Here is a 116,713-nt window from a genome sequence, read left to right as displayed (position 1 = left end):
ACCTACGGCATTAATTTTTGATTAGCTTCAACATTAGTAACAGGTTGAATATACAGCAAGACTCTCACTTATTCGAACGAAATATCGATTTAATGCCCGATTAACTCAACTTTTGCTGATTCACTTATCTAAACGCGAGCTTCTATTATGTGAAGGAAAAATGATAGATAACGAGGGGAACTGGCAAACTCCAATTATATAACTTTGTTATATGTTGCCCTACGACGAAGTTCACGTAAATGGAATTCAATCGTAACTGTAACTGAGAATTAACCGAGGACCGTAACTTACATTTTTTGGTACTCTACAGTTATCAAAAGAGACATCCCATTAAAACTAAATTATCTATGATTTGGAACTTCTCATTTTTGTATTTTTAAAATACAAAAGTTTCACTCCGTCATTAGTATCTCGTGTAATTGCGACCATTTAATATTTAACTCGACGGTATTCGCGTTTTGTTGGCTGTGCCCTTCCAATTCGCTTCCAGAAGATTTTATTACTGTAATTTGCATTGCAGGTCTATAGATTTTCTGTCTTGTTCGCTGACACAGACATGGAAATGCGTTGGCGGACAGAGTTCGGACGGCTATGCACATGCAACCAGGTATGAACAAGAATCCGTGCTTTTCCTGATTAGAAGAACAACGCGGTTTTAATCGTATCGTTTCCCTTACTTTCTCATCCCTGAAAACGAATTTGAACTTTTCCAACGATTTATTTCTCTCGTTGCTTAATTTCACTCAAATTAAAAATATAAACGATAGTTCGAACGTTGCATGGGTTTAATACGAAACCTTTACATTCCATCGAAAACCTACGACAATATTTATTTTCAGTTAAAATTTTAAGAGTTTACTTGAGATAGATATGATATTTATTCGCGTGTCTTCTTATATTCTTTTAATATGGCTCTCGTGTCTCTGGTCAATCTCGTTTGACTTTTGTCGAGCTGATATGAAATTAGATCGCTCGTTCGTTCTGTTTATATTGCCAACACCCGAACCAAGTTTCGGGATCCCAAAACTTTCAAAAGCCTCAGTGATATGGGTATACCGAGATCAGCCCGATCCCGCCGAGAACTTCTTTCGACCCGTTTCAATCCCGGCACACGTGTACCCGCACACTTGCAAATTAAACGATTCAGTGTATATATTGGCAACAATCGTTCACAATTGATCAATTTGGTTTAGTAAAACGATAAATGTAGATAATTATTATTATAAACATAAAATTCGTTTTTAGTATTATTATTTTTTATTTGTATCGATCTGATTTTAATTTATTTTTACCTGTTGCCAAGTATCTCTTAATAAAGTTTCACCGTAGGTACATCGTAATAAGCTGAAATTGAGAGATACTTTTAATTGAAACAACGAATGTAATAGCAAAAGTACGGGGAAGATTTTCCCTTGAAATTAAAATGACCTATTATCGGTAAAAATGTAATTGGTGGAAAAGTCGATTTGCGGAAATGGTATAACTGCGAAAGGATAATTTTTCAGCGTATTTTATTTCACAGATAGGTTGTCGTAATTGGAATTTCCCCTCTGTTAGTGAAAACGTTTTATTAAACTCTGAAAGTTACAATAGCAGTAGAGTTCTTTTTTTTCTGTTATTTACGATTTTTTTTCTTTACTGTAGAATCACATACAAGGTTACAGTACTTGAGGCCCTCCATGCGTAATAATTGCGACACATTTCCGTGCAAACCTCAAGTTTCGTCGTAATTCCGTGTTCACGTTCTCATAAAGTTAAGAAATAATTCAGTCTTTCCAAAAATCATTATCACGTACCTTAGGAGACAAACGCTCGTCTCCCTGGCTAGAGCTTTCAACGAAACTATCGAATGAATGACAATCTGTAATGATCTGCATAAAACCGTACAGTCCTTTTGATTTATCAACGCCCGCATCTTTGAAATAAACAGTTCCCTCTGACACTTGCTTTCGAACTAAGGATCGCGCGAAATAACGTGAACGATATTGGAATATTTTTAGATCAACTTGAAGTCTAGACTTCTGTGGAAAAATCTCTTTCAATATTAATATTGTCGCTGTGAGTTAATCTTTTCGCTTTATTTATAAAATTTTCTCAATTCCTCGTATTTGTATGTAAACAGTCATTGTTCGTCTAAACTATTAGATAATACGAACTATCGTTCTCCTCTTTCTTATTTCTTCGTCTTCTTTACAGAATCAAGTAAAAGCACAAAGACGAAGAAAAGTTAAAAAGTTTTCCGAAATCGATGCTTGTAGCATCTTCTTGATTTGTGACAATTTCGAATTACCTTCGTTATATTAATAAAATATTCTCTTTGTTGTTAATAAAGTATCAAGTAATTCAATTAATTCTCATTTTAGTTGGGAAAACTTTACTTTTTGCTTCTACTTAGAAAACAAGAAACGAGAAACATCGATTCCAGGGACGTGTGAAAAATTGTTTAAAAAGTCAATCGTCGATGTACCATCTTTGAAATAATCTTATCCAGAGATTTTGAAATTATAGTCGATAGCTATCGTAACATTGTTACAGTCTCGTTATGTTCACGTTATTTCGTGCATGATCGTACAATCGGAAAGGAATCAAAGGCCCTAGCGGCTTCTGAGTACTGTCACGAAACTTCACGCACGAAGTTACGACGAGCTCGGATGCGACAAGAAAAATGATCATGTCGTTCATGCATGCGAAGTCCCGTTATGTTACCAGGTAATTATCGAGCCGAATGTGCGATAAGAAGGTTCCACGATAATCGTAACCTGCACGAACCTAACTTTCATGCGATACGTGCGTATGGCTTTGTGTGTAAACGTACAATAAATATTATACCGAAGAAGTAGCGTATATATATATATTATTCTTGTATATATATATATGTATATATACACACATATTTATATATATATTGTTGCATATATATTAACATATTCATATATGTGCATATTAATGTATATGCATTACACATATGCATATGTTAACATCGCTAAGAAGTATCCTGAACACTTGTTTGCTTTCGTCAGGATGTAATTTAATTACAAGATCATAATTGATGGAAGCAAAGATGAGTTTGTGTTTTTATTATTACCATTACGTGATAAAATTAACCGTTCAAAATTAATATGCGAACAAGAACTTGTCATTCGACATGGAACAGTTCCGTTATATAGAGAGTTCTGTATTTTTAGATTTTTTGTAATCATTAAAAAGCTTCTACTTTGCAAAATATATATTGAATATAGATGAAATGTATACACATAGAAAGACTATCGTGATTAATTCGAGCAATGGTAATTAAAACCGGGGCGTATGTCGACGAATAATTTCAATACGTTATAATGGTAAACTTTTTGAACGAATAATCAAAATTGTCTGACTGCGTAGGAAAATAAATATAATAAAAGATATAAATATCGCTTTTAGCCGGTAATTCATCATTATTCGTATTACTATTATATTATGCAACAGCAGTCATGAATCGTTATTACAGATTAATTAAAGCGTTTGGATATTTCCTAGCGATAATAAATTATACATACATATATAGATATATGTATATGTGTATATCTCAGGTAAATTTGAAAAGTTCACCTCTCGTCGTTTATCTATCTCTTTCTCTCATTCTCTTTCTCTCTCTCACACTCTCTCAGCTGAAAGATTTTCAACTTGCAATTGGTCGTGATTCGTTTAATCATCGATCTTCGAGGGGACTCGTACTTTTTCATTATTGAAGTCCCGTTTTAATGAACGAAGTTAAACAAAATTCGCGTGCAATCGTAGCCAGACCTCTCACGAGTTCGTTGAGTGTGCCATTTTGCCCATCGCATTTTCTTAAAAGACACGGAGAATGATCACCCGACAGAGACCCGAGGCGAATGTGTATATACATAAAATATAACAGACTTTTTTTTACAAGCTAGAAGATCACATAATCTCACGAGAAATGGAGTTTTCTGAACGTTTTGCATGGCGAACGTGTTTTACTCCCGATTTCCTACCGTCGTCGACTTTTTAGGGCAACTAGAGTACAATGATAAAGATCTTGGAGTATCTTGGACGATTCGTTACGAAAGAAACAGCATTTCTTCTTCTGCACGCAAATACAGTAAAATTCCCGTATTCGCGTTTCACCAAGATCTCATGATATTAGGTAGAAAATTCCTAAATTCCACCATCAAGGATTCGTAATATTAGAGAAACCCATTGCGAAACACCGAATAGTATTTGAGGATCATCCAAAGCAGATGATTATTTTAACAATACATTATTAACAGCGTTACGTCGCATTGGTTTCATCGTTATCATTAGGATTGTTACATTTTATGCAAATTTATACTTTCAAGAACATGACTGAAATCTATTTATCTCTTGACAATTGAATATTAATCGTATACGTATGTAATAAAATTATGAAATTGTGAAAAAGTAGAATTGTTTCGTTAGTCTGGCTTGTGAGAGGCTCGTATAATTATTATTTATATATTTCGCTTGATTTGTCTCGTTATCGATTATTTTATGCACGACTGCGACTGATTAATAAATTAATTTCAATCGTATGTGCATATATTGTGCTCGTTGCTATGTACAGTTTTATAATACGAGGGTTTCACTGTATTTAACGTTTCGAAAACTAAAAAATCAAGATAGCCGATGATAGTCACAGTTAGAAATGTTACGACACGATATTCTTATTGCTTTCACGTTTGCTTAATTATAGTCTGTTGGAAGTTGCTCAACAGTGTCCAAGATATTCCGTATGTAGGCTTCGTTATATTTGTCGCAATGTGTTACGCTAAATCCATCTTTTTTTTTTGTTTTTTTCTTATTCTTTTTTTCGTACTATCTGAAAGAACGTTAACGCAGTTATTCCTAGAGATTACGATAACCTGTAAATTAAACGTAGCTTCTTAGCTTCTAGCTCGGTCTAGCTCGGACCAACGGCGCTATTAATATAACTAAAACGAAAACACGAAGGATGAAAATGTTACGTAACAGTAACGAAATATTATAATAGCTTCTGTATAAGTATCGTGGTGTTAGATATCACTTAATATAGCAGAGATTCGAAATGAATGAATTCGCAGAGCATAACGATATTAATCTTTGTTAGTAAGATATGGCAGACGATTAACCCTTAAATTACAAACGTATGCTCGAGGAGAATCTGAGTGTCTATTTCATTATCACAAGTTGGTGGAGAATTTTAGAAGCTGTATTTATTTAAATACTTGCAAGTATTTATATACTTTAGTTGTAAAAGATTTTTATAAATAAATAAATATATATATGCAATTATTTAAAGCTTTTAAAACATGGTGATTTTAAAAATAAAATCATTAATCTGCGAGAAAACAAGTTTGTGATAATAGCAAAAATACGAGCATCTGTCGTTAAGGGTTAAAAATCGACGACATTCTTTGTCCAAAATCAATTAACCACGCAAGGCTGTATAGATAACAAGACGCAAATCCTTTAATTGCACATAATCATTTTTCTTCTATATTATTTTCTCTTATGAGGTGTCAACTCTTACACGTAACAAAAATTCTGTGCTTTTAATTGATATTTCTATAGCATCGTCTTTTGGCTTATCTGCAACATCGATATACGATTTTTTAAAATAACGTATTCTGATTACGATATAATTCAATAATACGCATGTTTAACTGTATTGTTTCTGTGTTGTAACTGAATAAAAATGCTGAAAAAGTTGTTCAAAGGATTTCTTTTGTTCCCTGCGGTAATACGTACAGTATGTAAGTAGTATTAGAAATGCTTTAAAGGAGATTTAAAATTCAGAACCAATGTTAGAACAAACGAATAACCGAAGAATCAGTGAATTAAAATGGTCAAAAAACAAAGCGCACTTCGGTCGTGGGAAATATCTCAATTTTCAAGATCGCGATTTATGTACAAAGAACGTAAAATTAAAAGCACAGAATTCTCGTCTAACATCTAGCGTATTCAAAAACGATCGATTAATTAATCTTGGACGCACAATAATAACATACATAATAAAAAATAGAAACGCTTCGTAGAAGGCAGAAACCTTCTAGCGATGAAACATTCTGTGTGAGGAACAAACAAGCTTCCGCAAAGCATCACAGCAAAGCAATCAATCAATCGTAAGCGTAATATCGTTTAGAAACCTTAAAAATGTTCAATGTTCACGATTATAAAATAGTTTGGCGTAGTGACAGCAATTGTCGCAACTGTCGACTGAAAATATCAAAATTGCCCTTTGTTTGTGGAACTAATTGGCGAAATTCAAGAATCAGCGCAGGAAAGCAACGAACTGCAAGTAAGCGTAATTCGTACATGATCGATCGTAGGGATCGAGGATCGATTCAAATGCAATGGACTCGTATATAGGGTATTTCATCTAACACATTCAATGCGGAAGACATGAACGTGCGTGTCGTCGGAACTTCCCATCACCTTGCGGATGAAGACGTCTGGATAGATGGACACGTGTTACAGAAAAATCGATTTCCACCATCAGGGACCCAATTCGCTTTTGTGCGTCGCATTGAACGCGTTAATTCGTTTGTTACTGACGATGCAAAAAACATACTTTTTTTATTTTATTTTATGATTGTAATTTTGCAAGGATCATTTTTGCTTCAGTTGCTACTTTCTTTCTTTATTCTATATGCGAGAAGTAAAAATATATCGGCTGGATTTCTGTAAATTTATTAGTTTCATTCTTCGAGCACGTGGTAACGTTCAATTTCTCAAAAGACAAATACTTCTAACATTGTTACTTTCTTGTACTTTCAGCTTGTAAAATTAATCGCTTGATCGCTTGATCCATTCGCAAAATCATATAATTTCATTTTCTAATTAAACTCAGTATTTCCTTCGCCAAAATATATTCTCTTATTCGATCAAATTAACGAAGGCGAAAATGTATTCCTGTATATTATATAATATATATAATGTATCCTTGTACAATCTTCTTCGTATAGAACCAACTATCGTTATGATTATTTTCTCACGCCGTCGTTAATAGCAATTGGAATCATCTTAAGTATAGAAATTAAGCGAAATACCCCATACACGATGATTCACTGGAAGAATCGTCGACAAACAATGTGAAAAAGACGCGTTTTAACGATATCTTCGCCTCTCGATTCGCGAACGACGATTCGACAGAGCATTATCAAACCTTAAAAAGAGCGCAAAACACAGTAAAAAAGTTGAAAGATAGCGCGCGCGCATAGAAAAATCCCAGTTGTACAGTGTGTCTATCAGCGAGCTTAAATTAGTTTACGAAACTATTTACACAGATCGCATTAAACGGAAGGTTGTCGAGCTTGTTATACATGCTCGTATGTCGCTGTACTTAAGCTTAGCGGCTTACAGTTACGTACAGATACCTTAGTTAGTTCAGAGATGATTCGTGCGTGTACCGCTATTATTATATTAAGAGTATGTATATATACTTTTTTGTTTTCTTTATGCATATGCATTATGTTGTAATATATTATATTATTTTGTGTTATATTACGTTATATTATATTATATTATATTATGTTATGTTATGTTATGTTATATTATGTTATATTTTATATTATACTATATTATTATATATCACTAGCACTAGGTGAGTGAGAACTGAAACTTGGAGATTATACTTGTGGAATTTCTTCCTCGTTCACCTAGTGCCCAACGCTTTGTAAAATAACTTACAACTGTTCTCATATACATATATCGGTGTAACGTTTTTGTAATAACTTTAAGTGGACCCGAACGGTAGTCGAACGTGCACGCCTGTGCCTCGAGAAGAGATTTTATTATATAAGACTGTGTCATCAATTAACAAGTAAACTGGCTGTCTACGAGAGTATGCGAAAAATTAGATATAGTACGATATTGTAATATCTAGAGGAACAATTTCTTAACGTTCTTTTTTTTTCCAATTTTTACATCGTCTTGGATGGGGTAATTAAAATTTGATAAAATATCTCTCCATTTGAAATAAAGCATACCGCTTCGTGACAAGTTAAACATTGTAAATATATACAATAGAGGGTTGTATCAAGTGGAGTACATTGCGCTGCACTTGAAATCAATGTACAGAATTATAAACGGAGATGACAATAAAAATCGTTATAGTCAACGTTATTTATATCTGTTCGCAGTTTTCATCGTGTTTCATAGGTGTAAATCTAGATAGCTGTTTAAAATACAACGCTATAATCAACAGAATTCTAAAAAGTTGAAGCTTCTGCGTAAAAGTCGACTTTAAAAGATCGTGGTGATTCGCTTCTATCCATTTTTTCTTCGCATAGAATATTCGTAAAAAGTGAATTCCTACGAAAAAGTCTTCTCGACACACGGGCACAGAAGAATTTATAACGGTTTTTAAGTATAAATATTGCAGTGTAAATAGATAATTTAAATATTTGTTACTCGAAAGACACATCTAGATCGCATGTTTTACGTTGCGTCGTAAGATCATCGGAAAAATTACTCGCTACGATTTCCTCTCCCGCACAGAAAATTTTCCCTCGAAAAAATAACATCGAAGTCGGGTGCAGGTGCTGAGTTACATTTATCGACAAGGTGTTGTAAATAGCTCATAGCGACGTTCCGTAATTTTTGTCATCGTTTCTTCATCCCCGTGTCGTTCCTTCCTTTTTATATCCCTCTTTTGTTCTCGAATCGGTACGCAACGCCAGTTCACGTACAAGGCTCTTCGAGAATGACGCGGATGAATCGTTAACGTACACGTAGTGTCTAAAAAGGTTGCAATTTCTAGCTCTATTTTTCTTCTTTTACCAATGTGTTGCCACTTTTCGTTTATGAACAGGCACGCGATTTCCAGTTTTATTCGATTATGTTTCACGATTAAACTGTGGATATTTATGAAAATTTATATGTTCATGTAAATTTTATGAACACAAACGAAGGACTTAATGGGAAAGTCGTACAAGCGTATGTTTCCAAAAACGAGATAGAATCGAGTTTTTGCGTAAACAAGTACTTGTTTAAAGATTGTTGTCATTCGTTTCTCTTATGAGTATGTATACTAATATGTTTTAATATTTAGAAACATCTTTTCTCGCATTGTAAAGTTTGTCACACTTGTACTATTAATTCACAACAAATGTGATATCTTTTATTTATCTACGAATACCGTGTCTTGTCTGCTTTTTAAATCGTATCTATAAAGTTTTTAACACGTTCAACAAAGTTGTATTGAATTCTGTTTCTACTTCAAATTATGTAACAGTAAGTCTTTGTCTTAATGTCATAAATATATAAATACTTTTAACACCTTCGTTTAGAAACGTCACTGACAACATTTTTATCAGTTAGAGCCGACATTGTGTCTGGTTAAACTGAAATTACTGTATTATACAATTATAGCGATAGTCTCACCATACCCGTTTTCTGTTTAATAACTTCTTCCAGATAACTTCTTTAAGATTTAATAACTTCTTCTTCTTTAAGATCAAAATCTCGTAAATTCAACGTTCTACAAATTTTATCATTCCTTCACCGCCTGTACCAAAACTGAAGAGAAATTTTTATATTGTTTGAAATAGTCAAAAACTTTTTGACCAATTCAGATAATGTAACCGTTCAAACATTAGATCTTCGGATAGTAGATATATATATATATTTTTTGTATACTTGTGCACTTTAAATTTTCCATAAATGCATAAACATCCGCAGTCTATTCCTGACACATTATCCGAACACCTGTTTAAGGTGCGAAACAATGAAAAAAGTTCTTTTGAGGTGAAGTTCACCGAGGAAATCAAATGTTCAATCGCTCAATTATCGTATCAATACACGTTACCTTATATCACGTAATTATACTTCTGTCGTGTATCGAAATATAGAAATCATACGATCGAATTTCTCTGAATGTAGAATAGTTATTGTAAACGTCTAATTGGTCGTGACAGAAATTTATCGATAAAGGTAACGATATACATATAAAAATCAATCTAACAGTTTCTATGAAATACCAACGTGCTACGAACATTCTAAGTACCACTTTATTCTTTAAATTTTTGTTGTTCACGGAACGACCACAGTATGTTTTAATAGGCCTACCTACCACATACTCGATTGGTCGAGACAGGAGTTTCTCACGAAAGACGAAATTCAAGACAGAGGTAGAATCATATCGTGAACTTTAAACTGTATTCTCATAGTTGAAATCGTGAATGATACCACGAATGACCGTGTGCGTTCGAAGGAACTTCATTTGTTAGAAACGAATATTTTTGTATTTTTTAGAAGAAAATTGTTATTAGAAAATAATCAAGTTTATTTACAAGCAGTTAGTTTGTAAATTAATAAGTAAACATGAAGAAATCTAAGGTTCTAGAAATGTATGTTTTGTACATTTTTCAATAATTTCTTAAAATAATCAAGCGTATCATATTTTGAGAAGAAAAGACGTTTTCAAATTTTTATTCGAAGCTCTTACGTACTTCGTGTGTACAGCTTTTACTTTTAATAATTTAATTTGTATAATAAATTCTTCCCTGAAGTTCCTTCGACTTCGTGGTATCAAAATTATTCAACATCGGAAAGTAGAAAATGTTGAATGATTACCGAGATAAGCTCAAACAGAATTCTTTTTGGCCAGAATCCCTTTCAAATTTCACTTCCTTTACTTCTTTCCCTATAAAATGCGCCATAAGTGTCAGATGAATTATGGTGTGGTAGAATAATAGCATTTCCTAATAAACAGGTGCCCTAGTTCTGCCATATACAGAATGGTCCATATATCACAACTGTGTAAAATATCATACAAAAATTTTCTTGGTTTAAAACAACAAATATCTAACATAGTAATAAGTCATTTTCTGGAATAGACTTCTTAACAGGCAAATTTTACTTGTATCATACGAATGAATTTCATTTGTTCGATAACGACTGATATTTCGCCGTAAATTATTAGCTTTCCCTAGGGTGCAATAATAATTTATCAAGACTTTAAAATATTGACTTTAAAATATTCAAGTGTATGATATTAATAACTCGTGCAAGATATTATGGGCCATTTAGTACATTACGCACAGATCCAACAGACTAGATATGTTTGTCAAATAATATAAATACCTTAAACAATTGAAATTCAATGAAAATTCAAGGCGATGATCTTTAAAATCCAAAAAATGTCTGCCAGTAAAATATCTAAATATCCGTAAAACTACCGACGCTAGGCCAATTCTTTTAGATTTCTAAAACACCTTTTAATATCGATACTTATCCTAGAATTTTCATTTGCACACACACACATGCGCGCGTTATGTATAATAATTAACACATATGCCAAGCTACCGAGGAACATAGCGTTACAAAAAGAGAATACTCGAGACGGTACGATACAATCATTTCGTGCTGCTACAAATGCAACTGAATCATCTACATAGAAGTTGTCACTTTTAGATTGGCACGTAAAAATTATACTTAACAACTTTTCCTAATACTTCCTATCAGATTTAAGAGCATTACTCGGATGATTTCTTAAATTCATTAGATTTCTTTCATTCAAATTTTACCCGTTTCCTCTCTCTTCTTTGAACGAAATGTCCTTCCTCTTTTAACGATATTCCAATATTTCTCGAGATTCTCCTTCTTCTTTGCGCGTCTTCAATAATTCATAGTTGTTATCCTCTGTCTCATTATGCTCGTGCGTAGAACGTTCCGATTTAGTCGCATGAGAAATATATATTAATATATATATAATGCATCTATTCTATGTATACACGTTTGTTATTATTTTTTTTCTTTTTTTGTACAGAGCTTTCTTTGGTTTTCGAGAAGAAGGAATTAGTCTTTCATAGTAATAACGAACTGTTTTTGATTGAATGCAGGGTGTTCGGTTTGGCAATTTCTTTCCTTCTGTTCGCTCTGTATTTCAATTTATTCCTGCCGTCGTAGAAGAACCATAACTGTTGGTTACTTGTCAGAAACCTGAAGAAGATTCCAAATCCACTTACGTTCACGTTAAATCCACTTAGACGATGTTAAGCATCTTCCACTGTGTAACAACAACTTAGAGAAATATCTCCATAAAATTTTAGTTGCTCTACGATTTTCGAATTTCTGTATGTCAATCTTGTTTCAATAAATAAAGAGACTCGTAGAATTTTAGAACGCGTTTTAGCGCAAAATTGAAACGAGAACGTTTTAAGGTACAACGATTCTTATCTTCTATAAATTTAATAAGTAATAACTAACTAATAAGAAACAGATTGAAAAAAAGATAAGAAACAACTTGATTGTCGCAACAGAGTCAAATAGAACCTCCTGAAACGTACGTAAACCATAAAGTAATATAGAAGAATCTTACATCGATATTCATAGTGTTCTTCTTTCTTCGATTTCGAGCTCGAATGAACAAAATAGCAATTTTAAGCAAAATGTTCCTGGCTTCAAGTACACGTAAAAAGACAAAGACTTGTTCGCAATATCTCAAGGATTTGTGTCGACTGACTTTGACCAGAGAAAGTGCGATAACAAAGTTACTCCGCCCTATTCCCTTATCTCTACGTGGAATTCTTCAACGTTTCGCAGTTTGCATTCAGAAGTAACCGAAAGAATGGTTCGCTACGAAACACAGCATAACATTCCAAACAGTTTGTATTTCGTTTACGTAAAGGTAAAATATCAACGGCCAATGAAGTGATATCGTGGATCGGATAAAGGTCGAACACCCAGCATACAGGATAGAAAAGTGCACTTTCTTCAGCGACGATTCAAGCTGAGTACACGTTACGCATTATATGTCGATAATATATATATATATTTATATTATATAATTATATATATATAATTATATATATATAGAAAGTTACAAAAGATAAAAGAATCGAGTATAATGTACACGATGTATAGACTGTCTTCAACGGTTATTCTCCGTTTTACTTTCCTTTCAAAAGCTTCGATTTATACGTTTTCCAATTTCTCTCCTCATTCTCCCTCTCCTTATCTTCGCCATTCTTTTCTCCTTCCTCTTTCTAATTTAAGTCTGGAACGCCTGAGGAGTTTCTCTCTATCAGCGGATGTACTTTCATCATCGACTAACCGGATCCAATTAATTAGCCGGTTTCTCTGACGTCGATCATTAGGCTTCGTCGGAGTGAGAGCCTTGGGAGCTACGCTTCTTCTTATGGTTGCCGTGGTGATGATGATGGGAATGGTGTTCATGATGGTGATCGGTGTGCATCAACGCGTCAGTTTCTGGTTGATTCTGATGGCCCACCAGCAGGTCCAGCGTACCTCGTGGAAGTCCAGCTTGATCGTTAGCTGGAGGCGGAAGTGGAGTTGCCACGGGCGACTCGCTTGGTAATGGCACACAGTGCAACACGTAGCATCTAACACCGGCTAGTATGATACCTAAAAACATTGAGTTTTGTTAGTCATTACCATACTTTACGCGATCGTTTTACCATTTAACACTAGTATTTTCCTATTTTTTTTTTTTTTTTTTTTTTTTTGATCACTAAAATGTGAAACTTGTACGAAATGGATCAAGAACGAGAGGAATACGGAAGGGTACATAATGGTCATTAGGATCCAAAGGATGATCGTTGGACATTTATTACGATGATATTTTACGAGGTAATTTGACTGTTTAACGTTGGAACTACTGGCGATTAAAATGTAAACTTTGTAACAAGCGACTCAAAATGCAGTTAAAGGAAAGCTATACATAACGCGAGGATAATACCTGGATATTATCGAGTTTTCGATATGATGGTATTTTATAGGATCGTTTCACCGTTTAACGTTGAGGATTATTAAACTAATTGTAAATTAGCTACTCGCTTGTAACTCACTACGATCTTCGAGAAATGTAGGTGTTTAATTTTGGAATTTAAAAGGGGAATCGTTACAAATATCAACCAGAACGAAACTCTTCTTGATGAACGTTGATCGATTCGTAATTTGGTAATTACACTATACAATTTTCATAAACAAATCTTTAAAGGAATCTTTAGGATTTGTTAAAAAGATTAATAAGTTTTATCATTATTTTTTGTTAGAAATATCAGCACTAAAAGTATCGGACTAGAACTAGACTAATTCTATACTAAATTGTAACATTTTACAACGAATTACGGACATTAAAATAGCAGGAGTATGAAGAAAACACAAATAAGCTTATAAGTCTTTATCTATTTACTTTACGAATAATCATTAACAATTTCTAAAAATCTACAGCGATATATATATACGATCTTTATAAAAAATTATGGATTGGTCAGTTCGACTACTCTGATAGTTGTAGCGTTAAATTTTAATAAGTACGAATGATATTGATGTAATGGTGATAATAGTGATATAATTATTTTATATGGTGGATATTTATTTCTCATATTTTCTGCTGCTCGTGATTTTAATCATAAAAGTTGATACTAAATAATATTCCTAGTTTCTGTTTTACTCCATATCTTATGTTATTATTAATATAAATAGCTTCTTAGGGACAAGTATTACTGAATTTACAATGTGAACGATGAATATTTAATTCAAAAAATTACAAAATTCGAAAGAATTAGAATATGACATACTCGTTACATAAATAACGGTGATAAAGTATCAATTTAACTATTTTATTTGTTCATTTCATAGAGATTTCATTTAAAAGTTGTATTTGTTAATCAGAGATTTTATTTGTTATTTCAATACATTTTATATTTATACGAAAGAATACAAGTTACTGAGCGCCTGATAAATACTGAGATCATCCATTGTGAATACGTTGCACGTATAATACACGTGTAGCGGCACAAGAGTTAGAATTCGTTCGAAATCATGTTATTGTTTTGCTTCGGAGTATGAAGTTCGTTAGGTTACATATAATGTAAGAATAAACAAACTCCGAGCAAAACAACGTCGCCGCTACATGTAACTGTAAAACAAAGACAAATTTGAATCTTCCGACTTGACCCCGACTACTATAAATAAACAGACGCGATCGCAAACGGATTATTATAACCTGCGACCAAACGACGTTACACACACCGTTTCGCGACTAGGACATTGTACTGACAATTTTAAATACATTAATGATTTCACCTATTAGTCATCTCATTAATCTCATCATTCGACCTCCTACAAATTGGTGACTCCGACGTGATCAAAGTGATAGAGATAACCGGGAGAGTGCCGATAAGATTTCGAACTCCGCGAATATTAGAGCTTTCGAGATGACGAGTACCGACAAAAACGAGCTCTTTAACGTGGACGCTGTAAACGCTCATCTCCCCATACCATCGTTCTGGGCGGATGATGTAGAGCTGTGGTTTAATGTGTTAGAGGCACGGTTCAAACACGCCCGGATTACGAGTGAGGTGGCCAAATATAATGCCGTCATCGCGAACATCGATAAACCGTATGTGCGACTCATCCGCGACATTCTTAGCCAATCCACCGGAGAGTGGGCAATACGAGTTCCTCAAAAAGGAACTCATTAAGAGGCTGGGCGAGTCAGACGCCCGACGCCTACGTAAAATAATAGAAAGCGAACAACTAGGCGACAGGACGCCTTCTCAATTTTACTGGGATCTGAGAAGCCTCGCCACCCCTGCAACATCGGACGAACTCATCCGGACTCCCTGGGAAAGCCGACTCCCGGTGCACGTGCAGCGCGTCCTAGCCTCCGTCCAGGATAAGAGGCCCGAAACTCTGACCACGATCGCCGACAGCATCCATGAAATACGCTCGGAACTAGGACAGGTTGTTGCGGTCAGCACAGACCGAACCACGGCAGTAGGTAAGCCAACGACATACGGCGGCGGAGTAAACGATGCCACGGTTGCCGCCATCAACGCGCTCAGGGAACAGATGATGCAGATACGGGCGCAAATAAACGCGTTGACCATCGGGGATCGCCGGCGACCATGCTCCTGCGCGAAATACCGCCGCCGTTCGCGATCCCGAAGCTCGTCACGGCAAGGCGGCTTATGCTTTTATCATGCGACGTATGGCGAACGCGCGAGAAATTGCACCTCAGCGTGTACATGGAAATCGGGAAAACGGGACCGGCCGTCCGTAGTGCGGCGAACGACGACGGCATGATCTCCCGCCGCATTTTCGTTCTCGACACACGTAAAGAAACTTCTTTGGTATTTAAGTGACTCGAGAAAATAATGTCTAAGTTAAATTTAAATTATAAATTTAAATTACTCTTCTTATATCTTTATATACATAAGTATATATTCTATATTTCAAATATCTATAACAATCTATAAATCTTTCCAACAAAATTTTCAAATATAAACCATTTTATTTTTAAAATGCGTTATTTGATTATACATGTTGATCTGATATATATATTTTCAATAATATACATAAAATTTAGATTTGCTAATTTAACGGAACTTTGACGATGAAAATGAGCTTTACTGGTTTACGTTGCGGTAATTTTCATAGGCTGGAATGTAATTAGTTTAGTGTAACGAAAATTCGATCAAAATTTGTACTATAAATTTTGGACTACACGTCAATATATCTCGCGTTTATACTGTGTAATTAATACTCTATGCAGCGTACTTTGACAATTTAATTCCGAAGCAACCGCTTTATCTGTTGCTAAGTTTACGAGTATGGCCTCGTGTTGATAATATTGATGCATGTGAATTTCATCGGTCAACTTTATCGTTCATGCAAATGTTATGGAGATTCTTGCTATTGCATTCAATCGATCTGCACTTAAACGTATGTGACAAGAAACATTCGAGTACAAGAATATCGAATAATGTTCGTTATGTAATTATATACTTCTTTTTCGTAATAATATTCGACATTTTAATTTCTCCTTTTAATTCTTTTACTTTAAAAAATTTTTCTATTTTAATTTTACTTTTATAAATACTTTTTAAAAATGTTAAAAAATAGATAGACAAGTACAAGATATTCAGCGCAACAATTAATTTCGCTATATTATTTGGGTTTGATTTGGAAAAAATAAATTTTCCTACTTTTCTTGGAACAAATTAATAAACTCACAATTCAGAAAAAACGTGGCATAGTCCACTTTCGCTCTCAATGTTTCATTTAAATTTCTTTCAAAGTGACTTTCTTCTACCAGAATTTCCTATTCACTTATACGTACATGGATCTCTAATAGCTCGTTAAAAACAGTTGGGAAAAGGATGATCAATCCTATGGAAAACTGAAAATGTTTGTTGAAAAAAGTTTGAATCGACCTAAATACGGTAAGTACTTTTAATAAGCTGTTGAAAATGTTCACGAATTAATTTTGTAAAAATTTTTCGAGCGAATAAAAGTGCAAAAGGATACAAGACAATTTTGGACCTTATTCAGAGAAAATTCAGCTAATTTTTATTCCTTTTTTGTTATTTGTTGTTTTGTTGCGAATTATACTTTTTGAGGAAATTTTAATGAAATTATTCTATTTCGTCCGTAAAACTCACGCAATTTTTATATATATGCAAGCATATTTAAATCTCAGATGTGTTTGTAAACATTTTCAGCGTACTTATAATAAAATTAATTTTTTGTTTAAAGAACTTCGTTAAACATTTCCGTTGCAAGATTGTATAAATTCGTGACGATAAATGTATTTAACGTTTTATACGGAGGATACTTGCATCCTTGAAGGTATTCCTTTTAGCTAAGTCAAAGAACAGCTATCACTTCTATTCCCACCACAATGTTAAACGACATTAACTTGATTACTCTGAATGAATAGCTCACAGTAATATGATTTTGTCATAAAATCTCTGAAGAAGAGAAAGTTCTTTCCAAACTGCTTCTTATTACCTCGGCATTGTCTTGTATAATATCTCATTACTAACTATAGAATAAATAAAACGAGTTTATACGCGAATTCCATTATTTCAGTAACGAAGCATTCGGAATATTTTATTAAAATTTCAATAAATAAAAGAACGTGAATATTTCATCAGAAGCATTTCGCTTTTCCTACATTTTTGTGTAGGCGATTTAATAATATAATCTCAGAAGACGATCATGATAAACGTTTAATATCGTTGGAAACTTTTTCTGAAAGCAAAATATTAATAGAACTTTTAATAAAAGTTGGATCTGTTTCAAGTACGAGCGTTAAATAGAGGGACATAATTTTAGAATATCTCATTTTTATTCTTCTATTAATCAGTATACTATATCTATTGATATGAAATGGTTAGAAGAAATGTAGCGGCACTCGGCAGTAAACTTTCTAACGGTTTCTGTCCCGTGGACCGCTACACGAAGACCCTATCCTTCGGACAAGATGATTGCCAGACGTCGAAATATTTCTATAGCACATTTTCTATCTAGCTTAAGGGCCCGGTATAAACCTTAGGATTTCCTATTATGGAAAAATACGAGAAATATGTTTTTTCTCAGGTACGATACTTCAACTTAGCAATATTAAAGTTATAACGTTAGCAACTTTCTCTCGAGAGCGGTTAGCATCTTTCCTCAACCGCCGATCTAGAGATCAACCAATTAACAGCAACGTCTATTTCCCTCACTTTCCTAACGAAGATTTTCTCCGACGAATTCGATGATCTCGTATCCTTAGACACGCCCCATCATAGTTTTCCTCTGCAGCCGACAGCCGAGTCTCGAGTTGTCAGTAGATAGTCTCCAGTCAGCAGTCGATAGTCCATAGTCGTTAGCCGAAAGTCGATAGTTGAGCAATCATCATCCGAATTTGAATCACTATCGTAACGCATCGCCTAGAAGTCTAACTTATAACCGCGAAACGCAAACAGCTGCTTGTTAATAAATATATTGTTAACCATACTCGAATGATTCTTCAGCACCTATCACGACTTATTCACCTCAGAAACAATAAAATGAAAAAGACAAAATATCACGATATTTTAAATAACTTCATTCGTTCCTTATTTTCCTATGTGAGATTTGAGAACAGTGTTTGGTATACTGTAACTGTAACTGTCTAGTATATTATACAAGTTTGAATCGTTATTTAAGCATTTGCAACGAACATAAATACTGGTTAACAAACGCTTGAAATTTTGCAAAGGCGTGTTAGTATTTAGTATGATTGAGTCTATTCAGTTCGCAAGTTTCCAAGCATAAACTTGGTGGTTCTAAAGTTCAAAAGTTACAGAATTCAGAGCTGCAATAGAACGAGCTGCACGACGAGATGCAAGGTACGAATTTGCAAAATTTAAAAGGAGAATGCATTAAAAATTGTTTTTCTTCGTATCATTTCCTTTTCATTTCATTTTATTAAATTATCATTTTTCAATTAGATGTGTCCAATATGAAAGATATTCAAATAAAGAAATAACACGAAACATATTTCCTTGATTTACCATCTTACGAATATTCATTAATATTTTAATTACAAACTGTAGTATTGTATAATAAATTCGTAATAAGTGAATGGTAAAATCTTAAATCAATATTTTGTTACAAATATTACATTTTTGTTAAAAAACATATACATTCGAATTATTTGATGAAATCATGTTACCGTGATATGTTCTTTTGAAAATGTCGCATTTTAACTGTAGATGTAATCCAATTAGTCAATGGAATTACATATCCTGTTGAGAATACATAATTAAATATATAATTAAATATTCTGTTGAAAATATTATCCCTACGCTCGTTATTAATGTATTACTCGATGAAATTGACTATGCAGTATAATGAGTCGAAATGTTATGTGTTGAAAACGTCATCATTCTACCACAGATATGTAGCCTAATTACTTGAAATCAACTTACATGATAGATAATAGATCCTATTTGAGAGTATTCAACTGCGGAAAAATGTGGCCTAATTACTCAATGGAATTATATTTTCCAATATGATATTTTATTTTGAAAATACTATACGTCTGTTTGTACAATGAAATTAAATCGTTATAAAATACACATATAACAGTAGTTAATACTTGAAATTAACGTATTAGATCTATGAAACCAGGGATTTGTGTATAATTTTGCTTTGCTTTCCATTAGCGCTACTATATAAAAATAATTTATTTCGTTTTCCAAAATTCTTCTCTAAAACATATTATTCCTTTACGTGTACCTATACTAAAAATAAACGAAAATTACACAAATTTGAAATTCTCCGTATTATTATACTTGTCTCTTTCACGCTCGGTGTATCACCATAGTAAATCGTTATTAACCAACTAACCGACAAATATAATTGATGTTAATGAGTCTTGGGTCAATTAGTGAACTTGCATCTCCTTTATAAAAATATCAGAAAAAGTGTGTTTCTATTATTAATAATAAATTCTTTGTTTCCACAGCCTAAAAAATTTCGCTTCCAGAAGGCTTGAAAAAAAAACGCCAATTTCAGATGTAATTAATTTCGCTGGAATATACTTAAATTCCATAAAATCATTTTAACTATACAAGATTACAACTGAAGTTACAACATGCTTGGGAATTTATTCTTCTCTTTACATATGCCTTGCAGTTGAGATGAATGTATTTCCTTGACCCATTATTCTCTTATATTATTCTCTGGTGAACATTCGTCACGAGCACACCGGATCGTTCTGGCAGAAATTCAGTTTCTTTGATACGCTTTCATGGGCTGAGAAAAAATGGCTCACCTAGGAGAAGCAGAATGCTGCCCGCTATGAGTAAAGCGAGTCTATGGTCGGTGGTCGTCGCACCCGGGGCAAGTTGGACTAGACCAACGACTAGCACCACTGCGCCTAACAACAGGCACGCCACCACCGCGTGTAGCCCCGATATCTGTAAACGACAATGTCCTTGTTAAATCATTTGCCACGTCTAACTGTCATAGGAATGATCTGGTGGTGATTCCACGTGCAAGGTATAAATTATTCATCATCTTGCAAGTGTTTCTCTCGAATGATTCTCTGTTATAGGATAATTCTGATGATCTGCGTTGCTTTTCACAATTAAAATGCTCTATACGTTATTTCTGTTATATTTTAAGATATGTTACGGCTCATACAGCGGATCACGAAAGCATTTGAACACTTACAGAAACTTCTTACGCATATATATTAATATACAAAACACGTTATAACATATATTCAGTTTTTAAAATACATTACCCCTTGTACAGTGGCTTGCGAAAGTATTTGAACGTATATAGAAATTGTTTATGAACACGTTACGTACATATAACGTATAGTACAAACTATTTGAGAACTATGTTAGCAGAAACGAGTCTGAAAATGCATGTAGCAGTTGTTTCTTTTTTACGATTGTTTACTGCAAACGTACGATTCGTGGACAATACCAAAGTATTTGAGCAATCAATTATTCATTATAACAATGTCTAAGACCATTCATTAATCATATTGCATATTATTGTTTTACTAAATGTACATTTGCAATAAGTGTGTCGTAAGCTCTGTGTACATTTTCGAATTAATTATGCATTTTGCTAACACAATCATGATTTTACATTTTAATTCTTGTATTTGTTTCGTGTTTTTTAAATATTTTAGTTGTGGTCATTTGTATTTGACTATGCGAATATGAATTTATATAGAGAAGCATGAGGAATTGTTAAACTAATGTAAAAATTGGAAAATTAAACGGATGAGTGAAGTATGCAACGTTTTGTGACAACAAGTGTAAAATATTCTTCTATTTCTAATCATTTAATTAATTCTATTAAAACAACATCCTTTAATAATTTTAAATATTTTCAAAAATTTCAATAATTATTATTTCAAGGACATATCAAAACATTATATTTTTATATTTTTTTTATATTATTATATGTCATTTTTTCTATTACAACGTTTTATTATATCAATATTTTAGTCGTAAATATTTAGGTGTATAACGTAATCGGTAAATTTTGTGCAAGATTTTAATGGATAGTAGTAACTCTGTTGTTTCTTGAGCTTTCAATCCACTGTATTATGTAACTGACGTCGTGCATCTGGTAAGTCTATCAAAATCTATATATAATCTCTATCAAGGACTCTTTTAATTAATCTCTTAATCATACTTATATTGTCAATGCATACTATAATATTAATCTCAAAACGATTTTCGCTGTTCGATGCTTAATTTCTAACAAAGTTAAGTTCTAACAAAACATAGAACTCTTCTAAACCACAAAATCTATTTAGAACATTACTTAATCCACGTAGAGAGTAAACTGTTCAGTTCTATCGAGATTAAATGTATTTTTATTTTCGAAAAAATAAATACCAATTATCGATTTGCAGGCATTTATAGAAAATTTATAAGCATAAAAATATACGCGTGTAATATCTAGAGAAAAATTCGTTTTATAACATTTTATGAATCATACAAATTTCTCTTTAGATTCCATTTCTTTAAATATATTCAGAAATATTTGATTGGTCGTAAATATTACAGAGTCGATCACCTTCATTTCTAAGCAATTTCTTTCAACATAAAAATTTCAGAAAATAGAATCGATCACTTTGATTCTTGAGTTTCAGTGATTCGAGTGTTTTGCCAAGTCGTTGAAGTATGTGTTATAAGAAGATATGCAAATCTATAAATGGCACACAGGCACACATAAATTCTACACAGCGGAATAATTCAAGAACACAGAAATCGAACGTTCGTGTTGTAATAAAGCGTACCCATGATGCGTAGCGTATGGTCAGTTGAGATCAATAAATAGTCACGTTAGCGCGACGATATCCATCACGGTAATGTACGTACGTACATATGTTTGTATGTTTGTACGTTAAGCAAAAAATTTACCTTGCCACAGAGATACAACTCGGGTAAAGGTTCCAGGTGGTTGTTGTGGCCATGAGGACTGGGGGTAGGCGGTGAGCCTTGAGGCGGTGGCATCCATTGGCCCCCTAGGTAAAGCTGACTAGGACGTTTTAATCTTTTTTCCTGTCGTTTACGTTCGTGGCGAACTGCCACCGCAGGCATTGCACCGATCATCCTGCAAAACAGTCAACGAACGTTAGTGATAATTAAAATATTATAGATGCAAGTAAGCTTTTCTTGAAATTTCGTAGATTTACCACTGTGTCTTTTTAATTCATAGATGAATTTTAAGAAAAGTTCGTTTCAATGATTTCAACTAGATTGTTAAGATTGCACGATAAGATTATGGACAGTGGCTAGAAAAAGTATTGATACGTCGATGTATTTACTGTAGCATTTATATAATAATGAAGTCTTAGGTCTTTAGATGCTGCATAATTCGAAAAATTTGATATTACAGGAATGAAATCAGTATCAGATAGACACAAAAAAACACGCTACACAGAATCTGATAGATACCTTTTTGGAAAACGAGGATATGTGCTTATATTATACTGTAGTTGTAAAAAGTAAAATACAGTTGTAGATGTGAAATCATATTAAATTTATATATTTAATAATTAACTAATGAACGATGGTATATGCTTAGAATTAAGTTAAGAATATTTATAAATTGTTGTAAAATATAATAATTTAAAATCTTCCGGAAAGTATCCGGAAAAGTCTGCAATTATTAAAAACTAAACTATCGTATAAATTCTTTTCCCTTTGGGATGAATGATCATTCTTGCCCACTGGTCACTTTCACGTTTTGTTATTATAATAAAATTATTCTTTTCATAAACTGGCATTTAATATAGATTGACACAGTTCTAAATGAAAAAATAGTACCTTAAGTGTAATTTTAGTTTTAGCTGGTAAAAAATATAAAAATTATAAAACTGATTATTGTAATAAATTGTTGGAGGGGTCAATTTACAATAAAAATTTCGAAGTAATTAAATTTGATTGTGTTATAATGGAAAAATCAATTTTCATGACATCAGAATATTTTGCATTGTCACCTTTCGACCAATCATCCGTAACCTTGTCAACGGTTAATCGTCATGCATATAAGGAACATCCCACTCGCGCGTGAGCTCATTTTCGTTTGAACCTTCGTAACGTGCAAATGGACAAAAAACCTTTGTTTACTTATTAGCAACTTAATTACGAATTTAAATATAACATTTAAACCATTAATATACAACATTTAAGCTGTAATTCGGTTCGAGTGACCCTGTAGGGGTGGACCCCACTCGTTCCGTTGGGGCTTTGCCTTGTGAAAGTTTCGAACGGCCAAACAGATATTCGAGTTACGGTCAATCCTTGGGCTTTCCGCTGGATCTTGAGATCATCTCGTGTACAGAGGTAAGTCGCGAAGGTGTGTTAACCATAAATAACTCATGAGCGGGTCTCCTGCGTAGTTACCTCCTCGTGGTGAGACCTGGTAACCAAGCTAAGAACTACGCACCAGTTCAGTTTGGGTTACCAAAAGCCGCGAAAAGAATTTTGGATGATCTAGACTGGACTACAACGTGGGACATCGTTGGACAACGTTGGACACCGTTGGACATCGCTGGATATGTCTTGACTTTCAAATCCATTCTGAGCCCATTCTGTACAATGATACGTATCTGACTTGGAACAAAATATAAAAATCTATTCTTTTTTTCCACTGAATCTTGCGGTTATTTTGTGCACAGGAGTGCGATTTTTCTTATTAATGTCGAGAGAGATTATTTACGGTTTGAATTAGAGTTGCGATAAAATAATCGCGTTTGCTTTAGAGTTGTGAATTACGTTATCGCGATTGTCTTTTGCAATTTTTATTATGAATTTTTAGAACTTCCTAGAAAATTGTATGTATCAGAATTTATCCTGTTTTCTATTGTTTAAAATTAGATTATAAATATGTTAGTTTTCAATTAATTTTATAGTATTGCAATTTGCAATATCAGAATATTTGAAGTAGCTTTTTCATATAGTAAATATTAATTTTCATTAAATTCATTTTAAGAGTTAGCGTTGCGATATTATTCCATCGCAATTTCTACTAATTTTTCCCTTTAGCGTTGCGATAATGAATGATCGCGTTTTATTAAATAGAGTTGCGTTTATAAAACGCCCAAACCTCCGACTGCATTTGTGAGACATTGTTCCTTGATCGCACAATACAGCTACAAGAGCTGTACAATTGTGATCGTTTGTCGGCAACCTCCTAAATGGTTGCACTGTGATCTCTTGCTATTGGCATTACGTATTTTTTAAATATGAGTGCATAGATTTATATTTATTAGCGTTGCGTATCAAATTTCGGGTATTTTCAGAATTTTTTCTTTTTTTTCTTTAAATGGTAGGTTAATTGATATTGCAGATATAATGAAGCACCCTTTGCGTTCGATTTTGAAAATTTTCTGCTTCATAAATATTAATAATAAGTTATCATTGCGAAACAAGAACATAACATTTAAGCCATTAATTTATGACATTTAAACCATTACTCAACAACATTTAAACTATTACTTTATAACATTTAAGTCATTAATTTATAACATTTAAACCAACAATCTACAACATTTAAACTATTATTTTATAACATTTAAGCTTTTAATTTATAATATTTAAACTATTGCTTTATAATATTTAAACTGTTACTCTACAAGATTTAAACTATTAGTTAACAACATTTGATATATTAATTCTTCACAATTAAATTATTAATTTGTAACAATTGAGCTAATAATTTATAGTAATTGCGATATTTATTTATAGCATTTTATTATTAACCTAAAACTATTACTCGATTAATTTTTAACAATTATGATTTTAATTTATAACAATATTATATAATCATCAGAATTACTATAAATTGGAATCACAACTCACACTTAACAATTAACAAATCATAACAATTCGGCAACTAATGATTAATAAAATTCAATACACGCTACTTCTTTGCTGTAAAATAATTTTACATCTCCTGCTTCCGATGCTTAAAAACTCTTCACATAAATGGGGCCCGAGCGTAGTTACCTCCTTGTGGTGAGACCTGGTAATTGGCATCGTTTTCCAAAAATTAATCAGTTGATTAATCTCTGGAAAACGATACCAAGCCAAGAACTACGCAACAGTCCAGTTTGGATCACCAAAAGTCTCTAAGAGAATTCTGTCCAAACTAATTGATAGTCGAAAACTAGTATTAAAGAAGTGTGAATTTAGTCTTAGTTTGCAGAAACTATTAAAATGATAAAAATGGATATCGTATTAAATCGTTGAAGTCACCAATTTACGATAAAAATTAAGAAATCGTTCAATTTGACTTTATTATAATGGAAAAACCGTCTCCTGCTATGTCAAAAAATCGTTGCCGTTTGATTGACATCTCGACACCTTGTCAAGGTATATAAGGAACACGGAAGTCGCGCGCGAGCTCTTTTGTGCCTGAAATTCCGGAGAGTGAACATCGAAGAAGAATTTAAATATAAGGTAAATAAAAAAATATCAAATAACAACATTGCAACTAGTAATTTATAACGTCTAAACCATTAATTTACAACACTTAAGCTACTAATTTATAACATTTAAGCCATTAATTTATAACATTTAAACTATTAATTTATAACATTTAAGGAATTAATTTATAACGTCTAAACTATTAATTTATAACATTTATGCTATTAATTTATAACATTTAAGCTATTAATTTACAACATCTAAACCATTAATTTACAACATTTGTACTGTTATTTTATACATTTAAGCTATTAATTTATAGCATTTAAGCTATCAATTTACAACATTTAAGCCACTAATTTACAATATTTGAACTGTTATTTTATACATTTAAGCCATTAATTTATAACATTTAAACCATTAATTTTTAACATTTGTGCTATTATTTTATACAATTACACCATTAATTTCTAACATTTAAACTATTAATTTATAACATTTAAGCCATTAATTTATAAAATTTAAGCTATTAATTTATAACATTTAAACTAATAATTTATATCATCTGAGCCATTAATTTGTAACATTTAAGCCATTAATCTAAAACAATTACTCCATTAATTCTTAACAGTTATACCAATAATTTATAACCACATTCTCCCATTAATTCAAAGTAATGATGCTCTTAATTTATAACAGTTGTACCGTTAATCGGAAGTAACTCGACATTCATTGATTTAAATCAATACCATCAATTCGTAGTGAGTGCATTAATGATTTATTTTGTTTTATTTTATTAACAGAATCTATCAAGTCTTCGAAGTGCTATTTTATTTCTATATAGCATTATTTTTTAATTTTAAATACAGTATTTAATTTCTCATTTCACTATTTCGTATAAAACCAGTGGTAACACAGAGTGTAATTTTAAGATGTAATTTTCCATGTCTGCTCAAAACCAAGGAAACAACACACCATATTCATGGAATCAAGGAAGCGAGTACAATTTAACCGAAGGCAACCACATCTTATCTGTAGCTGCACATGAGTCAGAGAACATTTCAAATCATGTTGTTATTTTGCCTCGGAGTATCGAGACCGTTAGATTACAAGTAATGTAAGAACAAATAAACTCCGGGCACAAACAATGTCGCTGCTACAATGTCGCTTTATTATAAAATAATTTTACATCTCTGCTTCCAATGCTTAAAAACTGTTTATGTAAATGGGACCCGAGCGTAGTTACCTCCTCGTGGTGGGTCCCGGTAATTGGTATCGTTCCCCAAATAATAATACATCAAGTACTATTTTGAATATTAATATTATTATTTGAGAAACGATATCAAGCTAAAAACTACTTGAATATAGTCTGGTCTTGATCATCCAAAATAGTTTTGGTGATCTAGACCGGACTAATATCCCCCCGCGGGGGCGCCGTGGGACATCGTGGGACATCGCGGGACACCGTGGGACATCGCGGGACACCGTGGGATGCGAGCGTTTTAGCCTTAATTAATCATAAGATAGATACCTATGTTATGTGCATTGTAAGCTCATTCTGTACAAAAATACTTATCTATCTTGGGACGAAAAATAAAAATCTCGTCTCTCGTGATCCCCTCGCTTACCACACTGGAAAAATGGTTCCCACGATTTATCGGTTCACGGTCGCTCAGTTCTTTCGAACCGTAGCGTGACGTACTCGCTCGCGCGTATTCCGGTTACGTGCGGGTCAACGTGCACTGGACAACTCTTTGGATTCATAAGTCGCCCCAAGGACACCTCTGTCTTGGTGACTGCTCGACGACTGCTCGGCGTTCGCATCGGATCGTGGGAGTTGTTGTCGCGCCGGTGATGCTTGTGAATCTATTGGGGATTCAGTCGTGGATCTGCAGTCCTGTTCGATTGGTACTTCGGTACTCGGTCAGGGACCTGCAATTTCACGTCCTCCGTAATTCTGTTCGGCCCCGCGGGAGTGGACCCCACTGTTCAGTTGAGGTCAATGCCTTCGTAATCCTGTTCAGCGGTCCCTCCCCGTGAGTGGACCCCACTGTTCAGTTGAGGCCTCTTGCCTTCGTAATCCTGTTCAGCGGTCCATCCCCGGGTTCCACATGTTCAGTTGGAGTGTGTTAAGTTGCTGGCCTATGTGCTGGATCCACGGCTGAATTACCCGTGGTTCACTGGCATCATCGGTCGGCGCCATCGACCGCGACTCGTGTAAGTTTCGAACGGCGAAACAGGAATCGAGTTACGGTCAATTCTTGGGCTTTCCGCTGAACCTTAGGGTTATCTAGTGCACGGGAGTACGTTATGTAGGTTTCGTTCCGAGATCTCGTTCGTTCCGGGCGCGCCGCGGTTTTTCTTTCATCGTCTGATTGTTGGGGCTCCTTTTCCAAAGTAGCCCCATTTTTTTTCTTTCGTTCCAAGATAGACAAATGTGTCTTTGATACGGAATGTTGCGGATAGGGTTGCGAATTATTGTACGATGTTTGTACTGATCGATGTAAGCGTTGTATGGGAGATGAATGTTGCGTTGCGTGGGAGATAGATATTGCGTCGTTTTGCGTTTGTAAAGATTCGTGTAACTGCTGCGTAGGAGATAGGTATTTCGCGGTTAGGCTACGAAATAACTATCTCTTTACGCAGGCCCATGATCAAGTAGAGTCAGAACTCGACATTCTTGCCAATAGGTTGAATGTCGAGACCGATGCATAATGTTGAATAATTCATGGGCGGGTCTCGTGCGTAGTCACCTCCTCGTGGTGAGACCTGGTAATTGGCATCCTTTTTCAAAGATTAATCAAGTGATTAATTTTTGGAAAACGATGCCAAGCCAAGAACTACGCAACAGTCCAGTTTGGATCACCAAAAGCCTCTAAGAGAATTTTGGATGATCTAGACTGGACTGCACCGTGGGACATCGTTGGACACCGTGGGACGTCATCGGTCCAGTGTGGGTCACCAAATGCCGCGAAAAGAATTTTGGATGATCTACACTGGACTGCAACGTGGGACATCGTCGGTCCAGTGTGGGTCACCAAATGCCGCGAAAAGAATTTTGGATGATCTACACTGGACTGCAACGTGGGACATCGTCTGTCCAGTGTGGGCCACCAAATGCCGCGAAAAGAATTTTGGATGATCTACACTGGACTGCAACGTGGGACTTCGTCGGTCCAGTGTGGGTCACCAAATGCCGCGAAAAGAATTTTGGATGATCTACACTGGACTGCAACGTGGGACATCGTCGGTCCAGTGTGGGTCACCAAATGCCGCGAAAAGAATTTTGGATGATCTACACTGGACTGCAACGTGGGACATCGTCGGTCCAGTGTGGGTCACCAAATGCCGCGAAAAGAATTTTGGATGATCTACACTGGACTGCAACGTGGGACATCGTCGGTCCAGTGTGGGTCACCAAATGCCGCGAAAAGAATTTTGGATGATCTACACTGGACTGCAACGTGGGACATCGTCGGTCCAGTGTGGGTCACCAAATGCCGCGAAAAGAATTTTGGATGATCTACACTGGACTGCAACGTGGGACATCGTCGGTCCAGTGTGGGTCACCAAATGCCGCGAAAAGAATTTTGGATGATCTACACTGGACTGCAACGTGGGACATCGTCGGTCCAGTGTGGGTCACCAAATGCCGCGAAAAGAATTTTGGATGATCTACACTGGACCGCAACGTTGGACGCCGTGGGACAACGTTGGACACCGTAGGACACCGTGGGACACCGTAGGACACCATGGGACACCGTGGGATATGTCTTAGCTATGTCGAATCCATTCTGAGCTCATTCTGTACAATGATACTTATCTGACTTGGAACGAGATATAAAAATCTATTCTTTTTTTCCACTGAATCTTGCGGTTATTTTGTGCACAGGAGTGCGTCGCGTGAGTCCATTGATTCTTCTGAAAGATCCCGATGTATGAAATCATTCTCTTATTTCAAACCAATTTTTAACGAATTATCTTATTGTTTCAAATTGAGTTATAACGTCATAAACTTGCAAATTAGTAACAGGTAGATTCAAATACCTCGAAATAAGGTTTCGCGCGCGTTTCCACAGTATTCTTTAAATATATTTAGTGGCGAACTTTTGTATTCTTGCAAATATTTTCCATTATTTAAAACACGCGACTGTAGTGTATTATTGGAATGTATATTTCGTATTCTAATAACGAAAATTCACAGTATATATTCTAATTGCGAACAATATAATTCTTGCAAACGATTGCATTGCATTCACGTTATTCATGAGCATTTGTTTGCTATCGAAAAGTATCTCACAATTTTCGACTAAATAATATTTTTCAAACTTGTTCCAATTTCTTAATAATAATTTTTAAGCGTAAAAAAATAGCAGTATTTTCTAAATAAACGTTCGATAGGAAAAAGAAGAAAATTGTCGAAACGACGTTTCGCTTCTTCCTCAACCCCCCCCCCCCGCCCTTAAACAACCGCCATTTCCACCACTGGACTTTACACGGTTCCTGCCTGATGTTACTCTCCCTGATAATATTCGCTGGGGTGGCGCAGCATCCATGGTACGTCCTCTGTTTCTCCGCATCGAACGGTGAGTCGCATGCATTTTTGTTCCTCCGGTCACTCAATCATGTCGTAGGATGAAAGGTCCGAATCGGCACGGGTGACCGGTTGTATTACGTAGAATTTTGTTGCGAGCATAGTGACCGCGGGTATTTCTTATACCCGTGAGTAGTAACATTCTTTTTTTAAATTTATTAGTTTAGGATAGGTCTTCTTGCACAGCGCGATTATAATAATTGGTTTAAATACATACACTTGAGAATATATTCGTGTTATTTATAAATATGCAAGTTAATATTCCATATGAATATTTGCAAATGGCAAATATCTACACGAATATATCTGTATGACATGAATATGCTTGACCTTAAGCAATGAATTAATCGTGACAATATCAAGTCACGTTCGTTTATTTCATTTCGGTTAGAATTTAAAATATGAGTCAAAATTCATTTTTTCCCGTACAAGAATCTGTGAAACTTTACGTGCAAGAAGACACTTCGCGACAGGCAGATTTTTTAATCAAAGCAATAATTTTGAACACTGCTTCTGTACTTTCGAGTATATGCTTTGATAAAGAGATCGCCTGAGATTATTTCTTTCTTAGTAATATATTTAGAGTCAATTATTCCATTTGATCGAGCCTCAGTCTTTTTCAATTAACGCTATCTTTTTTGCAATATTAAAGTTTTGTTCTGATTTATTAAATTAATAAAGTAGAGTTACTTAGTTACTATTAAATTAATAAAGGAGATTTAATCAGATACGAAGTAGTAAAATATAAAATCAAAGAACGTTAGTCCGTTAAATAAAAATTACACAAACTAATCATTTCTTTTAGATCAGGATTTTCAGGTTTAACCCTTTCCGTGCCCATTGTCAGGATCTCATTCACGTGCCCAGGTGCTACTTGAATGGGAGAAAGACACTGGGCACGATGATCTAGAATTAAGTAATGTAATAATTTGTCAGCGACTGACGATGTGTTAGTGTACCGTGCACGACGTATTTTCCACGTTATGTGTGTGTGTGTTGTTAGGCCGTGGAACTGCGTCGCTTTTTTTCATTCGTTAAAACATCAAATATTAAAAATGTCGAAACATATATCGATTCAATTTACGTCTTGATACAATCACAATTTGTGATAATATCGCCCACGCGATTAAGTGTAACCACGCTTTAAATATTGCCGTAAATTACAATTATAATACCAAGTTTACTTACATTTATTTTAACGATATCATTTCCTCAGACGTGTTTTATCACGTTTTACGCAATGGTCACTAGCCTTCGTCAGTCGATTTCAGGAAAACGGTACGTACCTTAGAGTGTGCATGGTGTGTGTTAAGCTCGGGTGTCGGAGGCGTCCCGGGACGTCCTCTCTAGTGTAGGACCTTTGCGCCCGAGCGTTTGTGTGAGAACCGTGGAGCGAGTGTGTTGGTGTGAATGTTTTGCCATTTTTAAATATAGCGCTAGGTAGGATAGGTAGTATACTTTCTGGTATGTCTGTTAATTATAAGTAGGTAGGGCCGGGCAGGTTGGCACAGTCTCTGGTCGGGTAGGCGCGTTTTCGTGTGACCAACCTGTTTCTGGAAATCTAATTTGAAAAATCGACGGTGAAACTGGCACGAGTAGAGCATGCACTCGTCTCTGGTTTTGCCTTTCGATTTTTCGAATTTCGCGGTCGCGGTCGCGAATGGGTCGAAACGAACGTTTATTGCTCGAGCACGCACATGCGAGTGAGCAACGATCACTGCTGTGATCGTTGGTCAGTCCATGTGCACTTCAATCAGCTTCCGCGGTTTATATTTTTATTTTACCTTGGTAAGTTTTTTTTTTTGTTTGCGATTTAGAAGTCTCGAGCTTAGATTTAAGTTTCAGCGGGCATTGCGCCCGAAGAAAGAAGAGGCTATAAGCCGAAGAGGCCCGGCAAACTGCCACTCAAGAGGGCAACTACTAATGGCTGCCCATCCTCTGGGTCATCCAGAGCATGGGAAGTCATTATTGTTACTACTTTGTCACTATGCTCGATTTTAGTATTTGTAGTAGTAGTAGTAGTAGTAGTAGTTTGCTTTTTTGGCCGATGTATATATCGGTCCATCGTCCCATTGGGCAAATCGCGATTTTTCTTATTAGTGTTGCGACAAATTAATTACGGGTTGTATTAGAGTTACGAAATAACATCGCGGCTTTTCATTAGTGTGGCGAGAAAATGATTACGGTTTGAATTAGGGTTGCGATAAAATGATAATCGCGTTTGCTTTAGAGTTGCGAATTACGATATCGCGATTGTCTTTTGCAATTTTTAGAATTTTTCCTGTTTTCTATTGTTTAAAATTAGATTATAAAAGTGTTAGTTTTCAATTAATTTTATAGTATTGCAAGTAGCAATACCATAATATTTAAAGTAGCTTTTTTAGATAGTAAATAGTAATTTTTATTAAATTCACTATAAGAGTTAGCGTTGCGATAATGTTCCATCGCGAGTTCTGCTAATTTTTCCTGTTAGCGTTGCGATAATGAATGATCGCGTTTTGTTGAATAGAGTTGCGTTCATAAACTGCCCAAACCCTCCGACTGCAATTGTCGGACACTGTTCCTGGATCACACGTACAGCTGCAAGAGCTGTACAAGTGTGATCATCCATCGGCAACCTCCTACATGGTTGCACTGCGATATGTCAGCCCTCCACTCGCGATTTTTTTTATTAGTGTTGCGACAAATTAATTACGGGTTGTATTAGAGTTGCGAAATAACATCGCGGCTTTTCATTAGTATGGCGAGAAAATGATTACGGTTTGAATTAGGGTTGCGATAAAATGATAATCGCGTTTGCTTTAGAGTTGCGAATTACGATATCGCGATTGTCTTTTGCAATTTTTAGAATTTTTCCTGTTTTCTATTGTTTAAAATTAGATTATAAAAGTGTTAGTTTTCAATTAATTTTATAGTATTGCAAGTAGCAATACCATAATATTTAAAGTAGCTTTTTTAGATAGTAAATAGTAATTTTTATTAAATTCACTATAATAGTTAGCGTTGCGATATTGTTCCATCGCGAATTCTATTAATTTTTCCCTTTAGCGTTGCGATAATGAATGATCGCGTTTTGTTCACTAGAGTTGCGTTTACAAAATGCCCAAACCCTCCGACTGCAATTGTCGGACACTGTTCCTGGATCACACGTGCAGCTGCAAGAGCTGTGCAAATGTGATCGTTCATTAGCAACCTCTTAAATGGTTGCACTTCTATCTCTCGCTATTAGTGTTGCGTATTGCTTAAATACGAGTGCGTAGATTTATACTTATTAGCGTTGCGTATCAAATATCGGGAATGTTCAGACTTCTCTTTTTTTTTTTTAATGGCAGATTAATTGATATTGCAGATATAACGAAGCACTCATCGCGTTTGATTTTGAGAATTTTCTGCGTCATAAATATTAGTAGTAAATTAGTGTTGCGAAATAAGAATATTCAGTTCCACTCTCGGCGTGTTGATCGGGTTTACATAGAGTAGAAGACGATTGAATTTTAGTAGCCCTTCTGGCTACTGCTTTGTTTCCTTTTCAGCGCCCCTTATTAGCACGTTTATTACTGAAAATACTGCTATAAGACATATTTCTTTGCCAGCTTTAACGTTACCATGACTGCTAAAATACAGAACTTTATTACGAATGTATAATATATATATATATATATATATTTACATATATACATATTACATATATATTTACATATATGAATCTGTGAGCGATTTCATGCGCAACAAAGTATTATAATGAAATATCTTAATGTTGCTATGAAGGTTTAAAATATTTTTTAACATTTAATTCATCGCAATTGGAACTAGTGCTGGTGATTGTTCGTTCTTAGAACCATAACTTTTACATTTTTCGACCGCGATATTTTCAATCTTTTAACAGTAACGTAGAATTTAATAAATATTCGAATTTCATATTGAATTTTTTATTCAGATTAAATTCAATTACTTAAAATACTTGTTTTCAACGTAACCCTAGTTTCGATTAAAAAGATACAAGTGATTCTCTATATTTGCTAAAATTTAATCAATAGTAATTTGATCTATAATTAACCATTATTAGTAGTTTATTTTCCATGTATAAAATGTTCTCGTTTTAAAGATACCTGTTTCTTTCATATACCAAATCAAGTAAATGAGTTTGTTTCAAATTTATCAATTTGCAGAAAGTACATTTCAATTACATATATGAACATTTCATAGCATATTGAATATGTATGCTAGATACCCAAATGATTTTTCTTCCATCGTCTGATTGTTCAGGCTTCTTCCCGTTTCCCCATTTTTAAAAGAAGCATATTGCGGTAACGTTGGAGTATATAACTTTTCGATATTTTCATAAGTTTAGTACAACGAGTCGTATGTCTCTTCTGCAAGACTCTAAATTGTATATGCAGTGTCAATAGTTTCATTTCCATTCTTTCGTTCCAAGTTAGACAAATGTATCTTTGATACAGAATGTTGCCAGTACGGTACCGAATTATTGTACAATGTTTGTGCTGATAGATGTAATCGTTTTCGCAGATTAATCAGTTGATTAACTTTTGGAAAACCACAACATCCATAAGTACAAACATTGCACAATAATTCAATACCAAGCTAAGAAAAACGCTAATACAGTCCAGTTTGGATTATGAAAAGCCACGAAGAGAATTTTGGATAATCTAAACTGGACTGCAACGTGGGACGCCGCTGGACGCCGTTGGACGCCGCTGGACGCCGTTGGACGCCGTTGGACGCCGTGGGACTCCGTGGGACGCCGTGGGACGCCGTTGGACACCGTGGGACGCCGTTGGACGCCGTTGGACACCGTTGGACGCCGTTGGACGCCGTTGGACGCCGTTGGACGCCGTTGGACGCCGTTGGACGCCGTTGGACGCCGTTGGACGCCGTTGGACGCCGTTGGACGCCGTTGGACGCCGTTGGACGCCGTTGGACGCCGTTGGACGCCGTGGGACGCCGTGGGACTCCGTTGGACGCCGTTGGACGCCGTGGGACTCCGTTGGACGCCGTTGGACACCGTTGGACACCGTTGGACACCGTTGGACACCGTTGGACACCGTTGGACACCGTTGGACACCGTTGGACACCGTTGGACACCGTTGGACACCGTTGGACACCGTTGGACACCGTTGGACACCGTTGGACACCGTTGGACACCGTTGGACACCGTTGGACACCGTTGGACACCGTTGGACACCGTTGGACACCGTTGGACACCGTTGGACACCGTTGGACACCGTGGGACACCGTGGGACACCGTGGGACACCGTGGGACACCGTGGGACACCGTGGGACACCGTGGGACACCGTGGGACACCGTGGGACACCGTGGGACACCGTGGGATGCGTACGTTTTAGTCTTAATTAATCGTAAGGTAGATACCTATGTTAAGTGCATTGTGAGCTCATTCTGTACAACGACATTTATCCACCTTAGAACGAAAAAAAGAAAAATCTCGTCTCCCTTCACTCGCTTACCACACAGCACTTATTGTACTCGCGATTTATCGGTTCGCGATCACTCAGTTCTTTCAAACCGTAGCGTGACGCACTCGCTCGCGCGTATTCCGCGTACGTGCGGGTCAACGTGCACTGAACAACTCTTTGGATTCGTAAGTCGCCCCAAGGACACCTCTGTCTTGGTGACTGCTCGACGACTGCTCGACGTTCGCATCGGATCGCGGGAGTTGTTGTCGCGCCGGTGATGCTTGTGAATCTATTGGGGATTCAGTCGTGGATCTGCAGTCCTGTTCGATTGGTACTTCGGTACTCGGTCAGGGACCTGCAATTTCACGTCCTCCGTAATTCTGTTCGGCCCCGCGGGAGTGGACCCCACTGTTCAGTTGAGGTCAATGCCTTCGTAATCCTGTTCAGCGGTCCCTCCCCGTGAGTGGACCCCACTGTTCAGTTGAGGCCTCTTGCCTTCGTAATCCTGTTCAGCGGTCCATCCCCGGGTTCCACATGTTCAGTTGGAGTGTGTTAAGTTGCTGGCCTATGTGCTGGATCCACGGCTGAATTACCCGTGGTTCACTGGCATCATCGGTCGGCGCCATCGACCGCGACTCGTGTAAGTTTCGAACGGCGAAACAGGAATCGAGTTACGGTCAATTCTTGGGCTTTCCGCTGAACCTTAGGGTTATCTAGTGCACGGGAGTACGTTATGTAGGTTTGTTAGTTCTTTCGAGAGACCGCGATCTCGTTCGTTCCGGGCGCGCCGCGATTTTTTCCTTTATCATCTGATTCATCGGGCATTTTCCCCATTTGTAAGGGAAACTTATTGAGATCACGTTAGAGTTTACAACTTTTCAGTATGTTCAATATCTTATAGCGTCGCAAAAGTAGAACGTTAAGCAGTTTAGTACAGCGACTCGTATATCCCTTCTGCAAGACACGAAATGGTACGTATAGTGTCAGTAGCTACATTTTCTTCTTTTCGTTCCAAGTTAGATAAATGTGTGTTTGATACCGAATGATGCCAGCAGCGATGCGAATTATTGTATGATATTTGTACTGATCGATGTAATCGTTGTGTGGGAGATGAATGTTGCGTTGTGTAAGCTTTGTTTTACGTTTGTAAAGATTCGTGTAACTGCTGCGTAGGAGATAGGTGTTTCGCGGTTAGGCCACGAAATAACTATCTCTTTACGCAGGCCCATGATCAAGTAGAGTCAGAACTCGACATTCTTGCCAATAGGTTGAATGTCGAGACCGATGCATAATGTTGAATAACTCATGGGCGGGTCTCGTGCGTAGTCACCTCCTCGTGGTGAGACCTGGTAATTGGCATCCTTTTTCAAAGATTAATCAAGTGATTAATTTTTGGAAAACGATGCCAAGCCAAGAACTACGCAACAGTCCAGTTTGGATCACCAAAAGCCTCTAAGAGAATTTTGGATGGTCTAGATTGGACTGCACCGTGGGACATCGTTGGACACCGAGGGACGTCATCGGTCCAGTGTGGGTCACCAAATGCCGCGAAAAGAATTTTGGATGATCTACACTGGACTGCAACGTGGGACATCGTCGGTCCAGTGTGGGTCACCAAATGCCGCGAAAAGAATTTTGGATGATCTACACTGGACTGCAACGTGGGACATCATCGGTCCAGTGTGGGTCACCAAATGCCGCGAAAAGAATTTTTGGATGATCTACACTGGACTACAACGTGGGACATCGTCGGTACAGTGTGGGTCACCAAATGCCGCGAAAAGAATTTTGGATGATCTACACTGGACTGCAACGTGGGACATCGTCGGTCCAGTGTGGGTCACCAAATGCCGCGAAAAGAATTTTGGATGGTCTACACTGGACTGCAACGTTGGACACCGTGGGACAGCGTGGGACACCGTTGGACGACGTTGGACACCGTTGGACAACGTTGGACACCGTTGGACACCGTTGGACACCGTTGGACACCGTTGGACACCGTTGGACACCGTTGGAAACCGTTGGACAACGTTGGACAACGTTGGACAACGTTGGACACCGTTGGACACCGCTGGACACCGTTGGACACCGTTGGACAACGTTGGACACCGTTGGACACCGTTGGACACCGTTGGACACCGTTGGACACCGTTGGACACCGTTGGACACCGTTGGACACCGTTGGACACCGTTGGACACCGTTGGACACCGTTGGACACCGTTGGACACCGTTGGACACCGTTGGACACCGTTGGACACCGTTGGACACCGTTGGACACCGTTGGACACCGTTGGACACCGTTGGACACCGTTGGACACCGTTGGACACCGTTGGACAACGTTGGACAACGTTGGACGCCGCGGGACACCGTGGGACACCGTGGGATGCGTACGTTTTAGTCTTAATTAATCGTAAGGTAGATACCTATGTTAAGTGCATTGTGAGCTCATTCCGTACAACGACATTTATCCACCTTAGAACGAAAAAAAGAAAAATCTCGTCTCCCTTCACTCGCTTACCACACAGCACTTATTGTACTCGCGATTTATCGGTTCGCGATCACTCAGTTCTTTCAAACCGTAGCGTGACGTACTCGCTCGCGCGTATTCGTGGTACGTGCGGGTCAACGTGCACTGAACAACTCTTTGGATTCGTAAGTCGCCCCAAGGACACCTCTGTCTTGGTGACTGCTCGACGACTGCTCGACGTTCGCATCGGATCGCGGGAGTTGTTGTCGCGCCGGTGATGCTTGTGAATCTATTGGGGATTCAGTCGTGGATCTGCAGTCCTGTTCGATTGGTACTTCGGTACTCGGTCAGGGACCTGCAATTTCACGTCCTCCGTAATTCTGTTCGGCCCCGCGGGAGTGGACCCCACTGTTCAGTTGAGGTCAATGCCTTCGTAATCCTGTTCAGCGGTCCCTCCCCGTGAGTGGACCCCACTGTTCAGTTGAGGCCTCTTGCCTTCGTAATCCTGTTCAGCGGTCCATCCCCGGGTTCCACATGTTCAGTTGGAGTGTGTTAAGTTGCTGGCCTATGTGCTGGATCCACGGCTGAATTACCCGTGGTTCACTGGCATCATCGGTCGGCGCCATCGACCGCGACTCGTGTAAGTTTCGAACGGCGAAACAGGAATCGAGTTACGGTCAATTCTTGGGCTTTCCGCTGAACCTTAGGGTTATCTAGTGCACGGGAGTACGTTATGTAGGTTTGTTAGTTCTTTCGAGAGACCGCGATCTCGTTCGTTCCGGGCGCGCCGCGATTTTTTCCTTTATCATCTGATTCATCGGGCATTTTCCCCATTTGTAAGGGAAACTTATTGAGATCACGTTAGAGTTTACAACTTTTCAGTATGTTCAATATCTTATAGCGTCGCAAAAGTAGAACGTTAAGCAGTTTAGTACAGCGACTCGTATATCCCTTCTGCAAGACACGAAATGGTACGTATAGTGCCAGTAGCTACATTTTCTTCTTTTCGTTCCAAGTTAGATAAATGTGTGTTTGATACCGAATGATGCCAGTAGCGATGCGAATTATTGTATGATATTTGTACTGATCGATGTAGTCGTTGTGTGGGAGATGAATGTTGCGTTGTGTAAGCTTTGTTTTACGTTTGTAAAGATTCGTGTAACTGCTGCGTAGGAGATAGGTGTTTCGCGGTTAGGCCACGAAATAACTATCTCTTTACGCAGGCCCATGATCAAGTAGAGTCAGAACTCGACATTCTTGCCAATAGGTTGAATGTCGAGACCGATGCATAATGTTGAATAACTCATGGGCGGGTCTCGTGCGTAGTCACCTCCTCGTGGTGAGACCTGGTAATTGGCATCCTTTTTCAAAGATTAATCAAGTGATTAATTTTTGGAAAACGATGCCAAGCCAAGAACTACGCAACAGTCCAGTTTGGATCACCAAAAGCCTCTAAGAGAATTTTGGATGGTCTAGACTGGACTGCACCGTGGGACATCGTTGGACACCGAGGGACGTCATCGGTCCAGTGTGGGTCACCAAATGCCGCGAAAAGAATTTTGGATGATCTACACTGGACTGCAACGTGGGACATCGTCGGTCCAGTGTGGGTCACCAAATGCCGCGAAAAGAATTTTGGATGATCTACACTGGACTGCAACGTGGGACATCGTCGGTCCAGTGTGGGTCACCAAATGCCGCGAAAAGAATTTTGGATGATCTACACTGGACTGCAACGTGGGACATCATCGGTCCAGTGTGGGTCACCAAATGCCGCGAAAAGAATTTTGGATGATCTACACTGGACTACAACGTGGGACATCGTCGGTCCAGTGTGGGTCACCAAATGCCGCGAAAAGAATTTTGGATGATCTACACTGGACTGCAACGTGGGACATCGTCGGTCCAGTGTGGGTCACCAAATGCCGCGAAAAGAATTTTGGATGATCTACACTGGACTGCAACGTGGGACACCGTGGGACAGCGTGGGACACCGTTGGACGACGTTGGACACCGTTGGACAACGTTGGACACCGTTGGACACCGTTGGACACCGTTGGACACCGTTGGACACCGTTGGACACCGTTGGAAACCGTTGGACAACGTTGGACAACGTTGGACAACGTTGGACACCGTTGGACACCGTTGGACACCGTTGGACACCGTTGGACACCGTTGGACACCGTTGGACACCGTTGGACAACGTTGGACAACGTTGGACACCGTTGGACACCGTTGGACACCGTTGGACACCGTTGGACACCGTTGGACACCGTTGGACACCGTTGGACACCGTTGGACACCGTTGGACACCGTTGGACACCGTTGGACACCGTTGGACACCGTTGGACACCGTTGGACACCGTTGGACACCGTTGGACACCGTTGGACACCGTTGGACACCGTTGGACACCGTTGGACACCGTTGGACACCGTTGGACACCGTTGGACACCGTTGGACACCGTTGGACACCGTTGGACACCGTTGGACACCGTTGGACAACGTTGGACGCCGCGGGACACCGTGGGACACCGTGGGATGCGTACGTTTTAGTCTTAATTAATCGTAAGGTAGATACCTATGTTAAGTGCATTGTGAGCTCATTCTGTATAACGATGTTTATCCACCTTAGAACGAAAAAAAGAAAAATCTCGTTTCTCGTGATCCCCTCGCTTACCACACTGGAAGAACTGTTCCCGCGATTTATCGGTTCACGGTCGCTCAGTTCTTTCAAACCGTATCTTGACGTACTCGCTCGCGCGTATTCGTGGTACGTGCGGGTCTACGTGCACTGAACAACTCTTTGGATTCGTAAGTCGCCCCAAGGACACCTCTGTCTTGGTGACTGCTCGACGACTGCTCGACGTTCGCATTGGATCGCAGGAGTTGTTGTCGCGCCGGTGATGCTTGTGAATCTATTGGGGATTCAGTCGTGGATCTGCAGTCCTGTCCGATTGGTACTTCGGTACTCGGTCAGGGACCTGCAATTTCACGTCCTCCATAATTCTGTTCGGCCCCGCGGGAGTGGACCCCACTGTTCAGTTGAGGTCAATGCCTTCGTAATCCTGTTCAGCGGTCCCTCCCCGTGAGTGGACCCCACTGTTCAGTTGAGGCCTCTTGCCTTCGTAATCCTGTTCAGCGGTCCATCCCCGGGTTCCACATGTTCAGTTGGAGTGTGTTAAGTTGCTGGCCTATGTGCTGGATCCCCGGCTGAATTACCCGTGATTCACTGGCATCATCGGTCGGCGCCATCGACCGCGACTCGTGTAAGTTTCGAACGGCGAAACAGGAATCGAGTTACGGTCAATTCTTGGGCTTTCCGCTGAACCTTAGGGTTATCTAGTGCACGGGGGTACGTCATGTAGGTTTGTTAGTTCTTTCGAGTGACCGAGATCTCGTTCGTTCCGGGCGCGCCGCGATTTTTTCCTTTATCATCTGATTCATCGGGCATTTTCTTGTTTCCCCATTTTTAAGGGAAACTTATTGAGATCACGTTAGAGTTTACAACTTTTCAGTATGTTCAATATCTTATAGCGTCGCAAAAGTAGAACGTTAAGCAGTTTAGTACAGCGACTCGTATATCCCTTCTGCAAGACACGAAATGGTACATACAGTGTCAGTAGCTACATTTTCTTCTTTTCGTTCCATGTTAGATAAATGTGTGTTTGATACCGAATGATGCCAGTAGCGATGCGAATTATTGTATGATATTTGTACTGATCGATGTAATCGTTGTGTGGGAGATGAATGTTGCGTTGTGTAAGCTTTGTTTTACGTTTGTAAAGATTCGTGTAACTGCTGCGTAGGAGATAGGTGTTTCGCGGTTAGGCCACGAAATAACTATCTCTTTACGCAGGCCCATGATCAAGTAGAGTCAGAACTCGACATTCTTGCCAATAGGTTGAATGTCGAGACCGATGCATAATGTTGAATAACTCATGGGCGGGTCTCGTGCGTAGTCACCTCCTCGTGGTGAGACCTGGTAATTGGCATCCTTTTTCAAAGATTAATCAAGTGATTAATTTTTGGAAAACGATGCCAAGCCAAGAACTACGCAACAGTCCAGTTTGGATCACCAAAAGCCTCTAAGAGAATTTTGGATGATCTAGACTGGACTGCACCGTGGGACATCGTTGGACACCGTGGGACGTCGTCGGTCCAGTGTGGGTCACCGTGGGACACCGTGTGACACCGTTGGACAACGTTGTACACCGTGGGACACTGTTGGACTCTGTATAACGTTAAATAACTCATGGGCGGATCTCGTTCGTCACCTCCTCGTGACGAGACCTAGTAATTGGTATCGTTATCCAAGAACCAATCTCTGCTTTGCTGAATACTTACATCGTTTCCATTTCAGTTAATTAATCTTTGGAAGATGGTATCAAGCTAAGAACCACGCTAAAATTAGGCTAACAGTTAGGCTGGATTAACAATTCCCGCGGGTGCACCCTGATGCATTGTGGGATACCGTGAAACATCGTGGGGATATCATGGGATAACGTGGGCCATCGCAGATAATGCGTACGTTTCAGTTTTCATTAATTTTAAGATATATGTATTGGCGGTACTCTTTAGTGCATACTTCTTGTACTAAGTTATATTTGTCTAAGTTTTATATATCTGTAGTTATAACTAAGTATTGGTTGACTGACTTGGAGCAAAAAGTTTATAGCTCCTTTGTCTAATCGTTTTAAATGTTAAAGTATGAAATTTTACAAGTGGTTCAACAAAGTGTTCATAGTTTCGTATTTTAAATTTTGCTCCAAGTTTGAGTTTTTGAGATGAAAGGCTGTCAGTAGGAATCTAATGTACTTTAATGTAAGTAGATTCTAGTTCTAACCTAGTTTATATTAATTTTTAGCCGCATTCTTTGCTCGGCCAGGTATGGTGATAGATAAAAAGAGGCTTATCCTTTCTATTGGGTCTTAGATTTTAAACTTACACTTAAGTTTAAATCTAATTAATTTTAGCTTTATCTTTTCTCCTTTTTGTTTTCAACCGTTCTATAAAGTCTTAGTTCTATGTTGCGTTCTTTGTTTGCAGCATTATTGTCAAGTCCTAGTCTTAAATCGCATCGTTTGTTCTATGTCTTAATTTTAATTTATTTTTGAAAGTTGATGATTGATATATTTATCCACGGAAATAAGATATTGATGATCGTTTTGCCCTTTTCGTTGATCTTTTTACAGTATTTTATTACTTTCATGGCGTGTAATGTTTTCTAAAGTATCGTAGGAGTATAGAATTTTAAACTTCATTCCGGTTACAGGATATGTCGTTCTATATTTTATTTATAATTTCATACGAGACTTTAGTTTTAATTCAGAACAGTACTATACTTAATCGATAACGTCGCATGTGACACGAAAATGGTAGGGGGATCAGGTGATCCCCAAAAACGGGACACGAAAAAGCATTTCACGTCTATTTTCCACCTGGTCTGTGGTAAAACTTTGTTACGATGCAACGAAATAGCATATATAATTCACTGAAAAAGTTCTATTACGTTATGTTTTATAAGAAAAATATATGAAATTGTTGCAATGACAATTGTGCATATTCTATCTTATTGTATGTTTCCCTTCAGCGTGAATCGCGTCGTTATAGCTAACATAATTGTTATGTAAGTTGGTAACAAGATGAGGTAAAACTGGGCGGCTGGAATATATATATCACTCACACGTACACTATAATAAACAACTGAGCTGACAGCTTTAAATAAAAATTTCTCTTTTTTAAATATGAAATTCTGTAATCATCATTAATGATGATGTTAAAGTTATTGGTTCATTGAATAAAAAGTAAGATTGCTTACATATTTAACATTTTTAACAAACTCTTTTTATTTACTAATGCGTTGTAATTTTTTATTAGGTGAAGTTTTCTCTCCTTATAGACGCTATATTAATCTTATCTAAAGATTTTAATCCTTAGTTCATGGATTTTTTAGAACGTTGATAAAATGAAGACAATAAAGAGGCAAAAATTGAGAAACATCGTTAAGGACATTTTTTTCATTTTTATTACGTCTGTAGATTATCCTGTATTAGCCTTAAGTGGTGTTTTTCTATTCTTTTATCTTTCTTTATATTGTAGATTTTCAACTATGAAACCAGTAGTTTCAATTGATGGATAAAATATTTGCTATACACGTGCAACTAGTAAGAGGAAGTCAATTTGACCTCGTTGAAGTAAGTAGGTAAGATATAGTCTTTATTTAACCCAACGGCATGACTATGTTTATTTTAATTCTACGCAGGTTTATTTTGAAATTCCAGTATTCGACAAATATACGGTATTTGACTCTACTATTAAACGCTATATTTATAGAAACGTCCTAAGAACACACGTGTAGGAATTAGGAATACATAAAAGTATTTTCGCACCAAAACCACAAAGCCATGATCGTTTAAAAGTTAATTTTAAATATAAAAATACATAAATCAAATATTTCAACTAAAATTGCTACAATATATTATAAGCATGATATATTTCACGGTAACAAGTACAAAATATATATTCTGTTTTTAATCATTCGATTCGTTTTATCGAGAGAATATCCTTTAGTAACGTTGATGTTAAATATTTTCAAGAAAACCAAGAATTATTATTAAAATATTTTCAAGAATTATTATTTCAAGGATATATGAAAATACAATTCGAGAAGATTATTATGCAAAAATGAAACGCGTCCTGCTAGAAAATTCTAGGCTGAACGCTGCGACTCACTTACCCTGTTTTTTTCAAGTGCAAAAGCACCTGATGCGTGTCGGTGAATCTGTTTGCCCCAATTCCCGAAGTTTACACAAGATTTTACCGTTTATCTCTGATATACGACGCATAAAAATGCTATATCATATTTCAAGGGAATAAGTGATGATAACAGCAGGGATTACTTTACATCTACTCTAGGTGTGCCTGATAATCTGATAGCTCTATCTTTCGCTATACGATATCAACGGTAAATCACTTTCCCTTTTTCTTTATGCATTATACTAAACAGTAAAAAATTACACTAAGTGAAATTTAAACGCGACTCGTATATTATATAATATATTCTTGTGTATTTACTTCTAAAATTGTAGCACATGGTTAATATATTAGAATAACGAAAATGGATTTGTTTAAATACTTTATATCTTCGTTTATACCATCGCGAGTTATTTTTTAAATATTATATGCATTTTTATTTATATATACAATTGCAAATTACTTGCACGATTGTTACACGTGTCTCTGTCATATATTTTTACTATATGCTCATGTGCATCATATTTCCTTTTAAAAATTATATACTATATTTTGTGTTAATAATTATCCACAGTTTATTGATGCTTCTTAGAATTTATTCAATGACATATTTATAAGAAATCATTGGAATATTCAGGTATATGGTGTTGAAGCTGAAATTTCAGCAACAGCACCATTGGTTCCATTCTCTGATAATACAAACATGGTAGCCAGTAGAATAACACATAAATAGTCGAACATACTAAACTCAACAGCAAGACACAATTCGCCGCTGACGTTCTGCCAGTTAATCGTATATCTCTCAAATGTGATTAAATGATCTTGTATCATAAGAAGTACTATGAAAAAAATCATGTTAAAACAGTAAAATTATATTGATATGATTTATTGATACATGATAGTTAATTGAGCAAGGAAAAATGATACAAATGATAATTTCAATTTGATTTAACAAAACTGTGGGTAATATTGAAGTTCCACAAAGAAATTTGTACGGTCCTAAACTTAGAAAACTTAGAAAATCATAATTAGAATGATGATATTTATGCAAATTCAAATATTCGTGAACGTAATATTCGTGAAAGAAATGAAGGCTAAATAGAGATTTATTTCGTCCATCAAATATTAAAATGAGAATTGTTTTTTAGATATTTAGTATATGTATGTATACCATATTATATCTCCTACATTCTATAAAATTCTCATGAATGTATAATAATGTGAAGTATTTTCTTTACTCATCTGGTTTTTGAAAACAAATGCGCTCGTTTCGCTTAACCATCGAGTTTTTCAATTAAAACTTTAACAATTTACTAAAATAGATTCCATACACCTAGCTCTGCAATGTTCCATAAAAATTCATTTAAATATCTCAAAAACCTGCAGCTGACACAGATCATTTATCTTTACATAACATTGTTCTTAAAAAGAAAAATACATTTAATATATATATATATTAAACGTTCCCTTAAAACGTTACAACTCCCTTTTGTTTGCTGAAACGGGAGCAACATTGAAATAGAAAAATTCGAGAATCTCGATAGACTTGAGGTATCTATCGATGAATTGATTTTGACAGAAATGCGTGAAACAGAAGAGAACGAAACCCGTCTAAAAAAGAAGATAAGATAGCGAAACTAATCCAATACCGTTTACTATCCGTAAGAAAAAGAACAGACGAATCGTTAAAAACAACGTAAACCAATCAAGAATTTAATTTCACAACGATCGATACGAATTTGATTACGCGAAAGGATGGCTACAGCAAACCAAAGTGAAACTATGGAAGTTGGAGAATCACAGCAAACTCTTGTGGCATCTATTGGTGCATTGATTTTGACAGAAATGCACGAAACAGAGGAGAGAAAAAAAAACGGAATTTCGATTTCGTGGAAACGGTCGTTTGACGAAACAGAATGGCGGCCGCACTTTCGGCGAGTTCGTGAACCAGGAGACGCTATGAACTTTGGTGACCCCAGGTGACCCCGTCGGTCGATACGTCACTACAGCCACCCCTTTCGCCCTGCTGGCTCACCAGCCAGCTCGAACTAGCCGGGTTCCATGGGGTTGCTCCGATCGACGTTAAAAACGAGGTTGCGATGCTTTTGATCGGCTTCGTGCATATGTCCCTGTTACCGGTATATTCCGGAGATTTTTGTTAACAAAGTAAACGCTATCAAACGATAAATAAAAGAACCAGGACTGCTGTCATCTCGCAACATTTAACTTTTTCATCCGACTCCTTTCGAGAATTTCGGTAACTTTCTTCTGGTAATTGACCGAGAAAGGAAAAAAAAGAAACAGAGAAGAAGAAGAAGAAGAAGAAAGAGGAAAAGGAAAGTCGAAGAAAATTTATGGAGATTCGATAGCGTTATTAAATAGAGGAAAATCAAGGTAGAGTAGGTCGTTAAGGTAGTATTACATGGTACATATTATCTGGATATAAAGTTATCGACATTCGACCAGCTTTGTTCTTGTTTAACAATGGCGCTCGTTCGATGTCGACGGTTGCTCAAAAATGTCGGCCGATTATAAAAAGGAGCAAGGAAACGAGGGATACTTCGTTTTAAAGGTTAATTATTATCAGTTCGCGTAAAATTTATTTCTTTATTGGGTTATGTTGTTTTTAACGATTAGAGCGTCTTTCTATCTTGTTGGATAGCAAACAGAATTTGATGGACCAGATTCAGTGTCCTTTTTTTTTTACTTTTACTGTAGATGGAAAATGTTAAGAAGATTTTAAGGAAATATTGAAATTGAAACAAAGACTAAATTTTATCATACGTTCCATTTATTTTATATTTTTTTTCTTTTTCTAAAAAGAGTTGCACGTGATCATTGGTAAAATTTCTATGAAATTTTGAATCTGATTGTTCTTCTATTAAATTATTCTATTAATCTTCTATTAAAGTAATGAACTATTTTATAAAATATAAATTAATGATCGCTTAGATACAGTGTTTCATAAAGAATGTATAACAGTTGCAGAACAAGTTTATCTTAATAGAACATTCCACTCAGACGACAGTAAAAAAAAAAAAGATAACGGTACACTGTCGTGGAACAAGTCATCGTGAAAGTTCTGGTCTTCTGGTAATTCGATATTTCCTGCTTTAAAATGAAGCGAATAATACGAGGCAGCCGGAGATGAAAGAAATCTATCTAATAAACAAGTGAATTCATCTCTTTGCTTGAGTTTCAACTTTGCACTTCAGCAGGACTTCGTAATGTCATCAAAACAGGACCTTCAAAGCAGCAATCCTCGTCTCGTAAGGCTCCCTTCAGAGACTTCAATCTTCTCTTTATATCTGCCTCTTTTTTTCTATATACAAGGTAACGCTTGAATTTATTTGCAAGGGTAACTGACATAGGAAAACAAGTTTTTTACTAAAAAGTAAAATTATTTAACATATTTTTTCTCCTCGTTCGTAATTAGAATATGGATCTAACAGGATCGATATTCGATAATTTTTCTTGAGATTGTTTTTTCCTTTGTCTCCGCGAGGAAGCTCCGTAGTGAAACATCTCGTCAAATCTTGATATAGGAAAGCGTTCAAGAACACATTTGCCATAAAGCACACTTCACTTAAATTTAGAGGAAAATAAATGTCTTACAAACGTAGGCATGAGATTGAGAGAGTTGCGACGAAGATACAAAGCGTAATGCAAGAAGCTTCTCTTTTAGGTCCTGCTGAAAAATGTCATTAGGTCATTTCGATGCGAGTCGATAAAAGGTTAAAACCATTTTCTTCTCAAATTTCGCCAGCAGCTATTGAGCTATTGAGTAAACCAATCCCATTATCGATTCCTTTCAGAATTTCTGCATGCTAATTCTATTTTCTCTTCATTCCTTTGTTCATAATTTTTATATCGATAATTCACAATATTATCACTGTTTGTGTATTATATTATCGCTTATATAAAATTCAATCAAAAATAGTCTATGATACTTATCGTGTAATACGTTGAATCTCAATTTATGAATATTTGAACCTTTCATTTTCTATTCTTAAATGCATATTGAAGCACATAGGTACCTATTACGTTTCTTCTTATTTTTGTTCACTTTTGTTTATTTAGAGTTCAGAAGAAATCTTGAAAAGGAAATTTCGCGTAAATGAAGATTATAGGAGGAAAAAATAAGAAAATAACGGAAAGATTAAATATCAAATATTCCTATTATCATCCTTATGTAAAAATATATAAAGTTGAAGTACAGTACTTAAAGATATTTCAATAATTATCATGGTATAAAGGATCGTCTTACGCAAGTTTCTTTGGCATGACAAAGATACATTATATTACGTCTAAGACTAAATTTTGGAACATTCCAAACGCTATATTTCACGAAAGGATTGATGTCAGAAAACAATTGGAAACTGATTATCTTAACCATAAATTCTATGTTTGGGGATGTCCTTCTCCTTCGACTATCTTGTCGAGCCAAAGAGTATAACTTCCAAAAGCCGGATATCGTTCGAAGAGTCCTAAAGCACAAGTCGGTGAACGAAGCAACTTTTTATCCAGGTCGTTGAATCTGTCTCATTGCGCAGTACTCTCGACCGTCGAAAAATCCATATCCCGTGCAAACATCATGCAAAAAAAAAAAGCCTTTACAATATATATATCGCGAAAATACCTGCAATCCCAATTCGTAAAAGTTTGTTATCTGCCAATGAAACGATCCATTATGGATTTCAACAAATTATTAACAAGCTGTTTCAAAGCCACTTTCCATGTTTGGATTAATTCAACAGAAACGAAACAGATGGATAGGTGTATGTATGTGTCAATAAATCTGACTTACAAAAATCACTGCATCAATTATATTCATATACCGCGTTCTATACCATTAACTCGATGAATATTAGGTTGAACAGTAAGTACTTTGCGGTTCGATAAAAGAAACATCGACGATTGTTACGTGTACAATCCTATTCGTAAGTGTTACAGAAAGTGGAATAGATTTCAAAAGTGATTAATGAGTTACTAAGAACTTTGACAATTATTATCTGGGTCCTCCTACATAATAATTTATCAATTAAAAATATTAGTAATTGGACAAGTTATAAACCATAGGTTATAGAGTTTTATGTTAAGTTTCAGCAATTTTTCGTCAGACAAAACAATTGGGTAACAGGTAAGCTGTAAAATTTACTTTTAAGACTCAATTTCTTTTACTATAAAACTTGTTACCGCGATGTAAGAGAATTTATTAATAGCAATAAACCCAATTTCGTTAATAATGTTAGTTCAATCGTGCGAGGGGACCGTTTAAAAGCATGTAAGAACAGATGGAAATTGTGTAATCTTAATATATGAAAAAAAAGATTCATACGTTTAACACTGTAATAAAAATTTCATATTTATGTATAATAACGTTAAATTTCTTCCTGTTTATATCTTTTATGTTTCTCGATCGTTGCTTTATCGAGTTCCTTTGCTTAAAGCAACAGAGTACTGAGCATTAAGACAAATTCGTCGTTCTTCAACTAATTCTTCGTATTATTAATTTTTCTATGATATATATCCCCGTTTAATTCCAAATTTCAATTTAGATTTTAGGTAAATTCTCTATTTCGCATTTCATGCACAATGTACAAAATCTTCCCAATGGGATTTGGGTTAAGGGATAATCGAGGCCAACGAGAACGAGGCTTAATTCGTTACTTTTGTCTTGTAACTCTTGCAAATGGTATTTACAAAATTTTTGCACCGTTACTTCGCATTCATGCAAAATCATGATGAACCTTTTAGCGTTACTACGCAATCGTATTAAATATAATTTGTTTTCTCTTTTAAAAAAAAATTTTCTCTTCTTAAAAAAAAAAAAAAATAAAACATGTTTCCCTTTTATCGAAAAAATTTGCCCATCTGTAGTTTTACGTCCTCTACATCGTTGAATAATTTTTAACAAAACATGTTTCTTTTTTAATTGCAAGATGAAAATGTGGCAAAGACTAAACGAATATTTCTGCGAATGTTGTTGTACTAGTACAATATATCAAATAATTTATTTCCATTAATTTATTAATGTACTCTGTAACGAATGAAAACTTTTACCATATGTTTTCTGCCGCATTTGCGCTATTTTTCCTCTAAGATCTTCAGTTGGTACGGGAACGAAGAAGGACGATAAAATTTGGTACGAAATTAGATTAATGATCGCCTTGGAATTCTTTCTTGACAAAGATTCATGGAATCTTAGAAACTAAGCGCAGGGGCGTAATACGACTTTTTCAGAAGTCGATTAACTTTTTGTGGGATACGTTTCGTCACTAGATTTCAATGCACTGATCAGTGCCTCAGCCGAAACGAATGCTTCGTGAAATTGATTTTCTAAGAATGAAAAACCAATTTAGCGTGTCATGTAAATTGTAAAAATGTGCTACCTACGTTCGATACTTTGATCGGTATTCGGTATCAAAGAAATTCATCGAAAAGATTTGCATTCATTGCATCAGCATCCGAATGACGTAAATCATTCGTGATAAGACCAAAAAAACATTAATTTGTTATTCGTCTGAAATTCTATAATAAATCAATATATTTTCCATTACTCTATATTTTCACTCGAGACGAATCAATTGTTAGCAACTATTGGATTAGTTTTATGCATTTAACATATGTCGTTTGTATATGTCTTTATTTTCTGGATGGAATTATTTGATTTTATATTATTTGATTTAATTCGTGCATTTAAAAATTTACCCCCATTTTATCTTATAATTGAATTATAATTTAATTTGATATTAAAATCATAGGAGTATCGAGGATGCTGTATCTCGATATTTAAAAGAACATGACGCGTTCTAATTTTAGTATAGTTTAACAGAAATCATTATAAATTTCTAGATTCTCGAATGTCTCATAGGAGTGGCACTAGAAACAGGGAAGATACGGTAGGATAACATCAAAGTATAGCGCTAAATAATTGTTATTCCATTATCTGGTGCTTGGCTAATTCAATGTTTGAAATTTTACCCTGGGGTAGAAATATAATTATGGAATAATTTAAACGACCAATAAATGTGTTATTTCGCTGTGCCCCCGTCTCGCTATTTCCCTTTCTCCATGAAATATAAATTAAATTCAAAATCCATGCAAATGAAATAGTAAAGTTGTTTAATACGTATTATAATTTATTTCAACAATTCATCGTTAAATATTACAAGTATAAGATAGAAGAAAGAATTACGCTTAGCTTAACATTTTTATTGTTTCTGTAATTTATCATATACAGGAAAATCTAGAGTCTTCACCTTTCCTGTCAGACTCAATTAACCTTCTGCGTGTTTCATCCTAATATTAATTAATCCGCTATGAGACAAATGTTTCGGGTACGATATCGAAAGTTCCATTATTAATCTCTCGACAAAATCTACATATAAATTGCGCAATAATTAGCATACTTGAATAATCTATTAACTTATATGTTTTAAATCACAAATATTCTCAGAATTCAGAATTTTATTATCAAATTAAATTGCGTTTGATAAACTCTATATTTTAAGAATATTCAGAGGATGGTAGAATAAATATTAGTTGCACAAGAATTATCGAAATAATATAAAATTAATTATAGTATACAAAGAAATAAATATAATTAATTGATATACAGTAAATCTAATACTACTTATAGCACGCTGTACCATATACAATACAAAGAACGTCAGAATGAATTTTGATAGATTAAAACATTAGATGATGCAAGTCCAAACGAGATCAGAATATTACATCTACGTAAGAATTTGTTTTTAGAGACATTTAAAATATTAAGATATAAAAATACATTAATCGTTAATGATTTTAATGTTGATAAATTTTATCTAAAAACTGAAGACAGACAACTGTTGACGTTTCCAACCTGCTTTTTAAATATCTTTCGCAAACGACATTAAGGAGCTATCACGACACCAAATACCTCACGATGGTGTATTTCTACTGATAAAATCTTTATTCCAGGAGCACAGTACATCTTTCACGTTGTTGGACTTTTTACTTAAAGCGAAGGGACGGCTACTTCGAACCGCTCGAACGTGTCTCTAAGATCATTGAACATAAAACGTAGACGAAGCTCAGTATGAAATCCCGTAACGTCACGTTCGATCGTTTCCAGTCGTATAGAAAATACACATGCTATTCGTTCGATGTTTTTGACTTTTCGACGAACGCATTCCTCCGTGAGGATTGATTTTAAGAATATCTTAAATAAGATGAAGATTCTAGTGCGAGTTCGTTGTTCGACGTATTTCACTGTCTTGTACTTTATTTATTTTATCGTATTTTGATATTTCTCGCGTAAATTTAACGTTTGAATACTCCAACATTCTGCGACTAAACATTCTAATTTGTTATAATCTGTTCTTAAGAATTTTGGAAGATGTTTCTTGGAAAAAAGACCACCTATCTGCTTTAGTTTTTAGAGACTTTGATCGCTACGTTGAAAACTGGAAATTACAGGAGAAAAACTAGTCAGACTTTTTAAATTGTTTGAAATATGAATACTTCAAAAATATTCATTGTTATAAAATTAGTTACGCCATTAACATCTTTACAATGTTTCGTAGATTTGTATAACAGATTGTACCTACTTCAGATTCATACTAGAATACTTTTCTTTAGACTAATATAAAAATCTGAAAATCGAGGAAGATGCGCTTGTCATATTTTGCCTATGTAGTCTTCGATGTTGTTTTCTTTTCAGAACATCTTAAAAACGTTTAGCAGGGAAACGTTTCCGACTCAGAACGTGTTGGAAAATCTCATATTTTTGATTCGCATAATTTTAACTTGAATCTTTTTTTTTTGTGCTACAAAAAGTATATCGTATATCCAAGGTAGTTGGTGAAAATTTCTTATACAGGATTATGGCTCGTCATTTATTTTACACTCGAGTATTTTCCGATAAGTTTTTTTCCATCGGTATCGTAAACTATCGCACAATTTGTCGTACGATCTCTTTTCAATCTCGATATATTGGATTGTTCAAGAAGTTCAATCGATATTAAATTTCGCTGTGTATTTCACAGGATCATAGGAGAATAATTTATTATAAACTTCTGTCAAGTAGAATGGAATGCTTGACTCCGATGATTGCTATTAATAATTACATCGAAGTCGAAAAGAAATAAAAAGAAGATATAAGTAGGTATAAGAGAACAGAAGATTGGTCCATTAAAAAAGATGATATTTCTGTACAGACGATATTAAATCTCATATATCAATGAAAAGCCAACAAAATGTGTTTGATCTTAACTGATATATTCTACTTCGTCTACTTTACACGCTGAACATATGTACTTCGACTACTATCTATTCTCATTTCTACAATAATTCTTTTAGTAACAGAAAGACTATTTCTAACATATTAGAGAAAGATCATTTTTTGAAAAGATCGAGAAGATAGCAAAAGATATGTGAGCTATTCAAGAAAATACTAATTTTACGAAGATACACCTGCCTTTATATTCTTCTCAAATTTCTCTACGAATGTTACAATCTATCCAATATTGTTAGAAATTCGAAGAAAATAACAAAAAATTATTCGAAATTGAAATAATGCAAATAAATGATACAAGGATGGTATATGACAGCCTTTCCTCAAATTTATTCTTAAAATTCTTAGATTTCTCAGATTTCATTTCTCAGATTCCTCAATATATAAAATGCTAATACCAATAAATAAGATTTCCGTGAGCGCGTTGGGATACGTAACGGTATAAAGAAGTCTAGAAAGAACAACCAAGTTACAAAGACTGGAGCGTTTCATAAAGATTTATTCTCGAAAAGTCGTGCATCAGGTGTATATAAGTGGTACAATAGAGAAACGGCATAAGAAAGCTTATTAATTCCTATTTATAATAGTTGCAGTAGTAATACGTATTGCAATAGTGTATGCAAGAGCTATAATAATTGTAACAATGATAAAGATCGTCGCTGTCCACAATCAGCCACATACTCCATAATTCTTATCGTCTATCTTACATTCTAATAGAACTTGTACATACAGTAAGATTACTCGTAAAATTACTTTACGTTCGAATGGATTACGTTCTTCTGATCCTTTCCTCCATGCAAAGTCAATATTTCTTCTTTTCTTTAAAAACTACCATTTCTGTGTTTAATCCGTAATACGCACATCCATGTTAAATTATTCGTATTCAACGAATACCATGTTTAATTCAATTCGATTCTGATTCCGTGTCACTTGTGTTCATACAACGTATTCATACATCGTATAGGATAAGAGATCTCTTGAATTTATAACATGTCGTCTCAGCTTCGTGAATGGTTATTTAGCACATTTACATAAAACACATATATTTCTCATATTTTTACAACTATTAGACGTGTACACTTCGAGTGGAAAAAAATTACAAAAGACAAACAGTGTGTCTGATATACACGCGCACACGCACATTCCCTCCTTACATATGTATATCTTATAGCAAACACTGAAACGATTAGTCAGAGACGAGTCTTTTTCTTCAGATTTCCAACTCGAAGAAGAAACTCGAAGAAAACATCATAATTACGTATTCTCGTCGGTTAAAAAGTGATTCGTTTCCATATCAGTCTACGCTTTATTCCTTTCTAAATACTCTTCGTAGAAATAAACACGCTTTCTTAATCAATTACACGAAATGCCTGTTTCAAGCCGACGTTTCTCGACCTTTCAAAGCGCGACCAACAAGGAAACGCCGATACAGAGTTGCTTATCCATCCCCTAGAGATCGACGGATTCCTTATTACTACGAAATTCTGTTTCACACACGAGGGAATTCCCCTCTCCTCTGCTTACCCTAAGCTTTTCCGCCATCCTTTCCAGTCTCGAATCGATATGCCGTGAACGAAGAACTTCGCGGGTCTATTACCGCCCCAATGGGACCATTCTCGCAGCGAATAAAACGCCAGTTTCATCGTCGAGTTTAGTCCTTGAGGCGAACGAGACGGTTCGCATACAGAAATAAAACATCCACGAGTCTCTCGATGGACGTAAGTACGTCTGTTTGATCGTATAATAGATGAGAATCAACAACGAAGAGACGAGTGACACGTCGTCTATAAACGCCTTTCACGTCGCTCGGTAATTAACTGCCGAGTATCTTTTTTAACGAGTCTCGATTTTCAAATTACCGATAAGAAATGCTCGATTTAATTCCGCCGCGAAGCTTCCGAATTTTTTTCTGGAATATTCCGTGCTTCAGGGTCCCTTCGTGAGTATTCGTCGACGACAACTATACTTGTTAATCCTTTTTCATTATCCCTTCTTTTTTAGGTTTCGTAAAAGATTTTTAATGTTCGACATGTAGAGAAGGATGTATGGTATATGTAATCGAAATGTAGAAGATTTTAGAAAATAACGATGCAAGACTTTGAGAGTCGATGGTAGTTGTGATATTAAAGTAAAATGTAGTTGTAAATTTGTTTTTTATATTTGCTATACTTAAGCACGTTTTGTGGTAAGGTGATAAATACGAATAAAGAAAATAATCTAGAAACGATTACGGCAGGCTAAGAGAAAATGTTGAGAAAAGATTGAAATAGAACACAAAAATGTATTTCCTTTCTCCCGTTTGAATACAACAATCATGTGTGCAGATTGTGAATTAAGTATGTGGAATTTTAAACATTCCTTTCTTGCACCACATGTGCTTATTGTCGTGATTGAACAATATTATGTCGTAAATGAAGAAATAAAATTTGTTTAAAGGTATGGAAGTAAAAGAAGACACCAAACTATAATTTACACTAAAAGAGTATTACCTCTTAGCATCTAGATACGTTAAACAATTTTTACTCTTCTTGAAAGTTACTAAAAGTTTTTAAAATGTTAGATTCTTTTTTTAATACCACGATATAAAATATTACCAAAAGGAATTTCTAAAAGAAATAGAAAAAGGAAACCGAAAGAAAAGAAGCGATTTGTTGTTTTACGATGTTACAAATATATTTACCTACATTATATGGAAAATTTACGAGACAATTTATAATTAATGATCTCACAAAGAAAAATTGATCAAAGTAAAAAGATCTTGCGTTAATTTTGTCAGAAGACATATCGTTATTTTGTTCAAATATGTCGATTGTAATAAGAATTTATTATATCATTTTCAACTGTCCAGTTTGGTTTCACCGAATAATTTACGATAATAACGATAAAGGTATCGAGGCAACGTTATAAATAGAGTACATAAATTAAGAAGACCAATTACATGTTCACGGGAAACCTTGATTATAATTATATCAGGAGAAAAAAAACTGGATGAAATTACGTAGCGGAGCAAACAAGATACTTTAGAACAACCAGATATTTTTAATTTGTTTTTGCGTGTGCCTTACCTTTATTCCTCGGCCGTAAAATTACTTTTCATCAACTCTCTTGTTACTCTCTCTCTCTCTCTCTCTCTCTCTCTCTCTCTTGTTAAATCTAACTCTGGTTAAACTCGCGATTATAATTTAGAAATTAATGTTTTCATCGAGAGGAATGTATTCTTATTAGAAATTTAATCTTTACCAAGAACAAAATTGCTTTTACCAAGGTATAATTTTTTATGAAATGATCAAATAATTTTTACTTTTAACTCTTTCAGCAACCAATTCCTTTTAGCCTGTGAGAAAAATTACTTTCTATTAATCGTCAGTAATAGAAACACGTTTCTCGCATAATTTTCAGTCTTGTAAAGACATAATCTACTAAAATTTGAAACCAGTCTTATCAGACAAGTACTAATTTATTAAAAAAAAAAAAGAAAAATCAAGTTGGTGCGCGTAAAATCAACCGCGAAGAAATTATTCAGATAAAATTATCGTTGTTCCACTCTTCGACGTAAATTGTCTAAGAATCCTCGAATAAACAAAAATTCTCACATATTGGATGATTCTTGGAAGGGACCCTTGACTTTAAGACGGAATTTCATTCCTTCTTCTCCCTTCTTTCTAAAGCTTTAAGCTTCCACACTCTAAAAGTGTGCGCAAGGTACTGCATAAATGTAATTGTACCACTTATTTTAGGATATTTCTGTACCTGAAATTAACGTGCCGTGGAACCCGCCCCTTTCAATAGCACTCTCCATCCCCCATTTAACGTCCTCTTTCCCCCGATCGCAGAATATACGCGAAGCATGTATTCATGGGAGATTTGTCGTGCCTTAAAAATCCATTACAATGTACAACAATAAAAAAAGAAAAAACGTTATAATTCGATATGATATGGTATAATAGAATAAGTCCACCGTTCGATGAACACACAATATAGATCGTTTAAATGAACGCGAGAAAAGTGCAGAGGTTACTTATGATTAAAGTTAATCTGCGCTTTCAGCCTTTCAGTTTCGAAGGTAGAATGGTAAAATAAAATTAATCGTTCGAAAAAGAGACCTTTTAATTTACCTTAAACGACGTTATAATAGCAAGTATCGTAACTTCGAACGTATAAAATGTACAAGATGAACCAGTAATTATCGTTGTTCAAATGTGTTTGAAATATCGCATGAATCTAGAAGATTGGAATACTTTCTTGAATAAGTTTGCATGGTGTGTGGCAAAGATGATTTTATAGAGTTTGTATTAATTTATGTAGCTCGTTTCTTGATCCTATTTGTTAACCATATCTCTTAGTATTTCTTGTAGTTTATGTCCTATTCTTGTTGTTCCGTTTATTCTTTTTGAGTTTGATGTAATTCGTACATTAACGTGTAGATTATCAACATCCTGCGCTTGCAGATTAATTATATGCATATTTGCTATAGCGATCGTAGAACATACGTAGCTTGATACATAGAATAGAACAATCCAAGGTATTTAAATGTTGATAATTGCTGGTTCACGTTTTAAATATGTTTTAAACGTGTACAGGATGTTTGAAAAATATTGGACGATGTATTGTAAGCGAAGTTGGCACTTGGAGGAACTAACAAAAATTCAACGACTAACATAGAGGTATGATATGAGGAGAGTTATGTGTAACGAAACCGAATAATTTGAGAGACTGAATAAACCAAACATTATACAACGACAATAACAGTGATAATAAAACCATATGTTATTACTTGACCATTTTGTCATATGTTGCGGAACACCCTATACGTCGAAGTATTATACACAATAGTTTACATAATAATTAATTTATCGATTGATCGATGAAATATGAAAAATTAGGAAAATTAAGGTTTTACCTTTCGTTATCGAATATTTCATAAATATGCGTTACCCATACAATTCCTGCTTTATAGCAAGTGGAAATGGCACAGAATTGTTAATCGAAAGCAATCGGTTCCCTTCAACGATGAAAAGCTACACGAAATACGAAACATATCGCAAAAGGCACTTTCACTCAACATTCAATCGAACCAAATCGCTTCGCTAATTTTCTTCGTTCTTTTTATTTATTGTTTTTTCTTTTTGTCTTTTATGCTTACTTCTCTCATAACTCTACTCACGGCATTCGCTTCTTTATCATCATTCGTATTACTTTCTTTCTTACTCTTGCGCTCTCTTGCTTTCTCTCTCTCTCTCTCTCTCATTCTCACTCTCTCTCTCTCTCTCTCTTGTTTTTCTTCAGCTTTGCAAGAGTATACAAAAAGTTTGAATTGCGTAGAATGGAAAAAGTGGAGACACCACTTGTTTCTATATTCATTCTCGATTTCGTTCACTAGTTCATCTCGTTTCTTTGTCTTTCTGTCTCCCTTCTTCTTTCTCCTCCTTCTTCATTCTATCTCTCTCTTCTTAATAAATACACGGTGTCCCAATTTAAAAAAGGTAGAGATGTATAATAATATAATATATGTACAGAGTAAGATTCCTCGAAAGAACATCATTCACGTTTTCTCGGTATGAGATTAATTAATTAATTTTTCATTGGATCACAGAATGGTAGCGCCCGAGCGTGGCAATTTCTTCTTAAAGACGTTCGAAAACGACCGATCGATGAAAACAGGGAACGTCAATGCATTCGCGAAAAGAAAAGAAAAAAAGAAAGAGAAAGAAAGAAATCGTTTCCGCCCTCGTTCGTCGTGTCTTTCTCTTTTCTTCGCTTTTTCTTCTTTCTTTCTGCTTCTCTTCCTGTCTTTTAATCGTACACCATTCGTGTGACCGTTATAGCATAATTACGATATCAATCACACGTATGTAAATGAACATCGCGTATCGGATCGTTTTCGAAAATCTCGCCGTCTAAAGCTAGCATATGTAATTAAATACCCAAGTTATTACAAAATGGAATATAGCATATTAAAATTACAGACTATCCTTAATATGTACTGCGCTATCAGTCACTGGACAATGGACGCCCCCCTATCGATAAATCAGGACGCCGGAAAAGATTTTTGCAGCTGTCTCGACTAATTATAGTTAAATGTTAACGTTCATGGGTTCGAGAATCTCGAGATTGAATACGCTCATGAGAGAAAAGCGGCACTTGATACACGCAGCGTAAATCTAACTAACGTCGAGATTACAACGACGTCGTTCAACGAAATACAAAGATACGAAATTCAGTGCACGAATCTCGACGCAGTTTTCAAGTTTAACCATCGCCCCTCAACATTTCGATCGTCCAGGGTTATTTCTTGCGCCACGTCAGACACCACACCCATTTCACGGCCGCACTATGTGCCTCAACTAGGTTGCAAACACATCACAGATAATACATACTTTCTTATCGTTACACGTCCCAATTTCTCCTTCGATGGTATATTAACGAATTCGAGATCGAGATCCTGCTATAAAGTATGGTAGAGTATCTTTCCATAAGGTCGTTTTTATTATTTTCTCGTTCCTGATGCTTTTTCTTGCTCAATTTTAAGCACGCGGTATATTCTCATACTTCCGTTGTTACAGAGACTAACAGCGTCTCGTGATATACAGCAAGCTTGATCATTCTGTTCAATGTTCAAGGTGGAGATTTTATGGTTTAGAAGCTTAACTGATTCGAATAACTCTGCGTTACCCTAAACGCCAATGACTCTGATCGTGGGTCACTCGTCTTTCGCCTTAAGTCTGCCATAATTTCCACTTTCAGATATAGTTTTGGTATTTGCTAATACATTTGTACATATCTCGTGATATAACAAACACGTAACATTCCTTGCATAGCGTTTTATCAAACTATAAAATATCAGTGTAATTAAGTAAAATAAAAGAACTTGCTTGTTGTAGTTGGAATGTTTCATAGCATTAGTCATAATTGTTACCTTCCTTTATATTTAGTGTTATCGTGTACAGTGCTTCAGAAATTGCGACTGCGAATATACGATATAACAAGATAACGGTTAACAAGGTACGAAGTTTATTTGTGTCTTCGCGATAACTATAGTTTGCGATTTATTTATACGTTGTATACGTATACCGGGGAATCGTTTTCCCAAACGAAGATACGCGTGGGGAAGAAAATGGATGTTTTCAATTATTGTATCGTAGCTGTGTGACGCGTAAATTAGCAATTTCGAAACATTTTATTAACAGAAAATTGGAAAAATCATTTAGAAAATTTACCGCAACATTGTAAAATAATATAGTACAGTTCTATTCTTTCGACAAGTTGAATACTGATATTGATTTCTCACCAGATTTTATATTGCAAAATACGATTTTCAGGAATTCGAAGAACATTAAAGGAAATGGGATGTATCAGGTTGTCCGAAAAGTGTCTTTCTTTTACAGACACGTCTTTTACAACGACGCATCTTTATACAAACATGAAACCTAATCTGTAGAACGTTGTAATCTTTATCTTGATAGAACAAAATAGATCATACGTAATTCGATAAAATAATATAAAACGGAAAATATTGTGCATCCACTATTTCCTTATAAAACGAAAGAAACTTTTCGGGCGACCTAATACAAACTCGAACATTGTATTTTACATTCTAGATGTCGTGTTGAAAGTAGAACGTCTTTTAATGTAACCATTTTCACATACAAATACTTTATTACCTCCTTTTATAGAGAATGCAATATTAATTGGTATATAAAAAATGTAAGTGACTTTTAAAAGATTGGAACGCTCCCAGTTTAGAAGCAGACTTCACGTGATATATCATTCGAGACCATTTTATCTTCCGTAATAAATTTTTTGTCTGCTTTTCATCGTTTTACAGCTTGGACGAATACCACGGGTCACGCAATGTATAATCAGCGGCCTCGAATTTGTTAAATATCATACTCTCTGCCTATATCACTTCGTAGAATAATATTTGTTCCATTCTTACCGTTAGAGCCTTTCGAGGTGTTAAAAAGAGACGAACAGCTGATTAACATAATGGATGGAGCGATTGAATTACCCTAAACGATCGATATCTCTGGACTAAACTATAACGCGTGGAAAAGTAGAAACGTTACAATTTTCTTTCACGAATCTTATTCTCTCTTAATTTTGATACAGAACGCTAAGCTTCTTCTTGAAAAAATTTTGGAACGTAATAGAAAATGTAATGAAATGCTTCGTAATCTGTAACATTTACGATCTTAACTTTATACTTTTAGTTTACACCTCGACTATAGTCAAAAATCGGTTGAGATTCGTGACACTTTCTACAATGAAGTATCCTCTCTCGACTAAATGTTCTACCTAAACCTCCTACTAATTCGACCATTCTTTCACGAAAAACCGTGAATTCAACTCGAAGAATTAAGGCTATAAGTGACTACTCGTAAGTACTTCGAATGGAATGTTTAATTATATCGAATGCAAAACTCGGAATGTAATGTTTAAGGGATGAAAATAACGCGAACTCGTGATCGGAGAGCAGCGGATTGTTTCATCGCGTCGATTCTCCATTAAATATCGCTATTTTTATCGATCAAATCGATTAGCTAAGCGATTACAAGAGTCAGATGTGGCAAAAAAGAAAGGAGACACGTTCAACGATTACATAATTGTTTTGTGCACGCAGACGCGATTAAATACATATTTCATACTGTGTCGTAGATTTAATAAATCTTTCGGGAAAAAAACATGATATTTCGTATACGTTTGCGAAAATGGAGGATATTATGGAGGAGATTTATTGCACGTATGAAAAATACTTCAAAGAATGAAATACGAGATAAGGAGAATAATTAATTATGCGGTGCATGGCGAAAAATTCCTATTAAATATAAATGAAATTTAAAAATTATATTACTCGATTATACAAAACCTAGATTCTCTTGCACGATTGAAATTAATGAAATCTTATAAGTTGTGAGTTATCGACTGTAATAAATTTTCTTATACCGCAGGAACAAATGTAGTAATTAATCAACGGAATTGTTCACGCAAATTGTACAAATTACATGTTATCTGATCATATTATTTCACGGAAAATTATAAAATGATGGAAGAGAAACTCGTGACACTTCAATTTGCTAATATTACTGAGTTAATAAATCATTGTGCAATGGTACCCTGATAATAACGATAATACAATGACAAAAAAAAAAATAATAGAGATATGCATCGATTCGAAATAGTTCTTACTTTTTTACACGGAACAAGTTACAGACTTGTTGATACCTTGTTCGCCTCAAAACGAAATCTGCTACGCGACGACTTACCTAATAAAACGAATGGCAGGATGATACACTTATTTATTCATTCTGTCGATAAATGTTATACGCGCACGAAACCGAAATGATTTTTTAATAATCCTATTACCCCTTCGTCAGACCGGATAAATCGTGAAATTAGATTAGAACGCGAACGATCTTGCATATGCAATGACTGATATCAGACCATCGATATCGGGAACGACATGCTTAAACGTTAAAGGACATTCGTTTTCGACAAATCGTACTCTCTAAAGACGCGTAGTCCCGATCTCGGGTCCGTTTTTACTTACAATTTAAATATTAAAGTATAATATGAGTATGTTGGCGTCGAAAACCTCTGTATAGTTTCTTACACGTCTATTAAATTGAATTTTTTTCGGATATAGATGATTAATCGATGAATTTAATTACTGATATCCCGCGGCCGAACAAACATATCAGCCATCATGCGGTATCATCTTTCCCGCCCGTCATTTTTCTATTCCATCTTCGTCTTTTTCGAGATCCTCTTTAAAATTGTCTATCTCAATCATTTCGAATTAATTATATCTTGGTCCTTGAGTGCATGGTTTTATAACTTCGCGTTTGGCGATATTCTATCCTTCCCTTTCTATAAACTGCGTCTCATAACTATAAGACCACAGTAAAATTTTCAATTTTTATAGAGCTACGAGATACACAGTGACAAGATCTGTTTAGAAATATGTAAAAAATCGGATGGACAAACATATAAAACTTATCGTTAGAATTCTATTTTATCGTATCTTGAATTCAATTTTCGTGTACCAGGATATTCTGTTACATCGGTTCTGTATCCCAGTTCGTGCATTTATGACAGATTCAGAAACGCAAAAGTGTACAAGAATGCGCATAATGTCCAACGGTATCTTGAATAAAGTAAAAATGACGCGTATCTTTGTTCACGTTCTATTTCTTCGATAATATTCAGAAAAAGAAGTGAATTTGTATGAACATTTGCAGTTTGGTTACGAAACAAGATTAAACTAATTTTCTTCCTTTTTTATGATTTCCAAATGAAATTTCAATGTTGGAAAAGACAAATTGTCTTTCAATGCGATTTCAAACGTGTCATATTTTTGTACGCCGCGAGCATACAAATGTCCAGTGATATCGTAACTTCAGTCTCAACTCTGTCCAGAAGAAGAGAAGTGAAACGTTCGCGAAACCTCGGAACAAACACTATCGAAATCCAAAGGACCACAAATATGTCATCCGATAATAGTGAAATTTTAAGATCTAAAGTATCATATTTCGTTCCGTATCGCGTTAATATATAAGAATGTATATAACACAGCGTGTAATAATCGAAAGTCTATGTGGTTTTATGGTTATGAAACGCAATCTGATTATTCGACTTCCTCTTTCAATGGCGAACCAATACGTTTCTACGGTATTTCTCCATGGTACTCTTCGCATACTCTTCGCCTCACACGTACACCACGAGGACCTCCATCGTACGCAAGACATAAATCCTGTCATATTCTCGATAATATGGCACGATTCAAAGCCTGCCACGAACGGCCTCGAAAATATTTCCTTTCGCGTCCTCGACAGTACCACGCAAGAACTTGGAAAATCTGACAACTTGATCGACTCTTCGCTCTTACTTACTTCCTCATACTTAACGAGGATTTAATCGGTTCTGTCGAGAACTTCCGCTACTTCTCCGAACTTTTCTTCGAAAAGAGAGAAATCGCAACTCTGACCAGAAGCTTCGATGGACGAATAGCTTTCCTGCTTGCGTGGTTCCTACCGCAAACTTTCGGATCGTCCCTTTCGCTCTTCCGTATGTTCATCATCGAGAAAAGTCGAGGTCATTAAGCGAGTTAACCTCCTCAGGAACGGATTTGCTGATGTTAGAAGTCGATGAAAGATAATTACTCTCTATACCGTTATTCTTCTTGAAGAGAAATAATGTAATAATTTCTAAATTGGTAATATTGTTCACGTACAAAAGACAAGGACAAAGAAGAATAGGAAGTGTCTATTTTAAACGATTTCAAGGTGATGTGGCGTATTTTGATGACGGCAACTGGCACTTAGAAGTTTTCTTAGAACACGAAGAATTACAGAAATTATTACTGTTATTTATTTATTTATTGTCGATTAATAGTCGCTAGCAACCGCAATTAGAATTACAGAAATATTCGTCGGAAATTCGTCGGAGAAAACAGAAAGTCTGCATGTTTGTATGTTTGCATATCGCTAAATAATAAAGCGGCATGCATAACACGAGCGCCAGGAACAAAGTATCTAAATATTAGTAAAATTGGTGGATATTTTTGTTTCGACAATAACAGAATTGGACATTTCTTACTTTGTCCCAGTATTCTATAGTATTTAACTTGATATGAAATAATTACTTTTTCACGATACTACGAATTTTATTACGAATATAGTTAAAGTTTGTTTCCACAAGTATACCAAGATATTCAAACTTAATTTTCGTAATAAAGTTCTTTTGTGACATTCCTTATTCTTTGTCCTTACCTTTTGTACGCGTATATTTTTCATACTTGAACTGTCTTTTGGATCGATACTTTGATAAAGAAGAAAGCTAAATACACAAATATGTGTCAGTATCCCTCCAGAGGTTAACCATTAACCACACGATTAACCTTAACGTGTCATAAAAACTGTCATTCTTAACTCTGCTGCGATTCCCCAATTCCTATATTTCTTGTTTTCATTGATCACATAAAAAAGATTTGCGATATTTCACGAAGATGTTCAACGTTAAGTTAAAACGAGACATCGTGCGTACCAGTAATCATTTCTTTTTTCCTTTTTTACTCAATCTAAATTCGAATCTAAAATGATGCAAAGAACGCAGCAGGTCTGAACAACTATAAGGAAACTATTCAAAAACTGTACACGTGTCGTTGCACCTTTCGCACCGTGACAGGGGAAACTTAACTTTCTCAGCTCACAGTCTGAGCTGAAACTATCGAGATCTCGATCACTTTCTACAAGCAGCGACAATGTCACGAATAACGATCTCACCACCGCTGTAATTCGTTGAGGAAATTGATTTCCTACCGAGTGTTCGCTAGGAAGGATTTCTTCTTCCCTCTCTCTGTATCTCTCTCCCTCTCTCTGTATCTTGTTAAATTTCCCTTTCCTTGTAACAACCGAAGCGTATACACAAAGAAACACGTTGCCCCAGTAGACACGAGCCGGTATCGGTTCCCGCTGGACTTCCTGACGGGAAATTGCTCGGGGCAGAATCGCGTTCGGCGCCAAGTGGAATGCTCGGTGAATACGCTCTGTGAAACTCGATTCCTCGAGAATACGAAACTTTCAAGGAGATAGAGGCGGCTGTGTTCGAATCGAAATTAGCGCACGGGAAATTGCATTTTCGACTATGTAGATTACACTTTCGTCGACTAGTAGTTCGATTGAGATGCTTTCGATTAGTTGCTTGTTTTACGGTCGATTGCCCTCATTCAGTATCCGCAAGGTTGAACCGTAGAGTTCGATTAATGGAATTGTTAAACGCTCGACATGTCGAACAATGAATTTTGTTTCGGGAATGTTTTCGTTGACGAATCGTATTTTGATAATCTCTTATCGTATTTGATGAATGATAGTGTTGCGTTTTGTTTAGGTGGTTCAAAGAAAATTTATGTCACGCACGAAACCTTGGTCCCATTGGTCAGGTTTTGCGAACGTTTAACGACGAGATCCTTGTTTTGGAAGAAAAATCCCTCGTTACTGATAACTTACGGGAAGAATCGAATCAGCTGTAAGACAGTAGTGAGATATTTAAATTTAAACGGCTGCTACAAGAAATAGACGAAATCTCGATAACTTCGAAAAACAGACTATCGATATTGGCTCGTGTATCTTATTCATCGTAATCGATGATTAATTCCAAAGAAAATCTCTTAACTGGACGATTCAATTTCTCGTTTCTAAATATCCTTTCTTCCCTTTCCTCGAATTTCAAAACCATTTACAAATTCCATCGATAAACTACGGCTTCCAAGATGTTACCCATTTGATCGAAACTTTCGCGATACCACATTGTAAAAACGCCGCCCCATTGTCATCATCGTCGCCGTCGCAGAAACCGCCTACTCAAGTTTGTTCCCGATATATATGAGATCCTCGCGATCGTACAAACTTCAAGCCAGAACGGGCTCCGAACTTTCCCTCGTAATTTAAATCCTGGACACGTAAAGCGGCCGATGAACCTGTTGAGGGTTGCCGTTTTGCTTCGAATGGCGAGGATTCTGCAATAATTCCCTGGTCTCGCTCGGTGAACCGGGACTCAGGCTGTTAGTGGTCGACGTTTCTACGCGGTCACTGATAATCTCCTCTTCGGTGATCTGTTCGAGGTATAGGGCGGACTGAGCAGTCTGGTGATCTCCGTTGAGCGTCGGTGGCGGCGAATAAGCAGGCGGAGGACTTCTCGGTGGAGAAGTAGACTCTTTCTCGTTCTCCGTTTCTATAGCTGCAGCGGTAGCTGCCTGTTGTTGCAGTTGCCTCGCTCTTCTGGCTTGCCTGGTGGTCAATCCTCCAGTTTCCGCGTCTCTCTCCAGTCTGTGTCCCGACTTGGACCTGGTTAATTGCCTTTGCACGTACTCTTCCAGGTCGTTTTCTTCTTTCTTCGCGATCACCCTGTTCAAAATGATGAGGAACATGCCGACGATGATAGCGAACAGGCCTATGGCTACCAGCTCGTTCCACCAGCCTCCAGATGCTTTGGTTCCCCATTGAGCGAGATCTCCCGGCAACAGGCCACTCATCAGAAGAAAAGCACCGAACACCAGGAAGACCACGCCGATGTGAAGCATTCCCACCGACGTGACCACCTTCGAATCCAACATACCCTGGCCGGCAGAACGATTCGGATGTCCGGTTTTATGGTGTCTCGGTTGTTGATCCAAGGAACCGGTCGAAGCCCTGGGCGACGTCAGGCCGCTCTCGCCCGATTGCGCGCTATAACGACGCTCGCGGGCACGACGCTGCTCGTCCCGGCGTTTTCTCTGACGCTTGATGGCCAGCGCCGAGTGCAATCCAACCGCGTGCATCCTGCAACACCGGAAAGACAACCCTTGCTCAGTCAATCCTCTACAACTCTCATTCTCTCTCTCTCTCTCTCTCTCTCTCTCTCTCTCTCTCTTTCTCTCTATTTCTTTGACTACGAGTGTTACCGTGTCTTTTGCTCGTTCTTTTCTTCTATTCGAATTTCCACTCGATTTTCTTCGAAAGATCGAATTTCTAATTGAATTGTTAATTAGGCAAATCTGCCGATACGCCGAGACGAGCATCGCTAATTTGTACAGTGCGATCTTGAAGATGGGGTTCGTTAGAACTTGAAGCGCTAAGAATCGTTCGTTGCTCGCTAATTTCTAGTTTCTCTACGTGTACGTTCTTTCTATGCGTTCGATCACATGCACTGGACTCGCACGCCCGGGTGTAATGCTGTTTTTACAAAAGCAAAGGATCTTTCAGACGTTTAATAATCGTATAACGAGGCAGTAATACAGTCGACGATCTATTGAAGGCAGGAAACGATGTCGATTTCTGTTTCTCGAAGCGTATACGTTGCTCGTACTCGAGGGAATTTATCGTGCTTCTAGTTTGGCGACGACGATGCTCGTCTCCATGGACTTTTACGCGTTTTCGGGTTTTATCGATCGCTTAGATACGTTCGCAATTCTAAAGGCTGTACAAGGTTCGCTCACAGGGTTCACAGGATGCACTGCGATAGAATCGCCGCTACGTTTTTTCGCAATAAATGAATTACCAAAATGTTCCTGCCGCTGTCGTTGAACCTGTGAAAATCTCTTCTTGCACGTCTCTGCTCGATTCCTCAACGGCGTGATGGTCGGCGACATGGAAAAAAGGAGATGAGATGAATATCTTCTTAATTTGAAGCTGCTACAGTCCTTCTTTTTAGTGCAAGCAAAGATAAAAGATTACTTCGGCGTTTTCAGTTCTTACGCGGAAGATTTTTTTCTCTTTGTTAAAACTCGCAAAACCAGAAAGTGTAGGTCAGAGGCTCCATTGTGCGGAACTTTTAATTATTCTGTTACACCTCATTTCCTTTTTTCTTCTGTTGCTCGTGCCTACGTATAAGCATTACAATGGATAGCTTGCACGAAATCCAATCACAATCGTTGTTAAACATTTTAATTAATACGCGTTCCATGTTTTATATTACAACGAATATTCATTGGAAACATGTTATTCGTTTCGCATATTTTGCGTAAATAAAGTGGTGCGAAAGTTGCCGCTCCAATTTACCGATGTCGTCTAGTTAGAATTTCTAATTAGTTTGGCTCTGGCGTACGATTCTCTCCCGTTGACGTGTACTCGACTTCCGGTTCGATATGTGTTCCGGAAGCTGACCAATTTACAGACTAATGTCCGGCTGACAAATACAAATCGAGACAAGTCACCACGGACTAACTTCGAATCGACGTATTTGCTACGTGAATTACGACAAAATAATGTTACACGTGTGAGCGTAAATCAAGTTTTCTTGGCAAGTTTCTCTTCTCTCATTAAGCAAAAGCGTAGATGTTTCAACATACTGTTATATTATTTATATAAATTACGACGCTTTTAATCGAGTAAAGAAGTTACCAAAGTGCACCAGAGTAGAATAAAAAGTATCGAAGCAAAGTAGATTCGGTGTTTCATGAATAAATCAATAGAAATTTCTTAAAGGATCGAGTAAAAGTGATGTTATAAACACGTAGTGTGTTAAGAATCATCATGCACGACTAATATATTATTTCAAGAAGGTTGATATATTATTCCACGATAAAAAAATAATTCCTTTTTATTTCATCAAATGTTTTATATCCCAAACATTTTAAATTCGCAACATAAATTAATACTTTTTCACTTATTTCATTTACAGATAAACATTAATATCGTGTATATTTGATATCCAAATTAATATTCTTTATAATAATAATATAAATATAACTTCGCGTTGATTTCAGTAGAAAAACCTGTACTAAACTTTCTAAATTAAATATTCTTTTACGATCTCGATTAAAATACAAGTCATAAATTATATTTCAAAGAATCTCGTAAAAAATTATTCCCTCCGCGAAATCGCGGTAAAGAAATTACGTGAAACGAGGATGAATGTGTGTCTGCGTGTAGAATAATTTGATATATTGAATATTACTTTAGGGGAAATTAAGTTGAAGGAAGGTTAAAAACGTTTCTGACGTTCCTTTTCGTCGTAATATCATTATTATGCTTGCTTTTACGGTCGAAAACGGCACATTTAAAAAAAAGCTGGGTAGGACAGTTTCCGCGGGTAATTTCTCCGGTGAAGTAGTATGAAAAAGTTCAGTTCGAAAAACGAAATCGCGTTTCACCCGTATCTTTCCTTTTTAATCAAAGTAAAACTGCGTAATTTAATTAATGCGACGAAAATTTATTAGAATCCGATAAAGTAAAGACATAATACAAATAATGTGCGTATAATAAAATTTCCAAGTATAAAATGTAAAACTACTCTGTGGAATGAAAATAACGCGAACATCGTGTTTGTTCTCGACTTTTCCAGTAATATACGTCTCTCTGTCAGTACAGAATAAATTGCATTTGGCAAATTAATTTTTCAAAAGATCAACAGCGTCTCAAGTATAAAAATGAGATTTAAGAAAAAGCAGATTAAATGTTTTCTGTATTAACGTTTTCATTTTATTCACTTGCTCTCGCATCTTTGTACAAGTAACATTCTACTCTTCTGAGAGAAAACATTACACATTGTATGCTACGTGATAAGAATATGAAATATCATCCAAAATTGATTCGAAATGTAAATGCCAGTCGTTAAGGAAATTTAGGAGCTAGAAGACGAATAAAATGTGACGTGAGTCTTTATGTACGTATGTAAGTGCCAAGGTGTCACATCGTTGAGTATTTAACTTTATGCTTCATTTGTCACGATCTGTTGGCTTTTAAAATTTACGATAGTTATAAGAATATTCAAATTCTCGTACAAAAATTGAATATTCTTTAAAATGAGCATATTTTAGTTTATCGGCATAAAAGTGCATCGTGTGTTTGCAGCGCAAATATAAAACTTTACTGTGATAGGCGTAATAAAAATGTGATGTTTCATATTTCGAAATAACCTTCGTTTCACTGTCACTGTTTGCGAACCTTTCCGTGCGACTTCATTGTATCGTTGTAGATAGAAAGAACTTTGGTGTGTTAAAACTTTCGTAGTAACTTCTCAATGTCATAGTCTTTACAATTTTGGACGTGTTGCAAGTGTAATAAAATAGGTATAGCGGACGTATAGCAAACGTGGCAACAGTAAAAACAAACTTCTATGTTTCTATCTCTTGTTGTTTCAGAAATCTTTACAGTTGAACCGTTCCTTTAGTAAAAAAAATATGTCCGTACGTATGTCACGTATTTTATTTTCGATTTAATGTATTATTTGATTCTAATTTATGAAACACAAACATACGTATTTGAACAAGTAATTTAAGATTCTGTCTGTGTTTTTTGAGATTTACAATGACGCTATTTACAGTTTTGCTGCTTGTAAAGATCGTAATTTTATAATACGTTTTTCTTACACAGAGAATTTATTGAAACGAGTAAAAATTCCCACGCAAAGACAAGGATGTCTGAAGGAATACTCTGAACTCTCTAAAATTTAAACGAAAATATTAAAAATCTTCTCTGAAAATACGTAAAATCTTCATTAACGTAAAAAATTCTTATTCGAAGTTATGTAAAAATATAGTTTCTATCATACACTGAATATAAGCACGTTCATCTGTTTTTTTTCTTTTCACTCAGTTTTTAATTATAGAATAACATTCTATTATTTTGAGAATTGTTTCGAAAATGTAGAAATTATAAAAATTTATTTTGGGAATCCTGTTATTTTGAGAATTGTTTCGACAATTTAGAAATTATAAAAATTTATTTGGGGAATTTGTACATATACGAATTTACAAATAATTTTATCTTGGATGTTTCCTTTGAAAACTCTTACGTTATAGAAGAACGATATAGAGGAATTACATAACTTGTAGGAAGCAATATCCAGTAGTCAGTGACAACATTTGTTACAATTTCCGAAGTAGTTACGAAGATATTTACTCGTAATGCGTTGCGTGACTCACGCTCTATATAATCATTGGAGGTACAAGGTAGAAGAACGATATTCCCATAGATGCTATAAATAAGATGAAACTCTCCTAACAACTTTACAATCTTCCAGAATGTTGATACATATACGTATAAATATTTCACATGTAATTTATATGAACATTAACTTTTTTTAATGTATTAATTCCTTTATATCTTTTTATAGTTTTTCTTTTTTAAGTTAAACGAAGCATACTACTTTAATCGCAAAAAGTTCCATTCTTGATAATTCGCATAAACTTCGTTTCGTTATAAATTACAAGTATGGTAGAAAAATTGCCTAATAAAAACTCTAGGGATTATATAGTATAGTAAATAATAATTATATGCAATAATTATTCAACATTCGTTGAGAATTTCGCTCTATATATGTAATAATCTTGATTGTAAGTTAAAAATTTGATATTTTTCCTTTCGTCAGAGTAAAAATGCATTTCCCCATAGGAATTTCAATTCCTTATTCCTTATCAATTCCTTATATTCTTATTTATTAGAAGAGAAATGGAATTGAATCTTACATTTCCTTTTGTTACTGTATTCGCGTTATGTTTTCTAAAGAAACTTGTTATTTCGACGATCCAATATAACAGAACTACATCGGAAAATTTTCATAACTCTACAATAATGTGCGAAGGTATTCTGCCTAGAGGTAGATTTCTCATTTTACGTTCTAAGAACGATATCTGAAGGAATTTTTACTAGTATAATATACTATATAATAGAAATCATTGTTATGCAAGTCAGGATTTTCAGAACTCGAATTTAGTTACGTGTTCCAAATTTTAAAAGTATCATCCATTTAGTTTTATAATTAGATAACAATATTCTTTGCTATGATACGTTTGCATGACTTAAAAAATATAATCAATTTTTTTTAAATAATAAATGCGAGATATTATTTTATGAAACTAGCAGTGAGCTGATTTACACAACTGTTCATTTGTATCCCTATACACAATATTAGTTACAGTTCTTTTAGATGCTCTATACTGTCATATAATATCATATAATGATTAGCCCGCGGATATTTATGCGAATCAATATTTCAGTAAATACAAAAGACTGGATGTCATAAAAAGTACTATATCTTAGACATTTTGTATATTTTTGCACTAATATGCAGGAATATTCACAGTGTAATAATCACTTTACACTTTACACAAAATGGAACGAAGATCAAGTAACGATAATTTGAAAATACAATTCAAGTTATACAATTACATATTTTCAAAGTCCAATAAAAAGACCACGGTATGATGTTATCCGAAGATATACTACGCCCCATATTCTTTTTATTCCTTTCCTTCAAACTTTATCGCGACTCGCTCGTAAACGAGAATCACTTTTCGTTTTTAAAGAAACATACTCGTAATCTAGCAGTTTCATCGACAGCCGTGTATTTTGACCTACTGCTTCAATGTGTTTTTAATCCATTCAGGAGCATATATACATGCCTGAATTCAATGGCGACGTATCGTGAATACTTGTAATTTTCCCGAATGCTTCCAATTTCCAACGAATTCGTTCTTTCTACGAACGCGTCGAATATTTGTCCATTTCACGAATTCCAACTTCCATGCAAATTTTGCAGCAAATATTGGGTGGCAGAGTTCCTTTTTAGAAAGCTCTAAAAAATAGCGTAAAATCTGGCTGACGCAGTAGGAAACAACCCATCTCTTTCATTTCGGTCTCACAGTGACTCGCGAAAAAACTCGGACAGTTATTACAAAAAGTTTTTATGAACATGTTACGTGCGTTGTACGAAACTTTGTGAAATTTCATTAACACATGTAACCAGACCCGATTATCAGAATTATATTGCTACAGTTTGCATCAGATTTGAGAATGTACATAGGAGCTACAGGATAATTAGTGTAAAATATTTAGCGTGTCAGTTGTCCATTACATTAACAAGCCTCGATATCCAGTGGAACAAAAGTTCACGTTGTCTTCAACATTTATTACGATGGCTATCCATGTTGCTATCAACTTTTTACTAGATATACATCTTTCAGTACATATCGTGTAACTTTTACGTACAACATTTTCAAATTCATTTTAAATGTTGCCAATATAACTGTTACATCCGGCGACTCTCTATCCAAACCAGGCTCCATACCGCGGGTAAGATAACTGTCAGATGTCTACACACCTTTACCCTCAAATAATCTTAAGGATCCATCATGAATCTTGGCATTTTCATAGTTAAGGTGATTCAGACCAAACAAGTATCTTTCTAGTTAAAGTATTCTCTAGAGATTTATCGTCCACTTCGGAAAGGTACAGGAAATTTTATTTTTCGCACATACAGTGTCTCTCGCTAGCAATTTTCTCTCGGGGGCGGCCCGACCTACGAACCTTTTTCTTATCCAATTAAAAACAATCTAGGCAAAATTGCCATCAATAAATCCGATTGTTCTCTGCCAGAACATCGTCGCCGAACTTCACTCGTTCATCATCCGTAGAACAGTCTTGACTGCTTTTCCGTTCGTTAATCAGTCATCAGTTTAACTTACAACTTACACGTCGCTAAGACTACGTCTACACGTGGGTACCTGTCTATATCTACAAAGTTGTTGGAGAAAAGTGTATATTGTGACCCATTACTTTAGTGTTATAATCAGTTCAACCACCTCTATGATCCTAATCGAAATAGGAGATCGGCCAATTCGCCGAAATCGGACAAATCGTAATGAAAATTACGACTCTCGTCGACGCGATCTACGCCGAATGCGTCTCTCCGCAAATGGTTGAACAATAATCAAGACAGTCGTGCTCCGTTACAGAGACGATAAAATTTCAAAATGTTCATAGAGAGTTTCTCTGACTGTTCAGATACTTTCGTCGGTTATCATACATATGCATATTTATAAGATGTTTCCAAAGTGTTCATCTTCGTGAAGCACAACATACAATATTCATAAGAGATTTCTGTAAGTGTTCAAATACTTCCGCGAGACACTGTAAGTGTCACCGACGCAGCAGTGTAATCCTCGTTTCTTCGTGCCCTCGTTTCTTCGCTGGAAGCCCCATGACGACGCTGTTGTGGCTCCTTTAATGGACCTTCGACAAAGCTCTTCTACTCTTGGTATTCCCGGGGCGTAAGTAAGAGAAGATTCTTGTAAATTGCACGTCGCCGCGACATATCTTTCTAGAAATCTCTCTATACTTCCTGTGCCCTTGTAAAATAGTTGCTAACGGCACCAAAATAATCTTTTCTCGTGCGAGTGATTTTTCTCCCGTTATTCTTCTTCCTTTTGTTATCGAGCAACGACGTTGAGAGTGTAATTTTTATAAAATCCAACGTCTTTATTTTTATAACGTAAAATGACGAGTTTATGTCTCTCGTTACTTTCGATACATTAAACATTTCTAAATCTGCCCCGGAAAATATCACGTAAAACCTGTTCGCTTTGCTTTTAGTTATCCATAAAACTACCTATCCAAGTATACTATTTGTCAATGCATCGTTTGAAAGATTTTTTGGAATTATTAAGACAGCATATTTTTCACTTTTTAAAATAGGATATACGTAAAGACTCAATACCAACGATGAAAGAAGAAATGGGCTGGTACATAGAAATATACAAGAAAAGAACAGCAACACATCTTGTCCCTGAAGCGAGCAAAACTCTCGTAGAAAGAGGACTAAAAAGAAACCAACCCACTGATCTCACGGAAGAAATATTATTTAGCAATTAAGTTAGAAAAATTTACCAAATGTCCAGCTAGACAAACTGTACAAATTGTACAAAAGTACAAATTACTAAAAAAAAAAAGAAATTTTTAGATTTCCATTGTATGTTTGGCTGGCCATTTGTAAATGAGCTAAGACTTTGAATTGAGCGCTGTTTTCATCGTGTACACATCGTGTATTTTTCTATTACGCGAAATTACGCATGAAGACTACAACGAAACATTCTATTTTTTTATGAGATCAGTTCTAAAGTTCAGTACGTCGTTAATTAATTCTACGTTATCAAAATCGTCCTTTCATTTTATTTCAGGCTAAAACATATATTTTTCCAGTCCCTTTATAACTTTAAAAATATTATTATTGATCAGAGCACTAAAAAGTTGAAAGACGTTAAACTACCGCTTCTCTTAACAGTTAAATCTTTTACAAAAATCTCTCCTACAAAAATTCGACAATTAATTGATCCTGATTCTTCCACCTTTAACTATTTTATGTTAATATATTCTTTCTTGGTCATAAGATGACATTCAAATCCAAAATCAACAAAGACGTAGATATATCCTTTATCTGTTGTCTTTACACGTATTATCTATATTTGAACAAGTTAATTAAAACCAATATTTTGAACATCTCGAAAAGAATTTCAAGTTTGATAAAATTAAAATCGCAGCAGAAGATATGCAGCATGTTACCTTAGGAAGAACCTAAGTTCGTTTCCCTATTTACGAGAATTCACATGGATATTTCTGTTAATGCAAACCATGATACTGTTCTCAGAGAACGTTCATAGATTCAACCGAAAATCAAGGCTTAAAACATCGCGTGTTGGCGTGATACAATTCTCGAACACGATCCACCTTTATATTCGACGTTATGCCGAACGAATATCAGATGGTTTACTATTCTAAAGTAATTTATTTCTTCCTTTAAATATAACCTCTCTGTTTCGTGATTTACAAGTTAGATCGTGAACGGGATCGACAAATTGGTTCTCCTCTTCTTTCTTGAAATTATTCAACCTATTTTTTTCGATGTGGTTGTTAACGGATCAGCGACGAAAATTGCATATTCATATTTTATCCCAATATTGATTCGTATAATCTCATTAATTCTATTCAGAATCTAAGCTCCTTTCTAATCTGGATATATTTATCCTCTCGAATCCTAACGAAACTTCGTGACTTTCCATTTTTTGAAAAAGATTGTTTTATCTCTTCTCAATGATAACAAAATGCGAGACTAAGACGTTAATAAAGAACGAGATTTTTATTGTAATACTTTGTTCGCGTCGATCCATGCGAGGAAGCTCGCTTAATTCAGAGAAATTGTATCGTTTGTTTCGTTCGAGATAGACAACAGTGATAAGAAAAGAGCGTACTAGTACGACAATTATTTGTAATTAACCGTCGCGACCGTCCGGTGAGTCTTTACATAAACCAGAATCCATCCCACGGTTAAGACGGTCACTAGCCGTGTAAATATAATTAGTCAGACCGCAATAATCCTAAGGAACTGTCATAAAACTAAGCATTTTTATTTTACTGTTAAAGTCCATAACTGTTATAAAAGATCTTTGAGTCGAGACGGTCCTTATGGTTATTGTTCAATCAGATAAATATGGAAAGGTCGTTCAAAGGTCATTTTCATCCGCTAGCGACCGGTGATTGCCCCCCAGCAATAGTTTTCCTTTATGACATCATCGTCACTGAACTTGTCATCCTTAGATCAGTCAACATATCTTGACTGGTTTTTCATCCGTTGATCAATGTCTTGACTGTTTTTTGTTCATTGATTAGTAATCAGTTGTAAATTACTATTTACACGTCTCTGAGAATACGTCTGTACTGTTAAGTAAGTATTATAATCAGTCAACCACCTTTATTATCATAATCGAAATAGGGAATCGACCAATTCACGGCGTCGATTATCTAATCGTAACGAGAATTTACGACTCTCGTTGACGCGATCTACCGTGAACGCGTCTCTCCGCGAACGGTCGAACACTTAATATTAAAGATTGAACATTAAAAATAATACGTATAAAAAATCCTAATATTGCGTGTTAAAAAAGAAGGTGGATAATGCATAACTGGTAAAAAGGATGTTACGTAATATAACATGAATTTAAGAGAAGAGAAGCTCTTTTTATAGTTGCTTAACAAACAAAGTATACTTCCGTTCCATTTATTAACACGAATTTCCTCTCCAGTCTTCTACGCGTAAACACCAGTCACTTTTATTTAATACCATGGAAGAATCAATAAACTAAAAATACTCCATTAAATCGGCTCCAATAATCAATCTATTGAAAAAATAGCATCCAAACGTTCTCCAACGAGTAGCGATAGATGAAAACAAACTCTCATGCTATATTTCGTTCTCGTGTTTCCTAACAAACTTCCATCGAGAGTTCTCTATTTCCAAAGCAACTAACAAAAGATGCGCCAGCCAATCTTGCCAAAGATTCTCATGTGAAAATTAACTCGACGGTAGGGTGCGCTGAAAATTCCATGCATGATTCAAAGTTTTCGGCTTTCCCTTGGGAATGTTTAATTTCCCAGGTTCGAACGAACTAGATTCAATTTCCGGTGACAGAAATTCGACAATGGCGCATTGTCGAGCCGTGTTTCTGGCGAAAACGCAGTAGCGTATACATCGCTTCCGGTTCTTCGAATACACCCGGCGTTTCGGCCGATTGTTTTGCTGAAAACTTTCTTTATCGCGAATCGCGAGCGAGGAAGCATACTCCGGCTTGCGGCCAGGTTTATATTTACCAGCGCTGTAACCAAAATGTAGGTCGAGCTCCAATAGGGAAAGCCCGAAGAGACTCACCCCGCACGAGGCTCGCGGATAAGATTTTTATCTTCGTGCCTCTGTTACCCGTCGTAAACAACGATAACCCTTTCTCTTCGATCGAATCGAGCCGATCGGTATCGCGGTGAGCGATACCCAGGACTGTCAAGTTCACGCGCGAGTTGAATGCGGATTTCATGGTATTTTATTTGTCTGATCGAATCTCATACGATTGCAATAATAGAGTCGTCACGCTTTTCGTGGAACTGATAAATGTTTTGTAGGCGATTGCCAACTGTGTCATCAAAATACTATTGTTTAGCGATAAAATGACATTAAAATGCTTTCTCCTGTAATCTTCGTATGTGTAAAATTCGTAGTAATTTATATTATATATATGCAATATATATGTATTGCATTATTATAAACAAATATGTAGAGCCATAATCTCTCACGCGCCGTGCTACTTGAATGTTTATGTATAGTGTTACACAAATAAGAGAAAATTTCGGAAGAGGCTGAGTACATACAGTTGATAAAGAATGGAATAATTTCTTTAAATCACCGGCACAACGTTCCCTGTGAAATTAATTTGTTAATACCGAACGACATTTTTCATACTCTCTATAAAATACAAATTTCCAAAATATTAAGACTGATTACAAATTCGATGCATGAATTATATTTGAATTATATAATATAAATAATAACATTATTTAAATAACATTAAAGTTCCATTATACTTTTTACTTTTTTAGTCCTGCAGAATATAGAAAGAAACCATAATTACACTAACAAATATGTACTTTAATTAAAATCCTCCACGTAAAATTCGGAATATATTTCAAATTTTCGTTGAAATACACAAGTTATATTTTCGATACACAGAAACGATACAAACAAGGACCGTGCAGAGTAATTACACAGAAATTCAGACCAAAAGTTTCGAGTGTGTCTCTCAATGTTTAATTATTGCGTTATTTGCATTTTGCGATACTCTGCTCTTTTATCGACTCGCCGTTCGATTAAAACATCAAATAAGCCATCATACTCGATATTTGTATATAATCCGTTTATTAGAAGTGCTCGGCTCGACTGTGAAGTATAAAAGACAACGTTACATCGCTACCTATTAATACGATTAATGTGTTTTCTTCTTTTGATCTCTTTCGATCTAATTACTTTTCCAACGTTAGAAAAATACAAGATTGAACGAGATATAAACAAATTGTTGTTAATATGCATGATTTCTGCTTTTTCAATCAAACAATATCTTAAAGATACATTATATCTGTAACATTGGACATATTGTACTAATACTGATAACGTCATATTTAAACACTTTGTACAGGCTGTTCAATAGCATTATCGATCTTTCGACTTTGACTAACCTGTAACTTAATGGAAAAACGAGGTACTTCTAACTACTTTGATATTGTTCCTCCAAGAACTATAAACATTATGGAAATAAGTTATTAAGATTCATGTCTAACCGGTAATTTCAAATTATTAAAATCATGTACTTAACTGTTGGAATAAAGTTGTAACCGAGTTGTAAATCTGCATGGATTATCGCGTCGAATCTTTGACGTTCTCTTTTGCGAAGTGATTATAAAGTTTCCTTCTAATCTCTTAGGCGTCTTTTATAAATTGACAAGAAGATCATTGCCCTTGCTATAAAGACGTTTCATTCTCCTTTTTTCTTTTGTTTTCTTAATTATTAACTACACACACTTTCGTCATTGTTATTGTTTAAATTTACTATTTTTCAAAGGCAACAATTATAAATAAAAGAAAAAGGCAGACACTTTTTCTTGGTCTATGACAAATCCTGTTCAATTTACTTTCGCCTTGGATTGTAGCCATATACATTTTTTAGCTATCTTCTTATAGAATTACGATGAATCTCTTCGATATTCTCTTCCTCGAACCGATCGTAAAATTTACTTTTAATTACTTAACAAGTTATTTCTTTTATGAACCGAGTAAAAGTAATTCCTCGTTATACAAATTTTCCAGTCATACTTTTCTTTCTTTATTTTTTAGTTTTATTTAATAGCTATACCCTTGGCGCCTTTTTTCCAATTTTCTATCGTAGTATCGTGAAACAATCGTGTGAAACTCGATGCACTTGTAAGGAGTATGAACTACAGTACAGGTAAAACATGAAAGTGTTGTGGTGAAAGTGGCCTTTTCGAAAAAGCAAGTACATCGGAAAGCGAACGTGATCATATTTCTGAAGTACAGAAACCGTTAAAAGGAACGCTTTGGCGAAAAAGGTGGTTGTTGTCGTCGGTTAACATGAGTTGTGAGTCGTCGTTGGTCGTTACCAGTTGATTAATTGTATCGATATACTCGTTCTAGTTGCAATACATTAATTTATTAAGAAATAGTTTTAGTTAAATAATTATAGTTTTCTGTTCTATCGTCGTAAATAAAAATATAAAATAAAAACGCTATACTATTTTACAAAGACGCGATAGTAATCGGATCGAAAACGTTGTGATTTAAAGTACCAACTCAATTTATTTATTTTCTAATTGCACTAATTGCAGACTAAGCATCGTTTTCCAGCCACTTTTTCGTAGCGATCGATGAAAAGTCCTGTTCAAAAGCAACTTTTACAACGATCCGTGGCCATATAAATTTTTCACAGTTTCCAATTGAATAAATTTAAAAATACTCGGTTCTACGTAATTTAACGATCGAAAAATACGATTTGTTCGATGCGCGTCCCCGTTCGAGGCACTTTATCTCTTTAGTCGAATAAAATATTCAACAGTTTCCGATTATTAAAGCATGTAGATCAGCACCGCGCATAAATTGTCTCGAAACTGCGTTTCATCTTGCTTGTCTCGAGCGTGCTTCTCCTATTCGCGATTGTTGAAAAATTGGAGTTTTCATGTCGATCCAATTATCGTTTAAGAGTCCTAACAAGTAACGCGGAGAAATTGTACATTTTCCCAAGTACGATTTAAGATGTTTGTACGCGTACTTGTGTACCAGAGTTGAATTGAAAGTCTTCGAATGTGAAAGGACGTTTGACGATGTTGACGATCTCGTTCATCCTTAAGATGCCTTCACAATAGCAATATCCCCTTTTTTCTCGCAGGAAGTTTTACATTTGTTGTGAAACGATGTATTAAATCTTGCAGAAAAAGATACAAACAATTGTCTCGTAAATTGATAATTGAGCAAATAATTTTAATTCCTTGAAATTATACGTATTTCCGCTGTTATAACGACACGATATAAGGAAATGAGAAAAGTATATATTTGTGGTTTAGAAGTCGAAAATAAAATTATTTTAACGTTATGGTGTAACATATACCTCGGCAAACATAAATATCTCTTGAACTAACAAGCGATCTTAAGTATCTAGTTACGAATATATTTGAACACTGAACATAGAAAACATAATTTTATGTGTGCTATATGACTATACAATATGACTACCCTGATTACATTGGTAAAATTTGAAACCAATCTGAAGATTTATATAGTAGTTATGCCGAGTAAAAAATTAGTATGCAGTACGAATAGCGATCTGAAATATGTACACAATTTGTGCTAAAGATGATTGCACTAAATATTATAAATACCTTGCAACTCTTACGTACATTTTCAGGTTCGTCCCAAACACTTATGAAATTAAAAAAAAATATTGTTTTTATATATATACTGTTTCTTGAATGAAAAATATAGCAACGGTGTTTCAAGAAACAAATTAAGAGATTTTGGAAAAATGTTCTAACAATTACTCTAACTCTTATGTGAGTAATAATGATACGAGAGATATAATATGACCCAAGATAATTTTATGAAAATGACTGAATCGTTATAATTTTTCTAACTAAGATCTATTGATGCATAAGATCTCATTATAAATAGAATTACGTATCTCGTTTAAACAATTATAATTAACACATACTTCAAACTTCAGTATGTTATAATCTGTACTATTGTATTATTGCGTTCATCGTTAAAAGAAAACATACGTCCCGACAATGTTAAGGCTATTCGAATTATTGTGAAACTTTAATACATACCAGACAGTTCCTAACAACAGATCAGATAAGCAGAAATTCCTCATAACGGAACATTCAACATAACAGCGAGAACAGAAAATGCGAATAGACGTACATACATCAGTCGCAACACGAGTCGCAACAAGTAACTTCTCCGCAAATTCGAGTTCTCGTCTTCCAAACTCCGTCCAGTCAGCACTAATCTAGAACTAACCTACATTTAACTCGCTGAACATTTACTTCTCCCTTGAGCAACTCAATTCGTCTCAATTAATTCGAATGAAATCTACGATATCGGATACGAAACTACCGAAATATTGCCTTTTCTTCCGAGTGTTACAGGGATAATGTCTAACAACGTAGTTATGTCCTCGGTGTAATAAAATCTCTTCTTAATTAGGTCTATTTCTCTTCCATCCCCCGGAAAATACGGGGAACGTGATTTCCTAAAGAGACGAATTACCCTGAGACATTTGAAAAATAGATAAAGTTTGGGAATATAAATTTTATTAATTTCAAGTTTTAAGTTTTCGTAGGTAAGCATCAAACGAAAAGTTCAGATCTTTCATTGTAATTTTATCGCTTTCTTTTCCCAATCTTTTCAAAGAAACATTCGACGAAATAACGAAGTTATATCTGTTGTATCTGAAACCTGTTCCGATAGTATATCGATAGATAGCGATCGTTTGAGCAGATTGGAAATAAAAAATTCTGTTTGATTTCTAAACTAGAATCAGTTATCAAAGATATAACGTGGGATTTTTCAAGACTTTTTATGATCGTAGGAACGGAAAGGAAACGGGAGTTTGAAGGTTGAACAAATCATTTGTATCTGTTGACACCTAATATTTTTAATCCTGGCTCGCTTCTTTTTCACGTTTGTATCTCTTCAGATATCTCCCTTTTTTCAATATATATCGGATGAATAATGATACGAAGATAATTGACGAGTAAATATTTAGGAACCATCTATATTTTTAACAGCTTATTTCTATCGAAATACAATGTCCACTTTGGATCGTATAGATCCGTGAAGAATAACTAGGATAAAGAGACTGAAAGAGAACAGTTCAATTTTTTGAAACTGTCAGGTTGCTATAGCCCTTTCTGAGGGAGGAATCTTAAACGAGAGATCTTCCGTTAAATCCTCGTTTTCATCTGGTCGTTCATAATCTTTGTAACGTCATTCGACTAGCAACGGGAAGGCTACGATGACTCGCCACACGTAGAAAAGTACGAAAAGAAAGACTGGTTCGAACAAGGTGGACGGATAGCAACCGATGGGTTTCGCGATGATCGCGAGACGCGAGACGCAGAATCGTTTCTTCCTCGAGCGATCAATAAACCATCCTCCATCCCCTTTTGCGGAACGCAAACGCAAAGTACATGGCTCGGGATAGTGCAGCACGCGCAACCGGGTCACACATGTGCACGTGCATCAGTGCGTGAGCTTGTGTGGGATGCTAGGCGCCGCGACGCTTCGTCGCTTGCCAGAGAAGAAGATGAAATTAACGGTCGAGTCCCCCTGCAATGACCTTAATTCTCATGCGAAACATCGGCTCCCGGGGGTGTTTCGACGAATCATCGGCCGCAACCGATCGTTCATAAAATATAATTTCATCTCATCTCTTTCTATTTTTCTTTTTTTTTTTCCTCTTCTCCGTTCATTTCTGCCCGTTTTTCTTCCTTTCTATGCGTTAACCGTTAAACGACAGCCAATGCGGATAGAAACCACTCTACTCGGAATTACGAATGTTGACAGCACGTGGAGCTCTTAACTTGGCTGGTGTTCAATGGTGGTCGATATTCCTTGGATAGTCACCAGATGGAAAATATGTAATTTTCATGATAGCACAGGGATTGGTAGATTTTACGCGTGGAGAAATTCTATGGTAAAATTTGGATCGCTTCTCGATTATGTATATACATTTTCAGAAGGAAAAAATTTCTTACTATGGTATAAATTAGAAATATAGTGGCAGCAGGCAAGAACGTAACGATTATGCAGGTATTTTGAGAAAAAGAAATTTTTAGAATATATGAGAAAGGAGTTTTACTAAGATGAAAACTATGAATATACCTACAGTGCGTTAAACTTTAATTTCCAGTAGCGGGTAAAAGAAAACCTGGTAGATAAAGTGTATGGAAAAATATGATGGTTTTAATGAAACTGCTTGGATAATTATCAGATGAAAGAGATACAACTTCCATACTCAAGATACAGAGTTAGGATTTTTGTTTGAAGAAACTCTATGGTGGGATTTCGATTATGCATGTATTTTCAGAGATTTTTAAAAATTTTGTAGTTAAGATACGAATTACAAAATTCCAAATAATAAATACCAAAACTGTCCTTTTAATAAGTTATGGAATTAAATATATATATTTTTGCTTCTATTACCGAAAATTTAAAAAATGAGACTTTGCTTGATCGTTTATATAATGTATAAATAATGTGTAAATATATTGTGTATATTTGAATCACAATGTACATAATTACTTTTATTTCTGTAAATGTTTCTAAAAAATGCAAAAGCATTTGAAAATAAATTTTGGGGATTCCTGAGAGGGAAACTTTAGACGGATCGTTCAGCATTATTTTACCTCTCTCCTTTTTTTCTATTTGTGTCAAATGTCAGCTCCTATGGCAATTTATAGAGGTACGCCAAAGTATCGATGTTAAAAGCAGACGAAGTTACATAAAATGGCAAATGGATTTCGTCAGCAGAGAGAGGAGATGAAACCTTGGTGATGATAAAAAGAACTTCTTTCAATGGAAGAGTGAGTTATTGACAATAAAATTTCTGATCAAATTTTTATTACAGAGAAACATTAAGCTTTCCTGAATTTTATATGCCAATTGAAGATTGCTGGATACGGCAACAATAGCTCTTTCCCTCTTTTGTTTCCTTTTTATTTGATTGATTATCCTTTATCTTTTATTCATTATACTATGAACGATCTTAAAAATGATATTTAACAACAATCAATGACATCAACTCTGGCTAATAAAATTTCATTGCTTATTATAACAATTGAATGTTATTTAACATTGATACAATGCTTTCATAATCGTTCATTTATCATATCTTGAAATGTCGACGTTGTGAATATAATTGAGTAACCGATTAAAAATGAACAAGTAAATGAACAAATAATTTCGCAACGAAAATTGATATTATCGATAAAAATAATTAAACAAAAGCAAAAGGATATCATTGATCGAAGTTCTAACATCAACTGTGGTCAATCGTTGTCGAAGATCTGTTTCTAATAAAATTTGTTTACAATGATAAAATAATAAATCCGAATATTCATTATAAGAATACGCTAAACATTACAAATGAATAACGTTCTATCTGCATTCTATATTTTATCTGTGTTCTCAACGAAACTACAAGATAACTGTCGATGTTTTGAGATAACGATTGAGTTTGATATCACGGTCCACATAGTGAATCATTGATACAGCAATTCCAAAACCAAAGTTCCAAACATGTAAGTTGCATTCGGTATATTTGGTTCACTGACTCGATTGATCGTTTAATGCTCGTAGAGTTCGAGCGCCTTCCAGGTTGGAGAATTTGTTGCTTCTGACACATTGAACGGAATGTTAAACTTGCCGGTATTCGTAAATGAAACTCTAAATATCGGATACGCAAATAGTAAAGATACTGAAATTTACTCAAAGGAATAAGAAAGCCCTGATAGATATAAGGAAAACTATCGTGAAATTACTGAAAGAGGTTACAGTTATTTCTAAATCGAGAGAGCAAGTATATAATTTACTTTAGTTCTGCATTTCTCATACTGCCATACAGGCACAATCTTTTGTTCTTTTATAGAATAAATAAATTGATGGTTCATAAGTTCTGACGTTAATACGTATTAACGATGAGTATCTATCTTAATACGTTACTTTATAATACATTTTTATTCACTTCTCAATTGTTCTTAGCTATGTTTGTAGAGAAAACTGTACCTTATATTGTTTCATAAATTATACCGTTGCAATATTAAAATAAGTATAAATTATGTATCGTTGTATAAGGTGCTAATACATCATAGATTTAATGACATCTATAAAATATTAATAATGTTCGCTGTAATGATAAAATATAGTGTAAAAATTAGTAATTTGTAATAAAAACAAAGAAAACGCGTAATTTACATCTAGATACTTAAAACCGAACTCTTGGAATCGCTTGTTTTATATCGATAAAAATGGTAATTAATAAAATTGTATATCAATGAAGATACGAATTAATAACATCTGTTGAGCTAAGCTGAGTTAAGAATAGAACGTTGAACGAATAAACGTGTTTCACGCTTTTCATGTTTCCGTGTTTAACGAACACGCTTTAAGTAACTCGAACCTATTTTTTAAATTAATAGTACTTTGATAGATATAACCAATTTGTTGTTTATGAAAGGCACGATGATAGGCCAATTTATCAAACGCTAATTGCAGGATTTGCTTCCAGTCTTTTGACACTTTTATTATCTGTAGTTCTCCACTTTTCTTCGCGTTTCATCGTCTCCGTAGGCGTAATCATTAATGTTTCTTAATAACAGACGTCTTATTTGCTTACTCAACTCTCTTTCATAGGACTTAAAGTATTACTGCTTTTTCAACCCTCGTTTATTACTCTTCCTCCTTCTTTCTTCAGTTAATTCCGAGTTATTTCTGCATCTTGTGCAAGAAATGCGGCATTGTATCGATTTATTGGCCCCGGCAAAAGGTAATAAGGTTATTCGTTTTTAATCCATTTCTATGTTCATTTTATCAGGCAAAGAAACGCGAACTATGAAAACAAACAATTACTTGGAAAGAGAGTTTCGCTAGAAGCCTAGGACGTACATCGTTTGTTTCCTTTTTTTCTTCTTTTTTTTAAAGTTATTTCTTATGAGGTCTTCTCTTTTTCTAAGAAAAAAATCTTCTCCTTTAAAAGATATTCTTAAAAGGTATTCCTTCTTACAAGAATATATAAAGATATAAAAATATTTAGTGTTAGGAAATTCTATTTCTATAATTTATTTGATCGATGACCATCTTGAGTCATTAATAGCTGTAAAACACATGTAGGTGGTGATAATATCGAAAACTATGGTATAAAAGGACATTTTGATGAAGAGGATAGTCAATTACGAGTAAGTTGCGAGTAGTTGCGAGTTAGTTGTTACTCATTAGTTGTGAGTTGTAAGTTGAGTAGTTGTACAAATTTACTTGTTTTAGATGTATCACATTACTACATTAAGAAATAGCTATTATTTAATTTATTTATTATTATTTATTTTATTTATTATTATTATTAAATTACTATTAATTAGAGTCATAATCCTCTGTTTCAATCACAGTAAATAAATCTATATAATAAATAAAGATCACTATAATTCTGATCGCTATAATATTTTTAATTCGCATAAGGCTAGCTAACCCAATTCACTCGAATGATTGCTACTACTTAATCTATGCAAACCTAGTTAGTATTTGAGACACGTAAATCTGGAATTTTTTATTTCAACATACAACATGGAACAGTTATTATCATTCAGCTCTAGCGTGAACCTGGATCAGCTTGTAGAAACACGGAATTACAAGTATATAATTCAGGGAAAGTATTATATTACATACTACACATGATAATATTATATTTTGTAAATATTCAGCACGGAAAAAACAAACGCTTTATTATCTCTGATATTCAAAGTAGCGGTATTCAAATTAAAAGTGCCTTAAACATTTTTTGACACTTAATTAGTAAAATTTGAAGGCTGTAATATTTTGTTGAAAATATTAAAATCCATCAATACGTGATTCGTGAAAATAACATTTAATTGAAATGCTTCATTGAATTAAAATTTAATTATTTCACTGGAAAGCACTCAAATTGAACTTTAATTTTGTTAGCTGGCATGTGCGAATCGGTGATTGGGAATATTTAGCTCTGTAAACCAGTGTTCCTATTTACTTGTATTAGCTGCTTCGTACGTGTCAACATTAGATTCCATATCTTCAGCTACAGTATAATAATAATCCATAATTTCCATAATTAGAGATTATCGTTAATGGTATTCGCATCAGTAATTACACTGAGCGATTCTAAAGCTTCTTACAGCTCGACTAAAGTTGATCGAGTCGGCCAACTCGCCGCTTAACGAACCTTGTCGACCTGTCTGAATACGCTCGTTCAGACACGTCTAATATTTTAGTCGATTGGCAAGTAGCTATTCATGTAAGTGCTTAGCTATCCGTGTTTGCAAAGTACAATTGAGCTATCGTAACCATGAAAGATAGACAGACGACACATTGTTGTGCGATGCTGTACGGTACTGTCAGAAGTCTTGCTCTGATTTTAATAGAAAAAAATTGTAGAAGGAATAGAAGAAGACTTAAACACAAGATAGCGTGTATAGGCTCGAAAATGGGTAAAATAGAAATAATTTGTTTAGAGCTACAAGTAGCCTTCTCAGAGAACTAGAATTAGACGATCCTATAGAATATTTTATAACATCAAAAGATTCTTTTGATTTATTGTTGCCTAATGCAATAAAAATCACGTTAAATACGACGGACGTTAAACTTGATGGTTAGTAAAGTAGACCATAAGTGTAAATCAAACAGAAGTTCGTCCTAATCCTAATATAATAAATAAATAATAAATATAAAATTGTCATGTTAGGTGTTGAAAGTCTATGGTGCTGTTTCCTATTGTAGGCGACGCGCAAGGTGGCCACCTGTTCCAATTGGCTTGCGTTCATACGAAAACCCAAAAATTCAGTTAACTAAATAACGAAACTTTTAGACGGAACATTTGTTTATCGGACTCCGTGCTAAAATGATATTTAATAAAGTAAGGATTTATTTCAGCGGCTTTAATAATCCCTTGAGAAATTTATATTCTTTATACTAAGTTCACTGCATCTTATTAAATTCAAACTCCATTGTCTAATATTCAAGATTTTAATTATTTACAGTTTTCTATATAAACGATATCGACCAATAAAAAATTAATTAACAAATAGAGAAACGTTTTCTGTTAGGAAATGTAGATTTATATTTAGTTTAAAATTATACATAGAATTCATGCTTTAATCCGGATTCGAACTGTCAAATAAATTATTAAAGTCATTTATTTTTACGATTGAATAAAAATATCAAATTAAAGAACAGTTTTGAATTGATTGAGCGAACTCTTCGAAAATACAATAAGAAAAATATTATTTTGCAAAATGCGATAATTCTGTACGCGCATTTTTTATTTATCTTGTAATAAAAGTACCGGTATTCGACGCAATCAAAATTCGATCTTTCGCATATACATGTACACACGTAGCTATGTAATATATCGTGAATCTGAGGTAAAAGAGAAATATATTCTTCTAGCTGGGAAAGAAAGTGAGAAATGATGCTGAAGCGTGATTCGCTCGATTGAAAAATCCTGTCGGAGAATTCTATCCCCTGGTACTACGTATCAAACTTTAAAATTCAACGAGATATGTGCGAATAACGGCTCGAGTGTGGATAGTATCGACACAAATTACAGTCTTGCAGATAAAAGGGAAGAAAATATTAAATCCTTAGTTTATCGAATTATCGATAATTCGTTTGACATGAATTGACGAGGAAAAATTCACCGTGGAGAAAATATAACATTTGTTAATTTCTTCATCGAATATAAATTCTCTATATAAGAAGCTCTAAAAGCTCTTAATAAAAAGCAAAGTTATTGGAGCTTCCTCTAAAAGCTTTATCATTTGATCAACTCCTTAACAAGGAAGCTTGAATAACTTCTGTATACTAATTCCCTTCCTTTTAACCGAATAAATTGAACAAATAAGACCATTTATGGTTCAGAAATTATTATTGTCATTGTAGTTCCTATATCTTATTAAATAGAGATAAAAGCAATTAAAAATCGTCATTAAAAAACACCTAAACAGATCCCAATCTGTTTTTGGAACAATATGTAGACTACTGGACAGCTCTTGTCAAATACAAATCCGTTTTATAAAATTGATACTTTTTGTATCATGTTTAAACCTTCTTTTGTTCGCTGCTCTGTAAATATTAGAACACTTACTCGATACACATATTGGAAAATTTCTTTTTTTTAGTATTTTCCATTATAAAGTACATATGATGCGAGTGAAATAACAGATTTATAATAAAACAACTAGAAGGTAAACGCAGTGAAAAGCATTGAATTTGTAACAAATGTTAGCAAGTCTCATCGTCAATATGGCTGGCAGTCTATGTTCTAAAAATATATGACTGTTAAAGTATGGAGAGAATTTGGAGAAGTATTAGAAAGAACTTTACTTGGATATTTACATAACTATGCTCGCCACGTGGGCTAGTCGCCGGAGGCCTAGGGAACGAGATTCCACACTCGCATATCACTCTTTTGTAGCAACAGAGGCCTAGGCCATCATCCGACGTTCACATACATACTAGCAAAGGGATACATATTTGTGTGTGTTTTCATTCTACGTTCTACGTTCCCTCATTCACGTACAATACAATTGTACTGTACAGGGTGGTTGTACTAGTGGTACAAGCGGAAAGGGGATGATTCTGCGCGAAAAAAGAAGTCGAAAATATAGAATAAAAAATTTTTTTTTTAATTTCTTAAATTTTTCCATTGAGACAACGATCTGCAGTGAGAACTGTTATAACGAGACGTGATAAAGCGCACACGTACCGAACGAAATTTCAAAGTCGAAACAAAGCCTCAAATGAAAAATTTTTATTCTATATTTTCGACTTCTTTTTTCGCGTAGAATCACCCCCTTTCCGCTTGTACCACCAGTTACCAACCAGCCTGTATATTCAAGAATGACAATAATACTGACAAAGTATTCCAAAATACGAAATGTTAAGAACAAAGATTAAAAAATAACGTTCAAGCAAAAAGAAAGAGAAACGACAGATAAAGCTAAAGACCGTTCCCCTTTCTTTAAAAAAAAAAGGGGAGAGGGCGAAATGTTGAACGTTTTGAAACGTGTATTGGATAGTTAAGCGGAAACTATACACGCTTTATACTCGTGAACAAGTGGAAAACTGGAAACAATGGAAACAATGCAGATTGGAAATGTGGAAAGTCGGAGTTATCACGGTATTATTAAACTGTTATTGTTATTTTCAAAAATTTCTCGTGTAAAATATTTCCATTGTCCTAGTTTAGATGATAGTAGAGATTTCCATGTGTCCATAACAACATCGAGGAGTGAGTGACGAACTTTATTCAACCGAAAAATCAGATATAGGCTCCTATTGCTTTCCACTTATCCGTATCCAAATTGCGTCACGACAATGGTCGATTGTCGCACGTTTCAGAATTAAATATGCTCTCTCATCACCACTAGATATATATGTACGTAACCGATTAGAAAATTTATCGGGCCATTAAGAGATATTATGCGTAATTCGTCAGTGTTTTTCTAACGTTAGAAAGTTAAAGGATACTGAATTTGATTTTGCATCGAAAATAAAAATATTTGTACTTTATAATATTGTAAATTAAGGTATTAATCGACGACATGATATATGGCACCTTGAATCTTAGGTTGAAAAAATCATTTATGATTTGTAAATTGTTATATCATATTCCTTTGTGTATTATGTGGGAAACAGCAAATTTGGTATTTTTGGAATTCCCTTCTTAGATTGTTATTTTTTAATGTATATGTATACATTTCATTTTAAAAAATTCTATTTAGAAGGAAACGTTCAAAAATAATCTTGATATTTTTAAAGATACGAAATTTACTAATGATAAATTTCAATCATCGGTACATCTTTTGTTATATAGAATGTACTTATGTACAGAAATATATATTTTATTGTAGTTAAAGTCATGACACGGATTTAATTTTCAATCCCTATTGCGATGTATCATATACATCTTAAATAGATTTGGAATAGATAAATAAACATCACATATACAGATAATTATATTTACTTAATATTGATAATGACACTGACGTGAATTACGAAATTTAATAAGGCAGATGTGGAAGATTCCATGATACTCGTTATGTTCTTCATATCTCTTAGATTATGCATTCATTTATGAGGAATGTATAGTGGTGGAAAACTATCGTTATGAAGAACTACTTTTATCGTAATAGAGAATTTTTAAATGAAAAAATTTCTGGGAGGTTCGTATTAAATCACTTCACAAGCAACGCGGACATTTACGAGACATACATACAATAAGCAAAAGAAAAAGACGATTCTCTGTTACTTATTTATCAGTAATTTATCACTCTTCCTTATTTTTTACGATTATTATGTTTTTGTACAACATTTGTATATTTCTTTCTTTGTAACTTTTAGGAAAGTTCGTCAAAAAATCGTAAAAAATGTTGTAATCTAAAGAGCATAAAGTACTACATACACGTTTGTAAGAAATATTAGATTTATAAAATTCTTTTAATATAAGTACTATGAAAGATAATTCATTTCGACTCAGCCAATTTAATTTTTCATCTTCAACTTTTGAGATAGTAAAATTTAAATCTATAGACACGTTCCCCAGGCAAGAAGTGCGATATGTTTTTTTTTTTTTTTTTAGCACAAGTTTACTCCAACTTGCCCGACTAAACTCTGAATTTCTAACTTTTTCGTGGATGCGGAGCAGCGTGTCTGTAAAAAAGGGCAGCAGGCCTGGGAAACCACTAAAACCTAAGATACACTGGAACCAGTGGATCGATAAACCCACTGTGTAAACCTAACAAGTAAACGGTTACTTTTTGAAAAATAAAACATAACTTACAAAACGTATATAATGAGATGAATATATATTTTTGTAATTGAACAATCTTAAAAGTATTTGAAAAACATTTCAATCGAAAATAGGTATAAAATATTTCTATTACTAATCTTGTAGTATCGTGGAAAAACCATTTGGAAAAAACCCGATGAACTACAGTGCAGGGAAAAGTGAAAATGCTGACGGGCTAGGAAGGATGGGAAATCCCAATGGGCCATATGTCGATTACTAACTTTTATGACTCATGATTAATTATTTCTTTTTTATGATTAATAATTTGACTTTTTTTGATAGATTCAAAATAATATATAATTTGTAAAGACAATTATACATATTCATTAAAAAATATGTTCATACGAGTCTATTAAAATATTTGTCAATAAATCTTTTAGTCTGTGCAATTAACATATAGCATATAATAGCTTTTGCTATTTTTACCATAGATATCAAAATATATCGAATTAAGTCCTGAATCGGTACTTATAAATTTTTCAAAAATATATGAACATAAATGAAATATTTACAGAAAATAAAGGAATTCTTTTTTTTATTGCGTTATAAAAATTCAGAGATACATGTGGAAATTGTGCAAAATAAGGACAACGCTAGAATAGCACACGTAGTAGGCTACTAAACTGACCAAACCCAGCTCGGTTTTCCTGACATCTTAATCCTTCCTTGACACCACGATCCCTTCACTTTTGGAGGTAGTTGATTGTTGACGACTTACTGATAACTTTCAGGTTACCGACGTTTTCTATAGCAGGATACCCTAATCCCATTATTCCTTAAATCTACTAAATGCTGAAAAATTAAGCGTTTCCTGTTCCTATGTTGACGACCTCCCATTTATGGATGGATGTTCGGGTGGTGCTGACAAAATTATTCATCATCACCTAACTCCTTTGGGTAAACACCCACAATATTTACCACCCTAACTCTTCTTCTTCTCACTGGTATGCGCCTTATCCTAAGGTCTTATCCTAATTCTAGCTCGCTTGACAATTTGTACTCAATCTCGGTTGGGAGATTTTCTTCCAACCATCCGGGACCGCTCTTTTTCTTCATATCTAGGAAAGGTGAAAAACTGGACTAGTAAAGTGCCGGGATTCGAACCTGGGTTTGGAAGGTTAGCAACCAACTACGCTAACCACAACGTTACCGTCGTCCTATGACATTCCTATTTATAAAACCCTCTCGTAAGTCTGAAGGTTCTAGCATTACATACATATATTTAAATCATTGAACATGCATTTTTTATCTGCACATTCCTTTGCAAATCTTCCAGTGTTTTAAAATTCTAGATACTAATTGAATTATATCAACAAATATTGCGATTACAAAATATTTTTTCATATTTTGTATTTTTAACTAATTTAATAGATATCACTTTCGTGTTTCCATGTTTTTTTAGTTTATCAACGAAAGTCAATATGAATGATGGAACACATTAGACATCGACAGTTTTTAATGGACAGCCAACTTGCCTGTGATCATGCGTGTTTGCGCAGTTCACGTTATTTCATCCGTACGAAAATTCGTTGCGCGCGGAGAAACTAAATGTGGGTCATGCGAATAACCTTTTGGATTGACAGCAATCGTCGTGGTCCTTTAGAATCGATTGCATTTCTATTAACGACAGATGAGCGTGAGTTTGAAATCGAGCATCTTGAAATTTACGCAATACGCGCCGAAATATGTAGTGAATACTAGGTAATGATGGCTTTGATTTCCACGAATTTTCGAACCTAACAAAATTTTTCCATGAAAAAGAGGGGTTTTCTAAAAATAATTGATTAACACGTTCTGAAAGATAGCAAGTATTTTAAGTGTCCTACGTTCATTTCCTTGGTACGTTTTATTTTATATTCCTTTTAATTAGATATTTAATTGAGTAATATAATGAAAATTATTTTTCAAATAATAATTAAATACACTCAATTATGCAAAGGAAGAAATAATAAATATTTCATATTATTTCATCGTAATTTTTTGGCGATACTACGTACGGAAACGTTAACCTTATAAGAGAACGAGTTACTTCATATTTTTTAAAAACTTCAATATCAGATAACGATGAGTGTTCAACTTGAATAAATTCTCAGATAAATTCTCCATGGAATAAAAAGATATCTAGAAATAAACTGTGAATATAATGAGAGAGATATACATACGTAATTCAAGTTAGCAACTCTATAATGAGAATACGCAGGAAATAAAATCGGTCATAGAAAAATGAAAGAATGGTGCGTATACGAAAGGAAATTGCTTGCTTCAGTCAAACGCGAAACCTAATTTTTTGAGGTCAAGGATCACTCGAGAAGGCTGAATTAACTGAGTTTTCACATTTCTCAAAGCAGACATACGGACGTCAGCTTTGACCAAACGATCTCTCAATCTCGTGATCTCTCTATTTTAATTCATTCTCGTCAAATGTTAAACCTGACAAGAAACATCTGATTGCTTTCCAAAGGAGTGTACAGTTCAGAAATTTTAAATATTCATTTTTCTGTGACGAATATAAAACAGGACAAAGGATAAATATAAATGGGAATAGCATATCTTAACTCGATGTCACAAAAATAATACTTCGCAATATGCTCATGCATATTTGGTATTTTTACATAAATTCTGTCAGAAAAGATTTTTCCGCTTTTTATCCAAACATACAAAATACTTATTTTCGAAATAGTTTACAGGATTCATTGAAGAATTCAGTTCACACTTTATTTACCGTAGCTACAATTTTGAACAATAAGTATTGTAGCATCACATAAATAAATATAAACATAAATCAAACATAAATAAATATTAAATATATTAAATAAATCGTTATCTTTGGTCTGTATTCGCCACACAACAAGCCCTATGGTTTTGTCTCGATAATGTAATTAAAGATTAAACCAAACTTACAGAATGAAGATTATAGATATCGTACCACCGTAAAATCGCATTTATGGCCAGAAAGTGAACCTATTCATCATCAGGCATGCCCGGAAATGAGCACGGATCGCATAGCGTCGAAACGATTCAACGCGAGGGCTTTTGTTGCGATGAATTCAGTCGAAGACATGAGCTAATTCTGGAACTGGCGTTCATTTTTTCATCTGGCAAACTATACGGCCACGCGAAAATTACTTTTTACGAGAACGAGCAGATATTTTAGAAAAATATACGCGATAATTTTAACAAATTTAGTGATAGCAATTATTAACTTTAATCACTGTATCGATATTTAATAGTAGTGAATAATAAAATAGCATTTGTTACCTCTAGTATCACACTTGATAGTTTTAGAATTATAAAACACCTTACATTTTAATTAAACCTTGATGATTAAAATACAATTGATTTGTTTGGGGATAGTTATAAATTGTTGGAATTCTTATCGCAAAGCTTTTAAATAGTACGAGAGAGTCCTTACAATTAAAGAAATGTAAGAAGTTGTACTTGTTGTAGGAATAACTTTATTTTAATGAGTATGGAAAAGAGAATATTTAAATGATCTGGAATTTTATACGTGAAAATTTTATAGCAGAAGTAAGCGAATCTTAGATTTAATAAAATTGATTTATATCTAACATGATAAAATCAATTAAATAAGAAATTTTTGAAAATGTCTATTCATCGTATAATTTCTCTTAAATATTACTATATCTTCTCTACCAACCGTTGATACAGACACAATATCAATGAAAAGAACAAATCCAAAAAAAGCTCAAATAAGAATTCAAAATTTTTCTTCACTGCAATTTCTGCCTAACCATTTAACCCATTGCAAAAAGCACAAATATCCAAAAAACAAAATTTTCGCGCTATCGGCCGGAATTTTGGCGTCAATACTAATTTAATTAACCATAATCAACCCGGACGACGGATTGGGGATATCGTTAGTTCGTAAAGCCTCGCAAATGGAAAAAGAAGCCATTCACTGTAAGACACGTTTCACAAGCAGACAGCGTATATAAAGGATTGCGAAATTCTGGAAGCGACATTTAACGACGAAAAGCACAGAGGATTAGCCGTACAAGAGTAATTTTGCATTTCTTCCAGAGCCACGTATCACTGTCACAAACTACTGTGCAACACGCTTTATTTAAACGCGACGGAACCGGTCGAAAGTGAATCAAGCAATTTCCGCGTCGCACCTTGAAACTTCGTAAACCACTGAGCGCATAATACGTCTCAACTTCGGATTACAAGCTAACGATCTCTTATATAGAACAGTAAGCCATTTATTTCGTTCTATGAAAAGACACAAGGCATTAGGTTCAATCAGACAACGTTGACGAAGCCTCATTTAGGCATTTATCTTTCACACTCTGTTTCGCGTATTGTTTTGTAGAAAGATCAATTATAGAATAGTGAATTAAATACAATGGGTAAGTCTAGTAACTGGGACGAGTTATATTGCTCTGATGCTATCGCGGATATAACAAAATTGTACAGAAAAATTTTACATCGTTTATTAAACTCTGTCATATTGCGCAGTGCGATTTTGTTCGGAAGTGCATCGTCGATATTTCTTTTATTCGAAACTATTTAATGGCACGAAGAATCAATGAATGTAAAAATAATCGTAGAGTTTCATTTAGAAATAATAATGCGATCGAACTTTGCAAATACACCGATGCATTTCTGAATAAGATGGCACTTCACAATGATAGTCTGATATACGATGTAAAAGATTCCTTTGCGATTTTTTTATATCTGCAATAGAAATATACTTATTCTGTATGTTACAGAGTTGATCAAAATTATATTTATAGAAATTATCAATTTTTTGTACTCCTGTGTACGTGTACGGTGGCGGCCGAGCAAAAGTTTGCAGAGTAAAACGAGAGAAACGCTGTAATTTTATAAATCTGAATTATGATTAACAAGAAGTATGAATGTATAACATAATTGTATGTCTTATACAAGAGTGTTTAGTACAGAAAAATTTTTAATAGAAATTTTACGTTAAATGTTCGTTTTAGGCGACAAAAAATGGAAAAAGGAGAAGGTTGTTATATATAAATAAAAATCCATAAATATTATGGATCTCGAAACATGGCTTTTCAGAAAGTTTTAAAACATAAGTGTGGTGAAATTACCAATCGTTTGGTTAAACGTATCGAAAAATTGTTGGAGTACGAAGCATTACAAATTTTTCATTGTTTAGAAATATTCCTATTTGAGCTTCAACTTTAAGAATATTTATTTGATATCTAATATTTGTTCAAGTAAGTATAAATATTAATAAATAACGCAAGGTACAAAAACCAAGAAAGTTTTTGCCTTATGAGTAACGTGTACACAGTCCGGAAATAACTTACAGTTACAAACTTCAATTGTTTTCAATTATTCATTCTTTTTTTAATATAGGTGCCTGATTTGTCGTGCTTCTGATTCAAGTAATTAATATTTTACTATGTTCATTTTCAAATGAACAATAATAATACTGATAAAGTTAACAATAAGAAAATTTCATAAAGGTAACAAAATTCTTTTAAAAAGCGATCATGAAGAATACTTTTTCTCGCCATTACTTAATAAGGATATAAATTCAGTTTAACTGAAAATTATCTTTTTATTATACTTTTAAACTGAACACAAAAAATTATGTCCACGTATCAATTGCATATTTCCATTACTTGCAAGCGAAAATAAAGTTTAAACTTTTCTATGGGCATTTTTAATTTGAGAGTGTCCAAAGTAATAAATAAAATTTATGCATGTACGTAAATCTTTCGTCATGGGAACTTTGTAAAAATCATTTGCATGATAATAACGACACAATTCTGGAGGATAATAAAATAGACGCGTACTGAGTGCAATTAGTGCTAAGAGCAATTCCAGATTATATTACTGAAATTAGCTGTGGCGAGCAACTGTATCATCACATTGATTAAAATTTATGCTATACCTGATACTGTTACTAAACGCATACAACCACTCGAAACGACTACCGAGTTTGAAATGTAAAAAACGAAAGATATTTTTAATCTGACTAAAATCAAGTGGTTTTACTAACTTAAACGCAAGAACTGCTCTTTTCACGATAAACGATCTTTTTAATTATGATATATACTGTAAACTACATATAATATCGTACTCCTTGTTTCTTTTCTTTCTTTCTTGCTTATCCGTTTTAGTCAAACATTGAAAATTATACATAAAGAATTGGAATTTTATTGTTACTAGAATTAAACAGTACGTATGTTAATTATACTAAAACGTAACGTTTTTTCAACGTTTAATAAATTTAGATGCAATGATCTGTAAGTTCGTATACTTCACACATCATTTTTATTGTACTGAAAATTAACTGATATACGAAGGGAAATAATTATATTATTTAGCTGCAGCAATTTAATTCTCTTATATGTAAAATTATGTAAAATTACAATATAAAATTGAAATTATATAAAGATTTTAAGATAATAGTGACTTTTCAAACTCTTAGGAAAATTCTTACGTATGATATACCGATGCAAAGAAACAATGAAAAGGTGCATAGCATTTGGCAACAGTCTGTGAAACAAAATGATGCAAATAACGTTAAACAAACTCGAGATTGATTCGTACCTAGCAGAATTACAGAACAAGGAACATGACGAAACAGAGAATAATTTACCTCTGTATTGACGCCGGAGGAACAGTTTATGCAGCAATTTTATTTTCGCTTCGAAAATGTTTCTCGGTACCCGAGGCGGATCGCCAAAATGATTCGTTCCCCTGAACAAACAAATAATAAAACGGAGGAAATCACGGCCGATACGTGGACAACGTGGAACTATATTCGTCGAGATGTTTTTGTTCACGAAACAAAAAATTTGACGGCTCAAGTATTCTCGAGATGTTCCTCATTTTTCTAGGATAAATCAAACAACGTGAACGAACGAGGTGAACGCAATTGAAACTACAAAACCACGTCCATCAAGATCCACCGCAGGTGTAGTTGATGGGACGTTGAAATCTATATAAAGAAAGAAGAAAAAGATCGACGACAGAAAACACAGTTCTAAAAAACGTGGGTGAAAAAACGTTTTCTCGCTCGACGTGTCTATCAAATTTTAATTAAGTCTGACACGTAACAAACGGTTGCACGAGTACACCCTCGAATCGCTTTTACGCCGCTGGAAACGGGGCACGCTGCCAATTCTCAACCCTCGTGAACGATAAGCAAAAATTAATCATTTTTAGGCAAGTTAGATGCATTCGCTCGTTAACAGCGTGCAAGCGATGCAAGTGATAAATATCGAAAAAGAAAATGAGGAAAAAGGAAGAGAAACGGAAGAGTATGTTGCTTATGCAGAGATTTAAGAGTTATGAGTTCGTAACGTTACAATATTAGGATATTCCTTAAGTAATATCGTATTTACATAATATGTATCTTTAAAAGATTAAAACATTGAGTTTATCGTATTTATTAGTGAATGATTCTTATCCGTTGTCTACTAGAAACGTGTTTGTTTTCTCGCAATTTTTAAATTCCTCAGGAAAAAGTGATTATTTTGATAACTAATCTATTGTATAAATCATACAAAATATTTTGAAATTGTCACTAGTCCTGTTAAAAGACAAGACTGTCATTATTATATTGGTAAAATTTGAAACTCGTTTGAAAATATATAAAGAAATTACAAAATATTTGCTACAAACAACAACTACATAACAACCTGATTCCAGAAAATAACATTATTTCGCACCAATCAAAGTTTCACGATACTTAATACAGAAAAATGCTCTTAACAAGGAAGACAATTAAAAAGTGTACTGGGAAAGTTACCCAAGTGTGAACAAAGTCGTGAAGCATCATCGAGCAGTGTGGCTAGTCGTTGAACGATCCTCGACTTGCCCAATCATGTTCGACTATCGTAGCTTCAACGTGTAAAGAGAAAATTGGATCTACAGGGCGCAACAGGCGTCGTGTCGCGCTATAAAAGCCAATGATTTTAGTCTGCTGGCATGGTCGAGGCCTATTCGCACAAGGCTTCTCGCAGACTCGCAGACTACCGAACGATCAGCTATAACAGGAACAGAAGGACGGACACACAGACAGGAGGAAGGAAGAAACTTTCCAAGATATTGTCGTGTGCGTTTGAGAGGATCAGATAGGTCTGATGAAGATAACAGCAGCTGAAAACTGTTGCTTCAACCGTGTCAGAAGATCGTCCAAAAAACAATAAATCCAGTTAAGAGATTAGAGAGGATTGTAGCTACATAACAATCGGTTCTTACGATCATTTTGTCGTTGAACTTTTTCTATTGACGCGTAAGACGGTCTATTTAATATAACCGATAAGGTGAAGTCTATCGGATTCTAGGAATTTTTATTTTTAGTCATTTGAAAAGTAATCGTGCTAAGGCGAAGGAAATCCATCAGAGTCTACTTTTGTAACAATTTGAAAAATACGCATTTTGATACATTGTACGTACCATTGTACGTATTGTACATGAGACATTGCGTTAATCGTCTGTCTACTGCAAAATGATCGTCACACGAACTACAAACTGGTTTATCGTTTGCCACATTTTTTTCCTGTAAATAACTATTAAATTTATCCCGAAAGAAAAGAAATTCTTGCGTTATTGGGATAATTTTGCATAATAAATAAATTGGAGATATTGATGCATTCGTTGGAAATGTAAGAATGCACAGAATGTAGATATTACACAAAACGATATAAAATATTCAAGGATGATAATCGAAAGAGGAGGATCATCGCGAAAGAATTCTTCATCGAAAAAGGATTTTCATAAATATGGTATATTAACGAAGAAAATTCGATGAACAAGCAGAAAATGAAATTCATTCACGCTTCAATATTTTAAGCTTCGCGTTGAATATTTAATCGTATTCGGCATTTATAAAATATCGTTTGCTTGAGATTTAGTTTTATTGGAAGGCATATTTCGATAATATGACGATCAAGAGAAAAATAGTATGAAAGAAAAATGTCACAATAATAAAACAATAATAAAGAATATTTAATAATGTTATCCATCTATAGATCCATCTAATAGATAAATCTAAATTATTTAACTAGGAATCTAAATTACTTGACTCGAAAGGTGGATGAAATTTTAGCCAAAATTAAAAAATTCGATATGTGAACGATTAAAAAAGTTGCGAAATAACATAGAATTATTTCAATAGAATTCTACAAATATGGATTTATATAGCTTAGAAATAATCTGTAAACGTGATCTACACGTGAGTAGATACTAGAATAAATGTAGCTGACATTTCCGCGTCGTTCCACATCTATTTTCGCACTGAACATGGTCATTATATTATTTTAGACAAAACCAGCCTTGTACCAGTACTTCAATTGTTATCAACGCTTATATAACTTAATAACGTTCACAAGCGAAGCTGTACTACGGAAACTTGCGTTCTTATTAATTAAGTCTCAATACCAATTGTAAGCACAGATAGGAAACGAAAGTTCGTTAGGCAAATAGAACAGAGAGGAAGCACTCCCATACGAGTACCATCTTTTAGCGATAGTTTAGTTCAGAAGCATTGTAAGGCTGTACTAAAGATCTCTGAAGGAGAAATAAATAAATACATACTAAGCAGAGTTCTTTGTATCAAACAAAACTAACAGTATACAGGTTTGACAATTTTACCTTAAATAAGTACATTTCATTGTAACATTTATTTCATACTTATATACCTTAATATTGATTCTTTTCGTTTTCATTATTCATTAAACTTTATCCTATGAGCTATAAGCTAGTAATGAACACCGTGATAGTCACTTAAGATTAAATCGTTACACGATATGTGTGTGTAAGAAAAATATAGATGAAAATTATTTGACTTTGAAATTGTTTATCATCGATTCTATCATCGGTTTCGTTAAATACATACGTAATATAAAATAATTACACGATCATTGTTAATCGTCCGATTCAAAAGTTTCTGCTTTTTAAAGAAGCATATATTTTTATGTTCTTTTACCATCGATAGATAATCTTAACCAATTATATATCAAATATATAACATGATTCAAAAATTACAGTGAATAATTAATTTGATTAATTTGAGAGATATATCACGGAGAAACATTTTTAAAAAGTCGAAATCAAAATACTTTCGATACATTTATTTCGAACACGACACACGAGCGTAAATACTTGGGAACTAACACAGCAAATCGAATCAATACTCTTGAGCGACGTAACAATCAGATCGGTTTGTGAAAGTGCGTGATTTATTTATTCTACAGCAGAAAACTTGAAACGATCGCCTGACTAATCTAAATCAGAGACGCGACGAAACAAACGTAATTCAGGAAATAATTCTTGTAATTAATCTCGTAGTTGGATATTCGACCGCCACGCAAATTTTCACAGCATTTTTCCCGCCATTATTCTCGGTTAAACCACGTGTCTTCTAACCAGACATCGTGATCGATCGTGTAGTTTCATAGATACAGTAATAGAGATAATAAATTAAAAGATTCTCCGTGTACGATGGAAATTTTGATTCATCGATATTCATCACGACGCGTACTTTATCGCGTGAAAGCAAATTGCACGACCGTAAATCTGATTATGTCGTAAGTACTTAATTTTGCAAATTATTCTTCTGAAAATTAACACCGACTAGGAATTCCCCGTTATTGGAGCGATCGTACACAGTGGTTTTAGAATCTAAAATATGCTATAGCTACCTTCTGAATAATACAATATGCATACCTAATGCGTTAAAATCATTTTATCTTTCAGCTGCTTTTTTATTTCAAACTATATTTTCTATGAAATTCTTATTTATGTTATAGGAGTTCCTTTAACATGTTATAATTAAGTATTTTATAAAATGTTTCTTATTCTTCTTTTTTGAAAGAAGTTTCTTCAAATTGTAATCTACCTTACTACCTTGTAATCTAACTTTACAAATATCATAGACTGATACAACATATAATATTTTTAAGTTTCGAATATCTGTTATAGATACACAAAGCTGTATATATGTACAAAATTCCACGCAACTAGGACAAGCCATATCCCCAAATAAATAAAATTAAACGGTATCCAATGTGAATGGCGTTTTGAATATTTAAAAATCACATCTATTTTTCCAAACAGAACGATAAATTCTTCTATATATTTATCGCTGGATTTTTGTATTCTCTCTATAAAGTCATTGAGACACTTAAATTCGAAAAATTTAATCGAAAATAATTCATTCAATAATTCGAAAATAATACACAACCATTCGTACGATGCTTGACAAGTATGTCGTTCGTTTTTATACGGCACACAAATACTCCATTAGTCTAATAAATCTACATTGTAAAATTTCAAAACCCATAACAATTATTTTTCTCCCTTTTGTAGATCAGCGAAACAACGCATTTCTCCGTCAAGCAATATCCAACGCATTTAGGCAATAATTGCAAGGGAGAATGATCAAAAAATAATTCCAAGCAGATTAGAACTAATCAAGAAAAAATCTCAAAGAATTTCATCCTAAAATACTAGTTCTACCATTTCACTTTGCAAATATCGAGACGAATCCACTTCCACAACTCTCGCTGGTTTCGTCGCGAGACAGCGTCTTTTCTTCTTTTTTTTTTTTTCTTTTTAATGGCATTCACTCGATTCGAGTAGAATCGACAAACATCTGCGAGAAATTCGACAACATCTTCGATTTCGTTTCTCGGCAAGGTAATGGCGCATCGACTATAAAACAGGGGTCGGTCGTAAAAACGAATTGAAACCGTGCAAAGTAATCTTTCGCGCGTAGCGAACTGTGGAGTTCGTTTTTAGCGCGAAGATAACAAACGACCGCTGTACCACGTGTACCCAGACTTGTCTATTTTTCCACGGGGTTACACGGTGTTTTTCATCAGAATCACGAGGCACCCAACGTTTACTTGGTTCCATATTTCGCAACGCCTCGGAAGCCCATCGCACGAAACTTCCGTTCGTGGACGATGTTCCCTCCGCTATTATGCAAATCCTGATCATTGCTTATTTTTCGTTATTTTCAGACTGGCGATCCGCCAATCCTTTCTGCTTGTCGTTGTGCCTCTCGAAAGACAGATGCATGCGTCTCGATTTGCATTAACTGTCTCCGGTACACGGCGTTCTTGCGTAATTGTTGCTGTCACTTTTGTTAGTGTGTATCGACATCTTTAGAATAATTAGACTAATCTTTTCGTAACGGAAAAATCGTGACAGGAATATCAGTTTTTAAATTTTAATATCACATTCTGATTAAAAAGTGATATTTTAGTATAAAATAGCTAAAGATGAAAAGAATTTGCTAGGTCCGAAAATATGGTTAACAAGGTCTTGCAACTACATAGGTATGATTTTAAAGTTAAGACAAGCAATATTTCAATAATACGACAAGCAATATTTCGGTAATATGACAAGCAATATTTTTAGAGTTATGAAGAATGTGGTAAAGTATATGGTTAGTCCCAAAATCAGGTATGTCGTTTGTAAACGTGGAATTAATTAATAACATACTGAACTTTAAACTACTTCCCTCTAAAATAGATGGACTATGTGATCATGTTTCTTTCCTGTAGTCTTCAAGCGTTCAAACTTCAAATAACAGCTAACTGAAGTTTCATGGATGTTAAACAGAGTCGACTTTCGTATAAAACAAGTGTGATAATAACTATAGGTAAAGTACAATATAGGAAGATAGGAAAAATGGGTTAAAATTATAAATTATGGGTTAAATATTTTTCACTCCAATCTTGGTTTCAAAAAAAACTCCAATTTAAGATAATTCATAAAATAAAGTATTGCTGATAAAATCTTCCTTTGTACTTTCTGAAAACTAATAACTTATCAAAGTTACGTAAATATTATATGGAGAAACAATAGTTCTTTTATTTATATTTCCTTGTCACATTCTCTGATAAGGTATTTACTACAATTACACGCATTCTATAAATACATAAGAAAAACAATAGCTCCATGAACAATATCTCAGTTATGCATGTATGTATATAGAAATGGTAACTGCGGTAAAAGTGGTATCACTTCAAAATATCTTTGAGTAGCCGATACTGACGCCGATGCCGATGCCGACGCAACGACGATTGAGTCATGACGTGACTCAATGTGAATGTGTGCGTGTGTGTATGTGTGTGCGCGAGCGCGCCCACCAACGAAAAAAGCAAAGGGTAGTTTTCGGCACGTGGCGCGCCAGGACAGCAGAAAGGAATGTACCATATTCTAACATTTTTTCTTATTATATTATATTTTAACACATCTCAGCATATTCCCTCCTTTCAACATATATGTCCAGAGCTCGGATGATAAATTGTATTCTACATTTCTAATCTATTTTCATATAAGAAATTACCTTCTGCTTGTACATTTTATTTTTGGTCGTAACTATATAGAACAATGAAGATGATCGCGAATAAAAGTTAAGTACAATCAAGCATCATATTGTATCTATTGACACGATACTTCAACTTCGTTTAAGATAGTTGTACTACAAGCACGATTAATATAGGCGAGAAACGAAGTATATAACACGAAAGTGACATATATATATAGGGCGAAACAAAATATTTTGAGAAGACTAATCGTAACTACGAATACAAATTCCATCGAAGTAGGATAAAGAAGTGAGGAAGATTTAAGGCTAGTTTATGCAAGCAAAAATATACTTCTTTCAAGATCAAAGTGATGTTAGGGAAAAGAATTTAAGATTCGCAGACCGGATAGTACGCATCAGATAGAATAACAAATGGACAATGAATTTATCACAGTTTCTAAAATCAATGTTATTAGAATGATTTGTTTCACAGTGGATTATGTGGTAAATAAAGCTATTTTACACCTTTATATATTAAGATAACGTTAGAAACAGAGAAATTTTTCCTGTAAATCTGGCATTGTTAACTTTTTGACCTAGATTCAGCTTAATTGGTCTTATCCATACTATGAGACTCTCGAATTCACCTCTTTTACCATACTGCATAATTTAACCTATAACTAAAGTAGGTAGTACAGTTCGATTTGTAATCGTGAAAGATGGAGAGTTTCAAGAAATACAAACTATCAAAGACAATCAATCGATACATCAACTATCACTATGTCGCTATTCATTAGTTCGTTAACTTTGCGAAGTTTCCAGTACTTGAAAAATAAATCATAGATCATAAATCATCGTCTAATTTTAGTTTTTAATAGCAAGGAGCCGTATACATATGAAATTAATAAAAAAAAAAGCAGAACTCAATCTTATGAAGAACGAAAAATGATTTAAACAGTTTATAGCGCTTGACACGAAATTACATAGTATGTTTGTTTACTCACATTTGATTCACCGATAAATTTCATTGAGAATTCTATTTAAGTAGAAATAGAAATTTAAATAGAAATAGAAGTTTAAAAAGAAACGGTTTTTTTTTTAATGAAAAATACTCCGAAGCTTTCTCCGATTTTTTTATTGACTCGTATATTTCGTTACATCGCTTTGGAGATAGAAGTTACACAAACATTTTTGTAAATTATGTACCAAGATCATTCAGAATTGCATCGGCAGAAGAAATAGTAATCTAACATACTTCAAACATCTTTCGCAATGTATACTATTCACTAGAAGTAAAATATTCTTGGCTTGTAACTAATTTTTCTGGCAAACAAATACAGTAAATTATATGTAATACGATTTTTTATTTCATTATAAGGCTCCTTTGATGTAATATTGCTCGCTAACTGGACTTTCTTGACAAATTGGAACTAATATAAAATTTGTAAAGATAATTATACATATTCATCGACAAATACTCGCACAAATTTATTAAAATAATAATATCAAAATAATTAAAATAAACCTTGTAGTCTGAGCTACTTTTGAATCGTAAAATTTTTTAAAAAATAGAAATATAAGTGATAGAAAATGATTGATAGAAAATGGAGGAACCTCTCTTATTACTTTACAAAAATGAAAAATGAATCAAAATGGACGATCGGTGGCCAAGCCCGTGAAAGTAGTTGCTTTGAAATATTGTCCTCAGTGACACCATGGATGACTGCTGCTGGCAACCTAATCTCTGCGATTCCACGAAGCGCGTTCTGAAAGAGTCTGGAGGGGAATTGCCCGACAGATTTTGAATCATCGACCACATAGAGATGAGATGTTGCCCGTCCTGCACTTGCCCCGTTCAGAATTTCGATCCCCTCCGCCGCCCGATTTTACTATTTCGTCCGCTTTATCGCTTTAGCTTGGGCGGCTCTGTTTTCTGGGTTCTTTTAGGCGTTAGAGGAAGAATGTTTGACATCCTCCTAAAACGCGATTTTTTTTTGGTGGGCGGCGGCGGATGTAGGTGGTTTTGTCCTTATAGGAAACGGAGCCGCCTTTTTTCATTTCTCTGAATCCCTCTTCTTCGAAATTCCTTCCGTGAATATAAGCGCGCCTCGCGCTTCATGGCAGCCAAGTATCGGTGTAGTAGCCTAAAAAACGTCGGTTTAGTAGTAGTCGCCGCCTTCCTCCAATCCAGATGATCCCTAACGTCGACGATCCATGAAAGGCGTAAAAACTCGGTGCCAGGATTCGAACCCAGGTCCTAGGCGTTAGTAGCCAACTACATTAACCACGTCGCTACCGTCGTCCCTGTTCATCCAAACTCGTATAACCTTATTTATATCGCTCGAAACAAAATACTTTTTCATATTTTACATTTTTATCTAATTTAAGAAATGTCATTTTCGTGTTTCTACGTCCATTATCGATGAATCACTATGAATGATCGAACAGATATTAAACATTGTCAAATTTTAATAGGCAGTTAGTTAACCGTGTGATCATTTTTAACCAATTCACGCTATTTCATCCGTATGAAAATTCATCTCGCGTGGAGAAGCTGAATATGGGTCATGCGAATAACCTTTTCGATTTGGCAGCAATCGTCGTGGTCCTTCAAAATCGATTGCACTTGTATTAACGACAGATGAGCGTGAGTTTGAAATCGAGCATCTTGAAATTCACGCAATACACGCCGAAATACGTAGTTTAATAGATAACTGGCTTTGATTTCCACGAATTTTCGAGCCTGTCGAAATTTTTCCACGGAAAAGAGAATCTTTCTAAAATTAGTTGATTAACACGTTCTGCTGTAAATAAAATAAACGATATGAGTTGCGTACTAAAATAATAAAGAATATTGATTTATGGATAAATAGGAATTATATTAAGTGTCTTACGTTCGTTCCCTCGGTTCATAAATAAATAAATAAATAAGTTTTATAACAATTTTAATTAAGTATTGAATTGAGAAGTATGTAGAGCGAAAATTATCTTCCAAATGATAATTAGACACACTCGATTATATTAAAAACAGAGTACTCGTAATTTTTTATTGCTAAACGTTAATCTTATAAGACAAAAAAGCTACTTGTGTCAAAACATCCTAACAGGGCAGAATGTTTACTAACAATGTGTCTATTATCAAACATAACTTTAAATGTGTATTGTCCTAATGTCAAGCGCATAATTGATGTAAATCATTTCACATTAAATAAACGATTTAAATCCAGGAATTCCAATCGATCTGAATTTCGTTAACTGAGTTTCGTTTTTTACTTTTTCAACGAAATCAGTCGTTTTACACGTATTCCAATTTAGACGCGCGTCCCAATGATAAAATACAATTTCTGTATATTTTTTGTAGACATACATGCGTTCCTATATTCTGTATATTTAACACGTGATAGTTTATTTGATACACAATTGCCATCGTTTGATTTCCGATAAAATATTTATTCCGAACCTATAGAAAAATGAAAATCTTCGCGTCTCGACAAAAAAAACTGTTTAAAACAGTCCATAGAACCGATTGTATTCCAACTCAGCTTCGTTTCAACAACAATGCTACTTTTTATTTTGCCAACGCACATCTCAATTTTTTCCAATGCTAAAAAACGATTTCTTTATTTCTCTAACACGCGATAGCTCGTTCGATACACGATACACGATTGTCGCTAACAAAATATTTACATACATACAATGAACTTGTGAAGGAAGGACTGAAACTTTTTACGTTCAACACATATTTCGGCGACAAAATACTTAAATCAGTCCACGGAACCAACTGTATTTGATCTTCGTTTCTAAAATAATGTTAACTTTTATTGCTACAATAAGTTTCGATTCAAAGACTCGATTTCTTCATTTATCTTGACCAGCTGTTAGTAATAACATTAAGCGCTCGTCTTCATAGCGCTAATTTTGTATTTCGTCAATGCCCGTTCTGATTTCCTCCAATGCTAAAGCTAAAAACGATTTCTGTACAATTCGTTCAATGTACATTAGTTCATAAAATTATCCGAACCCTTACAATAGAAAATTACGTGTTGTACGAAACTGATCAACACTATGATAAGATATGACTGTTTGTAATTATATTGGTGCAATTTGGAACCAGTTGATGTAAATGTTCATAGAAATTACGAGACAATCGTCGCTAACGTACACAAAACGTATATAAAGAATTAATACACAGCACGAATAGTGGTCTTAAACATAGAATAATAAATAGTTATAAATTGTTTCATTAAATGTTGTGGTTTACTGGTATATACGATCAATAATTTTCTGATCAAATACTCCGGTGATTTATATGAAGTGTATACTTGTAATAAATGTCTGCTAACTTCTATATACATCTTCAGAATAGAATTTTCCGACGACTCCGCGACATAAAGCGTCGCTATACTTTCAGAGCGTAAGGCCGGCATGCCTAATGTACAATCGATATCCCTACGGTCTTTTCGCCGAATATTCGGAAGAACGCATACGCGGCAACCGTCACGAACATGTAACAAACGCGTGCGAAATGGGGATATCGAGGGGCAACAAAGAAAATAATCCGTTTGGTTTTGAACAAAAGATTCATTCCGTTTCGAACAGTGAAGTGCGAAGGGTCTAGTGTAACAGCGAAGCAAAGCGTAATTGTTAATTGTTAAATAAATCTTTTTTGTTGAACATCAAGAGTATTTACTGGCCACTTTCATCCAACGTCCATCTCATCTATAATCGTGACAATTTTGTCTCATTATGGTGCTAATCAAATTTCAGAATCTTTCCTATAAAATACGCGATATATTCGTAAAAGGTTTTTATAAGTGTTCAAATACTTTGGTGACTAGCTGTATCGTTATCGGCGTTTCCTTTCGAAGAAAATATTTGTTTTGAAATCCGTGGAAGGGTGAAACTCTTTGCATTCGTCGCGACGTATAGTATATTGCAGGGAAAAGATTGAAGGAGTCGATAGAACCGGTTCCGAGTCCCGTTTCTTTTGATCCCCGGATTCATCGTGTTTCATCGCGTCAACACGATGCATTTGACAAAAGAGGCACGAGCACCGAGATTCACGGCTAACAGAGGACATACCATCAAATCAAACGAGACCGAGAGCTAGGTCGTGTACCGCGGCTAAAAACACCGAGGATACAGCGGAGGAGAAAGTTCGATCGCAACGAGAATGACGTGTGCCGAACACTCGACTTTCGACATCACGAACCTCTTTGGTTTAATCCAATAATCGCTTAATTTATCCGTCCGATTCTCAATTATTCATATTACTGCACGCTGGTTAGGAAGTTCATTTATAAGTAGACTATCGATTTTTATACAAAAATATTTAGGAATATAAGTAAAGAGATGAGAACCACAAAACGAAGATAAGGTAAGTATAATTTTCTTAATTTTCTGATTTTCATGTTATTTGATGTTTGAAAGTGTGTGGTTTATTTATTATGTTATTTTAGTTATTATTATTATTTCTATCTTTTATTACACGCCTGTATGTATAGGCTACAATAGGTTTAAAAAAACTTGTAATACCTAAATGTTTAAATTTATTTTCACTTTATGAACCGTTTTACTGCGTCAAACTGTATCAATCTAAATCATTATACAATTAATGGAATATTTCTTGCAGACAATTTAATGAAATGCTATTTTACAAGTCATAGTATCTCCTAGATATTACTTATGATTCATCCATAAAAGAGAACTATGATGTTTGATTGGAAACATCCAGAAGCTACTGTATTTCTACTTTTGAAAATCTTTTGTCGCCTATTTTTTATAAATAATGTATTAAGTGTCATACAAGAAGTCATATCAGAAAATCAGTCAACGTGGAAAATATCATAACCTGTGTAGTATGTTCTCGTTTTATAAATCTAGAAATGTAGAATTCGTAAAATAATAATAAAATATTCAACGTCAAGACGTAAAATGAAGGTTTTCTAAATATAAAATTGTTATAACGTTTTGCAAAATTTTTATATACCACAGATAGAAAGGAAAACAAAGGGAAGTTAAAATATACAAAGCAGAATAAAACTTAATACATATATTAAAACTTTGTATAATCACGATTCCTGTTGGCTATAAATTTTGATGCGATGCGCTGTATCGCACATTTTTCTAATTAAATATTCTTATTTTCAGCTAGAAAGGGGAAAGCACCGATGCATTGTATGCATAGTTAATTAAAGAATTCCGAGAGAATGACAAGACCCAACCATACTTCACACATTCGTCCCATAGTTTATACGGAATAAAGAAAATTGCGATCCCTAAGTGCAGGTTGCAGTACATTTTCGTTGCATTTATTAATTTATTTTACCCTCCTAACCAATTAAGCACATAAAACAATTATAATACGTTTAATTAATTTCGTATTATGCTACATCAAGTAAAATACCTTTTGCCAGATTTACTTTGCCAAGTTGCTACTACTAGAAATTTATGTTACGATTAGTAAAAATAAAATAAAATAAAAATCAAAATGTTACAATAAATAATAAACAAAAAACAAGAAATCACCAATCGTTTAACAAAAAAAACATAAGCGAAACAAGGTGAATAAAATGTTTCTGTTATTTTGTTTCACCCCGAGCAGTCATCGACCGAAGTAGTGTTTACGTATTCAGAGATCTTTAACCTACTCCTTATCTATGACCCTAAGAAAAAGAATAAAAAGAAGGATATGTGACGCTTGACAGCAATTTTATTTACCCATCGCATCAGAAATAGGGCACTTTAAATTTGATTTTGCTAAAGTAGAAGTAACTTCCTTGGGTGAAGCAAATATCAAATGGTTTATCAATTTTATAGAGAACTTATTCCAATATTTGAAACACAACATACACATTTTTCTCATTAAAAAATTATTTCCTGGATAGAGTGCAATAAATTAATTATATTATATATAATAATATTTTAGAAAAGATGTTTTTTTATATATGATTAAAACAACCTGTTGCTTTAATGATATGTAGTATCTTTTTAAAAAATTTTTTTAAAGAATCATCGATTCTATAGTTTTATTTGTAAAGGATGTAAGGATACACTGATAACAAGGTCTTATATAATATTCTCATTTAATTAAATTATATTACAGGTTAAATATCATTAAAAACTATTCATGATTTTTAATTATGTAGATAATGAGTTAAAAAATAATTCGAAATAATTAGATATTTTTATGTATCTTAGTAGTTTCTAAAATCTTTTGGTTTAGTAATAGATCGGAAGAATGAAATGACATTCCCCGAACTTTCAATCTCTATAAAAATTGGTGGGTTCAAAGTATACAGGTAGCACGTAAGTCTGAAATATTTTTTGACCGACTCAATTATGTGAGATATATTGACAGATATTGTCTATTTACGGTTTGTAAATTGTTTTTGTATACTGTTTCTTTCGTTATTCGAACTCTACAAACATAACCTGTTGCGAAAATTCAAGATACAACATACTGCATGTATATACGAAATCTATATACTCCATATACGGACGCTACTCACAAGAAAGTCCAATAATCGATTAATAAATCATAATACTATTTCGAGTATTAGACAAATTTGTGTGACTCTGATCTTGTCTCGTTTCATTTTAAGCAGATATATGCTCTATTTATTAATATTAATTTTTCATATACATCTAATATATATATATGTAAATGTATATATATGTATATATATGTAAAAATTCTGAATAAGTTTATAACAAGCATTAATACGAAATTGTAATGTATAGAGTATTTTGGCAAAAGTATTGAAATATAGCTGTAGTCGCTAGAATTAAGACATATCAGCGAAAGGTGAAAGGGGAGGCCAACGAAGTACTGCGTCGTACGTAGTCAACCACGTAGTCGGGCGAAATTTTGCGCAAAACGCCAACTGTGACTATCACCACGACTTTTAAAAACTCATATAGTCGATATTCTTACTCATGCTCCTAATAGCCAATACGAAAAGCCGATATCAAATTACATCATCTTCTTTGAAAACATGAGTCTTCCTCAAATTGCAACAAACTTTCGTTCAAATACAATATAGCAAGTGATTTCGAGCGTTTGCCCGTCTATGCGAACAAACGAAAATGATCAAAGAAGCCGGCAGCGAGGCAAGAAAGCGAAGCAACTATGTAGATCGTAAATTCTCCGAGCGATTGATTACCCGATGAGCAAACGAAAACAGGAAGAAGGTATGTGCGTATCCACTTACCTGAGTTTTCTCGAGCTTCAGACTTCCGTGTAGAAATAGTTGGATGAACCAACCGATGCTTCACGCCATGGATCCCCTCTGCAAGATGCTTCACTCGCGAGCTGCGACGCGGGGAAAGGGATATCACCTCTTTCTCCCCTTCTGTCTAAACCAATTTTCCAGACAACCGGCCCCACTACTGAGATCGTTACATTTTCGCGTGCAAAACGACCCTATATCTAGCCTTCCTGGATACAGCGTCTCTGCTACTTGTGGGATTGGTACGTGGTGACCCGGCCGGACGCGAACGAGACCGCTCTCTCCTTTCTTCTCTCTTTATTTCGCTACGATGAGAGACGCGCACGCTCCAGCACGAAAGCTCGACAACGAATAAAAGCCCAACCGCGATCAGACGACGGAGCCAGGACGCGCCTTTCGAAAGCACCGCGCAAGCTCAAGCTATTCGTGCACAACCCGGTATTCGCGATCGTGTTAAGGGTCGTTTCTCCTCGGCTACGTTCGACCACCAATGGTAAACCCGACCTGCTAAGAATGTTGTGTGTGAGACCGACTCGTGCTTTGTTATGCTTAAAAATTACAAAAGCTTAGAAAAATGTTACTGAACTAACCTTTGTTTTAGCACCTTGTTTAGTTAACCTTTGTTTGTATTGCTTTAATTTGTAAATGATATTTATAATTATGAACAAACGTTATTGGATGTGAATGTTCAATTTGTATTTGATATTCGTGTAATGAGTATTGAAATAATTTCGATGTTATATAGTGTAT

At 34.9% G+C, this 116,713-nt stretch overlaps 1 protein-coding gene across 2 annotated transcripts; it reads right to left on the bottom strand.

Moving 5' to 3' along the window:
* Window positions 1-1,551: 1,551 nt before the first annotated feature.
* On the bottom strand, window positions 1,552-116,300 carry LOC117159143 (uncharacterized). 2 transcript variants are annotated; one of them, XM_076622113.1, is made up of 4 exons: window positions 115,946-116,300; window positions 22,680-22,872; window positions 20,561-20,705; window positions 1,552-13,368 (listed from the first exon to the last, which is right to left on the bottom strand). In XM_076622113.1, exons 2-4 carry the CDS (start codon window positions 22,869-22,871, stop codon window positions 13,097-13,099), a joined length of 609 nt encoding a protein of 202 aa, XP_076478228.1. In that variant the 5' UTR covers window position 22,872; window positions 115,946-116,300; the 3' UTR covers window positions 1,552-13,096. The 2 variants fall into 2 exon arrangements, with proteins under 2 accessions (XP_076478228.1, XP_033183274.1); XM_033327383.2 differs by lacking the exons at window positions 1,552-13,368; window positions 20,561-20,705; window positions 22,680-22,872 and adding an exon at window positions 55,532-69,038.
* Between the last annotated feature and the right edge of the window lie 413 nt (window positions 116,301-116,713).

Source organism: Bombus vancouverensis, chromosome 1 (genome assembly GCF_051014615.1).
Source record: "Bombus vancouverensis nearcticus chromosome 1, iyBomVanc1_principal, whole genome shotgun sequence".
NCBI lineage: Eukaryota > Metazoa > Arthropoda > Insecta > Hymenoptera > Apidae > Bombus > Bombus vancouverensis.
Note: the sequence above shows the minus strand (reverse complement) of the source record. Positions and strands in the feature narration are given on the sequence as shown.

What these genes read in the sequence shown, in the direction of transcription:
- LOC117159143 (XM_033327383.2), bottom strand. Translation starts at nt 69,037, where the DNA reads ATGCACGCGGTTGGATTGCACTCGGCGCTGGCCATCAAGCGTCAGAGA.